Here is a 134,567-nt window from a genome sequence, read left to right on the forward strand (position 1 = left end):
CAGCCATGAAAAACATAAAACCAGTTAAACCAAAGCTCATTTTCCTGCAAAATCAGCCTTACCATCCTTACCACCTTTTCTCTGAGCACACAGTGAGGGCTTTCCTGCCTTGCAGCAGCCCCTTGGCATTAATGAAGGCAGCAGGAAAGAGTGGCTTTGAGACCAGGACATTCTCCCATACCTTGGGTCAGGCAGTTGATGGCCATAGGATGCCTCTCGGCCATGCTCATCATCCTGAGCCCTCCTCCCAGCTGCTCCTTCTTCAGGAGGTAATTTGAACCTCCTCACCTGTGTGAGTGAGAAAAGGGGTAGGCAGGGGCTCTACTGACCCTGCAGGAGCTGTAACATTCACTGTGCCCTACTGCAGCTATCAGAGGTGGCAGGTAAAAAGGGTTGACAGGACTGACTGTAAACCTGTTTGGTGAAAAAGGGTATTTTCAAGAAAAAGAAATACTTAATGCAAGAGCCTGTCCTTCACTAATCCATCCAAACAATGAGTTTTGAGCCCTGCATGGCACCTGCTGCCCCATGGCTGAAGTGTTGCTGGGGGGCTTGGGGGGCTTCCCCAGAGCAGTGAGGGAGGGCAGTGCATTCATCAGCACTTCTCAGCTCCCAGGCACCAGTGAGTGTGATTACAGCGTGGGAGGTGAAGAATAGCTGGTGTTTTACAGCAAGTTCCAGAGAAAAATGCAACTGTGACAAGCTCTGTTTTCACCAGTGATAAAGAAATACAAGTTCAAGAGCAGAGCCCAGCAAAGAGCAGCATTGTCCACGGAATAGTAGCCACTGCAGGGCGGGGGAGGAGGGAGAAGGAAAATGCCATGCCTTTGTAATTAAAAAGATTTTTTTTCTGAGGCTAAAAACAAGATTTCTGTTTAAGATACTGGGAAATCAGCCTCTAACCAGCACAGAGAACAAAGCTCCTTTAAGCACTGGTGAAACTGAGCCTACAGCTTTGTATACAGCCTAAAAGGAGGCTGTGTTTCTTGCTCACAGCTCAAGTTCCCAGTTGCCCTCAGTGCTCAGGGCCCCAGGAGCTGCCCCAGCACGCTGCCCACCTGCCTATCTCTGCCCCACCAAGACACAGGGAGAAGTCTTTTTGCCCTCACATGGCTGCTGACACTCACCAGTGCATGGTGCCCAAGGACTGCACCATGCCTGTTTTCTCAGGCTACATGGAATGGTTCCTGGCACACAGGTATGAGCTGAGACTTTCCTTAGTCATGACAGTCCCAGCCCCATCACACCCAAACCTCTCCATCACACCGTGTTTTCAGCCCTCAAGTATGCTGCATGAAAACCTGATGTGAGCAGCAGTCAGGCATACAGGTGGCTGTGGCAGGTGCAGCCCCACTGACCTGGCAGCACCAGTACATAGCAATGGGAGCAAGCAGCTAACCAGCCTCTTCCAGAACCCCTCTAAAGGTGCTGCTGAGAAGGAGGTGAGTTAGCAGCAGCCACACTGGCAGTATCACTACAGGAAGCAGCAGTGCCAGCCCAGAGCCTCAGGAGCCCCTGAGCACCCTTGGGAGTGACAGCATTTCAGATTTGGGGCTGTGGTACCACAGGTGTAGCTGGCAGTTAATGCTTCACCCCCTTCCTCTGGCAGCACTGGAACCAGGGAATGGCAGGAGGTGCCAGGACACAAGCATGTGGTGCTCCCTGGTGACAGGAGAGCTCAAGGCAAATTTGGGACGGATTTGGAAGAGAGCAGCTAGCTCAGCAGGCTCACACCAGGACTGTGAGTGGGCAGCGTGGGGAGTGAAGCTGTCACCTGCCTGCAGAGCACACCCAGAACCCAGCTGCACTCTTGGAGGAACCTGGAGGAAGCTGCTATGTGCTTCTTGCAACAGCACGACAGAGCTCAGCGTTTCTGATAGAACACAGAATACAGAGGGGATTTTTTTTTTCCTCTGTATAAATAGCAGCAGCAGAGTTAATTCATGCTAAGGTGCACTGAGCAGATCTGCCTTCCTTCCTCACTGACATGCCTGGCTGATGCTGGTAAAGGTCAGCACAGTGCTACAGATCAGTAGGAAAACCCCATCACCAGAAACATGGTGCACATTTTGGGAAACCCTGGCACATGTTTATTTGCATGAGCGAAAGTCCTGCCCGGCCACTATTTTATTTCAATTGAGAGAAATTTGTTTTCCCTCATACTGAACTGCTCTCTGTTTTATCTCCTATGGATACCTTTTTCTTGCTCTCAATGAGTTAAAACCAGGCACACATGGCAACTGCAGCCCACCTCCTGCTTTTCAAGAGAGTCACAGGGGGTTTGCAGGGGCTGAAGATGCAGAGCTGAGAGCTAATGGGTTTGAGAAGGACAGAGGCACAGCTGCTACCATGTCCCTGGATAGAAAGGTCAGAAATTAGACTATCACTGCTTTTCTTCTATTCTAGCTCTGAAGGATCCAGCACTGCTTATCCCAGGAAGCACATCCTAGGTTGACTTGTAGACAAGACTTAATTTTCCTTCTTGAACACGATGCTGTGTTTTGCTCAGGCCACTTTAACCATTCACAGGAAACGTTCCTTTGCCCAAAACCACAGCAAAAAGAGAACCACAGAAAAAAAAGAACCATAATGAGATAAGACAGCAGAAAGCAGCTGCCTGAGAACAGGGCTCTCATCCTTGCAGCTGAACATGAGTGGAAAGACCCAGACAAGCCTGAGCCAGACATGTTTTATTCCCTTTATTTTCACCTCTCTGCCTAGCAACACCATCACCACCTCCTTCGAACACTGCTGGGCTTTTCCTTTTCTACAAGAACAGCTCCATAGCACAGGGGAAGAGCAATAAGCTGGAGACTCCTGTGCAAGGAGCCAAAATTCAGAGCCTGAAGATGGACCAACAGCCAGGACAAAACCAGTCCCTGCAGCACTGAGTGAAATCACTCATCAAAGATAAACCCCACATGCCCCAGGCTAAGGCCAGCACTGGCAAGGAAGTCAGGGCTTGGGCTGCCACAGCACTGCTTGCAAGAAGATGAGTGACCATGAGCAACACCCAGCATCATCTGATGTCTGCTGTCCCATGAAGTGCTGAAAGCAACAGCAGATTAAGCAACAATTGCCTGGATCTGGCTGGCTGTGAGCACAGCCCCACAGCAGGAGAGATACAAAGACAAATTCCAAAGTAGCCTAAAGCTTCATCGCTGCAGAATTACCCACCACATGAAACAAGTTTCAGCAGCAGCACCACAAAGCTACTGTCAGCTTGAAAGGAAATTGGAAGCAGTCATGTTCAGTGGCATCACAGGGCTTGGTACCCAGGTGATGGTGGGCAGGGAACATCCTTACCTGCAATTCAGCTTCGGGATGTATTTTTGTAGGGCAATAAACTAACATATTTGAGAAGAAATCTTGCAACACAGTTGTACCTCTCCCAGTGGCAGCTCACCTGTACAGAAGAGATCCAAGGAACCACTGAAGGATTTGCCCTCACTCAGCATCTCCAGCTTCCATTCTTGAAAGCCTTAAACATAGCTGCAGTAAATCAGAAAGGAGATGGTTGCACTGGGATATTTCCAACTGCTTTATTCCTCTACAATCAACTCTACTCCCCAAGGAAGGTTTTGCGTGAGCTTCTTCCAGTTCTTTCTACCCACAGCTTTTTTGCCAAACATCCCTGTCTCTTCAGTGCTCACCCACTCCTTGACAGTCAGTGGGAGAAGGGGCACTTGCTTTCTCAGTTTCAGCTTCCCAACATCCAATACTCTCAGGTGCAGAATCCATCTCAAAGCATACCCTTCCCTTGCTTGAAAGGCATTATAAAGGGTTTAATGCTCTACACCAGCTATGTTTAGGATTGTTCCTGAAATATGCTACCCAGCAGGAGGCTTTTACTGCTCTTTTTTTTTTTTTTTAGTTTACGAAAACTCCAAGTTTAGTATGATAATATTTATCATTGCTTTATAGGTCTACAAGAAATGAGGAATCTACTATAGAGGCATGAAGCATTGCAGAAGCACAAAGTATTTTAAATTTAGTGGGGACACACAATATCTTTCCCTACAAAGTCCAGATCTCTGCTGTGTGTGTGTGTGTGTGAGGCCACTGCAGCCTCCGTGGGCTCCAGGAGAAGGTGAACACAGGCAGGAAGCAGTTGATTCTGTGTCCCTTCTCCTATTTCCCATTATACAAGAGCAAGTCTGTTACCAGCTTTACATGTTTACTAAATTCCTCTTTACTCATTAAAGTACTATCCTCGGAAAACATCCCTGTGAGAGTGCTGTTTCAGACAGCCCCCAGATGGACACCCACACACATCTGCCTGACAGGAGAACTCACCCTGATTTTACAGCTACCAGAGAACCCGGGGCCTGGAAGTGTTGCCAAAAAAGCACATTCCAGCTTAGGGTTCTCTGCATTTGGTACTGTTTGTTAACTCAGAAAAGAGCCCAAAAGGTAAACAGGCTCCAGATGAATCATCTCATTTAGGGTTTGTTTTGGGGTCTTTTTGTTTGGTTGGGTTTTTTTAAAGCAGTATCAAACAAACAAAAAACCATTTATATCTTTTTTTTTTTTTTCTTCCAAATTCTTGACTTTTATCCACAGTGATCCTAAAAATCTGAAAGCAAATCCAAAGATCAGTCTTTGTGGCATAAATAGTACCATTTGACTGGGGTCAAAGACTGGGGTCTTTCTGCACACTGTGGATGAACTCCCAGCTCTGTCAGTACAAACCTGGTGTCCAGGAGCTCAGGCAGTGTTGGTTCTGCTTGTCACAACTTCAGTGCCATGGTAGGAGCAAATGTTTTTTCTTGTGGTTGTTCTCCTGTATGTGCAGCTCTGCAAAACATCAAGTGCTGCCTAGCAAGGAACTTTCCTAAAGGGAACTACAGAATGGTTAGTGCTTTTTAAACTAAGAAATGGAGATGATAAAAATTCAGTTTAAATGGCTTGGGTAATCTTCTTGTCACTTCCATAGCAGAAGTCCCCCAGTGTCACCTACTTTTTTGTTCTTTAAAAAATACTTTCAGGGGCAAAACACAGAGGAGTGATTTTGATGGCCAGTGACAGCACCTACAGAGTAAGGTTTGTAACTAAAGAGCACTTTTAACAGAAGACAACTGCAACAGCAGAATTGAAACATGAAGTTAAGGCACATAAATAGAAAATTCAAAATTACAGGATGAAGCCGTATCCTTTCTGAATTGCTACAAATATTCTCACACGTGGGAGTTGCAAAACCAGTTAATGACACTGTTACTAGAGCCACGGAAGCATGAGCAGTTACCAGTGAGTCACTGGAGAAAGGGGACAACATGCTGAGAACTTGGTGTTATTTTCCAAAGGTGACTTCATGCATCAGCATAACAATAAAGGCAGGTCAACTTAAATTCTCATGTATTAGCAGCATGCAAAAAATCGTTTTGGGACATGCCTGTGGTTATTAACAGTTACTTAAGAGCAAACAAGTATTTCCCACTCAATATTCTGACCTAGTTCAGCCCCATGGTCTCTGAAAAATGATAGATTATTTTATATAGTAATTTTCTGGTCATGGTTGAGACAGTGCATGACAACAGGGACCTGGACTCCACTACATGAAAAAGCCCCAGCCAGTTCTGTGTCTCTGTTCAGCCTCTCTGCCAGTGCCCACTCAGTCTCAGGGACAGGAGGGGCTCAGCTCCCTGCACTGAGCTGGGACCCAGGGTTCCATCAGCTGGAGGTGAGGAGTCACCACATGGCTTCTCCACCCTGTGGCCAAGGAGGGTGTGACAGACTTTTTTTTCCTTCTGTAGTGCCAAAGCAGCACTTGCTAACACAGAAACTCAGGATAAGGTCATTGTGAATAAATACATCACTGTACTGAAGCCATAAATTTCTACAATCAATCATTTTTATTAGTTATGGAAGAATCCCCCACTAGTATTTACATAGTGCAAAAAAGCTGTTATTACTCCAAAAAGTATGGTAGACAGAACAATTATCCTTCATACAGCAAAAAAAGAAATGGAACAAAACCCTTCATATTGTATTTCATAATTATTTTTCTACTGCTTTAACCTAAATATTACTATAGTTTTAAGACATTAAAGATTAAACAGCTTTCCATATTAGAATCTATTTAAAAGTAAAATATATGAACTATTTATGAACATTTAGAAGGTGGGCTGTGCCAACTGGGTTTCTACTTTCAGTGTTACCATTCATTGGCATGGAAGTCTCGAGTTAGACATTCTCACATTTCCTGGTGTGTGGCAGGGTGTGTAGCAACCCCCCATTACCTGTTTCTATGGCTTGCTTCTGCTGGTTTTTGTTTCAGTAACAAATCATCATGTCTGATTTTTAAATGGCTAACATTGAAATCGACTCAATAGTTTTGTTAGTTGGCACAACTTCACAGGAAATACTTAATGACAGTTTCGGCAAACAGCAGCTTTTCAAACAATAATACTTTTTTTACATACATATTTAAAGTAACATTATTAAAATTTAAGCTTATGTTAAAGAACCAGACAAAATCACATCATGGAAGCTCCCACCCACCCAAATGAGCATAGAGACATCTCTTATCTTTACCAGAACACCAACAAGTGCATTACTGAACATTTTCTAGAATTAATTTTTAAAACACAGGTCAATGCCCTCTGTCACTGTTTCAATCCTACAACTACCTGCACACAACTCAAGCAGATAAACAGGCCAGCAATTTAAGCCTGTGGAACCAATGCTCTTAAGTGTGTGTTAACATCCTTAACATTATTCAGACATTTTCACTTGGTCCGACTAGGACAAAAGTTCCTCAGAATTTTTTCCTTTCACAAGTTTTTGATCCATGTGTTGTTTTTATTTTGACAGAGATACTTAAAGTATTTCTATAAATAGCTTGTACACATAGCCACCCCTATCAGTTTTAAAGATCCCTACTACCCCTACCACAGATACATTATTTTTGATTTTTCCAGATAAATTAAGTGGTGAAATAATTTCTATAAAGAATGTCTTACGAAAAGTAGATTTGTATTCTGAATAATCATTTTCACAACAAAAATACCTATACACCTATAACTACAGAAACATCTTTTCTTGGGGACAGTAACAACCTGTATAACAAACTGCATACTTTTATACTGAAATAGAAATTCAGCTACCTTTTTTAAAAACATCATGGTATTGTAAAACATTTGTATGCTTTCCTTTTAAATTCTGGACGTAACAGAATCAAGATTACCACAGTGAAATACTCTCTTTAAGTGCTCCAAGTGGCAAGGAACTTCCCTAATTTTAGATGCAAATGGATCACTCCCAAAGGATTTGCAATTCATTCTCACAGTTATTGCTCATTCCCAGCTTATCAAAAAGGAAGCACTAAAACCAGTTTCCTTCACACATTTTCACTTTGCTCCTCTAGGGGTGATCTGCCACATGTAAAAAAGAGACTAGTTCCTTGTTTGCTGGCAAACTGAGAGATACAAGAAGTGCTTTATCACCTTCGAGAACTCTATTAAACTTGTAGCAAAATTGCAGTTACATAGTGGGCTGAATATTACAAGACCTCTGATATAAATGTCAGAAAACTTTAAAATGACAGTCCAAGTTCTGAAAAGACATATAAAAAGATGCGCCTTTGATGTTAGTACTTCAAGATCAAAAGTTATTTGAATCACTGGCACTGAAAAAGCAAAAGGAAAAGTTACAAACCCCTTTGTTTTCTGATGTCCTGGTGCAGTTTTGCCCTCAGTGCACACACTGATCTCAGCTGGCATCGAGACACATGTGTACACATCCAAGGGCAAGTTTTACTTGTCAGCAGTTCAAACACCTATCATTTCTTAAAGCAAAAACTCTTGAAACACAGAGACTGTAGAAATCTGCCATACATACAGTAAAAGGTTTAACATTCATGAGGCTTCATTCCTTAGTCTTTGTTTTCCTATAAAATGCCTGTTTAACATCTAGGAAGATTACATTAAGGAACTAAGAACGTGACAGAACAGCCACTTGTCCTAGCAGCTCTATACTGCTTATCTACATAGCACTTGCTAGGCCTATACCTATAAGCTTTATTTACATAATACACAGTTTCTATTATTCTCATTAGCATCCAAAAAGCCCAGGGGTAGATGACTTCTAAACCTGGAGTCATATTTTCCCAGTGAAACCTAAAATGCCAGCATCACTAATACTATAAGCATTGGTCCCATATTAATAAGAGTGGACTAAGTGCCTAACCAAGCTATCCATTTCTTGTGTTCTTCAGTCTACCCAGAGGGTTTTTATGCATTTTGATATAAGTGAACAAGAAAACAAAGTGGAATTAAAAGAAACATACATCTGCTATCCAAGTGTTATTCTTGTGAGTTATCCTTTGGCTGCTCTTGTAGTGAAGCTCCTGCTGCTGGCAGTATCAGTACATCCCTTGCCAATTTAAGACAAATATGGAAAACAGACTCCTTACATGGAAGGTTTAGACTCATACTCCATCTTCAATCTGAAATTAATTCATCATCAGTTAATGGGTTTCACTTCAATATTCAGAACAATTCTCTAGCAACATGTATGTTTCAGGGAGGGCAGCATTTTGTTTCTTTTACCTCTGAACCACTGAAACACCTCCCCATACTCCAGGGCACTTCCCTTTTCCTGGAATAACTACTTCCTTTTCTATACAAAAGGTCAACTCCTAAAGCTGCTACCACTGTGAGAACAGACAAAAAAAGGTCACATTTTGAGTAAGAATTGTTAAGATACATCCTGAACTCATCTCAAGGGTAGCCAGGATAAGAGCATGCAGATGAACATGTAGATACATTGAACCACCACATCATTCACACCTGCTGTTAAAAGGATTATTCTTGCTTTTTGCAATATTATGTAGATTACAATATGCAAAATAGCATTCCTGAGGTAAGTGACAGAGCAGAGAGGAAGTCATCAGTTCACCAAAAGCCCTGGATAGAGATTATGGTTAGTGATTCACTTAGTGTGGTTTGGCAGACAGTGACTGTGAAGAACACAGGGAAGTCTTGTTTTCATTCCTGTTTTTTTTTTTAATGCAGTATTTCCACCTTGTAAAAAAGCCTCAAAACATTAATTAAACCCCTCTGGTTTTAAAGTTTTTCTGGAATCAAAGTTGTTACAGCTTATTGTAACCATCTCAAACATCAGCAGCTTTATAATGATGCATTCATTGAGCTCAACTAAAAAGCTGCATCTTAGCATAAGAATCACACACAGATTTCTCTATTTACTTTTCATTAAGACTGCAAACGGAGTTTTTCCAGCTTTTCTTTAAAGAGAACCAAAATTTAACTTCTATTTCTAGATGGAACTAGAAAATCACTGCCAAATATACTGGTGTTCTGAGTTTATATCAGACACATCACTGTAAAGTGTTGGTAATTTGGCAGTCTTAATGGTAGTTTATCTGTTTGAAAATGAGCTAAACAGTCACATCTTCAAAGAACTTCACTTAAAACTGGTCAGTTATACAAGATGTTTCCTTTTACAAAATACCAAATGAATACTTACTGACAAAATTTCCACACATTTTTTATTCTGGGAAGTAGATACTGATTTAAAAGCTATGCTAGTTTCTAAATCAAACAAGAAACAGACAGCTACAAAAATATTGTTGTGAATTAAATACACAAATGTTTAACAGTGCAAAATGTTGAGATGAAGCATATGAAATAATGGCTGCAACCTTTACAACAGTTAGTTTTTATTTCAAAAAAGTTCCTGAGTTCCTGCTTATTTTTATGGCATATAGATGGAATCTGGGTGTTCCTTATTCAAAGAGCTGCAGATGGTGGGTTTATGTTGACTGCTGCTAGCATGCTTATCGTTTGTCCATTCCTCACCATCAGTGACTGGGTCAGCCTGGTCACAAGTCTCTATTTCTTCCTCCTCACTTTGTTCTGCATTGTCATCTTCAGCACCACTAAGGGTCTTCCCAAGCTGTAGAGTCTCCATAGTTCTCTGGGTCTCTGAAACCCAAGATTCAATTCTGCTATTAAGCTGAACCTCTACAGAAATTGGTTCATGGGCATAATCCTCATCATCATCTTCCTCTTCTTCCTCCTCCTCTTCTAGCATTCCCGGTACAAGAGTACTGGTGGTACTGGTCATGGAGGAATTCAGAAGATCTCTGCAGCTGCCATCCAGTGATCCTGTTTCTGTACTCTGCTGTGAGGCCCATTCCAGATTGTCATCTGGTTTTACCTCATCTTTGTCACCTGGGGTGGATTTTCCATGATTTGTTGCTGAGGTAGTGCCAGTTGTAGCCAGATGTGGTTGTTTAAGAGTGGCTTTTTCAATCTGACCATTACCAGCTTTTTCTGCTACTGTTGTCTTACATGAGGATTCTCTCTCATTCTCAGAGGTTTCTAAACCATCAGATGTTTCCACCATATTTCGCCAATTTGTTTCTACAAATTTCAAAAGAAGTTTAAGTAGGAAACATTAGTTCTTGCTGCCTAAAATTATTTCTCCTTAACACTCCAAATGTGTTTAAATAGCAATAGGAGCTTATCTCAGTGTTATTCTATACTTGCTAGAAAAATTTCTATTACAAAAAGTGTAACACGGCAAAGGGAGAAACAGTAGAAAGAACTGTGAATAACTTTGTGTTTTTTGCAGTATCCTCAACAAAGATGGATATACATGCACTTTTCCTGTGAAAACTGTGGAACAGTGCCAGCTGTCCCTTTGAATCCCTCTGTCATCTGGGCTTAAGCAAGCACATCAATAATTTACCTCATTGCTCATACTGTAATCTTTCATTACCATCTCAAGTTTTAAAATTTAAGCTACACATCCTGTCTTCAAAGACTTCAATAATTTAGTTCCTACCCTCTGACATAAGTTCCTCCTCAACAACAATCAATTCTGTGATCAGTACCAGTTCTACACTGGTTCTATAAAAATGGAGAAGACTTCACTGATATGAGTTAGGTAACTGTAACACTTCTGAGGATTAGAAATTAAAATTATTTTATATACAGTTCATGGGAACAAAAAAATAACAAACTACTTACAAAACTACCTGAAGGCTAACCTATCTTTCCTTAAGCCTGAACATTGTAGAAGACCATAAATTAGGAAGAAATGTTGTATTTTTAGCTATATGTTGCAACAAGCAGCGTTTGGACAATTCTAGCTTTTAGTTAGAAAATTAACTTTTAACACACTCACCATATTCTTTCTCATTCACTTCAGAGATGGGTTCAGAGATAACACTACAAAATGAGATAGCACTTGCTGCAGAGGGGTTACGAGAATGACCCATATGATGAGGTGCCTTCTTGACATTCTTCAGGGCTTCTTCTGCCTGTTCCTGTTCCATTGCAGCAACCATATCTCTGTATGCTTTTCTGGCCTCCTCAGTCAGGGATACCAGCTTATTAAATAGGTCCTAAGTATGAAAGCAGTTTTTATAGTCAGTGGCTCTTATTAGTAATTTTCACTTTAAATTACTCCTTTTAGTCAAAGGTATACTAGATATAGAGCCTTAAGCTTGTTTAACACCAAACACCTTTATTTCAACCAAAAATTAGTTCTTCCCTGTATTTAAGAATAAAAACACCACTCTTTTTCTATGTAACTTTGTACTTAAGAATCCTGTTTTCCTTACAATCTTGAGCCTTCCAGAGCATTTCAGATGGCATGTAAGTCTATTTGAAAGCTTCAGAGATGTTGCAACCAAAGTGTGCACTGTGGTCTTTCACTTCTGCAAAAATACTGAAACACCCTCATATAAAGCAGGGCCATTATCAAATGCCTGTTCATTAGGCAGACTCCCCATGCCAAACAAATCCTTAGCTACAAGCATCAACTACAATCAACTCTCAACCATCAGGCTGTTTACTCCAAACATTTATGTGAATGGAATTACTCACCTCAGCACCTGAGTAGTTGAAAATGCCCACTACACTAACAGGAACCAGTTTGTTCACACAACGGCCAAGAGCTTTACGTCCAAGAGCAAAGACAAATGGAATCTCCTGTTCCCGTGCCATGGCTATTACATTATAGAGAGCTTCATCTAGTCCACCTTGAAGAAAGTTTTGAAGAGGTATCTTGTCAGTTAGTCATATTATGGCAAGATAAATCTATCCCATCTTAACTGTAATTAGTAAAACTTCAGTACACACCACCACCAGCTACTATGTTCTACAGGATGAGAAGCCACACATTTCAGCACAGTGAGTATTGACTGAGGTGATATTCTGCATCCTCTGTTAGTCCTGCACACACCTTCAACCAGAATTTTTCTCAGGTTTTCTCTTCTCACACATCAGGAAGCCTCTGTTTACATTTCTGGTCATGGAAAAATGTGTCACTTGGCTAACTAATTCATACCACTCTTAAGGAATTCCTCCTCAAGAGCATTCAGAGATCAGGACTCCAGGTGCATCAAAGATTCAATGGAATAAAAATGAAGTCTATTCTATGTATCATAATATCTATTTTTCTTTAAGCTATTCACCCCTCAGGAATAAGTTTCTTCCAGAATAGAGTACAAAAGAATGAGTGGGGAGTGGCAATTGCACAAATGATTCTGCAAGTGTTATATCATGGATAGTAACTAAAAAATGCTTCTACCCTTGTAAATCTAGTCAGGGCTTCCAGTCAGCACAAGAAAACTGTAAACAGTTAAGTGCATCGCTTATTTTATCATTTATACCTTTTGACTGGATTTTTTCACAGTTGGGAGATATGATGACACACTTGATCTTGTTGAGTTTCATGTGCTTGGTAACCTCACGCAGCCCCATCACAAGTCTCCTCCGTGCTTTGGCTCTCATGGGATCCTTTTGATAAATCCGTTCCTGGAAGCTGACAAGCTCTTGCAGTAACAGAGTCACACACTCATCTATTTCTTTACTTAGAACTTGGTTACAGTATCTGCCAATTAAAAAAAAACACTGAGTATCAGTACAGCATATAATCAATACTATTTCACTGAGCCTTTCATCAAATGGAAATAATTTCACTTCCTCAGAATAGTCATTAAACTGCTATAGTTATTAAAAAGATACTGAAATTAGACCATATGCTGTTACTGATTTATATTGCCAGTAACACCCTTTACCTTAAAAAGTCAGTCAAAAAGAGTATTAAAAAATACAAAGAAATAGTCCAAAAGATGCCATAAGCAACTATTTTCCTTAATTTGGTACACTATAATTATTAATAAAAAGCAATAATGTATAAGATAGACTATTACAGTACTTTGAGCATTTATATGCATTCTTCCCATCCAACATGCATGTAGCTTTCCTTTAAAAAAAAGAAAAATACATCCAAGCTTATTTGTTGTAGCAACAAAAGAAAATCCAAAGTGCACACGTATACATGCACTATATACATTTATGCATGTATATAACACTCAAACCTGTAATGCAGCAATCCATCTACAGCAAAAACAAATATATGCATAAGCTTCTATTGATGAAAGGGTTGCTTATATTATATTAAGCTCTTCCTAAATCAACTAAACCTATCTGCACTTAAGATGAGGTGACTGAAGTATAAGCCCTGGATTTATATTAATAATGCAAAATTCTTACTCTCTGAATCTCTTGCTGTGAATTTTTGTTATTGCAGAAGATGCCATTGGACTCCCTATTCCAGAACTAGCAGGTGAGCCTTGTGACACTGGAGTCATGCAGTATGGAGAATTCTGACTTGCTGGTGAAAGTGAAGTATCACTAGGCATACTTAGTCCAGTTTCTGAAAGACAATTTTGAAACATTACAAAATAGACATTTTCATAAAAAAAAACCCAAACAAAAAACCCAACAAACAAATAGCATCATACTTCTCATGTTTCTCTCCCCTGCTTTTTTCAAATTATACTTTGAAAACACTACAAAGTATTCTTCTGTGGGAAGGTAGCTCAGAGAGGGAAAATCAAGATAAACACATATCCAACACTCAACATGGGTTGGTTAAGTAAGAAATATATGAATATTAATTAAAAAATATCCAAACCTTAGTTTGAGAACTGGGCAGAACAGAAGGGAAAACCTGCCTAAATGTTACAACTTCTTTCAGTAATTCTTTGCTATTTATATATTTATTATTTAACTAACTTAATCCTAGTATATTTAAGATCTACACTCTTCAGTCAAGGTAAGTCAGCCATTCAGCAGGAATGTTCTGAAGCAATACATCTGGACACCTTCCTGTCCCCACCCCTCCCATGTGAAAGGCACTGAAAATTATTTGGATTTCCCAGTTGCTTAGAGTTGTTGCTGCAAATGGACAGTCCAGACACTGCCCTTGAGAACGTGTTATATTGAAAACCTTATTTACAGTTTGCAACTTCTGTACCTGGAAAGCTTTCAGCATGCTCAAGGTTAAAAAGCATTGTGATCAATGTGGCATGGCTGATCACAGGCCACATTTTGTCCATTTGTCAAAACCACTATCAACTCTGGTCTGTGTTGGGAATACCTGCTTAAAAGATATCAATTAAAAGGCTGTACTTGGACATTATGTTCTTGGAACCCAAACTGCACTGAGCTTTCTGTTATTCAGGGACAGATATTTTCTTAGAAATGGTGGGTTCTAACCTCTAGTGTTTCATAATGTTAAAAAAAGCTCGAAGATAACATCAATAAATTGTGTTGTGTAAAAATTGTGTTGCATAAAGAGAAAGTCAAAGTACTAAAATAAGCAGATCAGTACAGCTGCTGTGGGAATGAAGGGAGACTAGCAAGATAGAGAGACCAACCTTCTTGAGAGGTCAGTTCCTGAGACTGATCAGCAGTCAAGTTTATATGAACCTCTTTCTGTTCATCAGATCCCAAAATGCTGTGGTCCACTGATAAACGACCTTTCTTCTCTTCTCTCTCTTTCAAAATAATCTAGGAACAAAACCAACAGGTATTAGTATCTGAAAACTATAGATACCTGTAAAAGAAAATATCCATTTTACAGAACAAAACACAAAATTAAGTTAGGCAAATCGTTTTGAACCTTCCTGCTCACGTCAGGATAGACAACCCTGAAATAATTTGTTTCCTCTTTTATCACAAAGACTTTATGATACCAGATGGTATAGCTCAGTACTCTTCTACATGAACAGTTTTTTCAGCAGGTGAAATACTTTCACAGCTTCTTTCTGATGTATAACACTCATTAACAATTTCTCACCTTCATCCCTGTAAAAAACACCCTATGCAGCAACACGAGTCACCATTGCAAAGTACCATGACTATTATTAGAATCCTTTGTTTTATAGAAAGAAAAGAGCAGGTAAGCAGCCATGGATATACTGGTATTACTATGATAAATAAGCTTTGACAACAAGGAGCTGAGAAAACTTTTTTGAAAAGGTAGCTGTGGATTTCTCTAACTGAAGTGGATCATGGATATATCAGAAGATTGGCTAGTTGCCTTTTCATTATTTTTTTTAAACTTCCCAGGTTAAACACAAAGCCGAGGTTAAACACAGCTTAACACATTGTAACTGCCCGTATCATAAAGTGATCTTGACAAGAGATGTGATCCAAGAGTACAGGTGACTTTCACACTTCTTTAAAAAAAGTTTTTCACACTTTCAGAGGTAGGGTTTTTTGTATTTTGTCATCTGACTGCTACACTTTGTGCTCTCTTTGTACATCCCTACTTAAAGCATGCATGTGCATTTAACCAATTATTTCTAAATTTACTTAATTAAAACCACATTTTTACTTCAAATTCTATATGCATCTCTAAAAGAGGTAGGAAAATTTCAGTTAGCACACTACATTGCACTACAAACAACTACAAACTCGGATCAAACAACTTGGAAAAAACTGCATAATTTTTCCCCATATAACCTGATGCTTATAGTTAAAATGATCCTTGCAATCCATATTAAGATAGATTTGTATCACCTTCAACTTATTATGGGAGTATAAAAGCTATGTTACATGCTTGGATCCAAAGGAGAGGACCACCAGTGTAACAGGAAGTTGAAGTAGCAGCTCATGACTCCCTTACTGTATGCTCATGGTCACTAGTCCTCAAGTATGAAAATATCAGTTATTATTTTTGAAGTAAGAGGATCAGCACACTCCAGGGTTGACATGTTTTACCTTTTTAAGTGCTGTAGGGCGTTTCAGTTTTGCAATCTCCCTCTCTTTTCCTCTTTTCACTTTTGGAGCAGTGGAATCCAAAGGATTAAGGCAACCCATAGATGGCTGTCCCTTCGTTAAGGACTTTCTGTTGGCAGATTCTTTGGTATGAAAGGGAGCAGCGCTGCCAACTAAACACAAAAAAGATATTAGTTTCACCAAAAGACATGTCAGCTTCATTTCAACACTGCTTTCAGAATTTCCACTGGTGAATTCTCAAAGTACATTTTCCTTCCTTGGAAAAAAGCTGTTCATAATGACAGGAAAATTACATCATCAGATATTGTCACTTCCAGATGGTTTTAAGCTTTCTTCAACTTAGCCGCACATTTTAGGAAGCTATGGCTTCCAGGAAAGGAATTTTAATTCTGGTAAGGGATCTCTTCCAAATTACTACATGTAGCTTTATTAGTAGAGATGACAGTACTAAGGTAAGTTGCAAATATTTATGCAAACATTGATTTTCAGTTGTCAAAGATTTGATTAGTTGACATGTTAAAAGAGATGAGTGTGCACTGCATGTAGTTAAGTGTACCTTCTGCAAGAAAGAGAATAAAACAAAAATGGTCTCCAATGAAAATGCCAACTGCCCTTTTGCTGAGCTTTGTTTGATGTAACTTTGCCAACCTGAATTGATGTTTGAACACAACTGAAACTCAAAGCAGGTAAATGAAGCAGTATAAAAGAAGGAAAATGGTAACTGTGTACAGAACGATGGACTCCAGGCTACACACTACTGCTCAGGAATGAGATTCATTGACTTTAACAGATGACTACAAAAATGTCAATTCCTTATTCAGCACCAAGCACTAAAATAAAATGAACTAATATTTAGTGTTGATAAAGATCAAATAAAAATGTGTAATGAAGCCACTGCATGCATTCATGATGGAACTGTAACTTAATGTTCTGTGCATGTTTGCTTTTCCTTGTTTTCAGAAAGATACAGTAGAACTAGAAGAAACTACAGAGATAGTGATACAGATTATTGGAAAAGACATGCTTCCACAATGGAATAACTAAACAGAGTAGAACTCTTTTGACTACGTGAGAAATTACCCCCAAGAATCACAGAGGAGGAAAGCAGGGAATGATTGCTCAGTCTCTTCACAATAAAAAGGCTAGGAAAGCTAACAAAATTATGAGGGCACAAAAAATCCAGCATGTACTAGTACAGTTAGAATTCACAGCCACTGGACCTTAAGGACACTAGGAGTATGTGAGAGAAGTGATGGATAGCTTGAACAAATCTGGTTTGAGAATGTAAGAAAAATACCCCAGGGAAGCACAGGGTATCAGTCAGAGGTATCCTCTCTAAGTTGCTTTCAAGGAGAATTATGTAAGTATTTGCAGTAGATCTTTGGTTTGAGCTGCTACACTTCTTTTCACATGTTCATTTCAGCACTTAATTACTGTCAAGGCATGAATCCTGAGTTTTGAACAGTCGGCCTTTTAAGAGAAGTTTGTCCTGAGTTCTACGTGGACTTACACCATTGCATACTCCAGTCAGAAGAAGACAATATAGGTAGACTTTTTTAGAAATTAAGAAAGTCTTCTCAGGTTTCTGTTACTATTATATTCAAAAAATAAAACTTAATAGAAAAAGTACATTTAAGATTCTCATATCAGTCACATTTATTTTGTCAAAAAGTGCATGTGATGAGAGTCAAGCACATGATAAATACCTGTGTATGAGAGAGGCCTGGTGTTGGTGATCTGACGAGCTTTCATTGCTTGCTGCTGCTTTTCAAGAGCTGCCAACATGTCTCCCAGATCCAACTGAACAGGGGTCTTGCTCTTCTTCCCAGCTGCTTTTGATAAAGCCTCCTATAACACAAACATTGCATGTTGAGAAACATACAGAAATAGTGCCTGCAAAACATCCTTTACAAAATGATTCTTGCAGTTACAGTATTAGGAGGATCAACAGATAACAGATACTCCTCTTTACCAGCTACTGAGGAGGGCTGCACTACACACCTGGAGTTTTTTCTGTTCCATGCTTATCTCTGAATACTCTTGAGCTGTTGCAAGTGCTGCTGCCAAGGCCTTCTTCTTCTGACTTTTTGCCCGCTTTGGTACAGAGGTGGTAATGGGAATTGGAGTTTGGACTATATTGATTGGAGAATTTTCAGGTAAGTCATCCAACTAGGATTTAAAAATTAAAGACCTTAGGAAAACTGGGAGTCCAGAAACAAAATGAACAGTACCTTTGGTCAGCAGTGTGACACTTCAATTACCAAGTACAGCTAGATGACACAGGAAGTCAGTAAAACTAGAAACTTACATTTATTTCATTTTTTATGGGTAGGTTATTATATTTATATCGAATTATGCCTTCACAGAAGGTTTCCCAGACTGATTACTAAGTAAGGGAGTGTTTGTTTTCCCCCCTGAAGGATTTGTGTAGGACTTTCCTGGAAAGCAGCCAAATAGATTAAGTCGTCTTTATGCACTGTTAAGCAACAAAGTATTTAAGTAGATCAGGTACTGAAAGAGCATCTTGCTGACACTTGTTTCTACAGCCTTAAAGCCGATAAAGTCTTGTTTATTTTCATTTCAGAATGAACTACACAAGCTGTGGCTATTTTTAAATGCCAGCAGCCTTACTACATATATGAAGACTTAATTTTCAGAAGAGTCTGCATCAAAGCATCAGTCTGAGTGCAAGCCCTTTGAGTCAGAAAGAATTACCATGATGTAATTGATGTATTAACATGAAGTAAGGTAGGCAACCCTTAAAACCAATTTTAGTCTCAGAAATCCTGTTGCATCTACTGTTCCCCCAAAATTTAGCATGTGACTTCAAAATACAGAGAACTCGTGAGAAGCCATCAGTGAGATGGTAAAACAGGCAGATGGACTTGATCTTTGAGTCTCTTCCAACCTCAGATAACTCCATGATTCTTAGTGTCTACCATGTATCTAACAGTTCACTCAGTAACAGAGCAGACAAAAATCCAGCAGGCTTTAAGATGGGTTCTCAGCACTACTTATTATAATTGTAATTCTTTAGCACTCCAAAACTGGTGGTGCAAATTCCCTGAAAACATCACAATCATCACTTTGTAAGTATTGAAGCAGAGGTTTGTAAGAAGCCATAAAAATTAAGGAGTCTTAAAATTTAACTTAAAAATGCCTTGCAAAAAAAAAAAAAAAAAAAGCAATTACTTACTACTTTGGGTGAAATCTTTTGCTGAATGTTACTACTTTTGCCATTGTCACTAGTTAACTCTGGAAATTCATCTTCATCCTAAACAATACAAAAATTTTAAAATGGGGAGAACAGAACAAAATGTCACATTTAAAGTATCAATGAATCAAATCCTCAAGTCCTACATAAGCTAGAAGGACTTAAAAGTGACACAAATAGAAAATTATGAAAAGTTACAATTATCTGAATAACCTTTCAAAAAGAAATTGTTATGTTTTAAACGAAAGAAATCCAATTACAATTAGGGGGGAGGAGGGTTAAACCAGTGATTACAGTAAGTTTTGTTCACAAGTGAACAGAAAAAGTTGCACAAAAGTTGCTTATTGTATTTGTCAGTCACAGATGGCTCTAAATTCTCACACTTTCATTCACACAACATCCAAATACAAGTCTTTATACATTCACAATGAAAGCATTATATAATTAAATTAGCACACCATCGTATATGTGTATCTTGGAGTCAGATGGTTTGCAACTTCTTGCTGTTGAAGCTACTTATTCCACACACAACTTGCATCACTATAGCACAGCAACAGTTCTCATGCAACATTACCTCAAAATACAGAGGTTCAGGACTCTGCTCTGTTCTACCTGACTGACTTGCAGGTAGAGGATTTTCGTGTCTTTTTTGCAAATTCTGCCTCCGTTCTGAAGATGTGCTGTGGTCTCTGCATCTGAAACTGGACTGCAAGTAACAAAAACAACAAACGTGACTGCGATTGCCTTAAGAAGGTACAGGTGTTTGGTTTGGGTTTTTTGGGAGGGTGGGGCAGGTTTGGTTGTTTTCTTTTTTTAAAGGTGTAGAAGCATTTTCTACAGACAGTATCTGGTAATTCCCCCCTGACCCAAGCTAAATATCCCTATACATTAATCTCTAAATTTCTAATTCAAAAATATAAAAGTACCTTTAGCCAAACCTAAGAGCTGCTCTGTAACTATGTATTCTATGTAACTCAGACACGAATTCTGAGAAACTGTAACCATGATCAAAAGAACTTTCTCTCACTGCATGATTACTCTGCATGCAATTATTCCCTTCTCAGTATGTGTTTTAAGACAGAGCACGGGAAAAGAGCTCCCTAAGGACCAGAGAGCTCAGTATATAAGTGGTGTAAAAATTCATCTGTTCATTAAGTGAAAGGTTGTTAGAAATTCATGTGCAAGACTGGTGGGCTGAAAAAAGGCACAACTTGAATGTGATATTCTGTATCTCTCATACTAATGTATTTCTCCAGAAAACTTCCTACAGACTTGGTACAAATTTAGTTTCAAAGAAGAATAGTTTCTAGGACAATTCTGCCTTGAGGAACAGTGAATTTGGCTGGGGAAACCTAATTTAAAATTCTTGGTGTCAGCTTTGTTTCTAAGTATCTAAAATAACTGCCAGATTTAGAGTCTACACTGGGACTAGATGAAAGGAAATCTGGTTCTTCCTACTCTCCCAGTGCCATAGTGACTTCTAAAAGCCTCTAATTTGACTACAGATTATACAAAGATTCAGAACAGCTACACTGCCAGATACAATGAACAGTGAGCTTCTTTCTCTAATAAACCCACAGATACCAAATGGTAAGATTCAAAACAAATTAATAATTCCACTTAAAAATCTAGACATAAGAAGCTAGCTCAAAGATCTGCACATACAATACATATATGATAAAGCTCCTACTTTAGTTAATTCTTGTCTACAGTAAATGGAATAAAGCAAAACCTACGACTGGGCAAAGCCAGATGCTTCAGTCTTCTCTGTCCACCTCTGCAACTCCACCCTAATAAAATCAGACTACCAAAATTGGGAGGGCCACCTTCTCACCACATACTCGTTATAGAAATCCTGTTCCACTTGAAGGAAGTTTTACAGAAACATTCTACAAGTTTTAGCATAGAACAACTTAAATTCATTTATTAGTAGTAGGAACGCTAAATAATTTGATATGCTTACGTAAATTTTAAAAAGAAAGTTTCAAAGACAACAGGAAGGAGATCACAGAATTCTAGTTTACCATCATATTAAAAACTTTCTAAAGCAAGTTTGAGATTATTTCTTTTCTTCTAAAGTGTGAATGGGTCAAAAACTTAACTGACTTTTCTAAACCCTTGTTGTCTCTTTTCTTCAGAACTTACTTTCATATATGTATTTTTTTCCTAAGTATATTCCTACAACGATCAGGCCCGAGGCAGAACATTGCCAAGTACATGATTTTTTTTTTATTTATAAATTTATGATATAGTGCTAGCTCAAGAAACACTTCTCATTTACAGTTATCATTTATTATTCTCTGTTTGCCTATTTAATAATACATTTCAAATTGTTTATTTGCACATATCACAAGAAAGAGAATACTTAATTTTAGAACCATTAACAACTTACCTGTGAACTATTTCTTTGCTCAGCTTGCCTTCCACCCCTAGAAAACATCTGAGTTTTTTCAACCCAAGGTTTCTTTTGAGTTGCCTGGGAATTTACATTAGTCCAATTTACACCATCTGAAAGAAAAGTGTCAGCTATGAAAAAATGAATTGGTGTGACAGAAAGCATCATAACAATACAGATGCCACCAGTGTCTGCAACACAATTTTGATTCAAATTAAGTTCTCTCAAAGTTTAATTCTCCTCTGACGATATTTAATTCTGTAGCTATTTCTATAAGCTAGCAGAATTACCTTCATGGAAGAGTCAGATGATAGATATTCAAATTGCCAACAACTGATCACTACAAAGCAGTCAGACAAAGGAACTCTCAGGTTCACTTTGATAACAGTTTTCATCCATTCTCAAATAATAGCCACTAGCATTACCCACTACTACCAGACTAATTAAAGTATTTGTTCATGTTTCAGTACTTCTTTAAAGCTTCTAAAAAAGTATCAGTACTTCTCAAATAGAGAATGATAACTCTTTGGCTCTCATACTATCTAGGTACAAACTGCAGTCCAATAGGGTAAAGAAGCTTCAGGATAAAATACAACAGAAGCACAGCTTTGTCTGAGTACTTCCATTGGAGTCTTTAGCTTTTTTAATTCTTAGAAGAAAGGCAGCTGTTGATAGATCATTAGTGATAGATACTTTTTCATTCAACAAGTAACAGGGGGTCTTGGTGGAGGTCATGGAAATCACAGGAAAGACACATATTCAGAAGTATTGATCAGTTACGAGTAGCATGCTGGAATTGGTGTGAGAGCTCCTAGAAAGATGTGAAGCAAAAATACCAAAGTGACCCAGCCAATTTTTAAGTAGCTCACCAGCTAAGGCAATGCTTACTTGTATTTATGGATGGCTCCACAACCTGAAACAGAAAAAAAAAATCTTTCAGTATTTTTCCCCCCCTTTAAGTCTGTAACAAAGTTGAGTTATTGACTTATGTTTACATACATTCATTGCACAAGAATCTGTATTTCTTGAAGTCATGGCTGCAGCCTGGTTATTGCCATGCTTAGGACTACAATAGCCACTGTCACTGTCAATGTCTGCTTCACTGGCACCCTGCTCACTGGAGGACTCTGCAGCAGGGTGAGAAGTTCTTCTGCGCCTGCCTTTGGATTTCCAGGGCATTGTAGAGGCACTCTCAGAAAGTGATTTATTAGCTATGTCTGAAGGAAAATCTACAAGAAACAATGAAAATAGAATCACTTGTGAGCAAATTGTTAAAAGGCATGAAAAAATCGGATAAAAAAAAAAAATGGAAAAAAATCCAAGTCTTTGTACATGACAACAATATCCTTTTAATCAAGTTAAAACCAGCACTGAATTTTAACCAATTAATTCTAGGCTCAACTATTAATAATCAGCTCCTTCACAAAGAGTCTGGTTTTGATAGTGGCAATGTCTCTACAGGAGTATCATATAATTTCAATGTTCTAATGTGACATATTGAGTAGTTCTCTGCAACCATCAGCACCTTTTCTTTATTATCTTTTTGATCTGCCAAGATTTCTCTTAAAAGCCACATCCAGACCAGGCCAATCTTCTTTCAGGGAAGACTGGGTGACATGTAGTACTAGCTCTTTTGAACATTCAGAACACAAGAAAGAAATTACCTGTTTGCTGTGATGCATCAACCAACAAAACAATCTTTGATCTGTTCTCAGGACCTGATGAACTTGTCTCCTTTTGAGTGGCAACATTTTTCACTGGAGGACGTTTATTTTTTATGTGCGTCTGTAACTGCTGTTGCTGTTTTAAAAGATCAGCCAAATATACAGACCAGTCAAATGATTTGACTTCATAGTTGTAATAAAACAAAGCAATTAAAAGTTCCAATGCTCTCTACAGAAGCAACATGTTGCAAGACGAAATTAAGGGAAATATTCATAGCAATATTTGTTAATGTCTCTCAGTTTTTTCTACATGAACTGCTGATTATGATGTAGAAATATCAAAAAAGGTAGAGAAAGTATGGATGTACTTCATGCTCTAATGAAGTACTTCTCATCTCAGACCAAACTAGCTGAGAGGCAGTGGAAGGAAGTTTCCCATGTCATAAATAGGCTTTATAAACTCTCCAAGTATGTTACAACAAAACACCTCTGTAGGCAGAGCTTTGCTACATTCCAATTAACACCTCTTCAGCCCACCTTTCCTTCCACTGATACTGCTGACATACCTACTCTTGTTCAAATGAAATGTGTGCTTCCTGTGCAAATATATTTCTTTATACAGTTCTACTTATCCTACTAAAAAACAGACTTACTTTTTGAATGACTGGTCCCCTGTTGCTGCTTCTGCTCCGCTGACTGGATAACTGGAAGACCTGGCCTGATGGGTTGGGACGTTCAGTGCATTCTGTAGTGACTGTATTTACAGCATTTGCTGTTGGAAAGGGTGCAGAATATGGGGTAGGGAAAGGATGATAGAAACCCATGACCTGAGCACATGGTGCTGGCATCAGCTGGTAATATGTATACTCCGTAGAAACAGGTGGTTGTGCAGATATTATAGGATAAGCAAGGTATGGTCCTGCAGGATTCGGGTTGGGTTGCTGCCATCTGATGTCGTTGTTGTATAATGGAAACTGTCTGTAAAATCAAAACCACAGACAACTGCTCAGTCAGTTTTTTCCTGTCGAGGAGATTCAGACCTCTACCACCCCCTTAAAAAAAAACAACCACAACTCCTTTGTTTCGTGAGCTAATAGCTTTTAGTAACTGCACAACTCAAATTTATTAGGGCTTCTTAAAGATGGCAATTAAATGATTCACGAGCTCACACTATACTTAAGTGCAAAAGAGCTATCTTTGTTGATCTCACACTTGCATAGATTTATTAAATTTCTAATATTAAGCTTAGAAATAAAATGTAGGTATTTCCTTTGACAAGTACATCAGAGCCATTACAGTTTCACTGTTTTAGACATATATAACCTAAGTATATACTTAAGCTTGCATGAGGCAAGATAGCAGATGTGTGGAACAGCAACATTCAATAAATGAGAGCTTCAAAATTTCTATGAAAATGCAGGCCTCAAGAAGCTCTCAGGAAAACAAGCATTACAAACTTACCACTGACACCAAGTGTGGAGACTTCTTCCTGTGTTTATTTGTGACACAACATACTACAAGACAACCCCCTGGAAAACTATGCACCCCATTCTATTTCTCTTCAAACCCCCACAAGACCATCTACACAGAAGCCCAAATACTGGAGAAAAAAGAATAGGAAAACTAAAAATTTGGGATATTTTACAGATTTGCAGCAGGCAATTGCTAGAGCATTACTTTTGTTCTTAGCCATTCAAGCACAGCAGTACTAAAGTGCTGTCCTAAGCAAACATTGGGCACATTTTTCAAAACCAAACAGCAATAACTACTTATGTCTTCAACACAAAATAATCAACATTGCAGTTGTGTATTCAGTGAACAACATACTTAGGTTAGAAGAAAGAGGTCCCAAGCTCCATGTACTATAACTGATTGTGCAAAGAAAACTAAGTACAGCTACACTCAATACCAAGTGTCAGCTGCATACTGTTTAGCCATGGCAGGATCCAAGTTGGACACTTGGAATCTTCCTTCAGCATCAGAGATTCAGAGACAGATCTTCTGACTGCCTTGGAAGATGTGAGAGCACAGGAGGTGACTTTGAGAGAGATTTGCACCAGACCTCTGCAGCCAGGGAATGAAAGGCAGCAAAGAATATGAATAAAGACAAGCAGAGGGAAGGAACTAAGTACAAAAAGAGAGAGAAACTTCATCCCCAGCCATCAAGGGTCAGAAGTTTAAATACAGCAAACAAAATGAACATACAGTCAACAGTCACTGACTCAGGTATATCAGAAGCTTAAATTAATTTTAAAATAGCCCATCTTCCACAAAGACCACAGCCAGTTATTACCTATTGGATTGGTTTTCCTGTACAAATGGATAGCAAGTGATCAAGTAGCTAGGGATGGGAGTTGGTTCCATGCCATTAATTCCTCCACTGTCATTAGGGAGCGCCATTGGTATCATCAGTGTTTCTGAACCCTTCTTCTGAGGAATAAATGGTTCTACTTCAGCTGAGAGCTTGACATTCTTAAAAAAAAAGACAGTATCATCATTAAATACGATTAAAAATTATCTGAGAAGTTTAGATTCATAAAGCTGTATGGTAATTACCACAAATAGCAGAAAACTACAGGATTTCTGGAATAAACTGAAAGAGGCGCAGTAGAAAACATTCATCCACCCAATTAACACAAGGTGTAACACAGACCAACACTTAGCATTTTTCTTAACATTTACATTTTCAAAGTGCAATATAAACACTAATTAATTTAAAAGGGACCAAAGTTCAGATCTTGCAGAGGATGCACCAGTCTAAGCACAGAAAGAAGTCAAATTAGCATTGTAGGTGGAGCACAGCTGTGTAGGCTTTGAGAAGTGAAACCACCATATGGAATAGGTGGTAATGCCTGGCCTGCTCTACAAAATTGACCACATTCATAGGCAATTATAAAAGATTTCTTTCCAGGAGCAAAACACAAGTTGAATGCTAAAATAAGTGTTGCACCATAAAAGAAACACACACACATTTCATATGCACAATTTCAACATTTTAAAGTGTTAAGAATATTTTGTGTGTTAAGTACATTTTGCCATGAAGACGAAACAGAAATAAGTGTTGAACTGTGCTTTCAAAGGAAGGTATCTCCCCTCATCCTGAAAGCATTCTCAAAACTTCATAAGGAGATTTTACACATACTTCTGGTTATGTACAGAACAGCTGGATCTTATGCTTAAACAATGAATGTGCTCTATTCAATAAGACAAATGCAGATACAAGGTATACTTGTATTATATTCTATATTCCAAGTTCCATTTCCAAAAGTATCTCTTATTTTTCTTTGTCTCAAATTAGTATTTCATTGAATACCAATTTCTAAGATAATTCTCTCTAAAGCAGACAAGGACTCCAGAAACTTTTCCTTCCATTTGTCCAAGAAAACATTCCAATGCCAACAAATAATCTGTACAAGTACATGCTCTTATTTTATGAGAAGGAGAGCCAGAGGGTTTGATGTGCTGAGCACAGTCTTTTTCACTTTGCCACTACCTGCAGGACCTCCACATAAGCTGAAAAATTAAACAATATGAGCTATAAAAATATAGCAAGTAGCCCCACATCTGCCACACACTTCTCAGTCCATGTCCTTGCTCAGTGTCAAATCCCCAACCCACCCAGAGGCAGCTCTACTGTCCAATATCTGAATCTAGAAAGTTATTTTAAAAGCCCCGTTTTTTATTTTTTTTTGGGTGTTAAATAAGATCCCATATTTAGTTAGCAGCATGGGGGTGGAGGAAATGGGAGGGGCAAGTCCAAAAATGTTTTGAAAATGCAGTTGTTCAGTCAGTAATAAAAGCCACTTTTACTTGGTGAGTAGGTACTTCAATGTCTCAGACTGGAAAAGTGAGGGCAAGACCCACTCATGCAGAGTGCTGGATCTTTGTTTAGTTAGTCTGACACACTTACATACAAGAAAATGTAATTACTGAGTAAAAGGTAGAATCATAATCAAGTAAATTACTAAGACCATGAGTTACACTGTAATTCACCAAATGAGTTGAAAACCAACTGTTAAGTACTTTGCTGTCATGTACTCTTGGAAAGAGGAGAGGAAAAAAAAACCCCACAGCTGAGACTAAAAGTTCCCTATCTTTAATGAGTATTACATTCACTACCAAATCATCATAACAACCAGTGACTGATGCATTATATTTTTATAACATATAATTATTTTCAGCATGTATTACTTATGATTGCAATATGAGGATTCTCTGCCCATTTCAAAAATTAAAGTTTTGCTCAATGCATTATTTTCAACTCCAAATATGACACTCAAACTGAGGAGACAGACATTCTGCAGCAGATATCTGGATGACTTACACAAGTGGAATCAAACTCTTCCTACTAAAACGCAGGCATATACAAAGTGTCTGCAGCCAATATAATTTTTACCCTTTCATTACATAATTGTCAATTCATACTCCTTTCATGAGACTTCATGCAGAATTAACACAAATTGCACCATTAGCCGTTTCCTGTAAACATCAGTTCACCAAATAATTTCTACTTGAACAACACTCACTTTTTCCAAATACTGTAAGCCTAACTAAAAATGAGCTCCACAAACACAGGAGGAAGCTTTCTAAGTGGAACATTGTTTAGGATAGGAGATCACTGCCTGCAGGATGTCTGCAAGTATTGAGATCAAAGTTATATCCTTAACAACTTTGATGGTAGGATACTCTGCAAGCCACAGTACCAAAGCCATAACTGTTTATTGTTTATCTGGGAACTCAAAAAATGTGGAGCAGGGCAGCAAAAAACATGACATATAGAGTCCACAATTATTTTCAATTATTTCTTGAGAACCTCCTCTGTGTTCTCTGTCCCTGGAGGTTTTTAAGGAGACTGGATGTGGCACTCAGAGCCATGGTCTGGTAACCGCAGTGGCAGCGGATCAAGGATTGGACTTGATGATCTCAAGTTGATGATTTCCAGCCCATCTGATTCTGTGATTCTGTGACTTCTCAAAGTGTGCTGGGAAAGCACAAATGTTCTTTCAAGCAAAATGAGCCTCTGCTTTTACATGCTTATGTAGTAAGAACACCAGTCATTTACAGATAAAATTGCAGTGTTAAGAGATTAGAAATTTTAACAGAACTTAAAAAAACAAAAACAAAACACCTAAAAGATTAATAAAAGGATAAAAGTGGAACTTGAGTGGCAGGTAGGGGGAAAAGTATGTCTTAGCAGGTGACAAGGTGCATGCAGTATACCTGTCAAGAAAAGTGGTTAAAATTACTGTTCTGAAACATCTTAGGGCTACAAGCACCAATACAAAAAGTCCACTACCTGCTATGCATCAAGGTATACATTACAGTGCAACTATTAAATGCATTTTTCGATCATTAGGTACTAGGTGAATGTTCTCTCCTTCTACTTTAAATCTTTTTTTCAGCTCCTGAAGTCACAGAGGCACAGCTATGGTACAGCTGCAGCAGCAACAAATCAAACTGCTCTACCCAGAGCTTAACCTCTGGGCTTGGGCACATCCCTCAGCAGCTGAGGGAATCACCTCTCCTCTGCAAAACACTGAGGGAATCAACTCAATACACAGCAATATGGGGAAAAACACATTCATTAAAACAAACAAAAAAACCCTGTCAAGCACTGATGTACAGCAATCAGGTAATAAATGACAAATAGCAGCACTCAAATCCTTCCCTGAAAACAAAGAGGGTTTTTTCATGCTACTCCAAGAATGCCAGGCAAAAATATTTGTGTGAGAATAGATTGTGCTCTGGCTGCCTTACAAACTCGATGGCATAAAATCTAAGGGGAGACACCAAGAGTGGCTCACCCATAGAAAATTCAACAAACTAGGATGAGTGCTTTACCCACAGGGGATATTCAATGAAGCCCTGAACATTTTCAACCAACTAGTCCTAATCTGCTGGTCACCATCTCCCAACAACACACCAAGTGAACTTTAGCCAAGACACTAATTATAAACCACTCTAGTGCTGGCTGGGAAATAATCAAAACATTTTATTTGTCATTCAGGTTGGGACACGATTCTCTCTTTTAAAGGTCTTTCCTGTTTGGCTGCCTGCTCTTCCCCTATGCTATTCTGGGATATTGATGCGGAACTACAAAAATCATTCCTTAACAGCAAGTCACTTGCAGAATGGTTTCATTACAATGACTTTTGTCCTACTGTACTACATCATCATTCAGTATCAGTACAATGAGAGAGGAGTCTTTCACATCAGCCATTAGAAAAATGAGATGTAACTGATCAAAACAGGGGCTGAATGAATCCCATAAGCAAGGCTGCCATAGCAAAGTATTTCTTGTTATTCGTGAAGATAATCTCTACCTTACTTTTCTATCCAAGTATTCTGGATAAAATTTGATTTATTCACATGTTTTCAGAAAAAAAATAATAGGATTTTACAACTTTTGAGGTGTGTGTGTGTGTGTGTGTTTTTGTTGTGCTTTGCTTGTTTGTTACTTTGTTGGAGTTTTGTGTAGGGTTCTTTTTTAGTTGTTGGTTGTTTTTTTTAATAAAAAAATCAACACAAAACCACAAAACTCTGGTATCAGGTAACTTAACAAATTTAGAAAAATTTCACTTGAATTATTCTGCTTGGTTTTGCTAGGTTAAAACAAGTCAGAGATGTCCAAACTAGAAGTATAACTTTAATGTTTCCTTTCCTGTAGCCCACTCTCTTATACAGGTAACAATTAACTATTCCTATGACAGAGCAATCGGCTGATATATTTAATTATTGTTTTCTCTACAGCTCATAACATACTTAGCCTACCCATAGTGGTATAATAAAGACACAGGACTGATCCTGCCACTGGTTTGTAACCACAGGCAAACAAAACAAGACAAAGATTTCTCAAAAGCTGAAGAATTTGGGGGAGGCCTCCTACACTTTTCCTATTCCTTACAGAAATGCACTTGTAATACTAATTTATGCTCCAGTTGCTCTCCAGCCATTTAGATTTACTCTAGCCTGAACCCATCTCAACATCAGTAAATGCAGAGTCGGACATTAAATAGTTAAGACCAAGTAATATGTTTTTGATCAGGCAATCTGAAGGCAAACATTGCAAATATTGCAAGACCAAGCCTAATTCTATTTTGGAGTGCAACTTATTCATGTTTATTCAACCTTTCACATCACAAAGCTAAACAAAGCTTTTATTGAAACTGACCTTTGATAACCAAGCTCGATTCCAAGTATAAATTTAAGCTAGGCTGAAACATCAGATTTTCAATCAGCTGCCTATTAATAGAAGCACACTCCTTCAAAATAAACCAATATTTATAGAGAAGTCTCTTTTGTAAATATTCCTAGTTTCAATTTACAAACTGTTTTGCAATAGATCATTACATATTTCAGCCCAACAATTACAACTCTTTCAAGACAGCATATATACTGAAGTGACCCTTTGTTTCCTATATAAAAGCTACTGTAGTATTCAACAGCTGCAAAGACAGAAGATGACACAAGCAGGAACAGACTGGTAAACTTTGTCCTACAGCTATAGCACTGTATGCTTAATCTTAGAAAAGTTTTTGTTCATTGTAGTTTAATGTCATTCAGCATTTTACATTAAATAAGGTCTCTGTCAGCTTGGCCTCTTGGAAAAAACACTTGGCTGTCAATCTTACCATTTACAGAGTGAGAAAATAAGACACATGCCACATATCAGAGGGTGACAATAAAATCAGCTGTTTTACTTTCTCCAAGTTTGGAAAAAAGAAGTCTCGTCATAAATTTAGGATAAAAACACAGCTCAAATTACTTTTTTTTTTTTAAAGTAATCCTGCTTTTGAATTTTTGATTTTGCAATTTAAAATTTTAATAATAAGACAGGTCACATTTAATCTATTTTAAGAAAACTTTACAAATATGGAAGTCATTGTTTCTATAATTAGCTGCTAAGTGGCAGATACTTCAGGAATGGTAAATATGCAGTCCAACTGGAAACACCAGCAGCAGGCCATTGAACAAAGCACAAAATTCAATCCTCCCTATTTAGATTGAACATGATATTCAATACAACACTTAAAGAAAATACACTGCAATGTCAGTCTTTCCCTTTTCCCCTGGCTCATAATAAGGGAACGATACATAATTGTCCTCCCTTTCACAGAAGAAAAGTGCCAAGCTCAGAATATAACAGAGATAAGTAATACAATTTTTCTGTATCTGTAGATAAAAAAAGCAACTGGCACATTTAAACTCAAAACTAGAATACTCTAGAAAAAAAGGAGGAAAAATAAAATACAAAGTTTGTTCAAAGGTAAAAGCTGCCAATTGGATTCTCTTCACCTATCTAGTTTACCCATTCAACAGTACATACAGACTTCTAAACTCACACTATCAAGTACCATTTGTAGTAACATTTGAGTGCTTTGTAGCCTACATACTAAAAAGTGTTAATACAAATCATCTGTGTCAATCAGCTTCCTCATCTCCATAAACAAGTCAGTGACCAATAAATTTGTGATCAAAAAGTTAGTGTTCACATTAAATCAATAATACTTTAAGTCACTGGAGAATGTTTTATTAAGAACATTATACAAAACTCCTACAAAACCCAAATTCTTCTGCACTTTCAAGGTTCTAAAGACAGCAACATGCAAAACATATAGCACAGGAAAATTGACCCTTTCTGGTTTGTCTCAGCTGAAAATTCTGTCAAGGGTAAGAAACACTTAAAAAAACTGGACAGGATAAACAACATAGAACATTGATCAAAATCTACTACTCCAGCAAATATGTTATCAAGCCAACTGTTGAATGGTCAAGAATAGTAGAGCCAAGCAGAACAGCCTGTCTTTAAGCAATACTAATACAAAACACAGGTGATTGATTTTGCAATTTCACCTGATTTCTCAATTGCACTAATGGAACCAAATCTCTTAATCATGAGGCACGGCAAATGTATAACACTTAAAAGAAATCAAAGCACAGCAGTACCTTTGAGGAGGGAAGTTTTCTCTTTAGTTTTCTACCACAACCAACTTCAATAAGAAGTACCAGAGGTCACATACTGAGCTTTTTGCTCTCATACAGGAAAATAGCCTACACTTCACTGCTGAAACCAATTCACTTTCTAGTGGGAACAGTTTTAGTTCTAGTGTAGACAAAAGTGAACTTCCACAGCCACCACAAAAATCTTAACATATCCTATCATGATTGTTTTTAAACAGCTTCATTATATTTTCTTCTACATAAGCACCCAAAAATAACACTGACAGCATTATAACAAGCAAAGCCATATCAAAATATAAGTAACAGAAATCAGGAGGGCAATCAAATGACATCTTTTTGCCATTTAGGGGTCCAAATGTTCTTGGTACATGACATCTTGTATTGATTTACTGTACCAACACCCCAAAGTTCTCTTCAAAGACATTCCCCATCAAAAGCATTCACCATCCCCCTTTGTTCATGAAATAATATATTTTAAATGTAACACAACATTCCTGCTCCCTCATATTCTAATTCTACAGTAGTTATTCCCATCAGCTTGTACAATTACCATATGGTGGCTAAGAAAGCATTCTGGGGGGATGGGGAGAAAATGTTAAGTACTGTTAACAGACATCTGCATACCTTAATATTTATTTACCAGATGCCATGCAGTACAGGTGCAGAAACCAACCTAAATCAAAGAAAACATAGGACTGCACCCAAATCTGATGTAGCCTTACCAAACACTACACTGGTAAAGGAGATTACATTCAACTCTTGCAGCACAAAAGGTTTAAAAACCAAAACATTTAGAGAACTCCTAATCAAGATGCTTCTGTATAATGAGAAGACAAAAGCAGCAAGATACTTGAATCATTTTACAAACTCACCAGGCATTAATTATTTGCCTAGAAGCCTAGAGGGATAAGGAACCAACAGGACTAGATATGCTGCAAACAACAAACAAGAAGATGGTTCCTGCTTCAAAGAGCTCAACTGCACTTCCAAGTTAAAATACTGCACTTAGTTAAGACAATCACAAGAAGTCATCACTTTACACCGTGAATAACACTATGATTCTCAGCTTTCATGAACTATTTCCAATGAAATGAGAAGGGTTTGATAAGGCATGTGTGTGAACCTCTGGAAAGAAGAGTTAGAACAACAAGGAATAAATATTTCAAACTGTAGTGCAGTACTAATGAGAGATGAACCAAAGTGGGGGGGTGAAAAACCACACAACAATCCCCAAGATTTTAAAACAGAAAGCAGACCAGACTAGTAATGTAATGTAATATAATGTAAATTTCACAGAACCACGTCAGCTTTCCTACATAAAGGCAAATAAGAAAGCACAAAAAAAGGGAGTTTCAAATCATTATCACCCCAGAAGGCCTGATAAGACAGAGACAGTGGGAGCCACGCTGTAATAAGATACACTGCTCACTAACTTTCTCAGACACACGTTCAAAATAAAAAGCACTTTATCTTTATAGTGTGTATTCTATCAATATCTACTTTGTTCCAGGAGCTTGTATTATTTTAGTAACCCTGATATTAGAACCCCTGCACATGCCAAAGCTAGAAACTACAAAAAAGGTGCAATAATTTTTGAATTTTCAATGCATTCCTCTGAAGTACAAGCTTGAAACTATGATCAGGTTGTTATGGATCATAACATCCACTTCAGATACATCTTTCACCTCCCGATGATGAAACATTTTATTGCATATATGTAACAAATCATATGGACTTATAAGTGCCAGCTTAAATTTCTCCATACCTACAGCCTGAAGGGTCTTCAGAACAACACAAACCGATTACCTTGACAACACCAAGCTAAACGCCGAAAAAAATAACAACTTGTTGAATTAGTGAGCTATATCTAACTCTTTCCCAAACAGGTAACCAGCCGAGGCCATCAGCCATGTCCTAACACTGAAAACTTCAACCCAAACCCGGTATTCACAGTATTTCAACAAGACCAACATGTCTCTCACGCTGCGAAGTTCTCCAGAAGCCTGTTCTACTGACGAGACAGGTTCAAATTTAATGTCACTAAATGCACTTATTCCATAGGCTTACAACAAAGCCTGAAGGAAGAGGAGGGAGAAGGCCAAAATGGAGCTTTACATCCTTTTGCCAACAGCAAGGGGAGATGCCCAAGGCTTCCCAGACGGAGCAAGCCCAGTCTCGGCGGGGCTGGGGTCAGGCTCTGACTGCCACCCCCGGGGGAGCCCGGCGCCCCGCCTGCCGCCCCGGCAACCCGGAGCCCGCCTTACCAACCCGGCCAGCACACGCCGAGCTCCCGCTCCCAGCCTTGAAAACGCCCCTGGGAGCCTTCCTTCAGCGGGGAGGTACGGCAGCCCCCTCCCTTCACGACCGGTCCCGGTTCCCCCCGCACCGCCAGCCTCGGCAGGCCGCGGGCCGCGCCCTGCTCCTCCGCTCGGGGCCGCTGCCTGACGGGACGGGCCTGACGGACGCGGGTCTGACAGAACCGGGCCGCCGCCCCAGCGCTGCGCTCCGTTGTGTTGTGTTCTGTTGCGCTGCGTTCCCGTTCCTCTTCCCTTCCCTCCCCGCCGCTCGCCCCCTCCCTCACCGCGGCGCCGGGGCGTCCCTGCCCCCTCCCGCCGCAGCTGTTTACGGCTCCGCTCAGCGCCGAGCCCGCCCCCCCCGCACCTTGTCGGCTTTGTCCATGGCTCCAGCTGGGCTGGGCGGCGGCTCTAATAAGGACGGCGGAGAGTTCGAGCCGCCACCTCCTCCATGGCGTTCGCTTCCAGCGCCGGGCTCCCGCACGCACCCGGAGCGGCGTTGCCCCGTTCGCAGCTATCACGGAAACCGAGCCCGGCTACGCCACGGCCGGGGGCGGGGAGGGGAGGGGGAACGGCGGCGGGGCGGGGGAGGCGGGGAGGGATCATCTGGGACGGAAGCCGGGCGGGCCCAGGCCGCGCCGAGTGGAGACGGTTCCGTTCCGACTTGTGGCCGTGCTGTCGGGTGTCCCCTTCCCGGTGGCTTTCCGGGCCGTGTTGCGCCCACCGGAAAACAAACGATGCCGTGACTTGAACGAATTGGTCAAAGTTAAACGGGGCGCGGAGCAGTGTTCTTCTCCCCGTGCCAGACCGTCGCGTACGCGGCGCTTCTGCCCTCAGCGTGTGAGGGCGGCAGGTGCATTGCGGGCCCGCTCTCCTCTGGGGCGGTGTCGGGGGAGTTTCAGTGCCCTTGAAATTATCGGGAACATAAAATTAAAAAAAAATCTGTGATTTATTTAGAGGCATAAATCTAAAAACGTCGCACGTCCGTCTTGAGCGCAGGTCCCCGCTGTGAGGCGGATCAGGGTCCGGGCCCCGCCGCCGCCGCCGGCCCTCAGTACAGCCAGGCCGGGCCCAGCCGCTCGGAGCCGTGAGTGACCAGGTCGCTGCCATTTACAGGAGGGGAATATAAAGACGTGAGGTTTGGAACAGCTCCTGTGACGTTTCTTTTATTGATTTTGCTGTCCTGGTTTTAACTGGTGTGTAATTCTCGTGGGTAAAGTCAGCGAGTCTGCAAGCCGGTGCTGCCGAAAGACGTGTGCTCCGTACACCTCAGGGAACGTTCCTCTGGTTCACAAGACAGTATGTCTGGTGCCTGGGCAGTCACAGAAATCAAGCATGATGTATTTGCAGCTCGATTGATCATATTTTATCAGCATTCCTTAATCATGGCAAGGGGAAAAAAGTAATTTAGACTGAAGTACCTCTGTAAAAGAAATATGCAAAGGATATCCTGGAGCAAACTCTTAAGCATGTTATTAATACAAGAAGCAGATTTCTCCTTGATAGAGGTTCTTGTGAGGAATGGCCAAGTCAGAGGAAAAAGTAAGTAATCCTGCATCTGAATTGGACAGAGCTTAAACTACCTTAAACTACCTTAAACTGTCTCAACAGCGCAATCTTGCTAGAGCTTCCTACTTTTAACCTTTTTAAAAAATATTTCATCTTTCCCAACTTATGTTAATTGTGCTATTTAACAATTTGTCCAACTTTATAAAAATTTTATCTCTTGGATCAATCTACGTAATCCCTTTGTATTTTTTTTAGAGTTGCTCTTCACCCCCAAACGTTGTTACGTAACGTGGTGTTAAGATGGCTGTGATGCTGCACCCTAAGATCTCATCTTGCCAACAGATGACATGAGCAGAATTTGTGAGTACTGTCACTGCTGCGTGTCCTATTCCATCCACGTTGGCAGGATCACCACCTAAGTATAATTTTTGCCTAGATGTCTGCAACAATACTTTTCTGTGACTTTGTGTTTTCATAGGATTGCAGCCAACAATGGGATCACATGGGAGAGGGTGAAGTTGTAATCCCAGTTAATTTAGCTATAGGATTTCTGTTAACATTAGTGAGGACAGTGTTTTACTACAAATGGAGGGCTACTGCAGCACCCCAAGTGATACAGAAACCTCATCTTAAAATGAGAAGCTGCAGCAGTTGTACACTTTGTATATGCTTTTAACGAGGTTACATAGTCAGCAGTACTAAAACAAGTGCTCATAACCCTAGGAAGACATTTCAAGGTGGTAACACACATTAATCCGAAGTTATGATGCTATGTTCCCAGACACTTTTACACAATTACATTTGTTATTTCAACACAAATAGTCATGAAAGTAAAACTTGGGATTAAACTGGTTATATCAAGAGATTTCTGCTGATGCAATGGAACAGTGTTTCATCAGTCATTGATGAACTTCAATAGGAGATACAAATCTACAGGTAATTATGAAACATAAAATAAGCCACCTAAACTTAATCTTTGTAAATCAGACAACAAATCTGTACTGAGTGAAATGTATTTTATTCCCAATAGTTGAATGTGTCTTGCTTATTTGTGCAAAATTAGGTTGACTTACTTAAAACCTAGTCACTTTTCATCTCCCAAGTAATGTGGGAGAACTTGCCTGACTGGACAGAAAACAGTGAAAAAATCCCACTGAAACAACTAGAACAATTGTCTTCTTGTATTAGCACACCAACATTTTAGTGTGGAATGCAGCTTAATTTGTCCAAATTGGTGCTGACCACAGAATATATATGATGACATTTGCTTAAGATAGTTGCTGTATTTTTAAAAAATAATGACTCATTATGGCAAGGCTGTTCATTATGAAACCCTTTGTTTGTTCCCGAGACACATACCAACAGAAAGGTCACACTTGAAAGGGCTGTTATGCATACTTAAACAACAATAACAAGAGGTTCTAAGATCTAAATTGGGCACTGATTAAATAGACACCAGATCTACATAAATCTATACAATATACACCATACAGAAAGTCAGGCTGGGTGACCTGGGTGGCCACTCGGGTGATAAGGACTCAAGTCTTCCATAAAATTTAACTCTGTGTTATCACCAAAAGAAAAACATACCAAAGCACTTAGAACCAGTTATATTAGATCCTCTATCCACAGCTATCACAATATACCAGGGTATCTTGTTACATCATCATCATCTTGATCAAGCATTGTGTAAGAGAACTCAACAAGTGTTAACACTCCTTAAGGAAGCCATAATTTTTTAAAAAACCCTGTTCAATTTGAACACACTGGTAATTGCAGTAGCTGGGTTTGATTATTCAGTCCTAAGAGTCCAGTGCTCAAATCTGGCAGTTTGCAAACAATTATTGCTACTTTTTTATCATGACATGAAGTAAACAAGTAAATAGTTTGAAAGCCAAAATGATGCTTGAAACTGATGATGAAACCAGCAGGTGCTGACTAGGGTTTTGCTATGAAGTTGTGGGTTTGTTGCTGCATCCGCTGGATAGTGGAGACAGCCTTCCTGAATACAATGGAGGACACAGACCAAATAAAGAAGAAAATCTAGGTCAACACAAAAATTAGAAATGGAGTCTGAACCAAAATATCTCAGAAGTATGGAAAGGCACTTGCTAATGACTTAATTCAGAATTAAAACCACAGGATTATGGAAATCTAACAGCATGTGTGGCTACTCATGCTCTCTACTTATATAGACTCTGTTTGCATCTAGTGGGTTAAAAGTCCTACAGACCATGTAAGGATGCTTACAGCTCCTTATATTGAAAGCTTAATTGCACTGCCATGGAAATATGCAATAAGGGTGGCTCATAACACCCTCCTTCACCCCAAGGTCTAAGCAGGCTGCATGTTCCATGCAGCACTCACTGCCTGAATGGGGACCCCAACAGCAGTAGCAGGTTTGGAGGCTGCCAGTGAGCAAGTGGAAGAGGCAGCAGGAATGAAGCTGCCTCCAAGACAACAGTTTTAGTGGCCTGGAACTTCAGCATAATAACATATATATATATGTGTGTGTATATATATTCTTCAGCACAATTATAGCGAAAGACAATTACAGAAAACAAAGTATATCGTGGCAAATAAGTCTTTGTGTCTGATGTGGGGAGATACAACATGTAGCATCCTGCACAGGCAGCTAGGAGCAGATGCAAGAGGAACATCATGCAGCCAGAGTGAGAACTACTCCATGAATCTGAGAATGATGATTCTGATAGCAACAGGGATTACTACCTGGCAGCAGCCAGAGTGAGCCCAGCACTCCCACTGAGAGCAGCTGCCAAGTGCCAGCAGAGCAGATACTGACTTGCAACTTCTTGTAATAGAGCCAGGAAGGGATTATTAGCCTTTACTCTTGCTGTAATGCTTACAGTTATTACATCTAAAATTTAGTGTTAAATATGTAATTATTATAATGCAGATGCAGTTTGCAATCTACCTTTCCAGATTTAGAAGAATTTAAACTGCAATAATCCTGTCTGTCAATATTTTAATTAACGCTTAACTATGACTAGCTCTAATGTGGTGTTTTATCTGGTTCTAAAATATTTTTAGCACTTTGAAAATAATTAAAAATAAAAGCTCAGCAGTTACTTTAAGTAAGTAGAAACAATTTAATTCAAATAACTGCTGTATTTTTGAGAAAGCCCGGGGTACTGTCCAGAGTTATGTCATGTCATGCTTAATCTATACATATGCAATTAATGATCAAATAAATTAATTTACCACTCCTCGAAAAAAAAAGGTGAAAATACAGTCTTTGAATACAAACATAATGTTTCATAGCTGAAAACTTCTAAGTAATTATTCAAATATCTTCATTATGGTATTCTGCCAGGTGCATTTCAGCTGCCTTGCCTTTTTTCTTTTTCTTTTTTTTTTTTTGTTGCTCAATATATTTCTAAGCCTATTTAAAACAAAAGGAAAACTAAATCCTCTCGACACCATGGTCTCAGATCCAGTCCATTAGAGAAGGGCTTTGAGATATGAGAAGGATGCATATATGTATGTTTGATAACCAATAGTAATGAAAAAAAAAATCTAAAATGCATGCAAGACATAGCACCTTCATCTCCCAGATTTCACTTGCATGATGCTCAGTTTTAATGCATAAGCTGCCAACAGCTTAAAAAAAAAGGATTTATAAATACAGTTTAATCACTATTGTCATCTTACTTAAGATTACTACAGCCATTAAATGTTCTTTTGCAAACAGTGTTATTGGTATTAGGTAAGATGCCAGTTTGTCTTGTACCAAGAGCAACAAGAGGTATATGGAAACATCCAAAAAGTTGTGGAATTCATGGCTCTGACAATAAATGACAATTGAAGAAATGTAATGATTTGAACTGCAACTGAAGAATGCAGTGAGGCTGCTCAGCATTTCTTAAACTACCTGCAGTGCAATGATGTCATTTGAAAAAATAAAATAAAACTTTCACCCTCTTCCTTCAACTGCTTGTTCATTTTTCCTAGGAGGCAGAAGTGACACCAGAGCCAGCCCTGCTAGGGACTGAGTGAGCTGTAGCAACTATCAGCAATTTCTGCTGCAGCTGTATGACAACACAGCTCCCCTGTACTTCCCTGCAGACAATTCTCATCTTCCACCATCATCATTATGAGAATTCAGAAAAGGGGCAGAATCCCTTGGGGATTACATAGATCTTCATTATGTGCCTAGAGCACAGATGCTAAGGCACTGTATGCATGAGTAAGGACTAAAGCATGCCAAAACACACACCAATTTATTAGAGGTAGACTGACACTTTTTCAAGCTAAAACCACGTTGCTAGCCCTCACTATTCAAACTGATAGTCCTTCACCAGCTGGACCAGTTCCACTAACAATTAGTCCTTCACAACAAAAAAAATAGAACAAGGGGACAAGAGGGATAGAACAAGATTTAGTGCAGTGTTCCCATTTCCTTCTTGAAAAATCCAAACATGACTCCCCAGCAGACAGAGCTGGGATGGAAAAGGTTACATCAGTTACAACAGACAAAGTCAAGATGATTTTTTTTTAAAGTGGTAATAAGTTTACAAGCAGTTCCCTTTTTTCCCCTCCTCCAGAAGAGAGTAGTTGTTCCTTCCCACAGAAAGGGTGTCAGGAAATAGCAGAGAAAGCAAACATGCTGAAATAGCTGTCACTGCCCCTTGTCCCCATGGGAAGGAGAACCTTGAAATAGCTGTCACAGGGCCCTGACCCCATGGAAGAACCTTGCAAGGCTGGCGACCCAAATTAGTCTCTGGGTCTGTAGATAAAGGTCCCAATTACTGTGCAGAATCTAAGTTCAATTTCACATCACCAGATCATAGTGGAATTTTCAAAGTAAAAACTATTCTATACACACAGCACTGTAAGGAAACAAAATATGAACAATGTGCTTTAGTAAATGTTAGCTACAGATTTCATGAAGGAAGAAGAGTTTGCATAAAAAGTAAGTTGATATTTTACTATTATTTGAAGTAGATAAACTAGAAACACCTATTGGTAACAAATATGCATCAGTGAAGGAGAAATGCCCACCCAAGATTCAGCATCATGCTGCCTGTGCAACACATGAAGTTTTACTGTGTTAAAAAATATTAAAAAAATCACTTGTCTTGACAACTGCAGAGCAAAATAATATTCTAAAGGGCATAACTATCTATCCTTCAGATGCAAGTTAATTTTATCCTATTTAATTATATCCTGCCCTAGAACATTGAGTTTCCCATGCTGTCTTGCATGTATGTGATGGAAGTGTGTCATTTATTAGGCTTTTTCATTAGTTTTGAGATGGTGTTAAATGCTCTACATATGTATTTTTTCCTTCTACTATAGCAATGACTCTGTGTGGCACTGCTTTGTATACTATTATACCAAACCTTCAGGTTTAAAATGGAGTACTAGCAGCTACAGAAGTGGTCCAAAGAAATTCCTCCTGCATTTCTGAGACTTGGCAAGAGAATTTTTCTGTCAAATGCAGAGAAACTGCTACAAGAAAAAAAGCTGATGTGGTTGGTGCTGCAGCTGATCCATTTTAAAATCCATCTGATGATCCCAAAGGGCATGAAAGGCATGTGCCTATTGTGTGGTAGGACTTCAGGACCTGAGTAGCAGCTCTGAAGGGACTGCAATACAATCAAACATTTGGGACAGAACAGATTCCATTATTACTGAGGTCACCGTACACAGGCCCCACTCTATCCAAACAGTGTCTTTATATATAAACTGAATTTGGTCAAAAAGACAGCAGATTAGGCAAGGAGAGAACAACCATTTGTTGCTGCATTTCTGTTCCCAGGGTACTGCTTGGCAAACCTGTATTCTTGAAGTACTAAAATAAAAAATGAGCAAGTTCCTGAGAATTGCCAAATACCCACTAGGCAGGACAGATAATAGTCGCAAGATAAAGTCTGTTAGCCACACTGCTAAATGTCAGCTTTTAAACTCTTTAGTATTTACATTTAACTACATCAAGCGAAAAAAAAAATACGAAAAAAGAAAAAACATCACACACACCAAGGCTTTGACTTAAAATCTCCATATTGTCCTTCATAAGTGAGGTGAGGATGAACTAATATCTATTTTCTTTTAAGAACAAAAGTAAAAATCAAGTACAATGAAAGCACATCAAGAAACAAACTGTACAATTTCTGAACTGCGCTGTTTATTTTGCTGCTTGAAACCTAAGTGACAGTATGCCACTACCATTACGGGGTTTCTGCTAAACCTTTACTACACTGCAGGTACAGAAATATACGGACACATTTTTGGAGAATTGACACTTTGCAAAATGCAGCAAACATTTCAATTTATACATGAGAAAAGGAAGTGTTCAAAAGGGTATGCATTTCAAGTTATTGCAGGTTATTTCTGTGAGAGAATTTCTGCAGGTAAAACATGTTTAAATTTAACCAACAGTAACGTGTCAGTGTATTTAAAATCATGACAAAAATCTTCTCTCTGATCATTAACTGCCCTTTGACAAACTACTAGGATGTTGTATGCTTAGGGCAAGATGTCAATACAGCATAAATCCCATGGCATTTTGGTTTTCTTCTGGAGATTAAAGCTGTTTTTTTAAATTTTTTTTCTTGGGATAAATGCAGCAGCAAAACACAAACCAGCTGATCAAAAAAGCACTTCTGCCATAACTCCAGTAATTTCAGGGCACACCAACCGACAGTAGTTTTGCCATTCCCAGTTCTTTTAAGGTTTACATCACTGCACTGTTGCCTTAAGTACATTTGTAAAAGCTTGTTTTCTGTTAGGCCAGCTTGCTGACTACAGCCTGGTTGAGAGAATTTAGTTGGTTGGTCCATTTATCTAACGCAGTATACCGTGCACCACCTCTCTTCTGGTGATCCAGTTCTAGGAGCTGGTTGACTTGATCAATTCGGCCATGTATAGTGCTAGAAGTAAATAAATGAATAACTATAAATTGCTAATCCACAGGGAAACAGGAGCTAACAATAAATCAGATGTAAAATAAGAGGTCTTATACAAGAGAGACACAAAGTCCATTTCAGAATTCAGCACTTCTGTAATACATTGTCCTGGGTAGTACTGCCTATTTAGTTGTCATCATTTTGGAAATCAAATTAACTAACTCATTGGGCAATATATGTATTATCTCTCTAGCTGTGACCCAAGCCTGAAGCAGTATGAGGCAATCAGTTCTTTAAAGGCATGGACTAATGAATTACAGAGATTTATGTAAAAAGAAATTAAAATATAAACCCAGGTATGGATTGTATTTTCCTAGTAGATATACTAAGCTACCCCCAAAAAAGTTTACATATTGTAGTTAAGTTTTTCCTGTCAAGAAGAGCATACTACTGATTTGTCGATTTGCAAATGTACTAAAAATATATATATGAGTATAAATAGCAGTTACTAAAAATAATAATTTTCTCAATTTCATAATAATTGAAATAATTTATTAAGTAATTCAAAATCAAAGTAAAAACACAGCACTAAATCTCTCTATAATTTTCTTGGCTCACATTTTACAAATTTTACTGCTTTATTACTCTTAAGCCAAGAAAATCTAATGTCAGCATCAATACCTTTCTGTTCTAGAATCAAGCAGCACTTTCACAATGCACAAAAGCACTGTTTTGTTGCTTCTTGTATACTGTGACTACTTTAAAGTGATCAAAGATCAGTAATTAAGAATAAAGTACATACTTATCCAATATGCACTGAACAAGCAAGCTTTCCACATCAGCTACATCTATGTTTAACTCCTAAAAGAAAAAGAAAATTCATTATGGCTGCTACTGCTTTGGATCAAATCCTCCCAATCTTTATCTTCGTACACACAATTTGGTTTCATTTCTGTTTCTTACTATTAAAAGGTATCAATTCAATAATGATCTATCAAGCAAAAAACCTCCACCCAATGTATATATGGCAAATGATAAAAAAAAATCAGTAAACTCTTATAAAGGCTGAAAAGATTACAGCAAAATTTTCAGACGCTCCAGAAATTAGTTCCTTTGATGACTTACTGGGGGGGAAAAAACCCACAAAAACACCCCTCAGCAAATAAAGTAAGACAAGGATTATTAGAACAGAGTGGGTCTGTACTTTAAACAATTTAGAGTGCTGGTTACAAAAGTACTAGTGAGAACTTAAGAATAAAAAATAGGCACCTATAATAGTCATGATATATTTAGGAATGCTGTCAATTTGTCAATTTTTGCAAGAAAAATCACCAGCTCACAGAAGGTGGAAATAGTTATCTATTGTCACTGTTTTTTGGTTTGGTTCTTTCCAGATTAGGGAATGAAATCAGTGATTATAGTTGGTTTGTTCTACCACCACAGTTCTGTAACTTGTACACCACAGACTTTGGAAGATTTCTTTTGAACAAAAGGAATTAAAATTTTGATTTCTGTTTTCACAAAATCTACACTCATATTTTCATTACACAGATTTCACTTCTTGTATTTCTCTTCAGAAAGCTGTTTTTCTATGGCAAGTAAAAAATTGGGATTGAATATTTAAGAAGTATATCCTAGTACATATTACAAAAAGCATTGAAGTGACCCTTGAAATTTACCTTTTTGCACTGCAAAGCTGCCAGCACTGCATGGGTACTACTTTATAGTTTAGTTTCTATTTTAGATGTTCTATTTCTGGAAGCACTGTATTTATTTAAGAGCTTTTATTGACAATTCACAAACTTAAGTAAACACAAGGCTCCAGTGACACATACCTTAGAAATAAAAGGAATATGTATTCTTGTGTAAGGCTTAATTAATTTTATAAGCACTTGTGTTCTGATGTTTCGCAAAAGCTCTGTAAGAGAAGAAAAAAACCCCCTCTAAAACCAACAGTACTGAAATAAAGTTGCAATACAGCATCATATAAAGAGATATCCTAAATACCATCATCTTTTGATTAATGATAGTTCAAGTTACAGGGCCTAATGGTAATTATGAAAAGGAACTGAAGAAGTATAAAACAAGAGTCTGCATAAAGTGGATGGCTTTGCATCCATTGCTTTGTAAACATTTATATTATTGAAGAAAGTCTGGATAAAACGAAAGCATGAATTTCAACTGTAAATGAACAGAAAGAGCTAGATCCATTTTTACCTAATTAGTTACACAAGGACTGTTTATATAATAAAAGTAATACTGAAGAACAGATTATGTACCTAAATAAAACTAAGGAGATTAAAACAATGAGGCAAGGTATGTAAACATTATACCCACAAGCACACATTCTGTCACTACAGAGTGCAAAAGATGAGAATGCTTTTTTTGTATTTCCCTGAATATCACTAGCAGACTATTATCATATAAGGGGTGAAACTCAAATTCTGTTCAATCCTTTGATTAAACTGTCCTCCTTCTCTTGGCTTTTCAGTTGTGTCACACTTTTTTCCATAAGCAGCCACCTTTCTAATCTTACAGAGTCTCCCTGCAAGACTTTGAAGCTTACCAGAAGTCAACATGTAACAGCAGTAGAGAGGTTATATTTAGTTTCCCCTGCTGTTTGCCATGTTCTCTGTTACAAACAGAAGTGTAAGAAAACCAGGTCTCTGGATTTAACTCTTTTCTTTCATGGAACTATCCAGCTAAAATGACTGTGCAATGCCACAGTAAACCCTGTTCTTCATGAAAACAATACTAATCTAAAAAACTGGACACTATGTTCAAGTGAAGAGACTTCTAGATTTTCAGATACATGACAAATGCAGAGGAGGACTTGATCTTGTCATGTTAATGGAACAGAAGGGCATGCATTAGTCTGTTCTCCTGCTTTATTAAGTATATGTACTACAAATCCAAACACTGTTCTCAAAATACACATTAGATTTATGTATCTTGCTACATATTTTATTACTACACATATATCAATGTAATCTTTATTACACTGGCTACATACTTTGTCTTTAATCTGAAGCAGAAAATTAACCTCATAAACTAGCAGTCATCCAAATGCTGAGACTGACATAAACAGCAAAATCCCCACTACTCAAAATACTCAGTGCCCTAACACTACTGTAGATATTTTAGAATATCCACTCTTGCTCAAACTTTCTCCATTATTCTTAAAATTCTTCCAAGTCATCCTACATGCCTGGATGAATTTTGGTCTTAAACAGTTTTCAAAGAACTTGGAAACAGTTAAGTAATAATCCACAAGTAATTACAAAGAACTTTCACTGTGACAAGAAAAATAAATCAGTGGGGGGGGGGGGGAATGCAAAACACCAAAAAAAGAAGCAGGAATCTGCTTACCAAGTAGTGAAGACAAAAAGGATTAGAACAGCCTGAAAAAATTACCTTCGATGTGCTCCCTTATGAAGGGATCATCCATGATGTTGCTGTGATTTGTCTTCAGAATCTTCTCAAATTCAGTGATGTCATTATTCTGATAGGCACTTCAGAAAAAACAAGAGACTAAATTATTATGTTTAAAATGTAAACAGGCTCAGAACATCTGACAGGCTGTCTACATCTTCTAAAAAAATAAAAAAGCAAAAAACAAAACAAAAAAATGTATTAAATGTTGGTGGCAAATAATTATATTCAGAACCCTTGTGAGGAAAAACTATTTCAAGATGACATGCAACAGAAATGACCTTTCTCATTTTTCATTTTTGGTAGCATTTGCAGAGGTTTAGCATGAATATTTAGTTACTCCACAACTCCACTCCAGTTGCAAAACTTCTGAGCCTTAAGAAGTTACTCTTCAAAAAAGCACAGAACCTAAAAGTAGCCAATTTTTACAAGTATTATTACTTGAATTTTGGCTTCATGACACCATGCTTTAAGGAACAAATAAGAGATGAAGAGTCTGGAGGGCTGTTGCTGTTTCTAGAACACATCTTCAGCTCAATTCTAAAAATACTGATAGAGAAAAGAAATCCTGACTTCCAGGATTATCCATCAGAAATTCTGATGTAATCCTATTTTTTTATATTTTGATTCATGTTTTCCTGGCAGTATATATATATACTGTTTAACTAGTCAATCTTGTTACCTGAGAAAGGACCACAAAAAGAAGGTGGGTTTAGGCATCTATTGCTCAGTAGTGGCACCACAGCACTGCTTAAAACTAAGAGCTCTAACCATCTAAACAAAATTGTTTCCTTGAAATATAATGCTTTGACAATTAATACAGGAACAGTCAGCTGTAATATGGACTGTCTACTAACTAATCAAACTTACACAGTCATTTAGTTATGTTAAACTACAGACTATCAGTAATGAGACTGAAAGACAGTGTTCAATACATGTTTTCAGCTTCTGTTTAATATGAACATCAAACATTTTAAAAACATCACCTACTTTCCCTTTGTAGTCTTTGTACATTTTCAAACTTTCTAAACTGTCCTCCTTTATTATCCTCCTGTAAAAAGTCCTCCTTTATTATCAGTAAAATGGGAAAAAAAACAAAAATACAAACTGAAGGTAGAAGTTAAGGGGTTTACAAATGGAGTTATATAAGTGGAATGGACCGTATCATATGAAACCAGTAAATTCTTCAGTTAAGTATATTTTATAGTGTATTCCAGAAATCTCTTTATCACAGATAAGACATTCACATTCCCAGTGCACAGTGTAGGAAGATAAAAACATAACTGTAATCTTTGGAATTTATTTTACCTTCTGCATATTTCTTATCTACACAGCTTTAATTGAATTATTAATTTTAAAGAAGCAGTCATACTCAAATGTCAAGATAAAAAGATACAAATTAGGAATGTAAATTAAATCGCACTGGGTAAGGCCATCTGGAGTTCCTTCTGCCTCAAATTCACATGAAACTATGACAGCAAAGTATAAGAGATGTCTAAGTGGAATTACTGGAAATAGTCCCACAATAAATTGCCAAGTAATGTATTCTTCATTATGAACATCCTCACTTTCAGAAACAATCTGTATGCATAAAATGGTGCAGCACTCTATCAGAGTAAGAGAGCAAGGTTTGTTCAGTATCAGAGCAAGGTTTTGTTGCAACACAAGATCAACTGTGTATTTCAAAATGTGAGCAGCCATTACTTCCTATGGAATGAAAAGGTTGGAAAACATTTCTTCCATGTTGATCTTTTTTCTCATTGATAAAGCAAAGGCAGGATGGATGTGCTTAAAAACACAGTATATAAAACCTTCCTCTGCTGCAGTTGTTTTGCCTGATGAGCTTAATATACTCAAAGTTCTCATGTCACAGTTGCCTTTAAGAGACAATGAAGCCTTCTTTTGATTTTCTCATTTGTTTGAAGGTTAGGGGAGATCATCTGAGAGTTCTGTTTTGTACTCCTAAATTATGAAGCTTCTTTAGGAATCATGATATATCCATGCATCCAATGATTGTACTGCCTTTGGTATGAGATACCAATCATTTCAGTTTTTCATATATACTCAGCCAGACCCTAAAGACCAGTTGCAATACAAGGTGGGACAACTTTATTTTAAGGCAGAAATTAGATTTTTGCCACCGTACAAGAAATTTAGAAGGGTGGAAGTTAACACCATGTTTCTGTATCCCCAGGGGGTATAGTATATAGATACTTAGGTATGTCATAGTAAATAAAAGTTTGTTAAGAAAAACAGTTTACAAATATTTGCCCAATATTTACAAAATAACCATGTTAGCTGTGCAGAGAAAAGCCATCTATAAAAATACTCTATTCCTGGTTTCTACACTATATCTTTTTGGTTTTTGCTCTCTTCTCCAGAAAAATTAAAATCTTACCTTACTAAATTCGTCATTGCTAGAATCTCTGGATCATTTTTGTATGGTTTAGCCTACACAGAACAGAAAGCACAATATTCATGGTCAGATTTTAAGTATTTTTTTCTAAAAAATACTTTTTGTCTTTTGGGTAATTTCCTTATTAATTCAGATAAAGGGGAGGGGAAGACAGGAAAAAAAAAATACCTCCTGAGAGTCAAACGGATTTATTCCAGATTTCATGAGCATGTTTGCTAAGACCAAGTATTTTAAGCAAGTGGTTCTTCTGGGGCTCCCTGATTCATCATAATTCTTGAATGCTTCAAAAAAATCGGTATGTGCCTTTTCAAACTCTCCTTCTCTTAAGTGCATTTTGCCTCCACATTCTGAAAAGAAAACACAGATGAAAAGGAACTCTGTGTGCTTGTTGCCAACTATAATAATTGGACTGAGAAATTCCATACTATTTCTAAATAGATTACTGAAATATTTTCAGAAGTCTTTCTTTCTCTGAAAATGCTAGGAGAAAAAAAGCATTAGGACCTTCACATACAGTATTGCCAATTGAATACGACCATTCAAGGATGAAAAAAAAACAAACTAGCCCACATCATTCATCTAAAAAACCCCACTAATCTTCTCACCAAATTTCAACCTTATGTTAAAGTACTGCAAAAACTAAAATAGAACCTATCTCCATTTCAAAGGCAACAGACTTTCTGCAATTAGGGTATTTTATCTATCTGTTGAGCAAAACCACAAAGGAAAAAAGAGACAGTCTCTATCTCCTTCCACTTCTGAAGTATCTGCTGCTGCCTGATTGTCTGTGCAAGCAAGTGTCCACATCAGGGGAAGGGTGAAAACACAACAGTATTCTGGAGAATGTTTTTTTCTAGATGCACGACATCTTTCCACTGTAATTTATTATTGTGAATAATGAATAATATTTTCAAACACATCTTAAAGACCTTCAGTTTCTGTTGAATTTTAGTGAGGTGAGACAAAGCAAATTCACAAAAGGGGACTGAAGAAATAGCAGTCAGTTCTGCTGGCTGTCCTGTTAAGCCTGTTTTTATCCTTTGCAAATGCATTTGCATTCATCTTTGTTGCCTGCCATGGTGTCAGGGCAGCTCGAGTCTTCCTCTTGTTCTTCTGCTGCTTCTCTCCTACACTCTATGTTCTGCCCTCCTGAAGCTCACATCTGGTACTCAGGCACCAGAACAGCAGAGCTGAAGTCTTGCAGGAGGGAAACCTTAAATGGTGAGACTGCAGCCACTGCATTAACAGTCCATGATTCACAGACAGTTCGTGTATTCACAGAGGAAACTGGAAAAGATAGTACTTACCAGATTTTCATGCAACTAATCTATGCAACGGAAGTTAAATGAAAAAATCAAGATTAACTTGCCTCTAATAACTCCCATGATTAGTGGATGAGGAATGGCTGACTTGATGTGCAATGACTGTTCATATAGTGCTTTAAGTTTTTTGTTATTTTTCTGTGCTGTATACATTTGGATTTCCAAAGCATAAATTTCCAATAGTTGAGTACCCTTTTTTAGATCGTCTTCTCCATCATCAGTCTAGGACAGATTAAGTAATAAATACTGTGAAATTTTAAGAGAACAGCAATTTCAGTTTTATACTAGTAAAAAAGTGATTACCAAATACCCTCAGTAATTTCCTGTCAGAAATAAGGGTATTTCTAAAACTTTAAAATTTTAATATAACTATTAACACAAAATGTAATAGTCAAAGAACTTATCACAGGTCAAATTTTCAAACTTCTATATAAAGTTAGTATTTTTGTTTTAATGCTTTCCTCAAAACTTCACCTTTTCTTCTTTTCCATACTCCTTAAACCATACTCTTAATATATAAATGCAGTGATTGACACACAGAGATACATAAAAATAAAATACATACAACTCCCATAACAGAACTATTCCCCAGATACTTGTAACCCATTTTCCATGCTGGAAGAAAAAAGGGGGATACAAACAAACACAGCAGGATGCATGGCTAATTTTTTTCACCCTTCCAAACAAGAAAGTAATAGTTGTCCCTTCAGTTTTGAGTAAAGCTCACTGAGAATAATCACTGTATTTAAAAATAAATGTCTATGGATTATAAATTATTCATATGTTCTTCTTATTCTTGCACCTGACTCAAAGGAAACTTAATCAGCAGTTGTGAATAATTTTTAAAAAATAATCTCTAAGCAAGGAATAAAACACTCATCATTTTTTGTTATCAAACAGATAACAAATTAAAACTGGCATAGTATTTCTTCACTCTGTACTAAAGCTTGATAACATGCCTCAAAGGCCAACAACAGATGTCAAAAAATTCTGTGTTGTTTACTAAGCTACAGTGATTTAGAATATAAAGGTACCTGGCACGACTGATGCAGCTGACGCAAAATCTTTTGTAACTTTCCATATTCTTCTCGTTCTAAATATAATTTACCAAGCTGTAATGAAAAAAAAGTTCAGGTGCTAAAGTCCATTAAGATTACACAATTATAGTTTCTAAGAGTTAGCTGAAGGTGTCACAAGCAAAACCAGTAAGTTATATATTTTACCTTTGTGTTTGTCTTAAACCACAATCTATCATTCTTAGCATCTTTCAGAGCTTCAAGCGTTGTTTCATAGAATTCCTGAAGCAAATCCATCTGGCATAAAAAATCAGAATTCTATAATTGTAAACAGCAAATTTGTACCTGTTAATAAAGTCAATCTGAACAAACTAAAAGTGCATGCTTGAACTTCAAATTAAGACATATGCATCTTATTGAATGTCTGGTTTTAAATTGTAAAGAGCTTTTAGAATAACAAAACTAAGTACACTTGTTTTTCTTATATGAAATAAATTGCCAAGTATTGACATGTTAAGATTTGCAACCATCTATCATGCTAGAGAAAAATGCAAGTCACCTGACAGAAACCCATCTTATATAAGCAAGCAATACAATTCTTATGTTGTGTAAAAAAAGACAAACATATCAAGCTGTTTCTTTGCAAAAAACCAGAAATTGCAGCATCCAAAATGGAAATTCAAAGGTTCAAAAGGTTCTATCAAAGGTTCTACAGGGAATACATTAGTATTGTTTATGGCCCTTGTTCTTTTGGGGATAACAGTTCTGTGGCTAAACACAGGTAAGATTTCTGATTGTCCCTCCAGGTCTGGCTCCAACTGCCTTTAAACCAAACACACTGACCTCCACCAACAAGCTACAGTCTAAGACAATACTTTAAAACTTATGGTTAAACCATCATTCAGCTACTAAACTTTTATTCCCTACAAGTGGTGGGACAGGAAGGATTGTGATAATGGCATGAGTAGAGTCATCACTAGAGACCAGTGGTCCTCCATATGCAGGTGCTACTTCAGGTACTCAGGGGAGCTTTCTACTCTCTGTAAAGCTTCAACAACACAAAAGAAAAGAAGCTGGGATGGGTATCTAAGAACACGTACCTAGCTTTCACAGTACACTCAAAGGCAGGCAGCATTTAACACCAACATTTCATAGCAAAGTTTTCAAAAGCTTCCCCTCTCCACCCAAAGTAAAAAAAAAAGTATTGTATAATTACAAGTTATACTTGAGAAGACACAGTGTGTAGGTGCTATGCTAAAAAAAGAAAAAAAGTATTTTTTTACTTATTAGCATAGAAATCCCAGGTAAATATTGCCTAAAGACGACAAATTAATGAAAAGTTATGTGTGTTGATTCATTAACTGTGGGAAATAAAATATTTCAACATACGATAAAAAATTAATACTGCAACTGTTCTCTGTTAAAGACTATGATAAACAAAAAAGCCCACAGCTAGACATGCAAAAAGGAAAACCATGGAAATGAAAAGAGCTGATGATCTAACCTGCTTGGAAGTAGAGATATAGTCAAGAATAGAATTGATGGATTTTTCAGAGTAATTCCTTGTAACTGCACTCCGTATGTAGGTCAATAGGTGTTTGTATCTATTCATCATTTCAGGAAAGTTAGTCTGAAAGAAATACAAAATTATGTTTTATTTTTTGTTTTAATGAATAAAAACAGAAAAGAAAGAATAACAAAACTATGCAGAAGTGGTTGCTATGAGGAATTTTTACATCATCACTTTACTTGTAAGCAGCCAAATCAGGAATAATTCAGCAACACTGCATGGAATAGACATTTAAAATATTTATCTCAATGAAGAAAATAGAGTTGGCTATATAACTATTTAGAACGGTTGCACATGTAGCAAATAAATTGTTCACTGATTTATTCTGGTGAATTACACATCTATAGAAACATGACCAGTTTCATGGCAAGGTACCTCAGGACAGCAAGGACTGACTCTCAAACTTTCAGAGATTAGCAGCTGACTAGAGAAGATATTTTGCATCCATTTTGCCTTTGACTTGCCATATCTGTAGTAGCTCTTAGAGGCCACAAAAGAAAAGTTCTGGCAGATTTAGCCATAAATTACAGTATCTTAATATCTCTTAATCAAATACATATTTATGCCATTTATTCTCAAGTGACAGCTGGAATTCCTACCAATTTAAAGTTTATTTTAGTCATCTGTTTCAGAGCTTTGAATCCCCATTCTCCTTTTTCACCTTCGAGTTCCAAAACCTGAAAGAGAAGAATTTTTTAAACAATAGTCACAAAAACTTAATTCAAACTTAAATTGATTTGCATACTGAAACACACATATCCCATATATGCCTTTCCCCAGATTTGTTCCATACAAAACAATGTTTCACTCTGCCCTGTTCTTCAATTTTACTCTTCTCTGATACTGCTGAGAAAGTTAGTGAGAGGTATCTATCTTGTTAGTTTTCAGAATTTAGCTGATGCTAAGGGAGGGTAAACTGTTATTCATAGATTTCTGTTGTTGTTGTCCAACACCAAACACTAAACTTTAATGCCACTCCATAAATACACAAAAAGTTGTAAACACACCCTGCAAAACTGACTCAACCCACCCATTGACTAAATTAGCCAAAAATACACTTCTGAATTACTCTAGTTTCTTCCTATGTAAGAAAGGCTCCTATGTTTTACAGTAGCATAGTTAGGGGAACTTTGGGTAAGTAAAAATTTTAGGAAATGTTTGGTTGGGTTTTTTTTTAAGTCATGAAGTCATGTATTTTATTTAAAGTCATGTACTGCTATATACTACCAATATCCCAGGAGATGAAAACACTCCTTTTTTTATTAAAAAAGTCAGCTGTAGCATACTGCTTTCTGGTGGCAGTGTGCAAACATTAAAAATTTAAAACTGACGTGAAGGAAAAGAACTGTGTCACTTCATATTTATACATTTAAAGCTTTGGGATTAGACATCAAACCAAATATAATACATTATATAAGACACAGGGGCTTTAGAACACCATTTCATTTTTAAAAACAAATGGATATAGCTTCTACACTTGATGCACAAAAACATACCCAGGCCTCAGTAAATTCTGAAGATTAAAAAACTCAGCTCTGCAATAAAATGGGACCACTTCATGTCCTATTTATTCTCTCTACAAATAATCCTGAAAGGAAGTCCAGGAGTCTAAGTAGCCCAATGATAAACTTAGCATATTAACAAGCTAAAATAGCTTAAAAATCTCTTTAAAATCCTGGAAAATAACTCAAATGGTACATAAGTATTTTAATATGTGAAATAATACAAAAATAAGAGATAGACTAAAGATGGAAAACCTTCTGAAAGCTGCTTAATGCTGATTTAGGATCATCTTCCTTCAAAGCTTTGGAATTGTAGTATTGATTTTCCAGATCCACATTTGGTTCAGAATTGCTGTCCTCAGAATATTCCTACATTTTAAGGAAAAAAGAAAAAAAACAAGTAAAAATCAGAGGAAACAAAAAAGACAGGTTCAGAACATCTAACACTGCTGAAAATGGATACACTACAACATATTTCTCAAACTGACACAGAATGCTTGTATATTACCAGAAAATCTTCAGTTTATAACAGGTATTGACTTTCCTGATGATTTCATCTCTCCCATTACTAGGCCAGCCTTACCATTCACCAACACTTACCTGTAAAGAGATTTCTTTCTGGAGTAATGAACTCACACCTCCAACTTCACCTTTATGACAAGCACAGACTGTATTACTAAAATTCTGCCAGTTTTGGTGTTTAAGGACAGATGCTTAATAGTCCATGTCATTTTTGTATGGGAGAGAGAACATGCTGGGCACTGGTCATCTAAAAGGTACTCAATTATACGACCTTTGCTGTCCCCAGAAAAGACCGCAGCTGACTTGCCACACAAGCAATGACTCAGCAACAGAGGATATAAAATACTTCCATAAATCTCCCTCTAATCTGCCTTTTTACACCATAACAATTCATACTTGTCTAAGGAAATTAAAAAAAAATAAAAATTATAACACCATCTGCTTCTGTGCTGAAAAGCAGATGACTGAGAAAATGCTAAAGCAGTGACACAGAGAGAGGGATGGGACATAGGCACAATAATTTAATCAAATAATTACCCATCATGTAAAGTAGCACCAAGCAAATTGAAGAATTTCTTTCTACCAATTTAAATACTTCATTAAAAAGAAAAAAAGTACTTTGAAGCTTTTCCTGATGGCAAAAACCCTGAGGTATATTAACTTCTTTCACTGAATCTTGCATGTCAGAATTAGAAAACATTAACAAAACTCCAACAATAATTTTATTTGAGGTTTACATGAGTTTTCATTTTCACACTTGGGGTTCACACCTTTGCATGTTCAAGCCAGCTTCTCTCCACTCAGTACTTAGATATTAGGAGGTGAACTATTTAACAGAATCTGTTCAAATCTTGAAGTTCCTGTTGTCAGAGTAAACTTCCCTTGTAACAATATTAACTATGAACAGTCAGGTGCCCTTTCTAAACTTGGAATTTCTTCTACTGCACTTCTTCATCAGCCCCTTTGATTATTTTGTTCATTCATAGAGTGCTAATATTAATGTCCCCCCCTTCAAAACCATGGAAAGGGATGAAAAAAAAATGAAGCAGAAGGAAAGTTTTAAATTAGCTCTCCCCTACAGTGGAAGCAAACCTTTCAAAGTTTAGGTTTTAAGAAATTCTAAGGGAAAAATCACTTTGAGCTCATTGTCAGTCCAAATTTAATTAAATATGGTCCTTGAGACATTTATCCTTCAACCTGCTATTTGTTACATGTAGGTAAGGTGCTCATGTATGTGTGTATTTATATTCACACAGTATTTAGAGACATTCAGTGGACTTACATGCCACAAACCTGTTTTCTAAATTCCCACAGAACTGTAAAACTTAATACTGGAAACTACAAAGAAAACAGGAAGCAAGAGTCTTATTTCATTGGGCAAGGTTTCATTTTGGTTAGCTTGTTTTCATAAATTCTTTACCCTATTGATCCAACATTGATGGAACAGCTACAAGAACAAGCACATGATGCCAACAGCTGTAAGGTTATCAGACAAAGGCCGCCAAAACTTAAACAACATAGGATTTAAGATGTATGTAATCAGCTGATGTCTTGTTTATACTAAACTTGAACTGGGGAACAGTTTTGGCAGGAGTATCTATTTGTAAAGACAAAAGGAAAACAAACTAAATTAATTCATTTTAAGAAGCAATATGCTCTGTTATCCTAAATCCAGAAACATCTGTATTTTCATCTCAGCACTGGCAGTGATTCTGGATGTGGACTCGTGCAGGAAGATTTTTTTCAGATTTTTGAGATCTTCTCAATGCTACTGAAATATGCCATAAATCTATTTGCTTAATAATATTAATACATAGTAAGTGTTACATAAAGAGATTCTTTTTTTTTGCATCAAAGGTAGTGCTTTGCCTTTCTGTTTACCTTCTCTTTTACTTGATGCCTATTTGCCTCACACTGAATTTAGGAAGTTGATGTGGGCTCAAAGGTCTCAAAGACTCAAAGCTTTACTGCTTCCTTTACAAGCTATTTAGACTCAATGGTTGTGAAGAAAACTTTAAACCATAAACTAAGCATGAGATGATGCTGCGAATCTGTAGACAACTAGAAAATAATTAAATCAGCCATTAAGACACTGCATCTTAATTTAAGCATCAACGCTAATTATGCCAGTGCTGATAAGTTCAGAGGGACCATCACTCTTATCTTCTTTTGATGCAGAGATTGCTTAGTGCAGTATGGCACCTATATGAGAACATTTGGCTTTTGCCAAAGGCAAAGGGGAAGGAGGAAACGAAAAGTGCAAAGTTGTATCCTAAAGTTCAAACTAAGACAAAGATGCATTTCCCCCCAGTACTGAAAACAGAAAAGTTTTCTATACCAAACATCTAACCTTTCTAAGGCTCATTTTTAACTCCCCTGCTTCCTACTAGAACAATTTCCCCAACTCAACCCTTTCAGGTTGAAAGCTTGCTGCATCAAACAACACAGTACCAAAAATAAAACTGCAATAAATTAGATAGAACATCAGACTTACTAAAAGGATTCCTATGTAGCTCTAAAACTCTCTACTATGCCATCTAGACCTTATACTCTCTCAGCCCTAATTATAACTCTAAGATATAAAAATATCTGTGTGATACACTACAGTTCCATCTGCTGTAAAAAACTGAACAAGCCTAAGAATTTTTTTAAATGGGCACCAACACTATCAGTATAAATGAAACAAGAAGTCTGAGTACACAGAACTGGTCTTTGAAACTGATACTTGAAATCCGTTTAGTTCTCTTCTAGTTGGAACTAGATGATCTAAAAGGTTTCTTCCAACCCTGAAAATTCTGATTCTATGATCCTCCCTTCCTGAGAGGATCAAAACAAGCGTTTTTTTTAATTAGTAGTACACTTAAAATCAGAAAGCTCTGATACAGCTTTAAAAATATATAGTTAAAGGAAAAGAAGGGAAAAAAAAAAAAAAAAAGAAAAAGACATTATTTAAGCATTCTCCCATTAAACATCTGCATGTTATAAACAACCCAGTTTCATCACATCACTTTCTTGGGAAAGCAAAAATACCACACAGGCTCTGCTGTAATGGAGACAAAACCTCTGATGTAGTTCTCTCTGCTTGGAACATAGTTCATTCAAATAATTTTAATAAAAGTTGAATTAGTATCAAGGACCCAATTTAATTTACAAGTCTTCATTACACTATGTATAAAGTTTTCACAAAATTCATTTCATGTAGTGAACAGCTTTAAAACATTAAGCCTTCGCTTCTAAAATGAACACAGGCAGAATATAATTCACCCCAATCAGCTCCAATCATCCTTTTTAGGGCATGGATCCATTTCCAGTTTCTCCAGCAGCAGAGGTAGGTTAAAAGCATCAAACACCACCTGACCCTCTTGGTTCATTTCTGGTCCTAGCATCTCTTTCCCCCTTCACTGCAGTGATTCAACATTTTATGCTGTGAGTCCGTGATGATGTTTGATCCTGCTTGCACTGACATCAAGAGAACACTTCCACAGACTCAGTCCCCACACTGGTAAACTGCAGCAGAGGAGCAGGTGACCAGGGAGGGGAAGAAAACAAGCTCTCCTTTCACATCGGGGTGGTCTCAAGAAATTACATAGAGATCTTGAAGCACAGCACCACTTCTTGCAGACAGAACAAGGTACCTGTGGATATTCACTGGCTCTATAGGAACCAACCTTCTACTTTGAAAACCTTTTTTTTTAAAGAAAGGCTATACAGAGGATAACTTTTCAGACAAAAGACAATACAAAGAGTTCTATTTGTGTAGAAATTTGTCCTTCAAGGACATTGTTAACAATACTTATTACTGTCATTTTCAATTGCTGGCAATTTTACCAAATTTCAACCATTGGGCTGACTAAACTTTTCTTTTTTATGATGTGCAATTGATTCTGAGAATAAGTCTGGTACAAATTTGATTTTACTTCACTTAACCTTGTTTCATAACCATGGCATTTAGGAGGTCTGGTAACTCTAGGATTAGGAGTAAAAACCTGACATTTTGCAAGACCACTACTGATGTGGGTTTTCAAGTGGGGGTGGTGGTGGTTTGGTTGTTTGTTTATTTAAAAAAAACAACAAAACAAAAAACCAAAATACAAAAATGCCCAAATGAGGCCAACTGAAAAAAAGAAAGGACAACAGCTCTCAAATATATTGCTCTATTAACTTGCCAGCTAAAATCCTTCAACATTTAATCTACAATGAACATTCACTAGTTTCACATAGCTTACATGAACTGGCTGCAAAAGTGACACCAACTGACACCATCCCAGCACCAAGCCAAGTACAACTTTTTTTGCATTTGCTCTTTCTGGACCACTGGCTCCCAGGCATCAGGACAAATAGCAAATGACAGTTTCTGTGTGCATTTGCCACTGGTATCCAGGTATCAAATATAAAGAAAGCAATCAGACTGGAATGCAAGAGTAAATAGGAGAAGAACAGAGAAAAACTCTGAGAGTAAAAACAAGACTGATTTGTGTAAGTCAGTAACCACTCAGCCATGCATCAGGAGTCCTCATTTTCTTTCCCACATTTTAGGTCTCTCTGCTTTTCTGCTCCTACTACCTAACTCTGCAAGTCATCTTGGTGCCTGCTGGGTCACACCAGGGATGACACCAGGACTTAGAAGTCTGTGAAGGCAGCAGTTTGCAAGGAGATCAGTACAGGGGTCTGCCTATGTCTTACTTTATAAGCAAAGTGGAAAATGCACAGAAATGAGACAAGGAGACTGCAGAAAGAAAAAATTAGTTGTATTGCAAAAAAGTGCCTTTTCTTTCCACCTCTGTCACAAAGCTCTCCCATGGTTATCTGCATCCTTTTCTAAAAGTCTAGTTTTTACCATATCTTAGATCTAATTCTGTTTAACACACAACTGCATCCCAGATCCTAAGGAGCTCCGTTCTGAACACCGTGCTGAATGACTCTCTCTCTCAAAAAACAACACAAAACAAAACCCAACAGAAAAAAACCCCAGACCTTAGTGACACTTGTTGATGTTAAGACAGAGAGAATTTACTGACTAAATATTCTCATACTTTTTGCCTTATTACTTCCTTCTGAGACATTATGGTAAAGAGCAAATACATTAACTCTGTGTTTAAAGATGAATCTGAAGAGAATGAATAAAGTATCAGGATAAACACTGGATCTATATAAAATATGAAACAGGAATTATTCAGAAAACAGTATATCCTATGTTGTCTGTGAAGTTCAATATTTTTTTAAATCACATACTAATGTAATTAAAGAAAACAAAGAAATGTAAAAGGGTAAAATGGATCTGCTTGATTTGGTATTTGCCTATTTCTGAATGTTGGTTTTTGCTGCATTACCACTTTCTTTATATACACATGTTTCTATATGTGTGCATGGATGTATGTATTTTTTTAAACAGTGGCAGTACTGAAATATAAAGAGTTGGGAAGAGGTGACAATATCTGCATAAAAATTGAACTTCAGCTATTAAATAAATGCATTGGTACAAGGCAGGGAAGTTTCCCTGTCTACTGATGAGACATCTTATGAAGTTTGGTAACAGTTAAAAGTTCCTATTGAAATGGAGAATATTTCTCCCCGGTGCAAAGAGAGAAGCAATTCATGTTTACTAAAATGCTTGAAATCAAAGGAACAGTGCTTATTTTCTAACATCAGCACAGCCTGAAAAGGGAAACTCTTCAGTAATTTGCAGGTATGCTCCCCATACTTGAACCATGCCAATCCTCAGGAACCTGTAGCCCTCTCACCAGGGTGCAAACTGCTGGCTGTTCACTGGAGCTGTATGCAGCTCTTCTCCTGAAGTTACTGAAATAATACAGCTCCATAACATAAAAAGACAAGTTGCTCAGCAAACAGACTTGTCTGTCTTTCACCCAGATGAATTTTCAAGTTGAATTTTGGAAGACAATAAGATGCCTCATTTAGAACACCACAGACAGATTCTTTAAAACAAAACAAAACAAACCCCAAATAGATGTATTAAAACAAAATGTGTTGTAATCGTGCCTGGAAGAATCAATTTCTGGAGAAAGGCTGAATCTAAAAGTCAATGCTAAACATAGCTTTTTGTCTGACACTGAAAAGAAAAATGGAATTTACAATGGTCCTTCCCTCTTCCTCCTTATTCATCTTCAAGATGAAACTAGTAAAGAGAACCTGCACTGAAATCATACAAGGCACCTAACAGCACAAAGCTAGAAATTAAAATCAAGTGATTTTCATAATGACCAGTAAACATTATTCTGCTCACTGAAGCATAAAGTGGAATAATCCATGTTATAATCAAGGCTGTCACTGTACATTAGTAGCAAATTATGAATCTAGGCCCTTCCACTCACAAATATAAATTGATTTTTTTCCTTATATTGAGACCTCCGACAGATAAAATTAACTACTGTAGGAGTGCCTAAGGTCATTTATATGCAAAACTTCTTTAACCCAATGAAAAAACAAGCAGAAACAGTCAACTCCGACCTGTAAAGTGGGTCATTTTCAGTTGTTGAACAGCATAGTAAATAATATAAAACTCTATGATGAAGTTGGGAAAGAACCAGGCCTTCAGAATATCCTTCACATTTCAGTTCAAGTGTGAAACATTTGCAGACTTAAGGAAATGTAACCGACTGGTTCTACATAATCAGGAGGTCAAGTGCACATTTAGAGAGGCACAGCCACAATCACTTCTCATAAAAGCTAACAAAACAAAACCTTTTTTGGGAGTCTTCACTACTATTTTCATGCTAGTAGCTACCTTGGAGACCTGAATGTAGTTTCAACAGACTGTATTTTGACAAAGTAGCTCTCTCTTTTTTCAGTAGCTATTTCTGTAACTTCTGCCTCTCCTCATATTCCTTTAAAAAACATTCACCAACACTCACATGAGCTTTTTTATTTTTACTCTGTACTTCCCTGAATATTTTGTCTTGTAATCATTATTTTTACTTCAAACTCTCCTGCAGCAGCCTTTATACTGAATAAAGAGAGAACCATGCATTCTCTTAGAGTCTTCTCTTAATTTAACTAGATTTATATAAACATGAAAGGAAGAAATCAGGCCCTGTCTTCAGGGCCATTAACTATTTTTCACAACAGTTCTACAGAACACCACATTTATAGTCTCAGGCACTATGAAAATGGAATCCAATCATGGGTTTTTAGTCCAAGAATGCTGAAGCAAGTCTAGCCGGAATACCTTTAGTCTGGGGTATCTTTCCCCATCATTTATAAGTCCAAATTAAATTTGAAAATCTATTTCATTTAAAGGTATAACTTAAGTATTATTTGATACTTTACATGAGAGCTACATACTAAATAGAAAAAACGAACATGCTCCTAATTACTACAAGCAATATCTTTTAACTGTGGAAAGCTCTGGGCAAGTGGTAATTAATGATGAAAATGTTCCAGAAAAAGTAACTACAGTCAGATGCTGGTATTTGCCACAAGCAGGAATTTTCAGAAAGGTTTTCTGATGAGGAAAAAAGTACTTCAAAAGAAACACAAGAAAAAAGAAAAGCCTTAGACCAGCAATTATTGTCTGTGAAAACTGACATAGTCTGTCAGGTGCACTCTAACTCAAATTTATATGTAAACAGCTGCTTTTAAACACTGGTTTTCTACATGTCCAGTTCTCATGTTATGTATATTCCAAACAAACTCAGTATATCCACTCAGAAGACTTGTTTCTAAAAGTCTGTGAATGCATTCACGGACTCAAGAGGATGACTTACAGTTCTTGAAGTACTGATACAAGCAGCTTATGAGGTCAAGGTGAGAATGCATGTCCACAAGTACTCTTACATGAATTAAAAGAACCCAAAACCAAACCAAACAGCTTTTATTCTGTGTCCAATGTCATCTAGATATTCTGCAAAGCTTGTAACAAAACCTGTCCAGAAACTATATTGAATAAAATCAGACAAGTCTTTCAAGTGAATCCATACGTAGCAACAATTATAACATAAATTCTTAGGGAGCGAGTCTTCCAGAAGCAAGTGTCTGGGATTTTTCAGTGAAACTGCAGTATGGTACATACAGGTTTATCAGAAATTAATGAAATGCAAACTCCCAAGCCTCAACCACAATGAGCTTTAAAAAAAAATTACTCATCTGGAAACCTGTGCGAAGTTCAGAAAAGCAAAAAACCAACCAATGAAACCTCAAGCTCCAACATAATGGCAACAGAATTACAATTAATCAGGGCACAAAATATTTTTTCTTTTTGCTTCCCCTAGCATGTTTTAAGTAATCATAGAAAATCTGGCTGTAATAACTTAAAAGGGATTTGCTACATCAAAACAATCGTATTTTATTACCAAATTCTCCCCCTCCCATAAATTGCTAGCTGCAAGCAGCTTTTAACTGTAAAAAGCTTGGAACAAAAGTTGATATCCAAAGGTGACTAGATATAACACGAAAAACCCCAAGCCCTGCAATTAAACGAACAAACATAAAAGGGTAAAACGCTCACTGAGCCTAGAAAGGCAAAAAGTTAAAAACGAGTACAGCCTTGGCGTGTTGCATCAGACACCGGCTGTGTGGCCATTTCTCCTCCCTCCCCTTTCTCTTGCCCCCACTTTTTCTCAGTTTGCCGCTCTCACAAGCACACCGGTGACACCTGCCCCACAAGGACCTTTCGCAGCCGCCGCTGAAGAGGGGGACAGACAACTTTAAGACTCTTAATTCGAGCCCGACACTCCGGCAAGAGGCGGGAGGGAAGCAGCGCGCCAGAGCCCTCCTCTCCCCCTGACCCTTACGGAACACAAACGGGGGCCCAGGCTCGGCGGGCCCGAGGGGGCCATCCCGGGGCCTACCTAACTTGGCGGGGCCGAACTTGGGCCGTTTCTCCGCCGAGAGGCGGCAGGGCGCCCGGCGGGGCCTGCTCCCAAAGCAGCACCCGCCCCTCCTCCCCGGGAGGGAAACTCATCCTGCCAGTGATCCCTCACGGGTCAGCACCCGGCGAGGCTGCTGCGGCGGACGCGCCGGCACCGGCCCAGGAGGCACCGCTCCCCCGAGGCCCTCCCGCCGCACCGGGACGCTGAGCCCCCGCGCCTCCCCGCGCCTTACCAGGTCATAGTCCTCTTCATCATCGCACATGAAATCATCCTCCATGTCAGACATCTTGGCCGGAGGACGGGAGGGGGGAGGGAAACGGAGCCGGGAGAGGGAGGAGGCTGCGGGGACGGCCCCTTCTCCCACAACCCCTCGCGTCGCTGCCCAATGTGGCTCCGCTCCGCCCGGAACCCGCTGCCTCCCACTCCCCTCCCGCCCCCCGGCCCGGGGCACACGGAGCCCAATCCGCGCTGCACCACCGCGGGCTTCCTCTCACTGCCAGCAACGGGCCCTAGCAACTGCGGCCCGCGGGCGGAGCTCGCCTCTCGCCCGCCATGGTGGCCCGGGAGGGGGGGTGGTTCTGCGGCACCGCCTCGCCCATGACAGCAGCGAGGCCTCCCCAGCGGCGCCGACACTCGGCGGGGAGCCGGGGTTCGGCTTTACCGCCGCCCGCCGTGGCGCCGTGTATCCGGGCGTGAGCGCTGCGAGCCCGGCTCCTGTACCGGAGCTGTAAGTCTTGTGACTGTGCGTCTCCGGATGGAAAATTGAAAAAGCCCGACCGCTGGCCCACACGGGCAGCCTCGCTTAGTCCCGAGTGCGGTTTGTGTGCCCCGCTCAGTGCTGATGAGCGATTTAGGTACACGGCGTTTGCCATAACCAGCTGCTACTGGAGCAGCAGTTTTAAAAGGCCTAAAATGGAAACCCCGCGGTCCTTGCAAAGCACTGGCTTTCTAAAGAGTTCTACACACCGGTTTTTGCTGCCGCCTTCAAAGGAGTGAGGCAAAAACCTCAGGTGGACAAGTTTTGTCTCTCCGCAGCCTCCACAGGCCTGTGGCTCTCAGACTCCTACAGACATTGCAGTATTTATCAGGTCTCCGCATTTCTGTTGGTCGTTTTATATTGATAGTTTCTGAGGATGCTTTTTCCAATGGCTATTTCTAAGTCTTTTTTTAGAAACAGTCGATTCTGTCAACCACGCAAATCAGGAGAAAAGTTTTACCTCAGAAATACACGTGAATCCACAATGAAATCTGTGTTACGATGCTTTTCAGTCCGAGCCCTTAGAGCTTCATGAGTGGAATATTAAGGCCTTTAAGATACACAACAAAACAGACGGCAACCGTGGCCGAGTGAGGTGGTAAGTGCATTGGAAAAGCTCAAAGTAACAGCAGGCATTAATCTTTAGGGTAAACGGATGCTATGAGACTGCTCGTTTGAGGAAGCTGACAGAACCACACAGCAGACAAAAACAAGGGAAAAAAATAACGGTGTAGGAAACCATACTGCCAATTTGTTTTCATTAGATTCGCAGGAGAACCGGCACTGGCCCAGCACAGGGTGCTGCGGGTGACCCCAGCCCACAGCCTGCACCTGGCTCGGCACCGGGGGCAGTTTATGAAATTTCTCCTTTGCCAGCCAAAATCTGACAGGAACAAAGGCAACAAATCCAAACCCAAACCATTTCCTTGACAGGTCGCATCAGCTTTCCTGTCACCTCTGGACTCTGGTAGGCCAGCAGCTGAGGACTGGGCGGGCTGCGGGATGCCGGTGTGCCTGCGAGGCGGGCCCAAGGGCTGAGCACCATCACCTCTGAGCACCGTGCCCTGCCACGGCGACCGGGGCGGGGAGGAGGCCGGGCTGCCAGCTCCTTCGCCCGGAAGGACGGTGTCTGTCTGTCTGTCTGTCTGTCTGTCCCGTGACTGCGGTCCAGCCGGAGCCGCCGCACCGCGCCTCTGCCCGCCTCAACCGGGGGGCGATGGCGGGAGCCGCCATGACGGCGGAAGCCCCCGATACCGTCCCGGTGCAGCTGGTGGAGCAGCCCAGGTGGGTGGTTCCTTGGCGGGTGGGTCCCTCCCCTCGGCCCTGGCCGTGCTGCGGGCGGCCGCGTCTGCAGCTGGGAGGTGGAAGTCAGGGGCAGTGTGTGGCGGGACGGGCGGGGGTCTGTCTGCGACGGACAGGGGGGGTGGGAGGTCCGTCTCCATCCATGCCCTTAGTCTGAGGCGTAAAGGAGTTTTGACTTGTGGTATTTTGATTCGTCTTAACACAAATAACGTGACACTTGCATTGTGTATGGCCCTGGGAGGACCCTCGCCTCAGCCACGTTGGTTGTACTTCAGTTTCCCCGCCTCGGCGGGCCTGGGCCGGCAGAGAGAGGTCTGGGCCGGCAAGAGGCTCGCAGCCCTCCATGCAGGTCACTGACTCCTCGGGGCACAAACACAACTCTGCAGCCCAGACCTCGCTGCCTCTCGCACGGTGCCACTGTGGCAGAAGGGGGAATGATTAATTTATATTTTCTCCTAACATTGTTTCCTTTTTTTCAGAATTCTGGGGATTCTGATTAATTTGACTGTAAAAGAAATGCCCCTGCGGTTCTCTGGATAGCCCTGGCTCAGTGTCTATGCCTGCAGCATGTGTCAGTGCATTGTTCTCTCCCCACAGAGCTGGCACTTGCTGTGTGGAAGTAGAATGCACAAACAGTTAAAAAGAACCTTTTTACCTGTCCTAGTATTGAAGAAGGGTCATTTATTTAAACTTTTGTTCCTTTCATATGATTCCACTGTGTTTCAGCATAAGTTAGGTGGAAAGGACAAGTCCAAGGCTTCCAGGCTTGGATGTGTGAAGTTGTGAGGGATGCCTTTGCTTAGCACTTCTGACAATAATCTTTTGATGTAGGTGCTAAAAATGGAGCATGCTTGGTGCCACATAAAGGGCAAAGCCTGTAAATAGCCTTTCATCAAGCCTGCTTGTAAAACCCACATTTAAAAAAGAGATCAGTCAGCACTTAGATAAACATACCCCCATGGCTGCTGTTGGTTCTTAGTCTCTTGGTACCAGCAGCACTATAAAAATATCTGTGAAACAAAGAAGCATTCTAAACACTGACACAAAAGGAATAAAGTTAACACCTAGAATACTGCCAACAGATTCCCACATGGACTATAATATTATTAGTGTGATCTAGAAAAGGGATTGTGCCACAAAATGGTAGAAATGGCTTCTGTTGGTGGAAAGAGATATCAACTAGTCAATACTAGAGGAGGTTATAAGAAGGAAAAATTACACAGGGACCCAACTTTGTTCTGAGTTGAAAAAGTGCTGAAAGATCTGTTTAAAAAAATCACAACAAATATTTAGTAACTGTCCATCTAAAGAAATCCTCCAGAACATTTGGATATACATATAGCTGGTCAGTAACAGCTTTTACAAAGAAGTACAAACTAAATAATTGACTGAAATATTGTAACATCTGTTTCTCATTGCTATCTTCTTACATTCACTTTGCATTAAGTAGGCTTCCAGTGCTAGTTTTAGACTAACTGTAGTAACCTCAGAAAGGTTCCTGTTACTGGATTTTTGTTAGTAGAATAAAAAGAAAAAAAAAAATCAGCTACATGCTTTAAAGCCAACAGGGTATGCCAGTGTAATATTCTAAGTCCCATTGTAAAGACTTTCTCTTGTATTCTTACTGCTTTTTCATCATTTTAGACTGTTCCTTACATTAATGAAATTTAATGGGTTAGTGAGCAACCTAAATTGATTTAAGGTAGTTTTGAAGTCAATCACTATCTCATTCCTTATGCTTCAGTAAGATGATGGCTTAATCGCTTCTCAGTCTTTGTTTACCTACAGCTTATGTGTGACACACTAAAGCATCCCAACTTTGCAAACACAGGGTGGATGCGAGATACTTTTACAGTCCTAGGAAATAAAGCAATATGCCAGCTTTTTCTTTGCATTGGAACTTCCAGTGGCACATCTAGCACCTCCACATGGAAAACGGGAAGAACTTCATGGGAATTGTTGCTGTAAACCCCTGGAGTAAATACTCTCACAGTCTATCACTAGTCACAGGGATGATCTGTCTCTGTATATGCATTTTTACAGAAATGGGATAATGACTAATATGGAAGTTGATAAAAGTCAAAACTTAAAAGAAAACTTATCTGCTTAGGGCTGGTGTGGTCAAATCTGACTCTGAAGGGAGTGCCTTTGTTTGTGTGACAAATACCAGTGCCACAAACAAGTGAACAAAAACATTTCTTATTAATAAGAATGTTCTAGATAACCTCTGTCACAATCAATGCTATATGAAGAACAAAAATATTATGAAGATCTTCATGTCACTCCTGATATAATAGAGAAAACTCGATGTACTTTAAAAAGTTGATTGTAATTTCCTTAAAGAAACACTGAAACTTTCTTGCTCTTATGCAAATATAATTCTAAATGTTTCTAACCTGTGCTTCAGATTGCAGAAGCTGAAGGAGATATTTATGTCAAAATTTGGATCTACTCCCAAGTTTTATGTTCGTGCACCAGGGCGTGTCAACTTAATAGGTAAAAGAGAAAAATTAATCTGTTCTTTTATCTGCCATCATGGAAGCCTAGTAGTTTAATACATATAACCATGATACTGTTGGTCCTAATTTTATTTTTTTCAGAGAAGTTGCTTGTGATAAATAGAAATGAGAATATAATAATGCACAAGCTTTTACTACACTTCATTGTAAACAACTGCATGCTCAAATATCAGTTTTGGCAAAATACATTTGTAGACAGTCGTGATAGTTTTGAAAACTGGAATAACTCACTGACTTATGGTTGGATACTCTTTCTTAGAAAAGCTCTGGAAATGGAATTAAAAGTAGTTGATCAACAGTGCATCCAGAAGTTAAATTCTCTTCCATTATGATTTAAGATACCACATATAACCAGCCACAGAGCACTAGATATGATAAAGCACAAAATGATCCTACCATCATCTCCTCTTCTTTACTCTTCCATAGAGATGCATCTGCATAACTTTGAACAGTTGGTTGTGGTTCACTGGCAGGCTGGAGAAATACAATTATTTGTGTTTAGGACTTGTGTTTCCATGGCAGACTTACTTTTCAGATTTCTCTATCCATGTTATGATGCGCTCTCCTAGAGCTGAATTTCTTGTATATTCTTAAAGTAACCCTACATATTTGAAGATGACGTAAGTAAAAGGATCCTGAAAAACAGAGCTTTAAAAATTAGTTAGTCCATTGTGCAATTAATGATACTTTTTATCGCAGTAGTGTGTTAGTATATTATATAGATTATGTAGACACAATAAGCTTTTTTTTCCTAAGGCAGAGTATGTTTACTACATACATTTTCTATTTGAATGTTATTTTATATGGTGTATGTAACTGTATTCATGGTTATTTAAATATAATTATCTTACTGGAAAATGGTCCAGAAATTTCATGGGGGAAAAAAAAAATCCACTACAAGCCTTATCTAGTGGCTGATGAATCATCAACATGAGCAGAGATCACATAATGAGGCATGTGGTGCCTCTTCTCTTTCAGTCATCAGTTAAATTTGATAAAGTAATGGGTTTTTTTGTACTCTCACAACAGTGTACAAATAACATGACCATAGGATAATAATCTACATAGTGATTTTTTACAATCTTTATAAAGCAGTGTTAAAACATGAAGATTTGTAACCAGATGCAATAGCTAAAATCACTAAAGAAAGAACAAAACATTTTGTGCAGTAATATGAAATGGAGGAAATGCACCTCAGACTTTAAATACTAAGAGTTCTGACTATACTCAGAAATTGTCTCATGCAGTAAACAATACTGAACCCTTGTAGAAGCCTTGTGACTGCTGTTCTAGAAAGTACTATTAAAATATTTTGTCTGTTTCTTTGGTAGGAGAACATATAGACTACTGTGGTTATTCTGTGCTCCCTATGGCTATAGAACAAGATATACTGATTGCAGTAGAGCCTGCAAAATCTCAAGTTGTGCATCTGGCAAATACCAATTCCTCCTACTTGTAAGTAATTAGTCTGCTTATGCACTAGTTTTTATGAACCTGTTTATGCAATTGCAACCCAGGTCAGCTTTTCAGAGATATGAGAAGCTTCCATTGAGGTCAACTGTGTAAAAAGAAGGATCTAAGGAGATGGAATCCCATTGGCTCTATGCTGTGTGTATTAGCTTAGAACAATAGGGTTGATGCTTCTGTCTCCTACCTGTTTGTTTAGATGTCTCTTGTGAGTCTTCTGAATTTTCAGTCTTTCTAGAAGTGCTGTCCTGTCTAGAAGTCTATCTAGAAGTGCTATTGCCTCCTTTTAGCTCATCTTTTTTGATGCAATCTCTGTGATTGGCAGCTGTTCAGTTTCTCCTGGAGAAGGGAATGAAATGTTTTGTAATCAATTACTGCATATGAAAGCTAACACTCCTCAGCTGTGGACAACCTGGGGCAGAATTTTCACAACACAAGGGCTTTAGCAACAATCCTGGCTCAAAGAACCTGTATTCACTCTTTCCCACTTCCTCCTCAGCTGCTTGTCTGCAGAATCAGAGACTAATTTAGGTTGCAAGGGACCTTTGGAGATCCCTTGTAACCATCTTGTTGGCCTTGTGCTGGACTCCCTGTAGTTTTGCCGATGTCTTTTTTTGAGTTTGGGGAGAACTCAAAACTGGACACAGTATTCTAGCTATGGTCTCACAAGTGCTGAAAATAGAAAAATTGTCCCGCCATTCTTTTAACTTCAGCCACATTTTTCTGCCTTCTTCCTTGTGACAAATTTGTGTAATTGCATGGCAGTTCAGATCAGGTCACTCACCCACATGAACTTTTGTGGGCAGTTTGCAAAAATTAGAATCAGCACAAGCCTTGTTTAAGCCTTTTTTATTAAGCCATTGATTTAAGTCAATGATAAATTACTCCCTGAAAGCACAGTGTATGGCAGCACAGGGACAGGAACATACTGCCAAAAGTGGGAACTGCTTAAGCACATATTCCTGCTTAAAGCTCAGTTTGTATTCTGAGCTGCTGATAATTAAAGGAAGGATGAAAGGAATTTTTACTTCCAGGCTAAATATAAATTTTTTTTCATCATTTTGTGGAGTATGTTTGCACATTATGGCCAGGCTGGATTAAGAGTTTCCCATCACCACCAAAAGGCAATTGTTACTTCTTTTACCCCTGCTCTTCCTGTCCCTGCTTCTAGCATCAGTCCACCCTTGGCCTTTTACCAGGTGTAGCACTTACTTGAACATAAAGTCAAGTGCACTATTTACCCATATTTTTCCTGGTTAATTTTCTGTCATTTTAGTGAACCAAATTGCTATGTGCTCAGAACAAAAAGCTGACTTGGAGGTAACATTGGGAACATGCAGTGGTGAGTAAAAGGAAAGAAAGTGAAGACATGAGTGTAACCTCTCCCTTTCTTTAATAGCAGCCTTCAACAGGGCTTAAGCAGTATTGCAAAACCATTCTACAAGAGGTGATAGTTCCAGAATTAGAAAAACTTTGATTAGAACTTATCATAATCAATAATAAATAAAGGCATAACCAAAAGGTAAACATTTTTACTTGGTCTTTAAGCTTTGGCACATTATATTGCAACTGAAATGGCCTTACCCTAAGGTAGATACAGTTCCTACCAAGTCTAGAATTTCATCCTTTGAATTAAAATTGAATACACAGTGATATTTTTGTATCTGCTCTGGTTTCAGTTTGAAATCATATTTTAAGCTAATAACTAAGAAGAGGTCTCAGAATACAACATCAAGCTTCTCTGTTTTGTTGAGATTCTCTTGCTTAAAACCAAAGCTAAAACATGCCCATCATTTCATAACAAAGAAATATTTTTCAACACTTTGAATGTTACACCACATTAACAGAGCTGTTGGCAGTTTATCTTTTTCCCCAGCCTGTTACACACTGGCAGATTTATGCCTGTGGTGAAGATATATATGTGGGCTTTGCTGAACAAGGAATAACCATAAGCCTCTGTAAAATCACTATTTCCTATTTCATGCTTGTTTTGTGAACTGGTAAAATGTGTAACAGCTTCTATTGCACTCTTCCACACTGATAGTTCATGTTAACTTTTAGGGGAAACAGGAAAGAGAACAGGTTGCAAGAAAAAAACAAATTTTCTTTAGTTTTCTATGAGCAAAGGTTACAGAAATGAGCAAAATGCATTTTAAGAAGTCCCTATTCTAATTTATATTCAGAATCAGAAAATATGGTACATCTCTTCTTGTACTTGAGGGGAACTTGAGGGAAGAAGGACTTCAATTCTGCTCTGGTGAGGCCACACCTCGAGTACTGTGTCCAGTTCTGGGCCCCCCAGTTCAGGAAGGATATCGCGGTCCTGGAGCAGGTCCAAAGGAGGGCAACCAGGCTGGTGAAGGTACTCGAGCACAGACCCTATGAGGAGAGGCTGAGAGAGCTGGGGCTGTTCAGCCTGGAGAAGAGGAGGCTCAGGGGAGACCTCATCACTCTCTACAACTACCTGAAAGGAGGTTGTAACCGGGTGGACGTTGGTCTCTTTTGCCAGACGACTTTCAACAAGACAAGAGGGCATGGTCTTAAGTTGTGCCAGGGGAAATTTAGGTTAGATATTAGAAAGAATTTCTTTACGGAGAGAGTGATCAGGCATTGGAATGGGCTGCCCAGGGAAGTAGTGGATTCTCCATCCCTGGAGATATTTAAAAAGAGACTGGATGTGGCACTCAGTGCCATGGTCTAGCAACCGCAACGGTGGTAAAAGGGTTGGACTCGATGATCTCTGAGGTCCAACCCAGCCAATTCTATGATTCTATGATTCTCTATTAATCACTTTTACACATTAATTTCCATCTACTTTGTATTTTAATCCTTAGTAATCCCCCCCAATAATCTCTTTTGTGTTACTCTACAAACCCCAGTAATATCTTAGACTAACTTTGTTCAGTTCTATGATGCTGCATTGTTGATCAAGTCCTATAAGTGGCACTATTTTGAACAGTTCAGGTTGAAAGACAGCAACTTGCATGTTAAATTATACACAAATCTCTGATATTTCTGCCTTGGTAACACTAAGTTGGTAACTTCAAGTGTGAATCTGTTGTGTAATACAAGTGGAGCAGGTCACTCGGCACAACTGAGTTTCATATTAGACCATATGAAAAGAAGGCAGGACTGTGGGTCCACTGGGTGTTTGGTTTGGGGGTTACATGAAACACAAATTGCAGTCTTTAATTGCACCAGAATAAAGTGGAGTTTTTAGCCATCATTTGAAGTCAATTATAAAGCATAAAGATGCTTTATTCTAGTATAACTGTTTATCCATAGGTAGCAGAATACATTACTGATAAAAACTGCTGACATTCACTGCAGGTATTAACTAGCAATATTACTTTGGATAAAAATAAACCCAAAATGTCTCTAACCTATATAATTAACAGAGGCAGAGTGAGGGTAGTGTAAGAACCAAAAATTCCATCCTCTTAGGAGTTGCAGAGTGTCCTCTGCAAAGGTAACGAAGATTAATTTCTGAGCATGGATTACGAGAGAGCCCAAAGGTTATCTCTACCCTAGGTTTGACAGATATGATGATTTAGATTTTCACTTCTCTAAGAGATCAAGAGAATACAGATGTGATTGAAGGCAGGCTGCCCTAATTAAGGATTCCAAAGGTAGTTTAATTTCTGAATTTATTTAATAAATTCTTTAACTTCAGCAAAAAAGTATTATGCTGCCATCTAAAATATCCTTATAGAATGATTAATAGAGCAAATCTGTACAAAAATTGCTGAAAACCAAGGCACTGAACAAAATTAACATAGAAATGGGATTTTTTTTCACCAGCAGGTGGCAGTAATAAGCCACGTTTTTTCAAACTAAATTTACTGACAAGTTAAAGCCTGAAGTTTTTTTGTTTTTGCAGGGATTTCAGTACTAGTGTTAATAACATTCAGATAAACAAAACCAAACCTCAGTGGCATAACTACTTCCTGTGTGGACTGAAGGGCATTCAGGTAAGCCAATCCATATAACTTATTAACGTAGGAGTAAGATATGACAAGTGTATCTCTTCACCCTGAAAATAATTCCCTGCATTGTATAGTTTTTCTTGATGTACTGTATTTTTATGTTAGAATTTGGAGAGGAGATATGAGTGACTTAGTTTTAAAATATTTTAATTTTTATTACATAAATCACAATAAAAATAGTAAAGTCATGATCAAGCTTATTATCAAGATAACATTTCTATATTTTGAAGTTAAAAAGAATGCTTTTCAATGGGAGAGGAAAAAAAAAGTTTTGGAGACTTGCCTGTCAGGACACAAAGATCATATTTTAGCCTTCCTATGGAAACAGTTTTTAAAACATTAAATTTCCATTAGCACTGGAAACCTACAGCTTTTGCACAACAACTGAGTGAAGCTGGCTCATGCAGCAGGCAAAAGAAAATGTTAAAAGTAAGTAAACAACATACAGAAGAAATATTCCAGTAAGAACCATTACTTATCTAGATTTTCAGCATGTGGAATTTGGATGGGATTTTCAAAATTCCCTGAGAACCAAGAGTGCAGCTCTGCGGGAAGCGGCAAAGTTACGGTAAAGGCAGCAACACTGAACAGACAGTTTCCCATCTGTTCCTTTGAGCTTTATCTTCTCTGTTGTGAGCAAGCCTGTCTGCAGACTGACTTGAAGACCAAACTGCTTGTGCAACCAAGTGCTGATCGACAGTGTTGTCCTGGGAGGCAGCCTGAACTCACCACTGAGGCTCCCTATAAATCTCACAGGCTGTTTGCAGGTGATTCATGGTCATTAGAGGAGAAATTTCTCAGCTCAGTGTCAATGCAGTGATATTTCTGGAAGGGTAGGTGGGGTAAATAGTAATGGCTGGTCAGGAGCAGGTTTGCCAGCCCAAATGAGGGGTAAAAGCAGTTTTTAAAGCATTTGAAGCTTGCCTCAGACCATCCAGGTCACCCTACAGAATGATCCAACAGATAAAGACTGCAACAAAGCCTGCCTCAAACCTGCCACAGCAGTCTTCAAAATACAGCATTTGGAACAATCAGTGCCACAAATTACTTTATTACAATCCACGGTTCCTGAACAGATCCCCACCCCTGTGTTAAGATCCCAATAAACTACTTATGTTTGCAGTAACATGAGTATTTCATATGCCCAGTAACACCGGTGTTTAAGTGGCACTGACTGTAGAGATATAGATTATATTTCTTTACAATATATCCTTTCTTATATTAAGGCTAGCATGACCAATTGACTTTATTTATTTTACAGTCTGCTACTGAGATTTGTTTCCTAAGGACAAGTTTTCATACTTGAAGGTCAATTTGCAAAGCAGGTTTGCAGACTCTAGCACTGGCAGAAAACACACATAAATGTTACAGACTTAAGAAACACTGAAATACAAGTACTCAGAGGGTCCAGCGGGATAATCTGTTTATATTAAGTTGAACATGCTATCCTTTTGGGACAGAACTATTGCAGAACTTGGCAAAGTCCATTTTCATTTTTGAAACTGAAGTACGTTTTCTATTTAAACATCGCGTGATAAGTTTGCAAGCCTGATTCACATTCAAGACAGTCCAGAAACTGTGGATCAGTTTCTGGTTACTCAAGCATTTTCTGTTTTGAACAAGCCTGTCTAGTGTTCAAGAAGGGGCATCAACAGCAGTAGTATTTTAGGTATGAATTCTCTTATGCCTATAGAAAGGGAAATCTAAATGATTTGAAGTGATGGAAGAAGACATTACGGGAGGTTCTCTGTGTTTGCTGATCTGTACCATGGGTATTTATTGTTGAAGAGGAGAAGTAGTAGAAATCTTCTGACGGTGGGCATTTCTTTATGGAAATGCTGCCATTGTTTCTGATTACTGCTGTTGTAACACAGTTTATTAATATATAAATCTGCATCAGAATGTAGCTCTTCAAATACCCCCCAAATACATTAAATGATTTTTTAATAAGTACTGCATGTTTATTCTAAACTAACAACAGATAAATTTATATTAGAGCAGTTATAAATAAAAAGACAAAGCAACTAAAGAGTAATTAGAAGAGTCTGTACACAAGGAATTATGACTTCTGGACTACATGTATTATCTGTGAAATCTATTAATACGTATAAGAATATTTTAAACTTTATTCTAAAAAATAGCATGGCAGAGACCATCACCACTGGTAGGTGTGTCTTTGCGTCTCCTAAACCATAGTGTCCTTCAAGTATCATTGTGATTTTCTCAGTGTCAGTCCTGTGGGTGTTTCAGGACATAGAAGGATCTGGCCTTGAATACAGATCTGGCTACTAGTCCCCCATCAGCATCATGTGGCTCCTTAACACCCCACGCTATCATTAGAAGTGAAGTCTAAAGTGGACCTGAAGCTCGTCAGGATGCCTTAATTAAGGAGCTGTAGAGAATTATGACAAATATAGGGTATGCAATGATTGGGAATCTCTGGTACTGTCACCACAGAAGCTCAGAGTAGAGTTTCTCGCTGCAAAACCCACCCACGAAGCTTGGTAAATTCTTGGGCTTTCAGCCCATCCTGAATTCTGCTTGGGGTACAGTTCTGTCAGCTCATATATGTTTGTGTACAGGAACTGCAGACGTACCTTTGGCTGAAGCCCTACCGTTGGCTTTGTTAAGGAACAGAATGAAAATTTTGCTTTGTTTTGAAGATACCAGAAGCAGGTCCTTGGTTCCAGCAACACAGCAGAAAGATTCTCTTTCTAAGTATCAGATAATTGCAAGCCTGAGCCTGTCTGTACTTGAAACTGAGATTGTTTATTTTTTCATTGTTAGGAACATTTTGGTCTTAATAACCCAACTGGAATGAATTGTCTGCTAGATGGAACCATCCCTCCAAGTTCTGGTCTCTCTAGCTCCAGTGCTTTGGTGTGTTGTGCAGGACTCGTGACACTAAGAGCTAATGGAAAAAACCTCTCTAAGGTAATTTACTGTAAAAGACCAGAGTGTCAGCAGTAAAATTCTACTTAAAATTAAATATTGGTAATGCCTGTAAACATTAAAAACACGATACAATTGTTTTTGCAAAGAGTTGTTGGATATAAACTTAAGATATTGCACAATTGAGCAAACATCTTGGGCCAAATTTTGGCAGGATTTGAATTTGGCAAGAAAACAGGCTTACATTAAAGCTGAAAAAAGGAGCATTAATGTAAGCCTGTATTTTGGCCAACCATAAGGTCCATGCCTGGACCAGATGTGCTATCTGCAGGCCAGGACTGAGGATATATGTGCTGAAGCATGTGGACCACACCCCCGAGGCCTTTACCCTCTCCCTGAATGACTTTTCATGGCTTTAACAGCAGAGCATCTGTTAGAAGCCTGTGGAACAATTTCTTGATAAATTATATAATCAGCACAAAGTAGAGGTAAAATTCTTCCATCTGACTTTCCTTATTTTCTTCACAGTTTTTTTGGAATGAGCATGCCTACAGTCCAAAATGTATTCCTCACTTTTTTTAAACAAACATTACTCTGAAAACAAACCCCAAGAATGTGACCTGTTAGCAGAACAACTGTTACTAGCATTTGGCTTGTGTAATTCAAATTTCTGGAGGAGTCACGGTCTTTGAAGGTGCCCTATGGGAATCAAGCTCTCTCCAGTAAAAATGCCTGCTTAAGTGAAACTAGGATCTTAAATTAGAACAATTTCAGGAAGAGAAAGCACCAGATCTAAATGTGACTGTTATGCATATTTGTGCCTATTGTTTAGGGCAGACGTTCCCAAACTGTGGTACACGATGCTGGCAGCTGTGCTTGTATACAACCACTTATCAGAGCCATGAGGTAAACAGATCCACACAGAAGGTTTTTGCTGGTCAGTTGTGAGTTGCTGCTCTGCATAGCTGCAGCTGTAGCAATTTGCATGGCAGTAAGTGCTCCATCCCACTGTGCACCAAGGGATCCACCAAAGGATCAAGCAAGGATAAAGCAGCAAGAAGCAGGGTTGGTGAGGCCGGGTGGCTCTTTTACACAGAAGAATGTGACTACAGTTACTGTCACCCTGCTTTGTGTAGGTGCCATGTGTGGCCAAAAGGTAAGTAAGGAAGGGATTGGACACTCAACAGAGGCTCTGATTTGTGATTTGTGAGGCACATAGTGCAATGGTGGATGAAAACACAGAACTTTGATGACTGAGACTTTGCAGCAGGAGGGCTGGAGATGACAGAGATGCTGTTTTACATGTGGGTACCTGGCCTAGCAAGAAGCTTCTGTTTTTTCATAGATGGCCTTATTAGAGGTCATCACCATTTTTGATGGTGGTAACCAAATGAGCTCAGCTTGGGAGCTACTGATCAACATCACTGGAGTGCATGTGTTCAGATACTGTGTATCTGCAAAATCCATTAAACCAAAAGAGGTCAGAAAACCCAAATTTTACTAGGTAGTAGAAATCTGTATCTGGAAAACCAGAAGCCAGGTTTTCATTATTCCAAGAAATACTGCACAGCTTTCTTCAGAGAATAAATGATACAGTGTACAGTGTGTATCTTGAGCTGCATTTACACATGACTCAGGAGTACCAGCTGGCATTATGTCAGACCTGCTCTAAAGAAAGGGGCAAAACTTCTTTTGGCATCTTCATAGAAACTTGTGGAGGCACAGAAGGAACAGAGAGACTCCACTGAATGTCTTTCCTTGTCCTCAAGTGTCCTGTCCAATCAACTCAAAATCTCTTTTGCTTGCTGGTTGGAAAATGTGCTGAAAGTTAATCTTGTGTCTCAAATATAGCTGGACAAACACAAGAGACACAATTGCACATTTTTGTCAGGAAATCCTGCTGTCTGCTGCCAGATATTTTGCACTTGTGATGAAAAACATGCAATTAATGTACAGATGAGAATTCTCAATAGCCAACTTAGGAGTAGTTAAGAACATATTCAAGGTTTTTTGTTCTTTCACCTGGTTGTGGTGGTTGAGACAGAGGATGACAGCTCTGAAGATTGACCACTTTTATCCAAGCTCTAAGATTCTCCAAATCTTACAGGACAGTGAAAACAAGTTCAGTGTTCTTGGCTAATTTATGGTTTAGCATTAGAGACCTCTTATATCCAGCTAAATCCAGATTTTCTGTTGCACTGAATTTATGCTTAGCCTTGCAGAACTGCCTTGTATAAGGCAGAGCTAGTCTGAATATAAATTAGAGCAATCTAGGCATGTGAGCCTTCAGAAGTATAAAACGTGCTCTGGCCACTTCTCTCCAGCTCCTAATGCATCCTGTGCTGGTGTCAAGTGGTATCTGTGCAGGATCCAGTAATGCTGGCTGTGTATCAGCTGGGAGCTCCCCCAGGGCAGGGGAATTCTTGGCTGACCAGAAATGAGGGGCTTTCCAGATCCTTTCTACTAGAAAGCAAACCAGGACCTTGCATTTCTAGGGCTCTGCATATTTATGTGTTTATTTGTAAGGAAGAGATAACGCTTTACCTCCCCTCTCTTTTTTTTTTTTTTTTGTTGTTTTTTTTTTTTTTGTTTTTTTTTCAAACGCTCTAATTTGTGAAAGTTGTAAATGGTACTATTTATAAGCAACAATATTTGGTCACAGTGGTAATTTTATGAGAAAAGATTGACTTTTTGCCCCTCATTGGTCTCAAGGACTTTGCAAAGTCTTAATACGATGGCCTGTAGCAGCAGAACGTAGGAACTTTTGGCTTTGGAATCAAATTTGGCTGAATCATAGGGCTTCTGTAGCCAAAGTTATGAAAAATTGACCTTTTACTGAATGGAACATTTATCTGGTTTGTTTCTCTGAAACTATTTTTATGAGAATGTTTGAGTTATATGCTCTTTTCCCTGATAAATGTAAGTTTAAAATAGTAGCTGTAGAGTAAAAGTTGTTAAAATTTAGAGCTTTTATGAGATAACACTTCCAGTGTGAAGTTTAGGCCTGTGAGATTACAAGCCAAAAAAACCCAAATGAAAAATATTGTAAAAGCATTGCTAGAATTTCATGGTGGCTTTCTTTAAAAATAGCACTATTTTGACACTGAAAACAAAATCAGGAAGAAAATATGCTGTCACTAATTATTGTGTGTAGCAGGCTGCAATGGGGCATTGTTTCAGTGCGCATACAATATTTTTTTTAAAAAAAAGACATCACACACATACACAATAGTTTAGGGAAAATACCAGTCCAAGACAATTCAGCCAGATGTGCAGTGCTAACCAGTTGCAGCAGTGCAAGAGCATTCAAAAAACAAGATGGAAAATTTAGAATGCGATCTTTAAAAAGAATCCATTTCTCTCCTCCAAACAGGATCCCAGCCTAAGACTGTGTTGGCATCTCTCAAAGAACAGCAATGCTCAGTATTGGCTTTTGATTTTAAAGCGATTTTTATTTTACTGTTACAAAATCAATCTTTTGTACAACTTTTCATCAGGAGAAGATACTTCTTGTAAAGGAAATAGAATAATGCTCTAAATTGCCCCAGCTTTTTCTTTCATGGTAGGAATTAATGAGTACAGAAAATCACTTAGTACTTCTGAATAACTAGATTTACTTGAAAGATGTGATGATAGTGTTGCTCTCCAAATGTTAAATCTTGTGGTACTAAGTTCTGTTCAGCCACCACCCTAACATTTTTCTGTTGCTCAAGGCTGGGAAGCTGTGCACATACTTTTGGGGAAAAACAGATCAAAAGCAAATAGGGTTTACTTAATTTAATGTGAAATGTTGAGCATAGTAAGTTGAACTATATTTGGCTATATCTAGACTAAGAAAAATCTAAGTTAGAAAGAATGATAAGTAAAGGACCTAAATCTATTCCATAATGGTGCAGTGTCCCTTAGCTTCAGTTTTCTCAGACTATGGCTTAGATGAATTTGAGTGCAGGGATTTTCAAAACATTCAATGTTGTCCTGTATTTAAACAGTTATATTACCTGGTAATGTCATACTTTACTAATTCCTCATGATTTTTCTGATGTGCAGTAGGACTCTAATACCTAGCAAATGGCAAGATATCTGAATATTCATATTGATAATGTGACTTTGCAATTAATAACTTGTGGTGCTGGTTAGGATTATTTTATAATATTGCTGCATCCATAATATTTGATAGATGCATGCTCAGGTTATTTATATGAGAAACTCAAATTCCTTTCATGCAAGAAATGGTAACACAGATATTGTATTTTTAAGTATTGTTAATACTGTTCCTTTCTCACTTTTGCACAGTTTCTCACAGTTAAAGGGTTCTTTAACTTGTTAAGCTTGGCTGTGTGTGTTTGTAATCAAGAGGAAACAGAGTACTGTGGAGCAGTGGAAATCAAAGGCCATAATCTCTCATTAACCAAATTGATAACCTTCTATTTGAGCATGTGAGAGGGCAGACAAAGTCAAGCTAAGACTGCTGTGCCTATGAGGACATCCAGATACTATCTGACAAATATTTTCTCATTTTGGAAAAACTTAAGTACCTTGCAAAGCAAAAATGAATTTTAGCTAATTGGGATTTTGTACGCAAACTGGAAGCAGATGGTAGCTTTCAGCAATCTATTTCTAGTTAAGACTAGATATTAAGAATAAGGACATTTATGGTGGTAAAAATAAACCTCAAACTTTGGGCATAATTTTCTACCTCAGTCCATGAACGCTGTGCCTTGTATTTCAGAAGTTATTTTTGCACATCTATACATATGTATAAAACATGTAAAGATAAAAAAAAGAAAAAAAAAAAAAAAAAAAAAAAGCTCATTCTAATGAGACTTTATATATTACTTAAGTGATGGAGAATGTTTTTGTTTTACAGTATAATACTAATCTTTATCTAAATATTTCTCCTTTTTCAGTCTTGTGCTGTACCAAACCCTGTATAAAAAAATCCCCACAAAATTTGCCATAAAATCACCAACATTACTTTGTGACAAGGGAAGAAGCAAACTTGAGTTTGACTTTTCAGATTGAACTGGCCAAAATATTAATGAATGTGCACTGGGGAACCATTACTGTGTTGGAGTAGAGGGAGTGAATGCACACACAGGACTTCTGGCTCAAGAGAAATTTAAATTCTCCAGTTACTTAAATTTGTGTGCTGAAGAGACTTTTGGAGCACCAAAAATTATAGTCTAAAAATAAGTCATACTAACAAATGTATTTTCCTTGTGGAACTTCCCTTCACAAGCAATTAAATTTAAACCAGGAAGAAAATAGATTTTTTTTTTTATTTTAAAGATAGCTATCACTATTCCTGCATTGTTATTTACAGAAAATCTAGCCTGGTTAACTTTGGCCAAAATGAACTTACATAAAATCACCGAGGCAGATGTAAATTAATACTATCATTTTATATAGAAGATTGCTTTATTTTGACTGCTGTCATTCTGGATTTGTATATATCAAATTTCTGGGTAATGTAGGGTGAGCTGTTCCAAAAAAATACCAAGCAACACTAATTCTGTTTCACTAACAAATATTTGCCTGTCTCCTACTCACTAATTGTCTTACTCTTTTAAGGGGTTTAATCTTACATAAATTTACTTCTTTAAAGGTCTATGTGAGATTGAAAGGGATTAATCACTTGTATGGAACATATTGACAGTGACAGTTATATAGGGACAAATCTGTCACAGTTTACATACTGTCCAGACCCATTGCATCAGTGACAATCAGAGCAGTTGGCCCTTGGCCTTTTTATGAGCAAGGGAACTATTAAAGGTGAAACTCCCTTATCTGTTCTCACTCAAATAATTCTTTACGTTCCTGTTTTTAGGATTTTTTGGTAAGTGATCATCTGTTCACTTTCATTATTTTTCAGATACCTAAATACCTTTGCAGGCCTTCATGCTCATTATCAGTAACATAAAATTGAGAGAAGCCAAAATAAATGATGGGCAACAGGGAATCAAATCAGCTGTGTTGGGTGGTTCATAATTTATCATGCTGCTGAAGTATCTGGCTAAATCTGATTTTGGATTGTGCCTGGAAACAGAATAATATTCTTTTATCAGTTCTTCAACTTTGAAAGGCAAAAAATACTCAGCTGAAAATCAAAACCTGTATTTTAGGTGTTTCATAGTGAAACATAAACAGGCAGAGAAAAGCATGTATTAGTGAAAAGTATGTTTAGTGAAAAAACACTTTTTCCATTAAACTCCAAAAAAAGGTAACATGATGCAGAACTATATGTAAGTTCTTATTACAGGAAATCTCTCTATCTAGAGTAGCTACACATAAGGCAACTAATAATAAAAAAATCACAACCCTTCTTTGTCAGACTAAATTATATCTCCACTAATATGATTTCCCAGATTAGCCTCTCTGCATGCTGGGTAGGAAATCTTGTGGCTGAAAGATAAAACAGATTTAAGTGGTAGTAATTTCTTTCTTTGTAACCCAAGATTGACTTGCTCCTTATCAGGGAGAACCTTAAATTGTTTCAAACAAAAAGCAGAGGTAGTTATTAGAGCACTTAGATCAAAAGCTAGCCTAGGTCTGCACATGGGGGCCAGTTGCCTGCTAGACAAACTGGTAAGCACTGCCTCCTGCAATAGGATACCTTCTAAGCAGACTTTAGAATTAAGCTTCTGAAGAGGAACAGCCTGAAAAAAAATACACTTTGTACATTGTTAGTCTTACATTTTTCCAAATGTTCCAACTAAAGTTGTCTAAAATCTAAATAAGAATTCAGTTTTGAAATCCTTTCGAGACAGCAGCTTCCTTAAATAGATTATTACTTCACTTGAATTTCTTAATGCTTAATTCTTTATTAGGCAAGTGGATGAATTATATCCACTGAGATTTTGCTCCTAATAATGTTGTTTTGCATTGTTTAATTGTGGATATTCTCATTTAATCTGTTGTACCTTTTTTTGTTGGCTAAGCAACAAAAAGCCCTTAATACATCACGTAACCCCCTGATACTAAACATCTCCTGTGGAAGCACAGCCAACCTGGCACACGTTCTTGTCGACAGATATAAAAAGTCCTGTTTGGGTTTGTGTGTATCTTGTTGGGTCTGGCATTCCAAGGCTGCAATATTTAGCATTTCTTGACAGATCAACAGGGAGGCTTCAAGGTTTAGCTCACCTACCAGCTACTGCTTCTGTCGTGTTGTGCAAATCCCTCTCCCGTGTTCAGATGCTGAGCAGACCAATTGTACAAAGGAGCTCAGGGTACTGCAAGACTCACTTCAGATATTGAAGTTTCCATCCCAGCTTCCCCACGTACTCTCCTCACCTCTACAGCCCTCACTACAGTCAGCAGAGGGGAACAGTTTGCTCCAGCCATGCCACTGCAGAGGAGGTTTAAACAAAGGGGAATTGCACAGGAGTGGCTGATGAGGTCACACAACCTCTCGTGTTGACTATGGTGTCAGGATGGTGACCCCAGTGAAAGGTGAAATAGTACTGAACTGGGTGAGGTTGCATTACCATTCATCTGTGTCATCACTAATAAACACACGTTTCATGTGCTTCACTTGCCACATAAAAATAGCAGAAGTTATACTGTGACATTTTCTCTAATGTAGTGTAAGAAAAGCTCTTAGTCTGCTCTCTCCTTCCCTACCAGCCAAGGTAGTTAAACTGGAAAAGATTCAGGGAAGAGCCACTTGGATGATCAAAGGTACAGAATGACCTCCATAAAAGTAAGCTAGGGCTCTGAAAAAAAGGCACTTGAAGGAAGTGATACAGGTCCATAAAATGATGAAAGTAATTGATGGAGCTGCTACAAATCAATTGTTCATTGTCCCTCCCATTGTAAGACCTAGAAGATATTAAATGAAGCTAGTCAGGTGCATGTTAATAATCAACAAAATAAGATGGTTCTTCACTTGATAAGCTGTAGAAATCCTATTAGTGGATATTCTTCATGTTACAAGGGAATCTGGACAAGTTTATGTATCAGAAGTCCATTGTTGGTAACTAAGAGTGCAGAATTCACATTCGGCTCAGGAAGCTTTTTATCAGAAAATAACATTCTGGGGAAATACCAGCTATAATTGGTTTTTGGTCCATATTAAGAGCCTGCTTTCAGGTACAAGGTACAGAACTAGAAGTGGCATTCATTTGACCACAAAAGCTGCTTTTATGTTAATATATTCTATGTTTTTATTCTCACCCAAGTCTTTTAATGAATTCTAGGTAGCTGACAACCCCTTGCTTACTCATGGGCATTACACACACATGTTCCTTCTTGGCTAGTTTTTTCATAGGTTTGGGGTTTTTTTTTGAGTGGGTGGAGGTGAGATCAGAGGAGCTATCTCATGATATTTGAGCTTTATTTTTTTAATTACTACATTCAATATATCTCTTTACTTGTTTCATAGTGTAGATGACAGCTTAGGACTTACTGTCCACGCGATAGTTATTATTCACAAATGATGACCTGGTCCATCCAGTTCTGTTGGAAGAACTTCCTGGAACAATAATACAGAAATTCAGAGGGCAGTAGCATCTGTGGATCATAGAGCAGTTGGGATAAGGAAATTCTTGTTTCATTTGACTAAGTCTTTTTTTTTTTTGAGAGTCATAATGCTACTGTTTAGTCCCATTTTTACTTTTATTTTAGTATCCTTTTGTTCCACTGTTTATTATCCTCATCTTAAAAAGATTTAAAGCCCACCCTGCGAAGGTTTCCCTGAAATAATTCTTTAGAGAAATAAGCCACAATATTGGAAAAAGGGAGGTTTTAGAATTCTCATTTCAGCTTTGTGACCGATTCACATGACTTTGAACAAATCATGTAAATATCTGTGCTGTTGCTAAATTGAAGATAACAGCAGCCTTAGAGGAATGCTTTTAAAGTAAAGTTTGTAAAACTCTATGAAGACTTAAGTTATGATTTATTAGTGTTTTTAAATACTGCTTTAGGGATGGAAAAACCATGCTAATGAGTCTTGGGTGCATAGAACTCATTATGTTTTGTGGTTGGCTTGAAGTGATCCCTGCACAGATCAGAACATGTGGGATGGAAGTGTACTCTAGGTGCAGCAGGGGTTTGTATCTCTCTCATAAAGCAAAAAATGTCTGCTTGCACCTAGTTCTACAAGAATGCTTGTTTAGGACTCCTGGAGAACTCAGTATGGGAGACATTGTTTATTTTGTATGTACAGCAGTTGTACTTCGAGCCCTACCAAGGAGTGGCCTTGGCCTGGCTGGGGGTGATGCTGGGGTGCAGCCTGGGGGTGATGCTGGGGTGCAGCCTGGGGTGATGCTGGGGTGAAGCCTGGGGTGATGCTGAGGTGCAGCCTGGGGTGCAGTCACCCCAAACGTGGCCACGAGAATGTGCAGAGTTACTCCTCAGCAGCAAATGTGCTGCTGCATGCCTAGGTATTACTCAGACATATATTTGAGATGTTGCCAAATTGTGCAGTGAAATCTAGGCTCTGAGAAGCTCTGTGTTTTTTCAGGTGAGACATACACTACAGAGGGATATAAATAACAGATGATTCTAACAGTCCCTGCCCTAAAGAGCTTCTGAGTGTTGCAAGTTGAATAGAAACAAGGCACGGCTCTGAGATAGGCAAAAATTATTTCCTTCTGTGAAATGGTTCTAGCAATTTTCTCCTTGGAGATATTTTCTGTGGAAGCCTAAAATCAGAAAGCTTGTGTAGGAAAATGTGTTTTTTTCATTTTTTAGTAACGAGGTCACACATATTTATAGCATTATCATCTAAGAATCCCAAGTAGCAATTACTAATTACAAATAGGGGGAAGATACTCATTATACTGAGGAGATGGAGACATGATGAACTTAAGGGATTTTCCCTGCATCAGAAGAAACTTAATGTGGAGCTAGAAATTGAGCCCAGACTTCCTGACGTTCAGTTCACTGTTTCAGTCAGATGACCATCTTTTCCCAAGTATCAAGTATGTACACAAGGCTCTCCAATTTAGTTTTCACATTAGCTTCCAATGCTACAATTCAGTTCCTCTAAACTTTGCCCTTTCACTCATTTTAGCAAAAAGGCAAACATTTGCCCATTTGTCTCAATAGTAAGTAGAAACTGCTTTCTATACAGATGACAATTTCCTCTCCATTCACATGCTTCTCATCCTAGTATTAGAAGGCCAGTCTGTGTCAGCAAGGGCCTGTTTAAATTAGAAACCAAATAATGTTTCAGGGATGCCTTGGGCTGTCTTGTGGAGAGGGTTCTTCTCAACTCTTGCCAGTTACTACTTGGTGGTCCTGCCAATCCTTGCTGAGTTTCAAAACAAAAGTTGCTCAAGCTCGAGCAGTGCTGTTAGCCCAGCATACGCAGCTGGACAGCTGGTGAGCTGGGACGAAGCAAGGCCCAATGCTTAACCAGGCACAATTCACCAGACCATTTAAAGGGACAGGGGAGTGGCACTGCCCCAATTGTTAACATTCCTCCTCTGCAAGACTTCTCCTGATATTTATTTAATAAGCCCAGGCTCATAAACTCTAAACGATTCAAGCAATCAAGTGCTAGCTGATGTGCATATGGAGATGACATGCAGCCAGACTAAGTGAAGGGTGAAATGCTTAATTTCTGACTTTGCAAAGCTTTATATCACAATTGCAGATGAAATAATGCCTCAGGCAGCTGTGCCCAAGAGTGGAATATATATTGCAAGTACTTCAGGAGCTCTACTTCATAGAGCCATAGAATCTTTTAGGTTGGAAAAGACCCTTGGGATCATCAATTGCCAGGTTTGCACAGCCACAGCTTCTGCTTCAGCATGCATGACCAGTGTCCTGGCATGGTCTTTTCAGCTAGTGTGAAGTTTCTGTTGCTGCCAGTAATATCCATGAATTCCAGTATGATGTCTCCTGCCACTGCCTACAAAACTTAGGGATGTGGCATCACTCAGAGGGCTGAAAGTCAGGTTCAGCAGAACTGGCTAAAACATGCTGGTGTTTCCATGTCCCAGCAATAGATGTTTGTAAATAGGGGCTCCTTCACACATAGAAAGGAGCAAGCAGCTAGAGTATATTGTGTGTGGAGGTTTGTTCTCTCTTTCCTGTGGAACTGCTGCTATTTCAGTATTAAATGGAGAAAAAAAAAAGCCATCATTACATTCGTTAGTATTTAAATAATAAGTATTTCCAAGTTGTAGTGAAGCAGGGACACATGGTGACTGGATGTTAAACTTTCATTGATGGGTCCAGACTGAGCATGGGATCACTTGGAGTGGACATGGGACAAAGGAGGTAAACCAACTTTTGATGAACTTGATCTTCAGCAAAAGTCAGGCATCTTTTGTTAACAAGAATGAACACCAAAATGTGTGATGTTCTTATACTTTCTCAGGAAAATTAAAAGAAACATTATCTCTCTTTCATCTCATCTTTAAAATACACAAAGTACAGGCAGTGCTGAAAATGAGAGTATTTTTACTGCTTACACTTTCTATATTCTCTCACTAACAATCTTTTGCTTATGAGTGGTCATTCACTATGTTTGATTCAGAGAGATCCAGTAACCATAGTTTCAGAGTAACTTTGTTAATGTCTGTATGATAATATTTGCTTATCAGCCTAAAGCTTGTTGACTGTAACTGCACTGTGAGCTGAGAAAGTTGGTCGTTAGTGTATCTGCAAATATTGCAGCCTGATAATGTTGATCGAAGCACCAATTTTTCAACTTTTGTCTGTGTTGCCACTACAGAAGTTGCAGGAGCAAGCAGGCAGGCACCCTGCACATACCTCTCTCTTAGGATGGTGATTTACTGCCTCTGCCTGCTGCCTTTTACAGCTGGGTGCTGGCTAATGTCCCTGCTTTGCTGGTGAGCTTCTTTCAGCCCTGTGATGGATCCACATCCTTAGTGTGGAATCTGACATTGCCAGTAGACTGAAAAAGGACTGTGGCATTTTCTGAAGTTCTTCTCTCATCTTGCCTGTGGCTACCTTGTGCTTAGAAAAACAAACTGATGGGGGTCATAAGGTCATAGCACGGGGACACAGATGCTTTCCTTCTGACCAGTCTATATTCTTTCACCATTCTCCAAGGCCTCTGTTGTGTTTTGCTTTGATTTAGCCTGATGGCCGAAAGCTTGACTGTAAATTACTGGTTTTAACAGTTATGATAGCGATATTCTACCTTCCCATAGTGTCCTCTGACCTGCAGGTATCAAAATGCACAAAGATATGCCCAAAATATCACAAAAAATGGAAATTTCATGTAATTGCACATTGGTTCAGATAAACAAAGTAAGCAGGGTACATTATCTCAGAGAGAAATGACAAGCACTACTGATTAGAATATTTATCATGAGAAGGGGTTTCTGAGCTAGGCTCAAGACATATTTTCTGATTTTGAAGTCAGTACTTTAAATAGTACAGAGCAACATCTTGCCATTTTCCTGTAAGCTACCAAGACACATATATGGATGGATTCAACTAATAAATCAGCAACATACTGGCTTCTGGGATGGAGGGGTGAAAGGTGAATGAGGAAGTTGGTCAGAGGAGAGATACAAGGGTTAAGAATCAAAGCCAGAATACTCTGAAAAGTATCTGGCTATGGTGGGTCCACTAGAGGCTGAATAGTTGATCCTATTTCAGTTCAGAACAAAAGGAAAAAGGGGCCATGTGGCATTCCTGGTTGATACCAGTTTACACTAATGGATGCATGAGAAAAAGGTTTCAGAGCCCTGTCATTATCTCATTTGTTTTCTTAGCAGTTCATATGTAAGCAGTATAGAAGTGTCATAGAATCATAGAATAGTTTGGGTTGCAAGGAACCTTTATGGGTCATCTAGTCAGACCTCCCAGCAAGCAGTAGGGACATCAACTAGATCAGGTTGCTCAGAGCCCCATCCAATCTGACTCTGAATGGTTCCATGGATGGAGCATCTGTCTGCTCTCTGGATAACCTGTTCCAGTGTTTTACCACCCCTGTCATAAAAATTTCATCATTATATCTAGTATGAATATTATATTTGACCTCGACTCAGTTTTCACATTAATGGTTTTTTTTCAGGTGGAACTTGCAGAAATTTGCACAAAGAGTGAACGCTATATTGGCACAGAAGGTGGAGGAATGGACCAGGCAATCTCTTTTCTGGCAGAAGAAGGAACTGTATGTGGATCTTTGTAATCTGTATTATCAATTTAATATTAATTAATGTAAAAAAAGTCTTTGTATGTTTGTATCTAGCAAAAAGACAAGAAACAGGAATACCTTAGTAAGCACCATTGGCATACAAATTTAACAGGAATTATACCTATAAAATTGTGTACAATCAAGTATAATAAGTTTGAAGGAATAAGGTGATGAAAATGAGAAATGGCAAGAAGCAGGGAAGAAAAGCTGTGTGAACAGAGATGGATTCTAGAATAGCACCAGGTTCCACACTATTGGGCTAATTCATCCCCAAACTTAGAATATTTCCCATCTAATGAAATCTGAATGGTCGGTATGCCTTGTATTCAGTGCAAATGGGATAATTAATACAAAAATGCTTTCTTGAAGCTACTTATAACCAAACAGTTCTAGGAATTTTTACCAGGTCCAGCTACAAAGACAATGGAGATCTTTTGTTCCCCATTTTTTTCTAATTCCAGACAGTTCTGTGGCTGGATTCTGATGCAGAAGGCATTTAGCTGTCTTAAACGTAGTGACAGAAGGTGGACCAGCAATGACACACAGGACCTGTCAAGTTATACATGAGTGCTTGCAGTAGAATTTTCAGTGGAGATTGTCTAGTGTCTCAGAAGGTGCAAAAGACTGTTCAAACTTCAAACCTTTCAGTATACCAATATTGAAATTAATGAAGCATTTCATTATAACCTTTACTTTGCTTATAACTGTGATATGACACATCTACAAGTTTTGCTCCTTAATACCATACCAACACACAAACAAGCTGTTTTCTAGAACTACACCAAACCTTTAACCCCATCATGATACACCTGTGCTTCCAGTTTCACATCACCTGTATGAACTCTACACTTTTCCTTCATATTAATACTGTTAGTAGTAAATACACAGCTCCCTGAATGGTGAAGGAAGCAGCATATTTTCCTGGAATATACACAGATGATCATGTAAGTGGAGGCTTTTCTGATATACAGAGGTAGTGATCAGAAAGGCAAAGAAAATATTAGAAATATTAGAAAATATTACTAGAAAAGAAACCGTGAACAAATCAGAAAATATTCTTGTTTCAGTATACTTGCAGCTAAATGCAGTTTTGGCCTCCCATTTTAAAAAAATAAATACCAGAACAACAAAAGTACAGTAAAGAATACTGAGGTTGAGCCAAGCTATTTTTTTTAATATGAGCATTGGCTAAATAATTTAAACCTTTCTAGCTAGGAGAAAAAGTATCCTTGAGGATGGTATTTTTAAACCTCTGAATGGGTAAGAGAAGGTAAATAGAGAATCCACTGGTTTTTTATAACTGAAGAATACAAAACACAAAGACATTAGCAAGAAGAGGAAACTCACAGGGAAGTTTGGGTTTTGTTAAATTGGGAAATGCCATACATTGCAGAAGCAAAAGTTTTTAAAGGGTTCAAAAAAGACCCTGGATACACTGATAGAGTATTCACCTCTTTGTAGTTATTAAGCACAGTAGTCTCATGTGTCTTCTAATGTAAGTATAACCCCCTTTAAGTATAACCCTCTTTGCTGATGGGAAGCTGGAAAAATACACTTCAAGAAACACCTTTGTATATGTCTTATTTTTATATTTCCTCTAAAAGTCCACTTATGGCTACTGTCAGAAACAGGACACTGAACCAGCTTAGTGGCACATTCTGATCTAATGTAGCAGTTCTTAAAGGGTATACTTGGGGTAAGCAAGCTTGCCTGTCTTGATAGTGATTTTGTGATGTGGTCCAGAATCTCAGTGGCAGGGAGCAGGACACATGCTGCACATAATGTACAAGCAGATTTGTCACTGTTTATTTAGCACTGTAGCTGCTCAAGGAACTCTCTGGGGTTGGGGGTGAACGATGCCAAAACCAGTAAGACATCCTTGCTTGCAGAATTACAGTGTTATAAGAAGCCAAAGTAGGGCACATGATTTACAACTTATCCCAGTGAAAAAACAGATGTGAATTTAATCTCTTGATTACATTACATCTTGAATTATTTAATTAATGGATGCCTAGCTTATTCCACAAAAAGGTCACAGAATGTTGGGAACATCTTACGCAGCCTGCGTAAGGCATCTGCGAGGCAAGGCAGTCTCTGATGTCAGAAGGAAGGAGACAGTAACCACATTTTTATAGATAGCTATATTAAATTTCTCTGTTTTATTGTCTGCATGTAACATGACTGCTGTCTCCAGTGCATCCCAAGATTCTGGTATTACTCTGTACCTCACTGAACTAATCTTGATTTAGTGGAAGATGAGAAAACTAAGGAGGAGATGGTCATTGGTGAAGGGGAAGGGAATGTGGAGCCCCTTGTTCCTAGGGGCACACCCACTCGGTTCAGCCAGGCCTGGTACTTTTCTGTAGATCAAAGAAAAACTGTTGTCTTTAACAGGCAAGAAAAATAGGTTGGGTGGGCTTCTGTGAAATGCTGAAAGAACCCAAAGACTTAATGGAAACATTCTAAAACCCAGCTACAAGCTAAAGGCTTGAAATGTATGTGTAACTTGGCCATTGAGGTTAAACCTCTTTTCTCACTGTTTCATGTCAGTTTTCTTAACTGTCCCTGGATTTTCAAGAGAAAAACCATGCAAATTTGCATTTGATTTATAGAACCCCATGCACTGTTAGCTAGTAGTAAATTAAATCTAACCATTTTTCTTTCAATAGGCCAAGTTGATAGAGTTCAGTCCTCTGAGGGCAACTGATGTGAAACTTCCAAGTGAAGCAGTGTTTGTTATTGCTAACAGTTGTGTTGAAATGAATAAAGCAGCAACTTCTCATTACAATATTAGGGTAACGGAGTGTCGTCTGGCTACAAAGGTAACGTATGGCTTATGTCAAACTCTAATGAAACCTTCATCTAAATATGTGCTTTTTTCTACTTCTGAGCAATTGTGTCTTTAACACCTGGCTAGGTGCTACTTTAAGTAGCATTTTTCTTTCTGAAACCAGACACCTCCATCTCTGCAGAAACAGAACTCCAGGCGAGTTTAATGGAACTGCAAGGACTGTGCCCTTATATAGAAAAATATGTGATTTAGTTCTATTCAATTTATTTTGTATTATATTTCAGTGGAGGAAATAAGTTTATTTTTCAGCAAAAAATATTCTCAGCTAATAAGGTAGGCTGTTTCTAATTAAAGCTGAATAATGACAAATAATGGAAAGCAACCAGTGTGGTCACATGTTTATATGTATATATGGCAATATGAGTATTTTCTAGGATTTAGAGGACATCAAAGCTACTAGTTGGAGGCCTGGAAGTAATACTGGAAATGCTGAATAGCAGCATGGATGTCCGTGTGAAGTTTAAAACCAGGCTTGAATCAAATCCCAACATTTAAACTGTGCTGCCAGTCTGCAATCAGAATTTGAACATGACAAATATCTAAGCTCCACATTAATTCTGAATTTTGTAGACCATACGTTTAAGAATAAGTAGATGCAGTGTTTGGTTTGTTATAGGAATACAGTGGATTTCTCTTTGATAGGACTGGGTGCAGTTATATGCAACATAGTGTGCTGTGTGAAAAGAATTTGGGTCACAAAGTCTAGATCAAAGCTTTAAAATCTGCACTATGTAACTCCTTACCATAAAAAGATTTAGCCAAAGTCTGAGCAATACTCAAAAGTACTTTGAGCATCTGTTGACATCATAGTCCTGTGAAAAAATTTCCATAGCTAATGATAAAAAAGAGAGACAGTTGAAGAGATAATCAGATAAAATGCAATATGAAATACTGACTTGAGATATCTTTGAAGGAATGAAGCTACATTTTAGATGACTTTTTAAATGAGCCTTAAGTTCAGGTATGAAGAATGTAGCTGCATTTTAGGTGTATATAGGATATGACAAAAATAAAATCACCAGTGACCATAGTTCAAGCTGTTGTCACTGAGGTTAAGAAGATTCTCATGCCATTAAGAAAATCAAGATAAGGACGTTTCTGTGTGTTGGTCCTGCTGTAACTGATAAGCTTCTAATTTAGGATAGTTAATTGAATAAGTATGTATTTTGGGAAGATTTTCTTTTGGAATTTTTTTTTAAGAGACAGAGAGCCTTCACAGATGATCTGTCCTAAAGGAAAACTACAAGGAGTGCATTAAGCTGTGAGACCTTTTGAAGTATTGCTCCATATACCAGGTTTTGCAAATTGAATCACAGGATTCTAAATTGCTTTAAATTATTGGTACTGTGTAGTAAACTGGAAAGGTGGTAAGGAGACTGGGTTTTATTTCACATTCCTAGTAACTGTGATGCAATCTCTAAAAAGGTACCATTAGCAGATGCCTGATTTTAAGGAGACTAACAACATTCACCTGTCTATTTTTAAACATATGCTACCCAGATGGAAAGCTGCACACACTATAAAAATACATTGAGCCAGGAAAGGACTCTTTCGGAACAGGTCACAGTGAGGTGAAGGAGGACAGGTATGTAAGTGGAAGCAGGGAAGTCTTTTAAGAACCATTAAGCTAATGGAACTATGAAATAACATGCTGGGCCTTGCAAAAGTGCTTTAAAAGAAATGCTCATTGGTAAGTGCCTTAGGAGAGGGTTTTTTATCCTTTACTGCTCTAGGTCATTCTAGAATTTCATACTGTTTGCTCCATGTACGTAAAGATGCCAGTGCAAGATAGTAGGCATTAGTGTAGAAAACTGTGATGTCCTACAGCTATGATCATCCTCATCAAATACTCTCTCTGGAGTTCTGTTCCTTTCCCTCTGCTTCTGGACAGTAATTCTTTTGTTTGTTTTTGGGTTTTGTTTGTTTGTTTGTTTGTTTTTGGTTTGGCTCTTTTTTTTTTCCTTCTTTCTCTGTTCTTGTAGCCTCCCAGTGCTGTCCCAAACTCCATTAAACAGTATGCTTAAAGACACTTGTGTTCTGCAGGACACTCACAATTCCCAAGGAAATTAATTTGTACTGCACACTGCAGCAGAGTCACACAGCAGGTGCTGCAGGATGAGTCTGAGCATCAGGGAATGCTGTGCTGTCCCCTGCTTCACTGTGTGTGGTTCACTTCACTGTCAACTTCAGAGCAGTGCTAAGAATGTCTGCAATGGGAGTGCCATGTAGTTTTATCAACTAATGTTTGTTAAATCTGAAAAGATGCTCAGATGATATATAAGAGCTATATTAAGGGCTCAGTATTCCTTTACTTACCCCTAGTCAGACTTTATTTATATTTGTCCTATAATTTACTAAGTATGTTTTCCCCTCAGTTACTTACAGTTCTCCAGTGTGCCTTTGTTGAGCAATAAAGGACAATAAAGCCTACAGATGCTATATCCTGGCAGCTGGATAATGTCTGCATCTTTAATCCATCCAGTCAGAGATCATCCAGCAAATATCCAACTGTGGGATCAGTATTGGGATTACTTTTGTACATTTAATAGATGGGATTTTCCCCCTTTTCTGTTCTGTGCCCATCACATTTTTATCAGTGCTGCTAGGATTGAAACTTTTCTAGAAGCAGTATGGACCTTTCCAACAAAGCCCCGCCCACTGGCCTGACAGACTCAGTGTCCACTTGAAATATTGGACTTGTAAAACCTCAGCGTAGTCAGCTCATCTAAAATACAGCATCTCCCTTGAAGTACAGAAATGACAACTGATATGAGAATACATGACATATTTCTACAGGGAATCGTATATTAAAATGGAAGCAGAAACATTTTTGTTGACTTTTTTTTTTTTTGAAAATTCACAGTTTTGTTTAACTTCTGGTAATAAAGTCTAAGGGATGCTGAAGATTGAAATCAAAGTATGAAGAAAAACATTTCATTTATCATCTTGAAGCAGATTTTAGAATGTCTCACAAACATATGAGTTACTCTATATTTAAGTAAAATAAATGAAACAGTAATTGTTATTCTAGCTTATAAGCAAATGAAAATAGAATTACACAAAGGCTGCAGAGCTCTAGATGCTCAGTGCCTATGAAAAGCAGGCCAGAAGTGACTTAGTCTTATACAAGACAATTTTCTCACCCTGGTTTCTGCATCAGCCACTAGACAGTGCTGCCTTTTTCTCTACCACTGATCAAAAACTGTTTTAGATGGCAATAGAGTTATATGATTTGAATTCTGGTTCAGTTTTGTTCTGCTCTGCTAACTTTTACATAAATCTTAGCAAGTCACTAGGTGGCACCAAAAGTAGTTAATTTTTATATACTGCAGTAAAACAAAACGGGAAAGGCCCCCGCAAAAGCACTGCTGGAAGAGAGCAGGAGAGTGAGAATCTACAGCAGATATTTGGGCAGAAGATCTGCTTAAATTTCATGCTGCATCTCTGCACAAAGCAAGGCAAATACTTTTCAGGCATGTAAGTAAATACCATGATTTTTTTAACCCAGGAAGTTAAGAGGGCTTTTCTGATTTGGGACATAAATGGTTTCAGACCAATCTCACTCAAAACCAGTGTTTACTGAAAAGAACAAAACACACTGGGTGAAATTCCAGCCCTGTTGGTGAGATGTTTTAATGGTGATTGGAATAGGAAAAGGGATTTCTGGGCCAGCTGCACTGGTTTATATTCTCTGCAAACACACAGCCTGGTCTGGCATACTTTGAAGCTTTAATCTCAAGTTAAAGGGTGCAGAACTGAAGGGGTCTCGTGCTTATGAGTGCAGTAAAACATTGGCATGTACCTGCTAATCTGGGTAGCAATTGGTTGAAATTAATAGTGGTGTGTCAGTAGAAACCCACAGTTATCACTTGGTATATATCTTCTATAATTTAATAACACTAAAAATACTCCACCGTATGAGGAAAGCTGCTTTAGTCAACCATTTCCATTAGGCACGTGAGAACATCAAGACACCTAGCAATCTTCCAGAGAAAAGGCTCTGTGGTTTCCTTTTAGGATTCCATTGGTTATAGTAACTGATGTCAACTGCCAGAACATGATAAAGATACACAAAGCCTGGCAGCATCGTCCAGGGGGAGAAAAACAGATAAGTTTAAAACTAACGAGCATCATACCAGTCATGTAGGAATGCAACATATTCTGACTAACACACTGTATTCTTCCTGTAAGGCTCTAAACTTCCTTTAAACTGTATGTTAAAAGAAAGTACTCAAAATGTACTTTGAACTCTAGAGATAGAGATAGGTTATGGTTAATTCTCCCACACAAATCTTAGGCCCTCTTTCATATTTTTAAGGCAATATGAGAAAGGTTTTAATGACAACCTCATGTTTATCAGAGGACTCCAGAAGCATAGTGGAAAGGTCAAACTGAATTTTAGGGGTTAGAACAATTCCAACAGTAGAGAAACAGACTTCTGAGGGAGTTCTAATGTTACAGTATCGTGGCATTTGTATAAGCAATTGTCTGAATCTGGTTTTAAAAGGTTAATAAGTTCTTGAAATAACAATACCCATGGAAGAGGATAAATTACTGGTTTGATATCACACAAATAATGCCAGTAGGGCTTTTACAGACATTATCTGATTCAAGGGAAAAATATATGTAATTCACAGACCTTCTATAAATACTTATATTTGCTGTGTACTGATAAAAAGTAGCTTCTGATGCTTCCTAATTAAGTGAAAAGAGGAAATGGCTCTTAAAGGTGCTTATGGACACTTACATAATTTTAAACAGAAAGGTACAATATTTTCTAATTTATTTTGTGAATTCTAGCTTCTCTCAAAGTTAAAAGGCTTGGACTGGAAAAACATGTTGAGACTCCATGATGTGCAAACCAAGCTAGGAGTTAGCCTAGAGGAAATGCTGACCATTGTGGAGGAGGTATTACATCCTGAGCCTTACAGCACTGAGGAAATTTGTAAATGCCTGGGAATTAGCCTGGAGGAGCTTCGCTCTCAGATCCTCACTCAAAACACGCAAGATGGTGAGTGTGTGTCACGTGGTGGGGTTATTGTAGTGTTTGTGTTATATAAAAGGTTTATGTATAATAAGTAGTGCAAGTGTGGAAGTCTTGCTGGAATACTGCTCCGGAATCTCAGGTATCAAGTGTGAGAACTGACACCATGATTTGCATTCTAACTTAAACTAGAGCAAAACCTTGATTTTGATTGGATGGTTTCTAAGATGGTAGAAGTAGCAGATCCCTTACTATTTTAAACTAGCTTATGCTGTTTAAGAGTCATCTCGAAATAACCCAAGTTTTATTCTAGGAACAAGTTTAAACAAGGCTTCATTTTTAGGCAGTAGGTCCCACAAACCCAAATGTTTTGGATGACTGCAGGCATCATTAAAATGAATCCTGTTTGCTCTCCCTTAACTGGTATTAAAGACAAGCACAGATGTAACTTGTATTTGTTTTTGAATTGATAAAAACATGACCACTTCCTAAAGCATGTACTGGGCAGCAAGTCATCTAGATCTGTCCTGAGAAAGAAGTTTCTGTCACCATCAATATATTTTTTTCTTTTGGGAAAATGTTGTTGGAGTGAACAATTTACTATCTGAAGTATTTCCCATGTATTATTGCTTCTGATTAATACCATGCAGTCATGGGCATTGACACACATGGAATGGATCCTGGATGTATATAGCAGAGTTGCCAATAATGCTGAATAATAGAGGATTTATGGAATAATTAATCTGCATTCTTAACAGGTTTCCAGTTAAGATCAGAATCTTACTTTATAATCCTTACTTCCTTGTTTCCATTCTGTAGCCTTAATACTTCTGCTGTTATGTAGTTGAATTCTTACCTTGCCTGTCTTCCCCAAAATGTGTATGTTTGATGTGTATAAATTAGTAACATATTTATGTATCTCGATGCTTATATTTAAATGATTTGTATATCTGGAACAGTTGTGAACTTTACACGTTGACCAAGGACCAGGTCCTGAGTCTAGAAACTCTTTTGTACCCCAGTGGTATCAGAGACTATGAAACAATCTTACTGTCTAGCTACACTGCCAGAGGATACCAATTTGATATCTTAATCAAGCTTTTTATCTCCATAAGAGAGTTAAGATAACTTTGTGCTGTATGTACATGAGGAATATATTGAACTATGTACCTGCACCCTGCACCATTTTCATGGGAGACAACAGGGACAGGTACAAAGGAGGGCAACCAGGCTGGTGAAGGGACTCGAGCACAGGCCCTGTGAGGAGAGGCTGAGAGAGCTGGGGCTGTTCAGCCTGGAGAAGAGGAGGCTCAGGGGAGACCTCATTGCTGTCTACAACTACCTGAAAGGAGGCTGTAGCGAGGTGGGAACTGGACTCTTTTCACAGACGACCTTCAACAAGACAAGAGGGCATGGTCTTAAGTTGTGCCAGGGGAGGTTTAGGTTAGATATTAGAAAGAATTTCTTCACAGAGAGGGTGATCAGGCTATGGAATGGACTGCCCGGTGAGGTGGTAGATTCTCCGTCCCTGGAGACATTTAAAAAAAGACTGGATGTGGCACTCAGTGCCATGGTCTAGCAACTGCTCCGGTGGGTCAAGGGTTGGACTAGATGATCTCTGAGGTCCCTTCCAACCCGGCTAATTCTATGATTCTATGATAGGGTTGTTGTACATCTTTTACACTGTCCCCTTACTTTCCCCTTCATGAAGCAATACAAGACTATTAACTTAGAGATTTTTATAATCCTTACATTTAGTTTATAAAACAAAATTCTGCAGTTCTATACAATTGGATTGCTTATGCAGGTTATTTCACTTTTTTTTTTCAAAACATGAAGTCTGAATTAAAAATCTAAACATGAAAACTGTAAAAGAAACACAAAGGAAATTTTATACTGTGGCTCTGAATAGCATTTGCAGATGTTTGCTGACCAGAATCTCTTAAACTTGCATGACCATGATTTCATTTGATAAGGCCAATTAAAATGGGTAATGCAGAAAGCTCCTTTGCATGTACAATATAAAATTAAATAACAGATCTCTGTAAAACTATATGCAAAGTAGAAACAAGACAGACACAGAAAGAAATAATCTAAGTCCACTGTTTGTTTTTGTTACACACTAAACGAATTACATTTTATGTTGGCTTTGGAAAACCAGAGGCTGTTTGACAAAAATATTTTTCTTATTTCCCCTCTATTTTCCCACTATATTTTAAGGACAATGCCTGTCTTCTTCATGTGATAGAAAACATACCAACAAATAAGTAATCTCTGCAGAGAATTCCAGAATGTTGAACAAAAAATTTCAACATGAAGAAGGAACCATAGCTTTCAGCTTTTTTCCTTTGTAAACACTTTATCAACTTCTGTTAAAATATTATGTCACAGGTGAATTATTTGCATGAGAATTACTATTAGGTCATATACTGGAGTCTGAATATAAATTGGCTGTCATCTTAATTTTTTATATTATTCAAAGCCCCGTGGTAATTACAAATAGAGTTTTGCATCTCATGTTAAAGTATCTGAAAGTGCTATGTAAATACTATTTTAGTTTTAAGTCTAGCTTCCCCTCCTCTACTTCTCCAGTGATGGTTCTGTATACTTACATGAACTTTTATCAGGCTGACCAAATGAAAACTCCACATTGCAAAGAAAAATGGTATGGACAGGTTTTGGGCAAGTCCCAGGCCAGGTCTGGCAGCACACAGCAGCTCTCCATCCCTTTTATAGGCAGGTACTCAAGGATTTCTGCAGTTCCCCACTGCACAGCCCACTTGTTCCCCAGGTTTGGAGAAGTACAGATGGTGCATAAAGCTTCTCTAAACTTCTTGAAGTTGTTCCTTGGCCAACTCAAAATCCTGAGTTTAAATCTCCCTTGCAAATGTTTACACATGGATTGCACTTGTGGCTTCTGAACATCTCTAGAAAAATAATATTTATTACTTTTTAAGGTGCACTGTGCCATAACTTTGGCTTGGACTTGAGAGCTTCACAGAACATTTAGTGTGTGGTGATTGTGGGACATTAAGTGTTTATAAGTTTCACCACAAAAGGATATTCTCCTGTAAAACAGTGTATTCCTTTAACCATGAAACATTTTTTGTCCTTAAATGAGGTATTTTTAAACCCATTTTTCCTTTTCATGTATAAAACTAATCTAATTTTGACATTTAAACCTGGGAATGAAATCGCCTTGGGAGGAGCAGGAATTCATTTGCTTTGTGGATTTGGCTGTTTAGCTGCCCTCCTATTTGTCCCCGGGAAAGAGAATTCTAAATCCATACTGTAGCCTCAGTGAGTGGTGCTTGAATAGCCTTTCATTCCCACTGCCAAGTAATTTGTATTAATGGTGATCTCAGTACAAGAGCAGTTTCAGCTTTGTTTGCACAGACAGCCTACGTGGAGGTGGAGGTTTGTGGTGTGCATTAGGAGAGGGCCCTTGTCTTGCAGGAACAGCAATTACCTTCAAGCTGGTAGATGTAAGAGAACTTCCCAGCTTAAGGGTCCCAGTGCCTACTCCAGCCTCAGCCTGATCCACATCATGGAGAAATTTGGGAACATACCATCCCCTCCCATAAAAACATGGTCTGCTTGGTATGAACCCCAGAGAGGTGGCTGCTCCAGGCAGATCTGTAGAGCTTTTGGGGTGTGCCACAGGTCAGGCACAGATACTGAATGGTTTCAGTTAGTTGCAGCAGCCTTGTTAAAGCTCGTGCTCCTCTGGAGGAGAAAACACTTGAAACCAACAGTTATCATAACCTTGAAGCAGGTGTCTGCTAAATGGGTCACTGAATCCAGCAGTGACTCGTCCCGTGGTTTATTTTCAGAAAGCCAGATTGCAGTTACTTGAGCAGTCTCAGTAGAGTAACTGTTCCCCACTTCGAGTAGGGGGTTCACAATCTGGCTCAAATTAAAGCCATCTGGCAGCATTTTCTTATATACATTATGAGCCAGAAACCTTCACCCTCATCATGTTCAATCAGCAGGATGCCTAACAGAGAAGGGCACTATTCCACATGAGTAATGGTGGTAGAGACTGTCCCCTACATGATTTTGCGTCGGTGAGGTTTTCCTGTTGTAAATTTCTAACAGTCCCATCAGCCATGTGTAGCTCATTAATCTACAGTGAAACATATCTTAAGAAGCTGCCAAAGCAACTAGAAAAAAATATATAGCCTAAAGAGGTTGGTCTTTAGCTAAAGGTCAGATAGAATTGTACAGAAAGCCTCTAAAGAAAGGAATCTGCTAAAGTTGAAGTTGTAACAAATAATACGAGTTGCTAAGAAGGCACAATGTTTAATCATAAAGAGAAAGATCTCTTTAAATAGAGTGGACAGGTTTGCACAATTTTTGTAAAGCTTAAATTAAAACTATGATCATACACTTAAAAACCTGCAGAGAACCTCTCTGCTCTATTTAATTAACCCACAGCTGTTTCGGACTAATAGCCCAGGATTTTTGTTTGGTTTTTAAGAGGTTTTCTATGGATTTTGTACAAACTTTCATTAATGTTGGTCTGCTGTGTCGTAACAACTTGGAAAGTTCTTGCTGCAGTGCAAGAGGTAAGTGCACTGGTAAATGTCACCTTTTCTTTCAAGGGCATTTGGTGGTTTGCAAGTGAATTGAATCTACCTGTTCATGGGTGACATTACAGAAACCCTCTGCAGAGCAGCAAACAAGCAGAGCACTGAACTGGATATTGCACAGATCCCCTTATGGAAGAAACATTACTTTAGACATGCCCTAGACAATTGCTTTTACACTGGTGTGACAGCCAGATAGTTTCATTGCACCAGACATTTGAAGTTCCTCTCCAGTCACCAGAGCAATGGGTGCCAAAGAGCAATCTGGGTCTCGGGTGGGGTTAATCTGCCCTTTACACTGACTGGAGATGGATCTGAGGGTACCTGTATTTATTTGGAAATAAATTTAGGCAGAATAAACAAAGCCTTTATAGTTTACTGGATTAAGAAAGTATATTTACATTTTCAGTCAGATAAAGTACCTAATTTCTATATGTTATAATAGATGTAAGGATCCACGTGCTTTTAAGAATCTGGCATTAGTCCCTAAACCCTGATTTTTTGCTCTTTGAGTACCACACAGCCCAGTCCTGTGCAACACTGGAAAGTTTACTTTGAGGGCTTTAGTTTTTCCTCTTTGCAGCACTCCAGCCCTAGCTCAGATATAAACTGATCAGTCATTCACACTTTGATTTTGTTTCTTTTACCATGACAGAGTATGGGGCTTGAGAACTCAGTCACTATTAATTGTAAAAAATGTGGCTGCATGAAGTACACAGACTCTGATCAGTTCCTGTACTCATCTAAATCACAGCCTCCATAGGTCTTTGGCATATCCTGTTCAGATTTTATTTATGTGGCACTAATATACTGGCTGTGATGTAGCAAGGAGATTCCAATACAGATATAATTTTTGGAAATATAAGTGTTCTATCTTCTATTACGTAGAGATGGTTACTTGGACTACCCACCCAAACAGAAGAGATACAAGAGAGTTTCTCTCTTCCTAGAGGCATTTGGTGTTGAAAGCTGAAAATGTGTGAATCATTTCATTATTTTAGAATAGGTCTTACAGAGCACAGAGGCGTTTGCTGTCCTGAAGATAATTTTATCTGAACTGTACTCTGCCAGATGGGAAAAGCAAGCTATAACAACATTTTTTTAAACCCAAATGTAATTTTCTGGAATAAAATGCTGCCCATAACCAACCAATAATAATAATACCAAATAGCATAATGATAGCAGCCTTTAACTAATAGAAACTCCGTAAACATCCACAGAGGAGTCTGCAAATAACATACAGCCGTTCTCTCTCACTTGAGAGCTGCCTGAAAGGATTTCCTTTTCACACCGAGAGGATGCCAGTGTCAAGGTAGCAAACTCTGCCCTATGCAGAGCAACTCTCCTGGGAGCAAAGGCTGTCAAGGACACAGCTCAGCTCTTCTGGCAGGCAGCCAGTAGCCAAAGCGCCCATTCTGGTTGCCAATTCATAGCATGACGAGCACAACACGACCCCAGAGATTTGGAAGGTAATCTGGCCAGTAGAGCATTGCTCTACCAAAGGGTGGTCTCCGAATCAATCACAGCCTTTGGCAAGTCTGTTGCCTTACAATTGAAACCAGACATGTTTTCAGTTCATTCTTTGGGTTACTACTGTTCAATGGTGATTTACAAGAGAGTGTGAGCTATGGCAATCTCTCACGCAACTTTAGATATTCCCTAAACGAATGCACATTTAGAAATCTCCTTGCTCTAAAACAATAGCTTATAAGAAAAGAATATTTAAAGAGAAACCATCCTCAAAAATAGGCCAAGCTGCCGTTCTCCAGCACTCGGAAGCACTGAGGCATCATCGCTCTGTGAAACACAACGCAATAACTCCGGCAGCAACAAAATCCAGTGGGGTAAAACACACCTCCAAATGGGCAATCAAAACATGCTCTTCCTGGTGATGCTCTGAAGATGATGTTTCTGGGGGGCATGCAATTTTCTCATTTTTTTCCTAGTTTGAAATGCATTCAGAAGGCCTGTTCAAAAGACAGCAACACAGGGTTTCTCAGTAGCAGGCTGTATTGAATTACAAAATAAATACCACCAGAAGCAATCTCACCAGTAGCAGAACACTGCTATGTTCAGAGTTTCTCTATCGTTTTAGACTATGTGTGTCTCTCAACACTGTATTTTCAGCATTTACAGTTGTGATTTACACTTACTCTTGAGAAATAAAAAGGGATTATACAAGTGCTGATGAAGTTTTAGTCTGTAAGAGTTGCAACCTGGAGTATACATGAGAGATTTAATGCTGGACACAGTTCTATTTCCAGTCTTTCAAGTAAGATTTCTACATATACTTGCAAATGGAGATTGCTGAAATCATCAGAAGTGGTTCCAGAACTTTGCTGTCTCCATACAACAGCCAAGTGGGAACTCCACGTGTCTGGGTCAGACAGCAAGTTTTGTTTTGGATACAGGGCTTGTCTTTCTTCTCCTTTACCTCTGTTTGAGTGTTTCATCAGCCATTTTAGAAAGCAAAACAGATCAGAAGCTGAAATGAGGAGAGATACTTCATTCTAAAGGAGAATTTAAATGTAGAAAGAAAATGAGGGATGTTCTGAGCTGCTCTAATTGAGGCTTAGTTGTGATAAAATAGGGAAACATACCATGCTTCACACAGAGAATAAAGTTCACTTACCCAGTATTTACCACCCAAACAGCTCAAGTAAACCAATTTAATAATGAATTAAATTATGTCATGCATGCTTCTCGTGAACAATACTTCCTCAATAGCAGCCACAGTATTAAAGCAAACAGAACTATATTGGGAGAGAAAAACCATGAACTACAGCACAAGTTTGGGAAAGGCAGATCCATTCTTGGATAGTTGCAAACCAAACCCTCCTGTGAATAGGAGTAGCTTGAGGAGCCTATAACCACAGCCATCCTCTTCCTTTTTATAGCCCACTGTTTAGGTAGAGGTCTCTAACCCAACAGCCACACAGGTCTGGTCACCCTCCCATCCTTCCCAGAAGAACTGCTTTTTCATGGCACAACAGAAACCACGTAGCCAAAATACTTGCACCAAAACCTTTGGTCAGTCCTGAGTAGTACCTGTTCAGGCTCCACATCCACAGAGGCAGCACTGACACTCTGGCTGCTAACACATACCAAAAATAAACTCTGAAAACCAAACTGAAAGCACCTGTGCTCCTTGCTGCAATTTTAATCTGGTGTTACTTACACCTGGGCTAAGTCTTCATCATTGTGAAAACATCTGAGAGGGCTTCCTTACCTATCCACCAGGACATACATTGATAGCAGATTTGTCAGTCTCAGTTGAAAAAAAAGAAAAAAGTTGTTGGTGGATTTTTGTGGTTTGCTAAGTATTTTTTTTTCCAAGATGAAGTCCACCTACAGTTGTATCATTGATGCTGCTCTGGCCCTGAGCAGTTACACACAAAGCCCTGAGCCAGCAGGTACTGGCCCACAGCTGCCTGCAGGGCACAGAAACCTTTCTGATGTGCTTTGAAAACCTGAAAGCTTTAGATCAATGTCTTAATGCATGTCACTGCTGACTCCTGGGCTGGTGTCTTGCCTTCAAAGTAAAAGGAGAGGCTGGGTCTGTTCAGTGGCACAGCAAAGAACCAGACCATGTGCCTTAAGTTATCAACATGAAAAAAAATTATACACTGTATTTTGTGAACTCTAAATGCTGTTTTATTAGGGCTTTTAAAGAAGACTTAAGTGACCTTTTGCCAGACTTTTAACCCAGAGAGTTACAATATAAAATATCATGTGCTAAGTAAAATGTAGTTATCATATGTTTTTGTATGTTCCTTTTGTAGTCAATGCTAAGGGTTAACTGTATGACTTAATATTTTCATTTTGTTTAGTTTCCACCTTTAAGTTGTACCAGCGTGCAAAGCATGTGTACAGCGAAGCTGCCAGAGTGCTGGAGTTTAAGAAGATATGCAAGGAGGCACCTGCCAATGCAGTCCAGCTGCTGGGAGAATTAATGAACCAGAGCCATATCAGCTGCAGGGAAATGTATGAGTGCAGCTGTCCTGAACTGGATCGGCTGGTAGACATCTGCCTGTAAGTTCTGACCACAAGGAAGAGTAATCGCCTGTTGAGAATATTGTTTGAATTGATGAGAAAATATGACATCAGTGGCTATTGCAGTTTTAAAATGAAAGTATTCTTGTCCCTTATTACAAAATTAATCTCCTGCAGGGACATTATATGGTCAATTGTTTCCCTACTGACATCTGTGTAATACTTTCAGATGAAAGCTGCCGTTTAAGGCTTTATTACAGACTGTGCTTTTGGACTGACTCATCATCACAAGTGTTATGTTAAACTGCTGGCTATTCCTTTTTTAAATTGTAGAAGAAGTCATAACTTTTTCTCAAAGCATCATCGTAGTTGTTCTATTTGAACTCTGTTGTATTTGTGTATTTCTTAACCATTTCAGAATGGCTGCCATGGGAATTCCAGGGCATAAGCAAACTTTTCTACATTCTTAGGTTGCCTTGGAATCATAATGATACATTGTGAAATACTATTGCTTTTTATTTTTCAGTTCAAAAAATATGTTGTCTTAGGGTATCAGATAGGTTGGGCAGCATTTCACCATTTGACTGTTACAGTGTCTGACACTGCTGCTCCTCTGCTCTTGTGTCTGAGCTTTCCCCACGTTATTCAGTCTCCATCATTCATTGCCCCAGCCTCATTCTTTTAGCTGGGTTCCCTTACTCAGTTTGGCCACAAAAAAAATGAGCGCTCTCAACTCCAAGACAGGTTCCCCAAGTGTCATTTTGTCCCTTTTCCCTCTGTTCCCCCCCAGTTTCATACCCTCTAGCCAGAATAAACAGAGTTTGAGAAATTGCATGAAGTGAGCTGGAAATCACAGGTGACTGCATGCAGGAGGCTGTTATTTTCATAACTCTTCTATGGTGGATGGTGAGATCTGGTATAACCATGTGAAAACAAATACTTAAATATTCACATTCTACCTAATATTTCTTCCACACTGAAGGACCAGCATGAAAGAAGGTACACATTTCAGTCCCTCTTAATTTCCATTTTTCTCATACATTTAATCATGGGACAGGCATCTTAGGCTAACTTTGGTCTGAATTCAGTGCCTGTAGAAGGAATTTGGTGGATGGTGATTATTTTAACAGTGCTTTGAGGAAATAAAGAGCTGCCCACCCAAGCTTTCCCACCATTGCTCCATTCCTGCCTCTGCCCTAGAAACCTTGTCCCAGCTGCTTCCCTTATGCACTTCATGTTGCTTCTGACGATGCCACCTTCATAATTCTGCTCAAATTCTGCTCATCTGTTTTGGTTCCTGTTTCTCCTTGGAGAGGTGTGTGGTTAGTTTGGGAAACTGACCTAAAACCAAGTGTTACTGCCCTGCCAGTAGGTGCCATGGAGGCTCCCATAAGCATCTGCAGGCCAGAGGTCAAGAAATGTTTCACTGCCTTTTAGAAGTAAATACCCTGTAAAAGTGTCCCATCCTCTATATCTTTCAGTCTTGAAGAAAACAGAAACTGTTTCATTTTGAAGCTTAGAAAATAATGAATACTTTACCTTCCCAAAATGAAAGTTATGAAGTTGCTTTACTGGCAACTGGCTCATAAAAAAAAATTAAAAAATAAAAAAAAATTAGTCTGGCTTCTAATGAAATTATGAATTTTACCAACATGCTAATTGCCATATGCTTTCTTACTTCTAACCTCATGTGGATTTTTAAGTTTTAATACCTATTTAGTAGGTTTGCAAAACCTACTAGTTGATAGAGATGATTATCCAGATTAGTCTGATTTATTTTGCAGACAAGATGGAATGGCATCTAAACCAGAAAACTACAAACTTAAAAACTGAACAGAAGAGTTTTCGATATTCACAGATTATTTGGCATATGGAATACACATGGTGGTTGGTGATAAAACACAGAGAACCCCTTCAGCCATTGGGCAGTCTGATAGTAATTTAGCATTACAATTTTTGTTCCTCCTCTTGGGAGCCAGTCCAGTACGTAACGCACAGGCCATGTTCAGTTCACTGTGTCACGTAATGACCACACAGCAGAATCAGCTATGAAAGTCACTCAGTGGGACCATTCCACCAGGGTTCCCTGCTCAAAGGAGCTCCTGATCTCTGTGTGAGAAGGGAGAACTGTCCCCAGGGTCAGCTGAAGACAGAAGCTGTGCTGTACTGAGTTGTTTAATATCTTGGGCTACAAAATCTTGATCCAGTGCAAGGTATCAGCACTGTCTGTTCCGTGACACACTGGACAGAGGAAAAGCTTTCAAACTTAACACCTCTACTACTTTTAGGTACAGTAACTATGCAGGGTTGGTAGCTTGGTCTGTAGCATCTCATTCTCTATGGCTGAACTTTGTGGAAAGGATTGGTTATTTTATGTGTCTGCACTTAGGGGTATGAACCAAGGTGATAGGGCCCTTTCTCAGAAATGCTCAGAGCAAACTATCCTGTTTCAAGCAGGGAAAACAAGTAGGTATAAGCTGATGAGATACAGCGTGGAGTTACCTGTGCTGCATTTAAACAAACCAGCATGGATGATAGCAACAGTCTGTTGCAGCACAAAGCTCAGCCTGTGGATGGAAAGTCTCTGTTTCTCATTTATGCTGAGCTCTGGGCTTTCACAGCTAGACAGCTGCTGCTCCCTGGGCTGGCCTGGGTATCGTGACACTGGCTTGCAGGCAGTGGTGTAGACACAGCCACAGAACCCAAAGGAAGGGAGTACGCAGTTAGGGTTTTACTAAATTAAATTAAAATTAATCAGAGCATTTCAGTTCCAGGGACCAAAATATAAATAGTGAAGGGGAAAAAAAGTGATGTGTGTGCCCACGTTACATCAGATTTCTAATTTACCAGCAGAAGAGCCCACAGCTAGTATGATGAGCATAGCTGAGCACCACAGTGGAGAGCAATTCGTGTGAAACTAGTTCTAATGGGTACATTAAAGTAGGGGGGATTCATTACTTTCATTGCACTGAAACAAGTAAATTATTCATTAATTATTCTTTGCAGTCTTGTCCCATCAAGAATATTTCATAAGAAATATAACTTTCTTAAGAGAAGTCTTATAATCCAGTGTTTTCCTGATTCTGTGATTAAATTCCTCAAAGTGTGTAGCTATTCTAGATGAATGTGGCTTAAGCCAGCATCTAATTTTTGGAACCTATCGAGAAAAAAAGTCTTAACTTTTCTCAAGTTGTACATTAAAAAACATATAAAATCACTAGTGACTCTAGGAGACTTGGCCAAAGTGATTATGGAAATGGCCAGGAACTACATAAATTACATTCTTTACTTACAATGATATACAGCTGCCCTGTAACTTTAAAAAGCCTTTCCAAAAATACATTCCACAGAATTGCCTGAGTCTACTGCTGCTCTCTCCTTACAAGGTTTAAACTGTGAAGAGTAATCTGCATATCCAGATGTTTTCTGTTTTGCCTAGATCTTTATGTTTTAGTGAACAACCTCTGCCAAGAAAGAAAGGGATCCATACTTGCTGTGGCTTGCAGTGATGAAAACTGTAACCACTAGTTGGTCAGTTGTTTTTTTTTCTTTCTGCAAAGACAGAAGACTTGCACTTTCTCTAACCTATCTTGTGGTGCTAATAGATGTTTTACCTTAGTCTTTTAAAGTAAGGAACACAGAAGAATTAGTAAACAAGGAAAAAAAATTGCATTTGAACTCCTTAATTCGTTAGGTACTTTTGAAAACCTTTCAGAATCCATGAGTGCTGCAAATAACTTTATTTCATTCCCTTACTCACCATCTTTTATTCCTATAAATTCTTATCATTTTAGTGTTAGCAGCCATGCCCCTTACAGCTAAAGACAAATGAATCCTCTCTGATCACTGCTAAGAAGATACCATTTTTACATTACATCCAGGTGCATTATGGTGGCCGAGACAGCTCTGCGTTTCATCAAGATTTTGATCATGGATGATTTTCTTAAAGTGTCAGTGTCTGGAGTCATGGCACAATTTGAAAATTCAATAAAACAACAACCACCAAAAACACCCTACAAAAAATGTTTCAGTGCCAAAAGGGCTTAAAGGTGCTATTCAGACACACACTAAACTACAAAACAGAATAATACCCAGGCCCCACTTACATACTTGAATCTCATGTTAACTCAATGCTTTCTGAATAGTCGGTTCATTATTTTATTTGAAATTAATAATATTGCTCTAATTCTTTCACCTTGCACGGCACTTTTTTTTTTTTTAAATATGGTACTGCTATGTCTTACCTATTGCTTCCATCTACCAAACAATGGGACACCCATTTTTATTTTTCCCTTTGCTACAGTACTCATGTGTTTACTCTCATTTACACACACACCCTTCCTCATAATTCTCTTTTGATCCAGTGAATACTGGAACAAGATAAACTCTTCAAGAAGCAAATGCCAGAACCTGGGACTGGGTCTCGAGTGCTCCCAACACCAGGCTACTGATGCATTCTGGTTCTTGTGTGCTCCAGCTCTCCCTCTATTACTTGTCCTCACAGATGCAGCAGAGCCCGTGTGGTGCACTTCCCCACATGTTAAATCCATGTCACACACTGGGTGGGAAAGCCTCCTCCCTCAGGCTTATCATCTGCTCATCCTTTTCATAGTGCAGGGTTATCCATGCCAGTGCACAAGAGGAGAGTCTGACTGTGACTCTCACTTTACCCGGAGTCCATCTTAGGGCTGTACTGATAAAGATTTGAAAAAGAGAGTTGCAGACCTGTTCCAAAGTTAATTTGTTTGTGTTTGACCTGGCCATCTCCTATGCACCATGTCTCCAGTAGGTGTGGAATTAAGTGCTTACTTTTGAACTTGGGTACTTAATTTTCAGGAGTGAATATTTGATAGGCACTGCCCATCAAAACACCAAGTTCCTCAGCATTAAGCCCCAGGGGCTGATCATATCACCACATTTGAAACTGTTAGCCACAGTATTTTGAAACAGAGTGACTTCAGCTCTGAAACAGGCACATTTTCTGTCTACGTTATGCTTTATTTCAACTAAGTACTTTAAAATGACTCAGTAAAAATGAGGCATGAGCATGACCACAGAGAATTATGAAATCAGTAAAAGGTTCAGAACAATTCTGAAGGGATTTCAGTTGCCTACCAAAATAAAAGCCAGATACCATCTGAAATACGAAGTTCTGACGGAGGTAGCAGACCAAACAAGTACAGACAGTGGATTTAGCAGACTCTGAAAAGTGGATTGGGCCTTAGGAAGTCGATGGGAATTTCCCTATTGATTGCAATTGAGACTGGATTAGATCCTGCTCATTTTAGGAGGTTGCTCCATGGACCAGAAATGACAAAAAATTGCATCAGAGAATGAGTGGCTTACAGGAATAATAATAATAAGTAAAATAAAACACCAACAGGAAATAAAGAATGAACATAAAATCGAGTCAGTATGAAGGGTGGCACCACATAGACACACTGAAGAAAGTGTTTCTGTTCACAAGGAGATGTAAAAGCATGTTTAGAATCAAACACATATGCAAGTACTTGCTTGAAACATGACCTAAACTTCTACTTACCCAGCAGTACACCAGATTCATTTAACAGCAAAGGCACATATGAAGAATTATGACAGCCACAGAATGAGCTGTCATTTGCCAATGTCACTCACATGATGCCATCTCTCCCTCCAAAACATTCTAGGACTCTCTGTGCATGGCTTTTGGAAACATATCAAACGTATTTGTTTGCAAATCAGATTAGGTGTCTCATGAGAAAAAGATTTCAAATGAGGTTTTTAAATCTTGGTGTTAGAAAAGCCTCAAAGAAACCCATTCCATGGTATTTTTCTGCTTTTTCTGTATATAATTAAGACCAGGAACACAGGTAAGCAACTAATGAAAATAATGTCACTAAATTCTAATGAGATGGTGTCTGAATCCTGCAGAGTAAAAGCATGGGATTGGATGAAGGACATTTCTAGCTGGCCAGTATTTTGAGGCTGGGAATGGTTTATATTCTGATTGTCATTTATTTGTCATTGTTCTTTCTATTCACCCTCCTTATTAAGGGCATTTTTTTCTTTGGGGACTAAATTCTTAAATTATCTCTCCTGCTGTAAATCTGTTAGGTTCATGAGGTTCCTCTATGCAGATATAACTACCCCTCTCCATTCAGCGTACACAGATGTTTGAGTGCCATTGCTCTGTCTGATTTTGAGGGTTTCTGAACTCTCCTTTTCTTGACTGGCACGCTCAGCAGTCCTGCAGAAGTCTGTGAATCTTCAGCATGTTTTAGATCTGTCCTGGAAGACTAGAACTATTTGTCTTTGCCACATAAGAAAACGGCTTGCATGCCTACATCCTGTGCAATTAGTTTATGAACCCTCTTTTGTTATTTTTGTCATCTATTTCTGTTTTCACTTCTGATGCCTTATGAGTGTTGCTAACACAGTTGCTTTCTTCTCCTCCTTTCTTCATCTCAGCTGTGCTGTGATCCTTAAAACAGCTGAAACATTATAAAAACGGGTGACTTCCTGAGTTGTCAGTAATGACTATACTGCAGTTTAAAGCCTCAGCATTTTTTTTCTTTTTTCTTTTGGGGGGAAGGGGGGTGTCCAGAACACTAACTGCAAATTGCTGTAATGTCACATGCAACCAAGTGAGGGAAGTTCAGAAAAATCAGATGACAGAGATGTATTCTGAATAAAGTATTCACTACTTTTCTATAGCCATATGACAAATGACCCCTTGTTAGTTTATTTAGCATGATTTTTTTCTGTTTTGTTTTAGGCAGTTTGGGGCCATTGGGTCACGTCTGACTGGAGCTGGATGGGGTGGCTGCACTGTGTCAATGGTGCCTACTGACAAGCTGAATACTTTCCTAAAAAATGTAAAAAAAGCTTATTACCAAACTGATGTCCAAAGGTTAGCATTGGAGAATAACAGTCTGTTTGCTACCAAACCTGGAAGAGGAGCTTTGGTTTTTATTGAGGCCTAAAGAACGTAAAAATTTTAAAGAAACTATGTAGGGCATTTAGAACTGGCAGTACTTCCCAGGCCGCAGTAAATGAATGCCTTTTCTTTTTTATTGTAATGAGCAGTTGCTATTATCAAAATATATTTCTGGAGAAACATTTCAAAGAAAACTCTGATTATAAAGTCTTTTTTCTTTCATACTAAAAATATCTTTCAGTGTAAACTTTGATTTACAAAACCAATCAACAAGGAAAACTGAAATTGAAATAAAGATCATGCTTTGTTTTAGTGGTGCTCTCTCTTTTTCCATTTACTGTCATAAAAGTAAGACCAGGTGAGCTCTTTCATCATAGGACTGGAACCTCACAGTGTTTGCAGGGCTGTTCTGTGCTTATTCTCCTCTGGTACTGGATACTCTTTTGTTTAGAGCATCCTGTAAAAATGGAAGATTAAACTGAAACAGTCAAGAAACCGGGAGGTCCTTGCTAGACATCATTTTATACTCTCCTCAAATAGGATTATTATTGTTGTAATTAATCATAGTATTAGACGAGCACCTGCAGGCCAAGTAAAACATTAGGAATAAATTACATTAAGCAGGAAAACTTTCTTCTAGCCATGTTTCTTGTGTATCCTTGTGCAGGCATGACTGGCTATAGAAGTTTCAACAAAACTGGTGCTGTGAGCTGTACAGAGTGGCAACACACTCCATGAAGGAACAGATAATGAAACAAAGTTTAGGTTTGAGTTACTCAAACATCACACTAATTGTTGAACCTGTCTGTGCTTCTACAACATAGTGTTTCCATTTTTATGTAAAACTATTAAAATGAAATAGATATAATCCATTGACCACATTAAAAAGGAGTAATTAAGGAGATGATTCCCTCTGTTATACTAAGGAGAAGGAAATAGGTAAGACCAAGAGTAAACGCTATTGACATATTTATTGACAAACTCCTTGCTCCCACTTGACACTACTGCCAGTCTCAAGGTTGTAATGTACTGGAATTTCAGCACTCACAATTCATAACCTGTCTGCAGAAGAAATTATTGTAATTACAGAAAGGTGACTGTATATGAAGATAACCCAAAGTGTCCTAACCCTGCTTCCCAGGGGGAAACTTCATTCCTGTGCCCTCTTTCACCCCATGCAAACTTTCACTCCTCGAGTACTCACAATGAAGACTGAAGAAAAGTTTTGCCAGTGTCATAACCCTTGCAGCCATAAAAGACACAGCAAGATTTGTCCCTGTGTGCTTCTTTGTGATGCTAAGCACAACCGAATGTCCAGAAGTCTGCATCAAATTACAGACCTCAGCAGACAGACCTCTGTACATTACCCACGCTAATTCAGGCCAAAAGCAAATTCTTAGAGGCTACTAATTCTCTGAGAGGGCTCTGCCAAATTTAAACACAGCAGATGAACCACAGCCAACATAAACTGCCAGAACTTTTCAGGACCCTCAGAGGGACCATGTAATGGCAATATTGTCACTAGAAAAAAATTTCTGTTTTTTGACAGCTGGGAAAAGTGGAACAGAGAGTGCTATAGAGCAAGGAAATCAAGTACTCAAGGAAACAATTGGGTCTGGGCATGATGGGGAGAGATGGAAAGACAGGATTTGGAGGGAGGACAATTAGAAGGATGCATTTGAGAAAGGGAAAGCAAGTAATGATGGAGACAGTTAACAATAGGCAGAATTACAGAAAGGTTTAACCTCAAAACATTCACTATTACTATCAACAGCAATTTAGTATCTTGTAACCCATTCATCTCATAGACAGATATGCTGTACATTCAGCTTACCTGTAAACACAGGACTCCAAAAACCAAAGAACCATAGAGAAATAGCTTAAAATCTCCAAGATTATAATGGAGATCTAAAGAAGATACTGTCACGACTTTGTTACCAACTGCCTGATTAAATATAATCCTCAGTTTAATTCAGCAAGTTCCACTTTATTATCCCATCATAAAAATGATCTACAACAGCCTACATACCAGTCCTTTCGTTAATATATCTGCACTGAACTTCAGTTCAGCTGGATCCACAGAAGCACTGAGCAGAATATATATTTATATTAGAGGGGCTTTTTTGGTCTTTGTTCTTTTAAGTTGAGCACAACACAAAATCATGAAACTTTCCAAAAAACATGCAGGCTGCAGTAGATTTTAAAATTTTCTTTCGATGAATCCTATAAGTTATATTCTTATAAACAAAGAAAACCAGAAAACTGGCACAGTATAAAAGAATGAAACTGAATGTTCTAAACATCTTAATTTATTTCCTTTTTATTGCTTCAGTGTCTTTCCCATACTTTTGTTGAAATCTGCAAATAAAATTGAGGCATAACATTCACTGAAAGACTATATACATAAAATTGGCACTCAGGCATTTTTATTTACTGACTACCAATAAAAAGTAAATGTTTCTATTTAAACAGCAACAAAAAATGGAACTGATTTGTGTTTAGGGTTGTTTTTTGTGTTCTTTTTAAACATTTGAAGACATTTTTCTACATAATGCTAAAACCCCCTGATAATCAGAGCACAAGAATGATATGCCCAAAATATGTAAGGTAAACAGCAAGAATATGGGTAGTGTTTCTAACAACAACGTGAATATTTTAGGTTGTATGAAAATTAGTGTATAAAGCAGCAACTCCTAAGCATACTTCCTAATGTCTTTCCAAATCTGTATAGTTAATAGCTTTCTCTGACTATGTTTTCAAAATCTCTTCAGTAGGTGAAATAATGCTAATATGTGTCTGCCTATTAAGTGTCAGAATGCATGCAAAAGTGATGCATCCTGTTAGCACAAGCTACAGTTGTCAGTAGCGTGTGATTTTATCTGCAAATATCTGACTGTAATTCATTCAATCACGAGGATAGTATTACTGGCCAGTAAATGGGCTCTAAGCCTTCCCAAAAAAAGATTTGGAATGGAGATGCTGTTAGACATCCTAAGTGCAGCAGCACTGCCTGGTGCCATAGTAATACTCTGTATTATCTTAATCCCACTGAAATGTACATCTTCATCACTGTATCTGCTGACTGTGGATCTTGTATGTAGGAACATGCTCATGCTCTGAAATAGAATGAGAGGAATTCTACCATTCACTTGGAGGGGATCAGGATGGTATATTTGACATTTGCTCTCTTGGACACAGCACACATACAGACATGCATACATGGCAACGTAATATATAGTTATTACTTACATAACTTCTTTGGGAATATTGGTTTCTAGTTAATGTGAACTGAATGCCAACTTTTATTTTAGTAACTGCTGTGCTCCTACTCAGTATAATCCTTCTGAAATTCCTCTTTGAGTCCATGTATCTCTTTAATAACATCTTAATATGCTGGAGCAACTGCTGCACTACAGTTTCAGCCAAGTGAAAGATTTGTATTTTCAGCTAAGGATGAAGACTGCATGCCATGTCCCAGTCAGATAGGAACAAAGGAACAAAGATATGCCCAGAGTGATGGCATTCAAAAAAAAAAAAAAAAAAAGAGAAAAGAAAAGGTGTTTGCAAATCATAGCTGTTACAGGCAGGACTGAAATAGTGCTTTCTGATTCTTCTCATTATATGCTTCATCAAAAGAAACTAACTCATGAAAGAATTTATAGTGCAAAGTAGCAATAGCATGAGAACCCAACTAGTGAGGCTTAACGTCCTGAAACCTGTGAATCGGGCAGCATATTAAATTATATTCTAAGTGTTAATTTTGAGATGGAAGCCTAGGTATGGATAGGAGACTAGTTCACAAGGCAGAGAGGAGTACAATGGGGAACATAAAACTATAACTGAAAATTGCTCCCTGTGACACAGCCTCATGTGACAGATTATCCAAGCACAGACAAGACTGGCAGAGAAAGCTCTGCCAAGCAATATTGCTGTCACATCTCCTGTCTCAGCTCTTCAGTTTAGCCAGCTTTTTAATTAAGTGCTCTTCTGAGATTAAATATAGCATAAAATAGAGACAAAAGATTAACTCTCTTCTCAATCTTCTCTTAAACTCCACCCTCTGCTTTTGGATTTGTATCAAAAGTAATTATCTATGAGATTCTGCAGATAGCACATCACAGCCTCCAGTACCAGCACACTGCTTACTACAAGCGGGAATCTGCCACAGTGCTTATGGTGGTAACTTGGTCATGCTTCAGTGGGGCTGCAATACTCACTCTAACTGGTAGTTGGACCAAGCTGTGACAGATCTACAGGGGACCGATGTTTTCGGGGGGGGGGTTATAGCTCAGGTCAGCTGTACCAGTACAACCTGTAGATGAATGTTTTCTGGAGCCCCTGAGGTCTCTGCAGATTTTGTCACTGAGTTCAGCAGAATATGGGTTAACCCCAGCCTGTGCTCCCTGGCAAACAGACCATGTGGTGGGGTAACATGTAGTGAGAGTCTGCACACAGAACTGGCATGCCCCAAATCTCACATGTAATAAAGCCACTTGTGCCAAATTCACCATATGTGTAAGATTTACTAACAAAAAAACAACTGCAAAGGACTAAAAGAGGTTGAAGCTAATCAGATGAAAAGACAGTAGGGAAGTTTGACAAATAAAGTGAGATTCATTTCCAAAAGCAGTGGCTCCTGCAGAAGGAACAAACTGTGTGAGGATTTGTACAAAATTTGGTATATTTGTTGGATTTTAAGCCTAACGCTTTTAGAGAATTGCTATTGTCTCTTAAGCACTACTTTGTTGGCCAAAATTACACATTAATATTAAAAGGGAAAAAAAAAATCCTCTTCCCACAAGAGCATGCCTTTCTGCACTTGGCACATGGTGCTCAAATACCTCAATAAAGATTAGATGTGCTTCAAACTGAATCACACCAGTGCCCAAGCAGCTGTCCTTCTTTTCAGTCAAGCTATGAGATTTGGGACAGAAATAAAAATATGTTCTATTGGCCAATGATTGAGTCAGATGTGTGGGCTTGCTTTCTTTTTAAATCCAAACTCATTTTTCAAGGGACACTGAAGCAGGTTTTTATGAAACACTGAGTAACAGCAGTTTCTTAGGATTATTATTAAAGGCCTTATTTTTTGCCAAATATCATATAATGAAGGGTTTTATCCATGCTATTCTATAGGTTCCAGTTCCTTATCTAGTATCCTTATCTAGTTCCTCATGTGGCCAATATGTTTGGGGTTTTTTTGGCTAAGCTGTTCTGACTTGAATGAAGGATTTTTAGTTGGGTTCGTATTGATCAACTAGCAAGAAAACTAAATAGTTCTGATTAAATTCTGAAGAAGTCTCCCAGTGAATATCCTTTCTTGTAATCGTCTCCTTCCTGTCCAGGCTTCTGTCTAGAGAAGAATTAAGACAAGACCACCCCATTCTTGAGGAATAATTCCTGAGCCACTTTTAAGCAGCAATAGCAGCTTGCTTGATTAATAATATTTTTATGAAGGTCTGAACCTAATTTTGTTAGAAACATAAAAATGTAACTTTCATAGCTGAATTAATAAGCGTAACAGAAAACAGGAGCTACAATCAGAATCAAAAGAGTCTAGCAAGGATTTACAGAACTTCTGTCAGTTAAAGCTCCACAGTTGAATCAGTAACTCAGCTGGAGCCAAACACTATGAACGGAAAGATCTGGGGACAAACGGTTAAAGATCAAGAAAAGAAATACATATTGTGCTGTTTTAAAGTTAGTTATGGTCAGGCATTGACCCTAATAATATATCCAGCTAAATTCCTGGGCAATTCTTTCTACACCAAGTCCAACTACATCAGCAGCAAAGCAAATGATGAGCTTCCAAAAGCCTGAGCAGCTTTTGTTTCTGAAGATCTATAACCTGATGATGGCCGATGGGGAGAGGGGTCCAGTGCTGCAAATGATTTTCAGTACTTCCTCTAGAGGGAATTGGATGTTTAGTGTAAGCTGCTTCAAGAGATGGACTTAAAGGCCTCTCATTATTGTTGCTGAAAAATTCCAAAATTTATTGTCTTGTCTGAAATTCATAAAAATACTTCACTTTTGTGATTATGAAATTTCAGGCTTTTGCCTTCCCAAAGCTGATTTTCGGTAAAACACATTAAATTGACAGAAAAGAAGTAGTTATTTGTGGGATTTCTTGGTACTATATTAAACCAGCAGCCTCTCGCACACAACCTGCTCTTGGTGACCTTTTTTACTGCCTTAGCTGTGCTCATTTGGCAAGAAAAATCTGGATGGATCCTCCAAAGGTGAGAGAAGAAATGTACATCAACTACTACAGCAGACTTGAGTTAGGGGCTGTGAGATGTCAGTGCAGTTTCCTACTTCTGTCCCATCTCTAAGAAAACGCCATCAGCTTTGTAGGCTCTTTCAAGCGAGCCTAAGGGGCTGAGTTAACAGAGCCTGAATCTCAGCTATCTGCTTTAGCTCCACTAACAAGATTAATTTTATTTCTATGTAGGTGGTCTCTTGTTTCTAAAATGAAATCAGCATACAGTTGTTGCCTGATGGTTTTATTTATTTTTGAAAGTGCCGACTACTGGACTTGCTTTCATAGTTCTAGAATTTCCAGAATTGACTTTTGTGCTCCACAAGCCTATTTTCAGGAAATATTTTGTAAGAGGGATGTTATTTTGAACTCTACTTTTATGGACACAAAGACTTCTCCTTTTTTACTCCCTTTGTCTTTTCATTAGGGGCCATCTTTAATTCCTGGATATGTTTTTTGAAGATAAGTTCCTCTTCTTTGGATACCACCAAAAAAACCCTGGTTAGTCTTTAGACATAGTTACACACTTATATTATGTGATTCTATGCTGTGTAGTGGTCAGAGTGGTGCATTGAAATTTACATATTTGTCCATTTTTAGGTATTCTCTAGACATTTTCCAACGTGTTCATTAGCTGCCCTTTTGCTCACTACATAAATACATGAAAAAAACATGGCTTGCTCTGTTTCAGCTGTAAAATGAACAGAAGGTTTTAGGCTTTCAATCAAACTATGAAGAATTTCAACATCACTTTTTGAGGATGACATAGATGAGTGCTATGTAGTGTTTCCAACTTTTAAATTTTATTACAGTCTTGCTTTCTGTGATTCATGAATTTATAATTCATACTCTCAAAAAAGAAAATGGAACATTTTGGAAAATCAACATCATGCATATTGCAAATTACAATAAACATGTCAGCAAAAGTGGATATACTAACAGTTTATGGTGGCCAGTTCACAAATTTATTCTTTTTATATAAATGGACAAGTTACAATTGCCCATTGTGGTCACATTACAGAGAAAATGGTGTGGAAATTTCTGTTCTCAATAAACACATAAAGAAGTGGACACAAGTTATTTTTAGAGAAAGTTCTGCTCATAATGTGAGCAGTCACCTAAAAATTTGAAAAGAACATAATTGGTTTCACAAGGTCTACTGTTTTCTTTTTATCCCATTAGTCAGTCTAATAAGTCTTACAATTTTTCCTTTAAAATCCATAAAAATTATATAAAAACAAACAGAAAAACAAATTTACCACACTGGAAGTGTGCATGGGACTTTTCCACTCTTCTAGATGATGCTGCAAAATTTATTGAAGCCAGTTAAGTTAAACTACCATAACAGAATCTGACACCTCAATACACTGAGTAAGAGTTGTCCTGATGTAACAAAAGCTGCTGAGATTTGACATCATTCCTTATAAGCAAGCTCTGGTTTCCCTGTGCTCACTCCTCTACACTGAAGAGCAGTGATAAACTTGTTTTTCTTCAACGTGCTGTGTGCAAAAACTTAGAAAACATGAAAGTTCTTAGAATTTCCATCAGAAAATTATTCAGGGGAATTCAAATTCTTCACTAAGTCCTCCAAAACCAGTGTAGTTAGAATAATTGGACAGGAAAATAACAATTAATTAGAAAATCTTTGATTCTGAAACCCTTTAGAGTTTAATATAAAGGCAAAGGGCTCTGAAAATCTCTAGAACAGAAGAGATAAATCCTCTCTGCATTTGGAAAGATAGATGCCAGACAGAAATATGTCCAAATTCAAAAGAGACTCCACTTCCTCAAGATTTACAGATGTTTGGATCCAAAGAGGACCATAACAGAACCAAGCCAATATAGAAAGCCAGAATCCAGATATGACAGGAATTCATTACTCTTAGTTTTGATTTACATTTCTCATTCAGCCTTATTCCCCCAAAATCTAACAGAAATAAAATAAAAGTAGCTAAGCTGACGAGCAGTCTTACTCAGATATTTTAAATCGTATGTTTGGTTAAAGGATAACAACATGAAGGACCAATCAAAATTTTTTCTGTATTTCTAAGTTTTTCTCTTTTAGGCAAACCACTTGCTGAGATTTTCTGCATTACTGTGGTCTGTCTCAGTCTAGAAAAGAGAAAACTGTCCCAGCTATTGTGGATCACAGCAGAAAAAGGAAACAAAATAAATGGGTGAGACTTAAGTAATGCATTCTTCTCCTCCCTGCCCCAGCTGGCTTAAACCATCTTGGCAAAAAGTTTGGAAGAAAGGTTTTTCAACATAATACAGGTTGGGAGTCAAAAAGGAGATGGTTGGTTGTAAAGTTCAGTACAATTAGTCCTGCAAGTTCAGAGCATGACACTGCATTATCCATTTCATGTGCTTTAAGGTAGTAGGAGACCAAAGGATTTTGCCCACTAAAGTCTGAAAATCAAACACTTGCATTCTGGATCTGAGCTGATAGAAAAGAGCTATAAAAATAGGAGAAATGTCAGTAAAGGATATTATTAAATTTAATTAATATTAAAGCATTAGTTTTATCAAGAATTCACCTTGTGAATCCCATTTTAAACTGCAGTTAACTACAAGCATGCTCTTATTCTGACTAATTACTTCTTATCTAAGATAAAGTGGTATTAAAATAGGGTAGAAATGAGGTTGAATAAAATCATATAAACCATGTAAAAACAGCCCAACACAAATACAGGTAATGAAAGGAAAAGTCTGCTGTTCTATTCACACCCATTGATACAATAACATACACTGACAATCTCTGCAACAAGCTTGAAGGTTACATTTTGTCTGAATTCTTTGTCTAATTTAGGAAAAAAAAAAAAGTCACCTTGAATCACTGCAACTGCAAATCAGCAGAGAGTAGTCCCCTTACTTACCAGTTTTTCTGCAGCTGCTGGAATTGTTCTCTCTGTAAGTTTCTATATTCTGATATTGCCACTATGAAGTAGACAGTTTTGCTTGGTATTTTATTAGCATAGTTTATAAACGTTATGAGAAACATGGCTTTTTTGTTAGTGAGCTACCCATAGTATCCTCGTCTGAATATCAGAAGTATGCAAGGCAAACCTCTGTTATGGTTTTGGATTCCTTTGGCATATCACTTATGTTCACAATCTTCATTTATTTCTCCATCTGCCATATATTTCCTATCTTCAAGTAGATCTTTGCAAATTACGCCCTCTACTAACAAAAATACAGCTCATACAGTTTCACTTACTGGCACAACATAAATATTGCTGTCTTCCCATTTTTCTAACATTGCTTTTCATCATGTAGCACTTATTTAGTACTACAGGATATGCATCACACTTTCTGTGAAATGTCAATAAACCAAACCTCTCCTTAGTACATTTTCCACAATATTTTCCAGACAGAAGGCTATGCAAAGGGATTTCACTACAGCTAGTACATCAGTTAGTGAAAAATGGTGCTAGGAAAGTTATTTTATACACATTCTGTACCTTAAAGGATTGAACTACATTACTTGGAACATACTGATCTGTCGATTCTTTGGAAACTAGACAACAACTTACTAATACTAGTGAGAAAACACAGATCTCTGCATATCTAAAACATTTTTAACAGGCAACTATTAATAATCTGAGATTCCTAAAGTAGTAGAAAGTAAATATTTGGTCTCACAAGACTGACATCCTCCTGCATGCTTGTCCCCACCCCGCCCAGTTACTGGAGTGAAAAATAAGCTGTAAAACCCGGGGAGTGAGCAGTGAACCTCAGGCAGTCTGAGCAGGAAGCAGGTGATGGGGCTTTGCCTGTGTGCCAGACAGAAAGAGGACACAGGACACTGCACCCAGGGCACACGGATGCACGGGGGTTGTCCAACTAGAAGCCAAATGTTCTAAAAAGCCCTCCCTGTAATTTGCTGCAGTCACAAATATGTAAAACACTTATTGGGCAAATGGAGCACATAAGCATCACATCCCGAATTTTTTAGATGGGACTTCAGTACCCTCATGTCCATTCAGAAAAGCTGTTAAAGATAATTGTTCTCTTCTTGAAGCTCTTGAAACAAACAAGAAAAAAGAGTTAGAACTTGCAGTTTTACAGGAAGTTGTCAGGCTTCCATGAAGACAAAGACAGATTGTAACTGGGCAAGTACATCTTAGCCACAGGTTATAAAGCAGACACAGATGTACAAAACTATCAAGACAGGAAAACAAAAGTTTGGAAGAACAAGGAGAAAAGCTTTACATCTTTGCATAACAGGAAATCCACTGAACAAAAAAAGAATTACAAATAACCACTAACATGCCTCATTTGCCTTAAAGAAATACAAAAAGTCCTAAAATGAGAAATAACTTCATCAAATAAGAACCACAAAGTGAGGAATTTTTTTTAAAAAAAATGTCTTTGAACATAGCAGCTCAGTACACAGAAAAGATGATGGAATTGAAGACAAAGAACTTCTAAAATAGAACTGAAACACAAGCCAAGATAAAATAACCTCCTCAAGTTCTGACACTGGCAGACAAACACCATTCAAAAAAAGTTTTCCAGCAATGACAATTATCCCATAGGGCTTCGAAACAATTTATATACTCAGAAGAAGAGTATGCCTGATCCTCATGTTCCAGATGGCTGAAAATTAGCAAAAGGGGGAAGGTGGTACCAAGAACTTCCAGATCAGTTACTTTGCATTCTTAGAAAGATGTTAGAATATAAATGGGAAGAAAGATTACTTCGTACCAAGCTATGCTGGTTCATGGCAAAACATCTACTCCAGGAGCCTCTATCTTGCAACTTGTCTTTTTGCCCTAGCACTACACACAGTATGTACAGTCATCCACTTGTTTCAAGTCTTGCTGTGTGCACAGTCATAGGGTTACTCAGTTCTTCACAGTTTCAGAAGCATTTAAGAGTCGTAGAACAGAGAGAAAACTACTTGTCCTTGTCCACTGGAGGCAGCACTTCCCTCCAGAAGCTCAACAAAAATGACGATCTACCTTGATTCACGATGTCCCAGGCTGAGTGACACGGTGAGGCAGTATCCAGTCCTGTTTGCCAGCTTTGTGAGGAAAACAGCATCAAGTCCCATCTCAGAACATTGCTGAGTCCTGCAGCCTGACAAGTCAGTAAATGAGGTCTTCATTGACAAGATTTGAGTACAATCTGAGTCACTGAGTAAGTAAGGAAAGAGGAAGGAGTGCAGAGTTACCAATACTCATTTTCCCTTTACTGTAACCACCAGGCTCAGTGGCACTGCCATAAAGGCACCATCAGTGGTCACTCTTAAACACATCTCAGCATTTTCCGAGTTGCTGGCTTAGTCTCTGATAACATTATGATTACATTATGATAACATTATGATTACAGTTGGATCTAAAGGACCTGCATATCTGAAAGCTGATGTTTTCCTAATTACATCATTTGGTTTCATTAAAATATTGCTCTTCCCAAAAACTTCTCATTTGTCTTACACATGAACATTGGACACTGAAATCCTTGAGAAATTTAAAATTAACAAGATAGTAAGTATGTCAACAGGAATTATCAATCATAAACCCTATGACCTCACCCATCAATCCTTATGAAAAATGCAAAAATAACACCTCTGAGGTTTAACCCTCTTCCTTTTACATTCCTCCACAATAGCTACATCCAGAAAACATTTAAACAGATAAGAGTGTTTAAAGGAGTTAAGACTTAATTTTGGAAGCCTTAAACAAGCATAACCAGGACTACACAAATCCTGATATTGACAAGCTTCTCATCAACAGAATTAACATTCATTTACAATCCACTGATGGACAGTTTAAGCAGAGGCACAACATACCCTGAAGAACCTTTTTATTGCTGACAGTAATACCTGGATTAAAATTAGCACAGCATGATTTTAAAATCCCAAATCGAGTCTGCAGAGAAGGCAGTCAAAAAAGGGTTGGTTTTTTTACTTGCACACTGAGCAAACTTAATCTGGAAGTCATTAACAGATAATAAAGGTACCCTCCCCCCAGTCACTCCCAAGATGCCATCTCTACAGTCACTTTTCAGAATACAGTTATATTTTTACAACATGTCATCCTACAGAGAGGAGCCTCACAGTCTTTCATGTCATCTGATTTCTCCCTTACTGCTAAGGAATCAGTGTCTTTTCCTCAACAGGACTCCTTTCCTAACAAGGAGAAAGCAGTGGAGTGACAGGAAAAGGAAAAAGTTGGTTTACTTGGTGAAATACATTACTAAATTCTCTTCAGGATGACAAAAGCCATTCTGAAAAAAAAGCAAATAATTAAAGCAGGTCAGCTTGAAACTGGGCTGCAATGATCTGCCTCAAACAGAGACCTAATACAGCTAACCCTTTATCTAATAGATTTTACAGGAAGAAAAGTGACCAGCCACTACTTCTCACAGGATCATTTCCTAAAAAAAATTTTAAAGATAGCGTTGGAGACTGAAGCTATCCTGGTCACATCAGGTAACTGCATCCTTTTGGTGTTCAAAAGCAACTGCTAATTTTGCATGATAGTCTTACAAACTAAGTTGTAACCTGCATTTCTGCATCACGACAGGCAAAAATCTACCATAATCAGACTAGACTTGGATAAACATCTTTTTTTTTACTCCTAGTTTTCAAAATAAATTTAAAAATTAATAATTTGAAAACAGCATTAGTGAACTAATTAAATATATAAACACAATTAAAATTGCAAAATACATAATTAAAAATACTTATTCTGCTAACCACTGCAGGAAATCTAGTTTAGTGTCTCAGATTTCCTTACAGCCATGGCAACGTGGGAAAAATAAACCAATCTTTCTATGTAAAATCAGAAATGTTGCTTCTGATTACCTGAACTGAGAACAGCATTCCTGTATCAAGTGTTGTAACTTCGAAGTTTTGAAGCTTTCCAGATAGGAGAGAGTTATGAAAAAGCTTTTCAAAATATGACCCATATTTAAAAAGAAACAGGAGGTCTCCACAGGAGTAGTACTACTGCCATCCTGGTCAGAGGTGTGAGTTAAGGTTTCTATAGAGAATCTGTTCTACCATGTTGGTATCCATGAGCTTTTGTTTTGCCTTATCTCCTTATCTTTATGTTGTGCTTATCTTCTTTCCTCACTGCGTAAGGACTCAAAATTAGACACAATGTAAACACCATATCACTGGATTCTCTATCTTGAACTTGTCTACATTACTGGTCCAATGAACTTCAGAGAAAAAAAGGATTTGTTAAAAAAAAAAGTTTGGATTGGTGACCCAAGAAAAGCTTAAGGGAAAGCAATTCAGTACTAAGGGTGATGGAGTTCTCAAACAAGCTGCCCAGACATGTTCTGGTGTCTCCTCTATAGACTCTCAAGACACATCTGGGTGCATTTCTGAGTGACCTGCCCTAGATGATTCTGCTTTAGCAGGGAATTTGGACTCAATGATCTCCAGAGCTCCCTTCCACCCCCCACCATTCTGTGATCCTATGACTAAGTGCAGGATCACTAAACCACAAAATAAGATCTCAGTCGGAGGCTGGATATTCAAAATTTTATTTCAAGAAGATGTCTATGATAGAAAGATACTTCCAATTATGATTTGCACTTAATTCTAACAGCAATGCAAACAACAATCAGATACCACTTAATTCTTCTGAGCCTTCTAAAAACCCTGAGGAAAACAGAAAATGAGAAAATGATAACTAGACAGGCTTGCTTTGATAGCCAAGGTATGCAAGCTCTTATTCAAAAAGTACATTTAGAAGATTTAACAATTAATATTGATGTGCTACCCATAGCTTCTTATTTATGTATAGAATCTATAGATTATATTTACTGCTCATCACAGGATGAGGAAACTTTAAAAATAAAAATTAACATAGAGAGTTATATGACTAAAAGTCACCAGAGACATAAATGCTGTATCTTCTTCACTATACTCAGTAAAAAAAAAAAACAAAACAAACCATATCTGGGTTGTTTCCTGTTGTAACAGAAGAAAGCAAGAATAGCTGGACTTGGTCAAACCAAAGGTACATAAAGTGCAGTATCCAATTTCCAGCTCAGATGCCTAAGGAAGAGTTCAAGCATGGCAAGCACATAGTGATATTTACACAGAAATCTCTCTTGGCCACAAGCATGTTGTGGCTCAGGAACCAGAGATTGTCACTCTGTTGAATAGCTCTGTACAAGATTTTTCTAACTAGTAGAGTAATCTTTGAAACTTTTAAAAAATGCAGTTATCTACAGTGTACTTCAGTGCTTAACAACATCATATGAAGAGCCATTTCTACTTTGTTTTAGCTCAATCTGATATTCTGAAAGCCTTATTTGCTTTAAAATTGGAAAATAATCAGAGAACTTCTTGTAGCAGATAAAAGCTTGCAATAGACAGCTGAAGAGCTTTGTATATTCGACATCTTGCAAACAGAAAAATCTGCCCCAAAATGTCCTGGGGCAGAAAGAACTGAGGTTCCTTTCCCTGATCCTGCTCTTTCAATTAGCCCACACTACTGGGATAAGAATTTCTCAATTCAGTATTTCCAAGTTCCTATACTACATATAAAAAAATAATTAATAGCAGTTTTGTCACATATTTTAATGTTAGACTACATTTTTCTGAGATGATTTAACACTATTTAGACAGATAAAGATCAGCTGTTCCCCTTGCTTTTTTATATGTCACTGAAAAAATGAGCTTGTCTGCAGACGAAGGTACCAAGACACTATTTTTAAAGCACACCTCACTTATCCCAGTATTTAAACAAAACAAATAGCCTGGGATAAAGTGGTTTTCTCAGTATTGATTCTCTCTGAAGTACTGTCATTATATAACAATTTAAATTCCACTCTTCTCAGTAGCCCTTCTGGGGGCAGAAAGAGCAAAAAACTGATCAGAAGAGCAGAGCAGCTCTGATCCATGATGATTTTTCAGGATTCACCTAGACCTGTTCTTAGCAGAACGATTCTTTTACTGGGAATGTTAGCTTAATGCAGCCATTCTTCCAACAAAAAGGATGCTCACAGTTCTGTCTAGGAGTCCTAGCAAATAAGTTATACAGAAATGCATCATGCTGAAGACAAAGGCCACTTCATAGTGACAAACTTGTCTCTTGCCCAAGATGTACAGATATGATCAGTGTGCTACCTGGCATACTGGTAGAATCAATAATCTAATAACTAATAATCAAATAACATCAGAATGTTCTGGTGCAAGCCAACTACAACAACAAAATATCTTCTTGCTTCTAGCCCAGACTTCTGCTTCTACAGAACCAATGTTGTTACTATTACTAGAGGGATTTATTCCCTTTTTCTCCCCTTTGTTTCTAAGAAGCCAAATGTTACTTTACGAGACATAATGAATTAATAAAAACCCCTTTGAACTGAATGATCACCTTGATCCTTGAAAAAAATTCTGCCTCTCAGCAAGCATGGGAAATCTTCCCCACTAGGTTGTTATAGAGATGCCACATCCTAGTGGCACAGCTACTGCATTGCTCCCAGTTGTTTAGTGGTTTCAGGAAAAGGGCTCTGTAAATCTAGTCTTCAGAGATCACTACAAATTATGTGTTGTACATGAGTAAAATATAATCCCCTGAGCAATATGTACTCCTTGCCACATGAATTAATGTCTAAGTAGCCATGTTACTGGCTGTCAATCTTGTCATCACACCAGAAATATCAGCATCAACTGGAAGTTCATACATTTGTTGTTAACATCCAGTATTTTGAATCAGCTGTTTCTGCTGAAAGTTCATGTGCTTTCAATACTACTACTTGTATATCACCTTTAATGTCAGCCCCCATATACAATTAGGAAATAGCACAGAAACTTGCTGAGCAGCTATATTATGTCTTTAAAAAATGCTGCATTATCAGGAAGAACTTGAAACAAATCTGGTTGGTTTAGCTCACATATTGTCAATATCTTACCTCATCAATCTCTTAATGTGCTCTAGGAAGGAATTAAAAGTTGGTTTTAAGTTGCTAAATGAATGACCTGAAAGTGTCTTGACTACTACTTAGTATAGATCAGGTGAAGAGAAGACAAGGCCACCCAGAAAGACAAAGTGTCATGACTGGCCTCCAGAATATTTTTATTCTTTTGCAATGCAAGGTAATAATTGCATCAGAGTTTGGCTTTCACATCTGCTGCTGGTTGAGATCTCAGCCTGTCTTTTCCAGCTTCAATCTGAGATACATTTTTGAACATTATTATTTCTCATGACCTAGTGTCAAAGTCTGGTAGAGAAAGTGAGCTGGTTGCATTATCTTCCAGTACTTAATATCAGGTTTGGGTAGAAACAGCTGGTAACAATATCACATTTGCTACAATAAATTTGCAGAGGAATTTGTTGAATATCTCTCATATTTATGAAGAGTTGATTTAGAAAATGGAGTTATAAATTGAAGGTGTGCAGAGGAAAAAACACATGTGCAAACTCCTCAAGATGAGTACCTGAGCGGGTTCTATAGGACATATTCACAAGTAAATCAATTCCTCATATGGAAGTCTAGGTACAATTTTATCCCAGAGCCTGAATCCAAATTTTCTCAATTTAAATTGATATTCTCATATTTACGATTCAGTAATCATTAAGCTGTGAATGGGTTCTGCAATACCACTTCATCTGCAGCTGCCATTGATTTCAGTAGATGCTTTCATGCTGAAACTGAAATTGAACTCTGAGCCTGCTCTAGCATTATGCTCAAATTGTACTACAGTACAAAAATGAAAGCACTTAACTCTTCAAAAATGGTTTTGATTATTTTGATTTTAAAACCTTAATATCTAGACTGTCACTTGTTAGTGTAGCATGTCAGGAAATACCCCCAAAGTAAGAAATGAAGAATAATTAACAACTGAAAGTGAAGCTTTACTTGTAATAACTGAGTCAAAAAAGCATGACAATTGTTATGGATCTCTATCCCCTCCCCTTTATGACATGAGGCAAATGACTGCTGCATGGATATCTAGGAAGTTTGACTAGGAGTGTGTGCACTGTCAGAGAGATTACATGGTTGATCGATGCTTCCAGAACCTTTCTGAGCAGTATTTGCATTCTAAAAATGAAATATCTCTATTTTCAGCTAGGGAGATACTAACAAATATTTCAACAATCTAGAGAAGCTGATTTTAGGGCACAGAAGTGGACATAGTCCTCAAAGAAAATAAATTTGGTCTCTCTTTTTTACTGTCCACCAGTCTATATAAAGTGTTGTGCATATTTTTCCATGACAGAAGAATAAGAGGAGTAGAAAATGTATATTCTTTCTTTCTGATTAAATGCTTCATATAACACTTGTCTAACAGCAGGAACAGTATTGTACCCTGATCAAGTATGCATGCATGCAAAAAAACCCATCCCTAAAAAACAAGTACAGAAATATTGTTCCCCATTACTGTCACGGGGATTTCAAGGTACTTTCAATTGAAAGAGCAACTTCCAAGAGACTTTAGGAGTTCAATAAGGAATTAAACACTCCAAAGCCTTTCTGCTCTCTGAGGTTTTTTGAGGCTTAGAAAAGAAGAACGAGCTAAGATTCTGGTTCTAATTATTACAGAAATTTTGAATGAATAACTACGAGGTGATGAAGACCTGGTAGCACTTTAAAATGTTCCCTGATTTTCAAAGCTGGAAGCAGAAAAACACTGGTGCTGTAGTTAGTGCAAATAACTAAATTTACCTACAATGGGTTGTTTCTTGAAAGTTTATTATGTCTGGAAAATTTGGTTTTATCTATAATTTTCTTTTTCACTGCAATGTCTAATCTTGTGTCTTTAGCTACTTGACTATCAGGAGACAGCTTACAATTCCTAACCCTTCATTAATTAATTATTGCTACTTACACATCAATCTGAGTGCTTTCAGAAGATCACCATCAGAGAGCTTATTAAAAATATGCATTCTTAAAGTGCATCTGAGTTCAGCACTTCAAATTTATTCATATTCATTTAAGAGTCTGACACTTAGGTTCATATATAATTAATTTTTGAATACTAATGTCAACATCTGAGCAAAGGTAACTTGTACTCCTATATTAGTATGCTTGATGTTTGAAAACAGTATTAGTTGTTAAATAAAATAGTGATTATAATTGTCTTTATTGTCTAAGTAAAGGAAAAGCATTGTGATAAAGTTCATGAGCAAAGATTTATGTTTCTGCAAATGATACCATCTCTGCCTGTGACAATTAGGAGCTTCAGCAGTGCAATTTTGTAGTTACTGTTGCTTTTAAGTTGAGTGGAAAGTCAGAACTGCAATCCTTCCCAGGTAGGAATGAATGAACACACATCACCTTTTTTTCATGTAAAATCACATCATGCCTTTAATCACTCAAAACACAGAAAGCTGATTCTTGTTAATAAAAAAGTATGTCTAAAGTGAGGGTTATGAATTTAAAAAAAAAAGAAATCACTTGAGTTTGTTCCTTATCACTAGTACTGCTCAATTAGCTATACCATCAGCTCAGTAAACTATGCCATCAATTTACAGATTAGAACATCTGAATTCCTCTTTTAGTCTAAAATTGCAGTAAAAGCAGTGAAAGAAAGAACGATTGACCTTTTTAATTAATTAATTAATCATGACCAGAAAAGCACCATGCTATCTGAGTCCCTGAGCACACTGGTTACTGTTGCCCAGAAGGCACTAGAAATGCATCCCCATTTAAAAAGCAGAGGAGTTGCCACACACACAAATGTATTCTCAGAATAGCAAAAAGCTGGAACAGGTGCAGTTGGGCAGGGAAGTGCATGTGTACACAGGCATGTGACAGAGGATCTAGCAGGAGTCCAGCTCTATGACAGCAGGCACTCTCCCACAGCTTTATCTCCACATATTTACTTTATATGTTTATCTGTTTGCAATTAAAAAAAAATTAGGTCAAACTCCCAAACTGAGTCATCTCTTCAAGAAGGTGCCAGAATAATTCATCCCAGGAAGCAATACAACTGACTGAATCCATACAGGCCCTAATTCATCTGTCACTTTTGTGAGAAGATTCAACCAACCAGAAAAAAACAAATAGAAATGCTGCATTACATGATCTTTAGCTTGTGAGCAAAAGTAACATTTTTAGCTTAAGATACAAATTATTTCCCATAATAAAAAACATGGGATGAAATATACAATTAATTCTAAATTAAACTGAATTTCCTTGAACTAAGTATGAAAACAATACACTGATTTTACAAACTCATGATGTAATAAAGTTTTATTTTAAAACAAATCTGTCATATCCAAGAGTAGTTAATCTAAAGGGATCGATTTCTGACAGCTGTTACAGTTTGAAAAGTTAATATCCAGGAATTTTCTGTTTGAAAAAGCATCTGTTTCTAGAATGTGTAAAGTTTTGATAAAGCTGAGATAATTTATCTGCTTTCATTTCGTACAACAAAGCTGCTCTTAATATTCTTATCATAAAGTACTGCATGTTAAATAGAATGACTTTATCATGCCATCAGTTAAGCAAAATCATTGAAATCAGGTGGGTTTTTTGCACTACAACAGACTGATATGATCCAGTATCATATCAGTATCGTATCATCTTACTTGCAGTGAGAAAGTAAAAGAAAACCAATAACGTATCACTGTACACAACAAAAAGAAAAGGCTGTTTTGTGCCTCCAATTTATAAATAAATTGCCCACTGAAAAAAAGAACAATTGTGCTTTATAAACCATGCATAAATTTATATTTAATTCTACCATAGATTTATTAAAATTTATTGCCTTGCTCAACTAGCTACTTGGAGAAAATGATTTACAGTAAAACATTTCTCTCAGACTGTGTCCTTCCCACCCTGCATCTGATTTACACATTAATTCAGCTAAGTTTCAAATTGCCACTATGCACACACAAAGAACAACTTCAGTGAATCAGCTGCTTCTTGAGCCAGAGGAAAACCTGAACTGGCTTCCACAAAGCAGACATCTTCCAAAACAGGTGGAGCTAATGATTTTTAGTGGGAAGAGAGGGAGGGGCAGTGTTCTGGTACAGTTTGGTAAAAAAGAGCAGTCATTCTGTCACTGAGGTCAAGGGGAGAGCTGTGGAACACTACATGCTTGAGCTGAGCAGTATGCTGGGGTGGGAGGAAGGAAAGTGATAGAAGTTCCAATACCTCATAATTTAGTGATCCTTTATCCCATTCTGGGACTGGTTTATTTGGCAACATATTTGCTGTTCCTAAATATATGTTCAGAGAAAACAGAATGTATATGCTTGTTTGCAAATAGTATGAAAATAGGATAAATACTATGGCAAGAGGGGAAAAAATAGAAAGCAAAATGCACATTCTGAGATACAACCAAAGTGACTGCTCTCATTCTGAAAACTCCTGCAGTGAGACCACCTGAATTTAACTTCAAGACCTATTGGTACCTCATTTCATAGCCTTGGAAAAGGTAAATCCCTTCTTTACAACTGACTTTCCTCAGCTGTGTTCCCAGGCTATCAGGACATTCTCTGTTATTTCTTCAGGGTGACTGGTGCTTGCATATGCCTTTTAGCATAGAGTTTGTAAAGTTTTTTGTCAAGAATATTGCCAGGTTTCAGAAACCACACATTTACATATTGGGAAGCTTTCTATCCTTTTTGTTATTTACATAGTTACACTCAAGTATCCTGAAAGCATTTGCACAGCTCATGTGGAAGCTAAATTATGATACATACAAGAGAAATACTAGAGGAAAGCACTTGAAGTTAGACCACAAGGATATAGAAATTAAACCAAAGATCTGGAAAGAGAAATTTGGCTTGTATACGGGGTATAATTTCAACACCAGAAGTGTTAGCCAATGCACACAACTTGAAAAGAATCCCGGGTTGGAAATTTGTTTCAGTACCCACAGCTTGAAATTGGCTACTAGGGAAATCTGTGAGTGCCAAACAGACAGTAGTGATTCTCTACCCCCTTCTCATCAGGAACAAAAACATTTTTTGACTCATGAAAGTTCTTTCAAAGTGGAACATTATAAAGATGAGAACGGCTTATAAAATACAGATGAAATTCTAAAATTATATAGTGTCAAATAGGAAGGAGTCAAACAAATAATCCAATTCCATTCACCAAAGTAACATCTAGGAGAATCTTCATTGTTTCCAATTCTACAATTCCCCCCCAAAGTCAAGTACTTCTGTAAGGTTTTTTAATAATAACTGGCAGAGAAATACACTATCTCCACATTGTGATGAAGGTTCCTAAGTATTTTTGCATGTAGTACCTGGTAAAAACTCTGTTTATTTACAGCTGAAATGTCTACCTGGAACATGGCATCTGTGCAAAGGAAAACAATTAACAGTACCTGGAAATCTTATGGAGATTCTCTCTTGTAAGCGGGTAATTGAAAATTTAACATTTCTGCAGTTTCACTGACCCTGTGTTTCAAGATGATAG

The 134,567-nt window shown here is 38.3% G+C and overlaps 3 protein-coding genes across 4 annotated transcripts; 1 reads left to right on the forward strand and 2 right to left on the reverse strand.

Annotated features, from left to right (window-relative positions):
• Positions 1 to 5,837: 5,837 nt before the first annotated feature.
• On the reverse strand, positions 5,838 to 35,158 carry SECISBP2L (SECIS binding protein 2 like). Its single transcript, XM_030457066.1, has 18 exons — positions 34,960 to 35,158; positions 25,631 to 25,809; positions 23,991 to 24,315; positions 23,338 to 23,473; positions 22,673 to 22,902; positions 22,562 to 22,586; positions 21,671 to 21,786; positions 19,853 to 19,984; positions 19,261 to 19,338; positions 18,066 to 18,233; positions 17,771 to 17,912; positions 16,047 to 16,216; positions 14,699 to 14,831; positions 13,530 to 13,692; positions 12,644 to 12,864; positions 11,856 to 12,010; positions 11,152 to 11,371; positions 5,838 to 10,385 (listed from the first exon to the last, which is right to left on the reverse strand). Exons 1-18 carry the CDS (start codon positions 34,975 to 34,977, stop codon positions 9,715 to 9,717), a joined length of 3,282 nt encoding a protein of 1,093 aa, XP_030312926.1. The 5' UTR covers positions 34,978 to 35,158; the 3' UTR covers positions 5,838 to 9,714.
• Positions 35,159 to 42,112: 6,954 nt separating this feature from the next.
• On the reverse strand, positions 42,113 to 64,022 carry COPS2 (COP9 signalosome subunit 2). 2 transcript variants are annotated; one of them, XM_030457069.1, is made up of 13 exons: positions 63,811 to 63,941; positions 54,484 to 54,597; positions 53,326 to 53,403; positions 52,661 to 52,786; positions 51,364 to 51,474; positions 51,175 to 51,252; positions 50,188 to 50,362; positions 48,987 to 49,165; positions 48,801 to 48,853; positions 46,385 to 46,482; positions 44,806 to 44,888; positions 43,773 to 43,831; positions 42,113 to 42,994 (listed from the first exon to the last, which is right to left on the reverse strand). In XM_030457069.1, the coding sequence occupies exons 1-13, from the start codon at positions 63,862 to 63,864 to the stop codon at positions 42,850 to 42,852; spliced, it is 1,353 nt and encodes a 450-aa protein (XP_030312929.1). In that variant the 5' UTR covers positions 63,865 to 63,941; the 3' UTR covers positions 42,113 to 42,849. The 2 variants fall into 2 exon arrangements, with proteins under 2 accessions (XP_030312929.1, XP_030312930.1); XM_030457070.1 differs by having other exon boundaries at positions 42,297 to 42,994; positions 51,364 to 51,453; positions 63,811 to 64,022.
• Positions 64,023 to 65,457: 1,435 nt separating this feature from the next.
• On the forward strand, positions 65,458 to 113,269 carry GALK2 (galactokinase 2). Its single transcript, XM_030457068.1, has 10 exons — positions 65,458 to 65,619; positions 68,045 to 68,133; positions 69,488 to 69,611; positions 73,504 to 73,594; positions 76,397 to 76,543; positions 89,505 to 89,603; positions 92,297 to 92,449; positions 97,279 to 97,489; positions 105,882 to 106,083; positions 112,799 to 113,269. Exons 1-10 carry the CDS (start codon positions 65,552 to 65,554, stop codon positions 113,004 to 113,006), a joined length of 1,392 nt encoding a protein of 463 aa, XP_030312928.1. The 5' UTR covers positions 65,458 to 65,551; the 3' UTR covers positions 113,007 to 113,269.
• The last annotated feature ends 21,298 nt before the right edge of the window (positions 113,270 to 134,567 follow it).

The sequence above is a fragment of the Calypte anna genome, chromosome 10, assembly GCF_003957555.1.
Source record: "Calypte anna isolate BGI_N300 chromosome 10, bCalAnn1_v1.p, whole genome shotgun sequence".
Taxonomy (NCBI): Eukaryota; Metazoa; Chordata; class Aves; order Apodiformes; family Trochilidae; genus Calypte; species Calypte anna.

Bases quoted from the DNA above. Each gene is read 5' to 3' on its own strand.
- SECISBP2L (XM_030457066.1), bottom strand. The intron at 19,985-21,670 runs GTAAGTTGTTAA...TGTTACTTGCAG, and splicing joins AGCAAAGAAATAGTTCACAG to TCCAGTTTCAGATGCAGAGA. The intron at 16,217-17,770 runs GTATTTATCATG...TTTTGTGTTTAG, and splicing joins CAGGCCTCTCTCATACACAG to TTGGCAGCGCTGCTCCCTTT.
- COPS2 (XM_030457069.1), bottom strand. From the start codon at position 63,864: ATGTCTGACATGGAGGATGATTTCATGTGCGATGATGAAGAGGACTAT. The intron at 51,475-52,660 runs GTTAGATCATCA...TTACAATTATAG, and splicing joins ATATCTCTACTTCCAAGCAG to AATTCTGATTTTTTATGCCA. The intron at 46,483-48,800 runs GTAAGATTTTAA...TTTTTTCTGAAG, and splicing joins GCAATGACGAATTTAGTAAG to TGCCTATCAGAATAATGACA.
- GALK2 (XM_030457068.1), top strand. From the start codon at position 65,552: ATGGCGGGAGCCGCCATGACGGCGGAAGCCCCCGATACCGTCCCGGTG. The intron at 73,595-76,396 runs GTAAGCCAATCC...TTTCATTGTTAG, and splicing joins GTGGACTGAAGGGCATTCAG to GAACATTTTGGTCTTAATAA. The intron at 106,084-112,798 runs GTAAGTTCTGAC...GTTTTGTTTTAG, and splicing joins CGGCTGGTAGACATCTGCCT to GCAGTTTGGGGCCATTGGGT.